Below are 121,896 nucleotides of genomic sequence, written 5' to 3'. Positions count from 1 at the left end.
ATGCAGATGGGCTGAAAAATTATAATCAAGGTTAAAATTGACAAACATTATTTGGGTAGCACCAAATCAAAGTAGTTAACAAATAAAAAAAATATAGGGTAATAATTTTCTGAAAATTCATTGCCATAGTACCTTAAGTAATATGAAAGTAGTGTATTTGTATGTGTGAGATCAAACCAGCTCCACTTTTTGTTTCTTTTTTTTTTCATAGAATATGTTAAGTGCTTAATGACTATTTAATTTTAATATCATACAGCTTCATAAATATATCTCTATATTAAAATTTAGCTATACACAGTATAAACTAACAGTTGAAAAACCAATCTGAACAGAATTCTTTCCCATCTCTGCTTGCTGTTGCAAATTCTAAGAAATTCCTAAAAAGAGAGAAATAACAATTCAAATATATGGTAATGCTCGTTAAAGTTGAAGCATATATACAAAAATATTATGATTTACATTTTCCTTAACAGATTTAGGATTCTGTTGGTCAAGCATGATAGCTAGGCTTGCACACTGCCTACTGATTTAGTGTTTAATTTTAATGAATTTTAAGTTTTTTAAATGTGATTACAATGTAAGTGACAAACTACAAATTGCTCAGAGATGAAATTTTGAATAGACGTGACTATTGATATAGATATCTGAGATGTGATAAAAGCATATATGACCAGAATAATTTAAAAATTGTTCTGCATACAAAAGATTGTACTCTTTTAACAAAACAGAAGTAATGCCATTTAAAAAAAAAGGGAAGTATCGCCATAAAAAAAACAAAAAAAAAAAAAAAAAAAAAACATTTTGCTTCCTTTTCCAAAATGGATTGAGCAAAATAATGAGGAGACTGGAAGAGATGCATTTTTCTGTAGCTCCCAAGCAGAGGATGTCCTCCCAGTTGCAGTAGCTTTGGTTTCTGTGGCTGATGGTACACACAAAATGTGCACTCATCTACTAATACCAGATCTGTGTTGATACAAGTAGATATTCCATGGGCAACATCAGTCAGTATGCATAGTGCCTGAATTCCTCCTGCAATGGTTTCCTTACAAACTTTATGCACTGCATCAGTTAAACCTGTGTGATCCCTGACAATGCACTGACTTTTCTCTAAGTGTTTCTGATTAGGGTGGAGGTATTACACGTTGCCTTAAAATATCTTATAGACCAGGCCTGGCCAACCCGCAGCCCGCCACATTATTTTTTGTGGCCCGATGGACGATTTTTATACTACTGACTACACCAGTGGGAAATCATTCACTAGCTGCACGAGGCACAATAAATAACAAGAAATATAATACTAGACCAGCTGTACTTCCCCGAATCCCCACCACTCATTCCCTTCTTTGAACCGGAAACTCTGCAGATGGAAGTAATTGATTTACAGTGCAACAATGAATTAAAACACATTCATGCCATGTGTTTCATAACACAAAAATTAACTTTTACAACACATTCATAACATCAAAAATTAACTTTTACAACACATATGTGACAGCAAAAAAGTATCTCAAATTAAGATTTTTTGCACAAAAATTGTGAGCACCTTCAGATTCACATAAATTTGTGAAACTTTTTTTTCAAAAATGAAATTTATTAAAAGTAAATCAAGCTTCAATAACAAATCAATTAAGATGTGCAACTACTAATATTAAAGTAGATTTTTAAAAAAAATTGAGTGATCACAAAGAAAAGCAAATATCTCATTGATGCAGATATAAAATAAAAATGAATGAATAAAATAAATTTTTATGGCATTTGATTTTTGAAAGGTGGTTTTATTTTATGTGTGGCCTGCAGAAAATTTGTAGGTCATCAAGGTGGCCGACAGAACGATTTGGGTTGGCTGGCCAGGCCTGTTATAGACTAATGAAGCTCATTTCCAAGTAATTGGTCATGAATACCCATAATTGTCATATGGGGAATATTTCTTACTGTTATATGTGAGCATTGCAAACTCCATTGATAATTACCAATAAAATTCCTCTCCAGTTCTTTTACATTAGTTTTTTTTTTTGTGAATTTCACAGCAAAACTTCATAACTGAAACTCTTTTTTGAGGAGGTACAAGCATATGAATTGTACTATTATGGACAAAAGTTATTATGCAGATGAATTTCTACCAAACTGCATGACCAGTAAAACAATTTCTTTGGGATAAATATGACAATAGCCACATCATTTCTTGCCATTTTACCAGTGATTTGGCTAGCATTGGTAAAATGACAGGAAATGATGTTTCAAGCTCTCTGAATCTTAATCCTTTTGAATTCAGGCTATGGGAGATAAAATCTGTCCTTATCTCAAGGACAGGGTTTATATCAAGGCAATATTTAGTCTTTGGCTGATCCTAACGAAAGCATCATAAAGCATGTTACCAGAATTACCCACAATATGCTTCTGGCAATAGTTGACCATACTGTACTGTACTGTACTGCACTGCACTTCCAGCATGTTTGCAATACAAATGGCTATTACATTGAGCAAATTAATCATCACAACCTATAGCTTCCTCAGTACTATATGCTGCAAATTGATCAAATTAATCATTGTGTAGCTGTATGTAGTGTCAAATGCACTTTGATGTTACTGAGTTTTTAATTTTAATATTTTCCTCCCATTCATTTCTGCATGATACCACAATCCTCCAGACACTATTCAAAATTTCACCTCTTGTTGATTCATAGTTTTGTAATAATGGTTTAAGTGACATACTTTTATTATAACTATCACATATACACCTGTTATCTATATAATTTGCACAAGTTATATAGAGTGCATAATTTATCATTGTAGTTGACATGAGAAAAGGTCATTCGGCCATAAAATAATATCTATTCTGAATCAGAGATTCCAGTGTGATTTAACAACTTGGTTATCCCAATATATCCTATAAAATAGTAATACATAGAAATACTTCATTCAACCATTAAATAGACTTCTACATAATTGAACCTGATTACTCCCAGTTTATTTTTTTGTATTTTCCCGTATATATTAAAAAAAGGCAGAAAGAGGTTATTTTCCTTAACGCAACGTTATGCTGAACAAATTTCATATCAGCACTTCTGAATGGGTTTCTGGCGCAGGTAATTAAGCAGCACTCTAAGAACTTGAATTCTGATTTATTATTATTATTTTTTTTGTTTACTTCAGAGAGCAGTTTTTAATTTATAAACAGTTTTAATTTTAATTATGGGAACAACTGAAAAATTTTAAAGAAATGATTCATTAAGAACTGATAGATATACACTATATTATCAAAAGTATTGGGAAACCAAGAAACATAAGTAACTAACAAACACAATAGGCTCACCTTTGGCTTCAATACAGAAAATAGCTTATGTGCCAAAATTTACACCGATTTTTAGCAAGTTTTATTGGAAACATTCTGGCATTTCCAAGTAAGAAATTTTTCATTGCAGTTTGTAAATGAAAAACTAGCAGAATGCTAAGCAATGGGAGAATCTGCTATGGTACTGTTCCATGTGCTTTCCAACTTTGAGGAAGAGGAATGACTAATCAAAAATTTTTAAAAATAAGATACTTAATTCCATGTTTGTTATACAATTTTAAATGGGGTAACTGAGTCCCAAAAGCAGAAAATCTTAACCCTATATCCTTACCACCAGATATGTTCAATACACAAACATTGTAATAATGTTGATGTTTTGGACCAATCTTTGGTTATCAGTTACCAAGATAAAATTTAGGAGGTGACTGGCCTCTCCCTAGTTTCCTCTACAGTAATGTCAACATTTTGGATTCAACTTTGAATATCCTTATCAAGACAAAATTTAGAAGGTTAAGGATAAACTTGAAAGAGACCAGTCACTTTAAGTTTTGTCTTGATGGATACTCAATGGATACCCAAAGTTGAATCCAAAACATTGACATTACTGCAATATTATTTAGAATACAGGGTGAGCATCCTTAATCCGAAACTTTTGGAGCATATCCTTATCAAGACAAAATTTCCTTATCCTTATCAAGACAAAATTTAGAAGGTTAAGGATAAACTTGAAAGAGACCAGTCACTTTAAGTTTTGTCTTGATGGATACTCAATGGATACCCAAAGTTGAATCCAAAACATTGACATTACTGCAATATTATTTAGAATACAGGGTGAGCATCCTTAATCCGAAACTTTTGGAGCACCGACATGACGCCACAAGTGGAATAAGCATTTTTTTAACGTAACACACAAATTGCAACTAACACGATTTGCACGGAGTAACAAGTTTATGAAGCTTAAAAAAAAAAAAAGGAATGAAGAGAAGATTCTGAAAATTTATTTGTTTTTTATACAATTGAAAATTTCAGTAAGGAGAAACACATTTCACCATAATAACGTAAAAACCACACAATTCCAGCTATTGGTATTTTTGCAAATGCAATAACATGGAGTTTACTACCCATTTATAATTACTTGCACTAATAAAAAAGCCCAATAAACCGGAAAGTGCAAATTGTTTTTATTGTTAGTGAACTCCAAAAATGTGTTTTAGAAAAATATCACAAAGGCATTCAAAATCGATTCTTATAATGGAATATATGATAACCATGAAAGTATAGTGCATTTTAATGAATTGGTAACTAATACAATTTACATTATAAAAACGAGAGTTTAGCAAAAATTTCAACTTCCGAGGTCGTGGAGAACATATTACCAAAAAAACAGTGTGTTATTGGGTTCACATTATGATATTTTCACGATACGATGGTGTCTCTGGAATGGATTAATATCATAAAGCAGGGTACACTATCATATAGTTACGAGCGTAGTTTGAAATGCGGTATTTATGAATGTTTAACATTCATTTTTTGCAATTAATGTTCATATTTTATTTTTTGTTGATACTTGTGAAAAAAAAAACAACAAAAAGACTCATAAACCCGAGAACTCAAAGCGAGAACTGTTTATATATGCAAATATTCCAAAATCTGAAAACCGAAACACTTCTGGCCCCAAGCATTTCGGATAAGGGATACTCAACCTGTACTAAATACTGAATGAATACTACAATAATGAATGTGCTTGGTGATAGAAAATCGGCTTAAGATTTTTTTTTACTTTTGGGACAATGAATCACTCAAAAAGCACAAATGTGAAGTCTAGTGTGTTTTACTTTAAAATTGAGTAATTCCATATAATGGCTTTCACACAGGAATGACTAAATTATGCACAACTAATTCTAGTTCTAACATAGTAGTTGGGGATGGCATTATGTGGTGATTCTCCATGAAATCTAGTTTTCTGTAATGACCACTCTTATACCAAGTGAATATTAAGAAAGTTTATTTAGCTAATATCTAAATATTAAGGTTACTGTTGCCAGAATGCATCTTTTTATTTTATTTCATTATTATTTCTTTCTGTCCTTAAAAACAGCCTATGTATGATCTGAGGATGGTTTCTGGCAAAGCTCCTGAAATGTTACCTTAAGGTATAAGTATTTAGCTGTTCTATGATATCCCAATACTTTTAATATGGTATATGCTCAATTATTAGCAGCTAAATAAACTATTTTAATATTCACCTGGTATAAGAGTGGTCATTATACAAAACTAGATTTAATTATAGTTCTATTTAGCAGGGAAATAAAGTATTTCACAGTAACTGTGATTCTGGTTAAGACAAAGCAAAAAATATACACAATTTTTTTTTTTTTTTTTTTTGGCATCACAATATAATCAAGTATTGTCTCTGTAGTGGGCTGCTGATTAATATATAAAATACCCACTACAGAGGCCAGAGGTGCGAACAATGCATACCCAGACTCTTTCGAAATCAGTATGGAAATTTTATTTGCTCTACAGAAACTATTTTAATTGCATCACCCATGGATTTGAGAATTTACCTAAGTTGAGACCTGAAAACTGTAAACTGTTACATTTAGTTTAATTGTTGAAGTATAAAGTTAAAGGGTGATACATAGGAGTGCACACATTGAAGTAAATATAGGTATGTATTTATCTCTCTGAAAGTAGTAGTGTAGTTAATAAATTTTGATTCTGTTGAAACAGAAAAATTTAAATTTAAATAACTTAAACTGTTACTATAATGTCATTTGAATTATAAATATGAAATTGTCAATAAACAACGAATTAAATGAAGAAGTAATTAAAACCATGATATTGATATTTAAAAAGACATTAATCATAACAGCAGCAGCTATGCCAAAGAAGAAAATGTTTCAAATATTGAGTATATGTACAATATTATTAATGATGGACTTAGATCAACATTTCTGAATGTCAAAACAATTCTGAAAATATTTCTCACAATGCCTGTGACAAACGCAAGTGAGGAATGGTCATTTTCTGTTCTCAAACGAGTAAAAAACTATTTGAGGAATAGTTTAATTCAAGATAGAACGAGCAATTTGTCATTAAATTTATTGAATCTGAACTAGTAAACAGCATTAATTATGATGATTTTTTTAACAGATATTTTTGCCAAGGAAAAAATATTTATATGCACATAAATTGTATGAATTCATAATTTAGCTATTGCATTGCTGTTTTATAATATACCTGCTATTATTTACTGCTAACAAACAAGATGTGTGTTTTTATAATATTTTTGTAACACAATTTTTGATATTAATATATGGCTCAACATCTGGCGAGTATGGGCTTGGCACACACAGGGTCCTGAGCTGGATACCACTATTCTTCTCTTTCTTGGTGATTCCTCTCTCTCTCTCTCTCTCTCTCTCTCTCTCAGGGTAACTTGGGAATTTTTTTTTTTGGCTGGTGCAGCATAAGCTTCAGGCTTCCTTGCACCATATAGCTAATAATAATAATAATAGTAATATGCAAGTTTTTTTTTTTTTTGACTGGTATCCTAAAAGGGGAGGGGGTCCTGCAAGAGCTTAGCACCTTGGGCCCCGAGAAGTGAAAGCATGGCTCTGGGGAAATAATTCACTAGTTGCACTAGGCACGATAAATATAATACTAGACCAGCTGTACTTCTCCGAATCCCCACCACTCCTTCCCTTTTTCAAACCATGTTGCGTCACGGAAACGCGAGAGAGAGAGAGAGAGAGAGAGAGAGAGAGAGAGAGAGAGAGAGAGAGAGAGAGAGAGAGAGAGAGAGAACTTGGTCTCGAACAGTATTTGTATCTTCTCATGCCAATTGAGTGACTTACTCAATAAGTGTAGACTGGACGTCTCGAAAGGAATAAAATTAACCTGTTGTTTAAAAAGTATTTCTAGAGGAAAACGTTTAAATAAGTAAGTAGTGTAGATGCACTTGTTGTCATTAAATTAGCATTAGCAGGGCACATGATGCAAGAAAGCAAGCTTATATAGCATCAGCCAAAAAAAAAAAAAAAAAAAAAAGACCCTTCTCATTTCACCCATCCACTCGCAACAAATGTTTGTCTAGTTCTGCCTTGAATCTGTTTAAGCTATCAACTTCTATAACAACAGATGGAAATTTGTTCCAGCAATCAACAACCTGCTAGCTAAAGGCCACATCTATCCTACAACTGTCTTTCCTCAATTTGAATTTATGCCATCTTAGTCGATTATTCTGAGCAAAAGAAAGAATCCCATCAGCATTGAGCACGCTCAAACCATTCAAGGCTTTATACACCTCAATCAGATCACCTTGCAGGTACCTAGTCTCCAGACACTGTAATTTGCAAAACTTAATCCTTTCTTCATAAGAGCAACCCTTTGTTCCATTCACTAATCTTGTTGCCCTTCTCTGTACTCGTTCCAACAGCTCTACATCCTTCTTAAAATGAGGCCTCCAGATCTGTATACAGTACTCAAGGTGTGGTCTGACCATTGCCTTATACGAGGGGATAATCACCTCCTTATCCCTGCTAGAAAAATTCCTGTATATCATTGACAAGACACCATGAGCTACTCTTGCAGACCGTCTGCACTTCTCAGAAAACTTCATATCTGCGTGCACAATTACCCCCCCCCCCAGTTCCTTCTCACTCCCTACCACTGTCAGTATAGCACCACACAGTTGATTGTTACTCTGGGGTTATTGCTTCCCATATGCAGTACTTTACATTTGTCAATATTAAACTTCAGTTGCCACCTCTCAGCCCATCTCCTCAACTTTTCTAGATCCTGTTGCAGTAGTTTACTGTCATTAGTGTCATTAACAACCCTGTCGACCTTTGTATCGTCTGAAAACTTGGATATTAGCCTGATATACCATCATCGATATCATTGATGAATACAGAAAACAACAATGGACCCAACACAAAACTGGGGGACTCCACTAGTAACATTAGTCCACGAAGGGCAGTGTCCATTGTTTACCACTCTATCTTCTCCCACTCAACCACATAGTATTTATTCGCGGAGTTAACAATTCTTTCCGAGCGACAGAAGAAATGCTAAACCTTTTAAGCTTGAAAAACACCACAAAAGGTGAAGATGTTTTCCAAGCCATAAAAAAGCGTTTATCCAACAATAGTTTGCATTTAGAGGTGCTTTTCAGATTAACAACAGATGAAGCACCAGCTATGATAGAGAAAAATAAAGGAGCTGTAATGTTGTTTATGAATGAGTTGAAGGCGAGAACCATTAAAACCAATGATGTATTATTTGTCATACACTGTTTGAGACATCAGCAAAATTTATGCGCTCATATGTTGTCTATGAACTATGTCACGGATGTGGTTATAAAAACAGTAAACTACATTCGATTGCATGCGCTTCAATGTCACCAGTTCAAGGACTTCCTGAACGAATTATGTTCTGAATATGGTGACATTGTATATTTTAGATGGCTGCGACTCATTTTATGCGACTCAGCCATCTTACATTTTCAATGGAAGATGGCTGAGTCGCATAAAATGTTTAAAATGATTTTTTGAGTTATGAGAACAAATCGAAATTTTTATGAATGAGGGAAAAGTACCAGTTTCTGAATTAAATGATAGAGTGGTTGTCGGACCTATATTTTTTGGTAAATACAACACTTATGTGACAGTGGAAAAATATCCCAAATTAAGATTTTTTGCACAGAAAATTGTGAGCGCCTTCGGATCCACATAAGTTTTTGAAACTTTCTTTTCAAAAATGAAATTTATTAAAAGTAAATCTTGAGCTTCAATAACAGATGAAAATTTGGAAAATCAATTGAAATGTGCAACTACCAATATTGAAGTAGATTTAAAAAAATTAAGTGATTGCAAAGAAAAGCAAATATCTCATTGACGTAGATATGTAATAAAAATGAATTTATTCGTTCATGCTGAAAAAAATTCTATCCCGTGAGCCTTGCACAATCTCTCCAGGGCCAAATTGACTGACAAGGCTCTCATTCTCATCATATACTCCCTCCTATCGTGTCTGGGCAGAATTGCAGACACTTTCAAATTTAATCCTAACTCATGACTTTTTCAGCATTGACCTGTACTTGTGTCATCAACTTTTGCCCCTGGCACACATACCCTGATCCTGTTCCACCTATCCTTTTTGCACAAAGTATTTTTTTTTGTAGTTTACTATCCTTTTTGCACAATATATTTCCCATCTCCCTGACAATAGAGTCACCAACAATAACTAGTTCCTGTGGGACTAGCAGATTCTGCTTTGGTGATTGCCGCTGTGTTGCCTGATGCCCAGGAGTGAGCTCTGGCATTGAGGTGGGCAGCTGAGAGCTTGATGGGCCCCTCATATTAATTTCTTCGAGGGAATTTACCCTACACCACAAACTCTCATAGTTGCCCATCAGAATGCTCAGTTGGCACCTAATTTCTTCACGGTCTCTGCACCTAGCACACACAAAGATATTCTCCTTGGCTGGATCATGTCCTGTTCTAGACAGGTCTGCAAACATTGCACACATTTTTTTAGACTGTGATGCATTGGAGAATCACCCCTTCAGTTCTCTCGTGAGCCACAGTACTACTGCTACTTTGTGCTTGTTGTTTTCCTGCTCTAGTCTGGGTCATGATTCAGTTTATGTATAATTTAATTAACAATGAAATTTAATAAGATTAATAAATTTTACTGATTAATTGATAATACTATACCAATCTAACAGATTTCTAATACAGTGCTACGTATTTCACTATTTAGTTTTACATTAAACCTGACGCTATGAAGTTCAGGATTTATGTTACGCTATTCCGTATCATTTCACAATGATGGAAAGTTACGAACAATAAGATTTATGGACACTAAGTATTAACTTTCAAAATTTCTATCTAAATTCAAATAAACAAAGGAGCTTGACTAGGACTATAAAGCTACTTATAGAAAATAATTTAGTATAACAATTAAGTTAATAAAAAGACTAAATATATATAAAAACTTAGCGTTCGCTGGAGCTGCAAAAACCTTGGCCAACACAGTAATAACTTAATCAAAATATAAACAATATCAAAGTTGCTTCTTGCATCCACTTGTTTTATAACTTCATCATAATAATTAGAGTAGTCAGGCAAGAATTTCCCTTCAGGAGCACATGCTGTGATCCATTAAGGATAGAATTCCTATTTAGATGGTCCTGTATTGTAGCCTTACTCAGAGACTCCATGATTTTGCTCACTGCTAAAGTCAAACTCAATATTATGTCCAACATGTCTTTCACATATCTTTTGTGGACTAGCGAGATTCTAGCACTTCTCCAGTCTGGGGGAATTGTCCCAAAGTCTGATGATGATTTTAGTGACATTCCCAAAGAAAATAGCTATTTACTAGTACCGAAGGATGTGTACTACCCTGTTATACTAAAAAAGTGAAGAATTCACTTTGTACAAGAATTGTGTGTACAAGAATTCACTTTGTACAAGAATTGTAGATGACATTTGTTACTTGTAAGAATGTTATGGATGCTACTGTGACTAGTTCTGCATTATTGGACAACACGTATACAGGTGGTTCTAACAGCTTCTTTATGGAGTTCTTTGGATTACAATTTAAACCTTCCATTACTAAATGGAAAAAATGCACTACTGCATTTTTTCCATTAGTAATATTTCTTGGTCTACAGCCATAAGGACAGTCATGGTTTCCAGTTCTTTGGATAATAGTCAACCTCATGATGTTATTTCCTAGGCTTGCACCATCACTATCATGATGGTGCAAGTCTAGGTGAAGCAAATTAAATCCCTCCTTCTATCTTGCAATACTGGTTAGATTTAGTATAAAATTCTGAATATTGATTCTTATTTATTTGTAAATTTTTTATGTATCAAAAGTACATTGTGACTCGGCTATTATCTTTTGACTTGTAAATACTAATGATGGTCATCACACAGGGATAAATTTTATTAACTGTTGTGTTCTTTTACACAAATTGAATGACTGCATTATTATAATTTTAATAAAATTATTTTATTGGTATTATTGCAATCATCTAAAATAATACTAGCTTCTGCAAGACAAGATACTAACCATTGCTGTTATTCATAAACATCTTCTCTATCTGCAACATACCGCACAATAGCTTTGGGAGTAAGAAGATTTTCTGCATGTGAATCTGGGATTTCAAACCCTGTATTAAAATGAAAGCAATTTTTCTCTTACTTTCTATAAGATTTCAAAGAACAATTAAGATTATAAAATTATATCAAAATGTTATGAGAAAATAGCTATTTTAAATTTGCACAATGTCGCAAAAATAGGAGTGCCACTGTTAACATACATTCTTATTACTGTAGAGCTGTAATAGATTTTACATACTTTTTTTAAAAATAAATATTTTAGCCCGAGATTTCAGTAATAAAATTAGATATAACTAACTACAGAAATTCTGTACAAACTACATGGTCCAATTTAACCAGAGGTAGACAAAGAGCTTTCCTATGATTAAGGAATGATATCAATTGGGTCACCTAACCAGTGGATGAAGTATGGTGCATAGCAATCTTGAATGGTGTGCAGAATTATGTATTGGAAGGTTCTGCAACCATTGGAAGACTGTGTTGAAGTCGGTACTGAGGAATCTGCTAGTAGGCTTGTAGACAGTGTAACAGAAATACTATGAGAATGGACAAAAACAGAAGAATGCCTACATTACAAATTGCATGCCCCAGGCTATAAGTTACCACAATTCTATGGATCACTAGAAATCTTAAGCCTCAGTCCATCAGATTTTTTCATATTTGCGTAGGTGTTTCCAATATACAGATTTGTCTGTTTCACTCATGGGAACAATGACTGTTAAGAGTAACAACAAATTTATAACTAAAATGACGTGGTTTAAAATTCTGATAGTGTTAACAAAAACAGTTGATAGTGTTAACTTTACCTTGAAAACTGAACATAACTGTTCATTCAATTTCTGTCATGAGAACTCTTAGGCCCTTTCTGTTACAGAAACCAACTTTCAGCCTTCAAGGCAAGGTATGGATTTAAGTCTATGTCAACCTAAATTACTAATATTTCTTTACTGAAAATAACTTCACAAAAAAAATGTGAATCCACAATTTATTTAAAAGTCAAGTCACCATGACAGAATGTTTAAAGACTCAACTGGTCTCTTATCAGATAATGGGTGACCTCTATTAGCAAATTTATGCTGAGTTAATAATGTCTTGAGTCTAAAGTCCACAGCCAAGCGGTTTATGGAAGAAAAACTTATAGTACTGTTTGGGAAACCAGCAGCATATCCCACATCAATGTGACTTCAACCCACTATCAAGAAAGGCAAGAAACCAGAATATTCAGCCCAGTCAGCTGCAGAGACTTTAGGCAAACTGAAGATGGAGTGCAGATCTTTCCCCAATTCTTCATGGAGAAGTTGCACGATGGTAGATAAGCATGCCAGAATGGAAGTGATTGCCTGATGGCTGCATGATACTGTCTATTGTGATGTTAAGATCTCTGAGTGGAAATCTTACTGTGATGGAATAACTTTTGGATGCAAATATGAAATAGGATGGAAGATTATTATTATTGTTGTTATTTGGTTTTGAGGAGCATTAGCAACTAAGGCCATATTGCTTCGGGGATATGCGGTGGTCATTCCCTGACCTTTCCGCATCCTCTGTATTTGGTGGTCACAGGTTCAAACCTCGGTCTAAACAAGAAGCGAGTGCTATGCACTGCCGCTCCTGCCCATCTGGCTACAGAGGCGCCATTATTATTATTAGCCATATGGTGCAAGGAAGCCTGAGGCTTATGCTGCACCATCCAAAAAAAAAAAAAAAAAAATTTTCCAATTACCCTGTGTGTGTGTGTGTGTGTGTGAGAGAGAGAGAGAGAGAGAGAGAGAGAGAGAGAGAGAGAGAGAGAGAGAGAGAGAGAGAGAGAGAGAGAGAGTAGAAAGGAATCACCAAAAAAGTGAAGAGTGATGATATCCAGCTCAGGACTCTGGGATCATGTCTGACAAATGTTAAGAGACTTCCCACTAATTATTAAAAATGATGTGCAGGTGTGGAAGAGGTCTGGCAGAGATTTTTGTTTAAAGTATACTGTAACAAGTGCGCCCATTAAAAACAACAAAGGCGGACAGGAGATGTTTGTATTGTTCCAAAAACAATGTGGATAGCTTGATGGTACACTTAGTCTAGCCACTGAAATGCACTCTTTCTAGCAAATGCAAATACCTGGGACCATAATCTAATTAAGATCAAACCAATAAAGTAAAGTAAATAAAATAATAATGTAAACAATAAAATAAACAATAAATAACACTAAAAAAATAAAGTCTGATGATTTGCAACCCAAATAATAGATGAAATAGCACAAAGGATATTGTCCAGACCTTTCATGAACTTTGTCCACATTTGATAGATATGCAGGCCAACTTTTTATCAAATACAAGCCCCAGGAATTTTGTATTGGGTACTACTGGAACATTATTGTGCCTAAACTTTAATTCTGTTTCAGGGTGCAGGTTATGCTTGTGATAAAAGTGTGCAAATGGTTTTCTGGAATGAGAAACCATTAGCTGCTGCCCAAGAATTGAGATGGTCAGTGGCTTGCTGAACTTTCTTTTTGATAACCCTCATGTTACATAACTGCAAAAATGTTGAAGATATCATCAGCATTTCTACATAGAGAGAAAAGCTATTTAGAGTTGGATAAAGTTGCTCCGTAATATACACTGATGAGCCAAAACAGCTTGTACCCGGCGAAGTATGGATGCTACAAGATTTCTAAATGTGTCTTGTGGTATCTGGTACCAACACGTAACCAGCAGATCCTTTAACTCCTGTAAGGTCCGTGGTTGAGATGTACAGACTGGAGTTGCTGTTCCAACAAACCATAGATGCTCGATAGGATTGATGTCTGCAGAATTTGGAGGCCAGGGTAATACCTGGAAGTCTTCCTCATGTTACGCAAACCTGTCTCGAACAATCTGGGTGGTGTGCATTATCCTGCGGAAAGATGGCACCACCAGAGGGGAAGATCATTGCCGTGAAAGGGTGTACCTGATCAGCAATGATGGTTAGGTAAGTGGTAGATATCAGAGTGCCCGGCATATGGATGACTGGACCCAGGGTATCCCAGCAGAACATTGACCAAAGCATAACACTGCTGCCACTGGCTTGTTTTCATCCCATGGTGCATCCAGGTGCCAATATTTGCCCAGGTAAACGACGAAACGTATCCGGCCATCCACATGGTGCAACAGGAACTGTGATTCATTGGACCAGATGAACCTGTTCACCAGCCACAGACCTTCTGGTCTGTCGCTGGTGAACAGTGGTTAGCATGGACACGCGGAGCGGCCTGCGGTTATGCAGCCCCATTTTCAGCAGAGTTCGATATACTGTGCGTTGTGACACATTACTCTCATCACCAGCATTCCAATTACCGGTGAGTTGCTCCACAGTCATCCTTCTGTTGCCATGTACCATCCAGGAGAGTCTTCGCTCACCTCGAGTATCGATGAGCCGTGGTCGTCCAACACCTCGCCAGCGATTCGTGGGTTTTCCCTCCTTGGACCACTTTCGGTAGGTACTAACCACGGCTGACCATGAGCATTCCACCAGACATGCTGGATATGCTCTGACCCAGTCGTCTGGCCATTACAATTTGGCCTTTGTCAAACTCGCTTAAGTCTGCTGCCTTTCCCATCTGAAGAACAAGAGTAACACTGATTAACGGAGCTCAGTATCAGGTGTTTTTTATACCATGTCCCGACCCGCGCACACACCGTAGCTCACCTGCAGTTGCTTCGATTTGCATAACGACTTGCTGGTCATAATGTTTTGGCTCATCAGTGTAATTATAACAAATTATAATTCAGATAACAAAAAGCAAGTGCAAGACTTAAAGCTGATCCTTGAAGAAAAGTTTTTAGTCTTGCACCTGTCTCATGGCAAAACGGCTGAGAGAGAGAGAGATGGAGGGAGTCCTGCAATGAACTGATCACACAAAGTTTTTATGATATCTGCAAGATGGTTATCTTGCATGACTGAGATTATATAGTTTTCCCAAGACAGATTATACAGTTAACCCCCGCACCCCCAAATTCAGCAACTGATTATCTGGCCCCACTCATTTTTTGGCTGTTTTCATAGGAAAATTGGCAAATATGGCACAGAACTCAAAAATTGGCAAATTCTGTTCTTGAACTGGTCATCCATACAAGCAGCACATTGAAGAAGCCAACTGTGCAGAATTCCTCAGAGCTATCATAGTTTTAATCACATTGTAAGTGGTGCCTCCGTAGCTAGGTGGGCAGGAGCAGCAGCACGTACACACGCTTCTTGATTAGACTGGGGTTTGAGCCCGTGACCACCAAATGCGGATGATGCGGAAAGGTCAAGGAACGAACATCGCATATCCCCGGAGCAATATGGCCTTAGTTGCTAATGCTCCTAAAAACCAAATAACAACAACAGCATTGTAACCACAGTGAAAAATTTGTCACAAGGTCATGGGACTGTTTATTATTATTATTATTATTATTATTATTATTATTATTATTAATAGCCATATGGTGCAAGGAAGCCCGAGGCTTATACTGCACCAGCAAAAATATTCCCGAGTTACCCTGAAAGAGAGAGAGAGAAGTAGAAAGGAATCACCAAGAAAGAGAAGAATGATGATATCCAGCTCAGGACCCTGGGTGTGCCAAGCCCATACTCACCAGGTGTGAGCCCCTGAGTTTATTGCTATTTGTGATCAAGACTAGTGACTCAGTGGCTAATCTTGTTCACAGCTTGTGACGGATACTCAATGTTTCTTAGTCTCAAAATTTGCAAACATTATAAACATTAGGCTCATTAAAAATCACTTTACATGATCTGGTTTAAGATTACTACAGTGCATCATGCTTAATTATGCAAATCAAGCTACCAGAGTACAATCACAACATTAAACAAATTCAAAAAAGTAACCTAATCTTCTTTTACAAATTCTCTTAAAAACAAAATGTACATATTTAAAGAAACCCAACCTTCTTTTAACAAACACAACTCAATACACACCATGTACAGTAGTGTATCCCTCCTGTTATGCCTAGACAGAAATGCAATAAAATAACAATTAAAAGCTAGAAAAGTTAAACAAATTTTCACGATATGCAACAGACATACTCCACTTCTGTTCCCTCTGTTTTTAATTGCAGAAAATATGTTTCCTTTTAACAACTGAATTCCCATTAAAAAGTTCTCATTTGAACTCAAATGCAGTTGACAAAGAAACTGATACTTGAGCAGCTACAACTACCAAGCTCCCCTTCCCATATATTTCTGAAACAATCAGTCAACAATTTGTCCATTAATACACAGGCTCTGAGCACAGGTTTTTAAGAACAAGTGGAGAAATGCTGTCAGGACCCAAAGATTTCTTGGTACCAAAACTGTTCAGAATTCTTTTAATGTCTGTATCAAAAAATGAAGTTACTGAATGGAATGCGTTTGGTATGGTACGAAGAGATTTACTAGGGTCATCGATTCAACGCTCGGTGAAAAAGATACTAATAGTCCACTTCATCTTTAAGAATAATAGAATAGAACCATGTCAGTATATAAACAAAGTGGAAGTACAAATGAACGGAAGTTGCAGCCAATAACTGTGCCATAAGACCAGAATAACTACTATAAGAACATGAAGCAAACTTCCTTTGCCTTTTCCATACTGACTTGGGATCTGTAGTTGGGATCTTATTTAATAAATAAGCTTATTAAATACTTATTAAAATTATTTACAACCATTGCAAACTTTACTGTAGGCAGTAAAGTTTGTAGCCATCTGGATACAAGCCAATTATAATATGCTCTCTTATCTTGAACATCCTTAGTTACACTTACTGGAAACTATGATTTAGATCAGTGGCCCCAACATTTTTGCCTATAGGCACATTTGAGAGTTTATGAGAGTGTGCTGTGGGCATCATGCAACTGGGTGGACACAAACCACTCAATTTGGGGCAAAAAAGTAGCATAATTAGCACAGAGAAGAACACACTAAGTATAATAAGTAAAAGTGAGAGATAAAACATTACAATATGATAGTACAGTCCACATTCTGCACAGTCACACTGTGTTCTTGCAAGCTTATTAGTGATGGCTGGTAAGCAGTATTCCCTTACTAGCTGCTTAGTGTATGATACGTCATACTAGCATTCCATCAGAAAATATCAGAGTTTGTTTACAAGCAGACATGGTGGGATCCCAGTATCAGGTGACATATACTACACAGCTAATGAGGAAATACTGCTTATCAATTGACACTAGTAAACTCTGAAATGCCTTAGCAGATGTGTAGTGTTGATATACCTTGTGAGTTTAAAATCTTATGTACATTCTCTACTCATATTATGGCCTTTATTAAAATAAATAAATTTTCTGTTTATACTCCGGCACGACAACCAAGTCAGTAGAGTTTACAATAAATCGTCAATACTAATATTTATCGTATTTAGTAGTCATGGGCTTGAACCCCGGTCCACTCAAGGAACGCTTGCTATGCACTCTCGCTCCTGACCACTGGGCTACGTCAGGCCTTCTTCATTATGAATTCTCATGGGCACCAAAAAAAGCTTTTGGCAGGCATTATGGTGCCCACAGACATTGTGTTGGGAACCACTGATTTAGATAAAAAAAATAGTTAAATGTGAGATACAGAAAAAAGGATTCCATCCCAACAAGAATAATTTCACTGCTATAATCTAAGCAAACATTAGGATCACATTTAAAACAGTAGTTCAACCAGGGAAAACAGAACTCAAGCAGATCATTTCATTTCACATTACTGTAATAATAGCACAAGGCTAATAAGAATGGCCACAGAGACTTTGATGAGGAGACCATCATGAATTTGTGATATGGGTACCTGGAGAACAACTACCAATCTGTATGCTCTGAAGGCCATTGGTAACAAAAGATTAAACACATTAGGCATGTGATTACAAATGTTTGGTATTGTAGTAGGTAAATAAATAAGTTGTGCAAGATAAACATTAAAAACAAAATCCTTAGCATCTCTATCAGCTGGGAATGCACAAGTAGAAGAAGCTAGCTAGAGTTATGAACATTAAATATCATCAATAAAAATTACTTCACTGTTAGGAGAGTTAGATTGGAAAAAAAAGTTTTAAAAAGAGAAAACCTATCATCTGAGTGATTTGTAGAGTTAGAAGAATGATAGAAGCAAAAAATAAATTCGAGAGAATGGGATAAAGAAGTTTCAAGCCAAAGGAGATCAAAAAGAGGATATCAGATTAAGAATTCCCTTATAATGAATATCAGACTGGATGTAAACGGCAGTATCATCTTAAAAGTAAAAGGAATCAGTGTGAATAATTAGGACAAATGAGTTGATTAGTAGTTGTTGTTGTTGTTGTGATGGGGGTTTAATGGTGCACGAGCTGCTGGGGCTATAGTGCGCCAGTTGATTAGTAGTAAATAAAACTGATAACAGATTCTGTCAAAAAAATTAAGTGGGTTTGGTAGATTGCAGATGAAAATGGACATATCACTGAGATTAGAAATGAGATTATACATATTTATGAAATGAATTAGATGTTTTCTGGAAGTTCATTTCCTTTAACAAGTAAGTTTGTTTCATTAGTTTGACCATTCATTCTCATAATGGATTTATGGAGATGAAGATGGGGGGGGGATGTCATTAAATTTTTAGATATGATGTATATACAGCTCCTTAACCTAATATGGCCTGGTAATGCCATCCCTCCATACACACCATTTAGACTTCTTTCAGTCCTAGCTAGAGTAGAGGCAGCAAAATTATACATTAGCTATTATTAATTAAACATTTGGATGCCTCCTAAATCTAGCAGCTGGCCTACAAAAATTGTTTTAAGTTGTACCTATGTTATTTTTTGGTTTTTAGGAGCATTAGCAACTAAGGCCATATTGTTCCGGGAATATGCGGTGGTCATTCCTGACCTTTCCGCACCCTCCGTATTTGGTGGTGACAGGCTCAAACCCCGGTGTAATTCAATTCGATCAATTCGGCCCTGGAAAGATTGTGCAAGGCTCAAGGGGTAAAATTTTTTTCAGCCTGGACTGTACTTGTTAACAGGAGAGATTGCTTCTACAGGGATGGGATACACTTAAATAGAAAGGGTGCAAGAATATTTGCTGATGCTATCGAGGCAGTGTTAGGTGGGTCGGAAAACTGCTAGCTTGGGGGGAGACAAAGACCAATAGATTGACAGTAGCCACTGGCAGAGGTGAAAGAGATTCTTGCACTGCTTCTATTAGAATGAGCAGAAGCCTGAAAAACAAGATGCATGGTATTTCAGAGACTGCTGGGAGCCATTGCGGTACAAGTAAACACATGGGTTGTGTTAGGGTAGCTAAGAATAGAAACAGGTGCAGGTATACTTGCGTGTACACCAATGCTAGGAGTTTAGTAAATAAATTTGATGAATTTGAGGTATTGCTCAAAACATCGAAGGCAGATATTGTTGGGATATCAGAGACGTGGTGTCACACAGATATAAGGGATGCGGAACTGCAATTTGGGGAGTACAACGTCTACAGAAAGGATAGACAGGATAGGAAGGGGGGAGGTGTTATGCTATTAGTTAAGAAACACATAAAAACCAAGGAAGTGAAGCCAGTCGACATCGCTGGACAGTGCAGTGTGGAGTCAGTTTGGTGTGACATAAACATTGGGAGATCAAAATTGAGAGTAGGAGTGTGCTATAGGCCTAATGACTCTGATGAGTATAATAAGGAACTGTACAGGGAAATAGAGTGGGCCAGTAAATCAGAGTGTCTTATAATGGGAGATTTTAATTTCCCAGATATTCACTAGAATTTGGGGGCTGGTTACTCACACACTAGCAGGGCTTTTGAGGATTTATTGGATGATTGTTTTCTACATCAGCATGTTCGGGAGGCAACTAGAGGGAGTAATACTCTTGATTTGATTATCAGCAGTGATTCTTCATGCATTAAGAATCTGCAGATAAATGAACCACTAGGTGGCAGTGATCACAGTGTGCTAAAGTGGGATTTACTCAAAGAGGTAACTACCATTAGGGGTAAAGGGAAGGGTTATTGCTTCCGTAAAGGCGACTACGATGGACTGAGACAGTATTTAAATTCTATACAGTGGGACCAACTGATGATGTTACCAACAGCAAATTCAAAATGGGAAGCATTCAAAGAACTTATCTTGGAAGCTACTAGGCTTTACATACCAATTAAGAAATATTGTTCAAGGTTTAGGCCAAAATGGATGTCAGATGAAGTAATGAGGCATATGGCAGAGAAGAAAAATGCATGGGATACTTACAAATTAACACATGACACAGAAGACTATGATAGATACAAGTTGATATGCAACCAAGTTACAAAGGAGGTTAGGCAGGCGAAGGCAGATTACGAGAAATCCTTGGCAAGGGATGCAAAGAAAAACAGCAAAGAGTTCTTTACTTATGTAAACTCTAGAAGGAAGGGGATGAATTAGATTGGTCCACTTGATATTGATGGGTCAACTGTTGATGATCCTGCTCAGGTAGCTAACAAACTAAATGAATATTTTGCATCGACATTCACACATGAGGAGTTATTCAGCGAGGGGAATGCCAGAGGTGTATTCAACTCTAGCAGTAAGCTACAGAATCTTGAAATAACTGGGAGTAAAGTGGAGGAGAAATTGTTGAAGATAAACACAAGAAAGGCACCCGGGGTGGATGGGATCTATCCAGTTATATTAAAGGAGGCAGCAAAGGAAGTAAGCAAACCCTTAGCCATAATTATGAGAGCTTCCTTGGACTAAGGGAAGGTACCCATAGACTGGAAATGTGCAAATGTGACCCCAATTCACAAAGGAGGATCAAAGGCTGACACAAGTAATTATAGACCTGTGAGCTTAACTTCTGTTCCAGGAAAATTAATGGAGGCACTGGTTAAAGAAGCACTGCAGGATCATTTAGACAAGACTTCAGTTATAGCTCAGACACAGCATGGTTTTGTTAAGGGGAAGTCTTGCCTGACCAACTTGATTGGATACTATGATGCAGTCACAAAAGAACTGGATGCAGGGAATAACTTTGATATTATATACTTGGATCTTAGAAAGGCTTTTGATACTGTTGCACATGGAAGACTGCTACACAAATTGGAGCAGTGTGACATTGGAGGCAAATTGCTGCTATGGATAAAGGGGTGGTTGAGGGGGAGAAGACAGAGAGTGGTAATCAATGGACACTGCTCATCGTGGACTGATGTTATTAGTGGAGTCCCTCAGGGCTCAGTGTTGGGTCCATTATTGTTTTCTGTATTTATAAATGATATTGATGATGGTATATCGGGCTTAATGTCCAAGTTTGCAGACGATACAAAGGTTGGCAGGGTTGTCAAGGACACTACTGACACTATGCTGCTGCAACAGGATCTGGAAAGGTTGAGCAGATGGGCTGAGAGGTGGCAAATGAAGTTTAACATTGACAAATGTAAAGTACTACACATGGGAAACAGCAACCCCAGAGCAACGTATCAACTCTGTGGTACTACACTGACAGTGGTAGAGAATGAAAGGGACTTGGGGGTGGTTGTGCAGGCAGATATGAAGTTCTCTGAGCAGTGCAGACTGGCTGCAAGAGTAGCTCATGGAGTATTGTCAATGATATACAGGAATTTTTCCAGCAGGGATAAGGAGGTGATTATTCCATTGTATAAGGCGATGGTCAGGCCACACCTAGAGTACTGTATACAGGTCTGGAGGCCTCATTTCAAGAAGGATGTAGAGCTGCTGGAACGAGTACAGAGAAGGGCAACAAGATTAGTGAATGGAACAAAGGGGTGCTCTTACGAAGAAAGGCTTAAGTTTTGCAAATTACAGTGTCTGGAGACTAGGCACCAGCGAGGTGATCTGATAGAGGTGTATAAAGCCTTGAATGGGTTGAGCATGCTCAATGCTGATGGGATTCTTCCTCTAGCTCAGAAAAATCACCTGAGAGGGCATAAATTCAAATTGAGGAAAGATAGATGTAGGATAGACGTGCGGAAATTTGCCTTTAGCCAGCGGGTGGTTGGTTGGTGGAACAGACTTCCATCCCTTGTCGTGGAGGTTGATAGCCTAAATAAGTTTAAGGCTCAGCTGGACAGGTATTTTGAACGAACAGAGGGGTGAAGTGGAAGTGGTTTTTTTTTTTTTTTTTTTGGCTGATGCTGCATAAGCTTGCTTTCTTGCATCAAATGCCTCTACTAATGCTAATGCTAATGCTAATGTAATCAAGAAGCGTGTGCTATGCACTGCTGCTCCTGCCTACGGAGGCGCCTTAAGTTGTACCCTTGAAATGTAAGGAACGTTGGATATTGCCAGGTCCACCACCATGTATGTGTCGGTGGGGGTGGGGGAGAGGGGATTGAGTTTGGTATGGTTGTTAAAAGATCATATGGAAGCTATTTGGCAACTGGCAGGGAGGTCAGAATTTACAGTTCTGTCTTTGCATGATGACTATCAAAACATGTCATACTGCATGACAGAAGAGATGGGGAGATGCTATGCTCTGAAGATAAAACATGGTTTGTGCCACTCCAAGCCTCTATTAAGCAAAGTGGTGTTGCTGCACTGGGTGATGAGTATTATCTGCTACCAAGTTTTTGCCTAATATAAAAGAGGGTTGGCTATTCCTCTGTGTGAGTGACACCGGAAACTCTTCTCAAATTGGTTCACACCTGGGTGGTTGCCCTCCAGTATAGTAGTTCCAGACCTTACACATGGGGGAGATATAGCCAAGGTTCTGTCAAGATAAGTTCACCAAAGTGATGAGTCAGTCTGCCTCTTATCAGTATACTTAATCAGTAATTCAGCCTTTGGAAAGCAAAGAAAAAAAAACTATTCCTTCCAGTGCAACTGTAGTTATGCTTAAGTTTTATAGAGCCAATTAAAATTAAAGTTCATCACTTTTGTTGCCTGCAAATGGCAAAGATGAATTTATCAGAAGAAATTTGGAATAGACAGTATTTTTAAAACATGAAAAAACAAAAAGGCAGGCATGTGAGTGCACTCTCACACACAAGTTCCAAGAAGGATGGATTACCAAGAAATACACCAGAGTGCAATTGTAGTATGCAAAGTAAATTTCATGACATGGCTAATTCTAAGATTTTTTTTACATAAAGACTAATTTTACATACATCTAAATGTATATAAAAATTAGTCATGTCATGAAATTTACTTAAAAAAAAAAAAAAAAAAAAAACCAGGATCACACTTTTAGACAAGTTTTTGTTAATATAATAATTTTGCCTATTTAAAGTTAAAAAAAAATCAATACTGAAGAATTCCAAGAATTTTCTTGAATGCCATTTGAGTTGTTGCATTTTATTAATTTTTTTTGTTGCAATTTTAATTAAGAGAATTATTTCTCATTGTTTTTAGTATAACTCAGTAGCAACCACCTAAAAAAAAGAAATTTCTGTGATGCTAAATGAAATAATTTTTTTTTGTTATATAAATTTCAATAGTTTATTTTTTTATACATACAAACTTACCAAATTCATCTTCCATAGCCATTATAACTTCTACATGATCCAAACTATCCAGACCCATATCTGATAAAAGATTAGATTCAACAGATAACTGAAATCAAAGAAGAAACCTGAATTATCCATAGTTCAAGTTTAGAATTAATCATAAATAAAATAGTTCATGGATGCACTATCCAAATGGCCACACTGGTTCAGATTTTTACTGATAGAATACTCATTAAAATTGTGTTACTTTGATATTTTATTATGTTACATTTTACTGTTAAATGATGTCAGATAACTCAGATGGAAAAGAAGATCTAAAAACCTATAGTTTGATTCTGCAACTTGCCATCAGAGATTTATAAATAATTATTTCTAAATATATTTGATTGGTGATTATATCTGGTGTTTGGTTCAAAGTGATCATAACAATTACAAAATAAAAATACAGTAAAATGTTTGTGTTTATTAAAGTGTCCCAGTTTATGTTTCTGGCAGGAATTGTATTCAAAGGAGTTGCAAAATTTCTTTGGTAAAAGGATGTGCTATCTTTCTGTAAGTAAGACAAACATGGATATAAACACGGAGACACTTGTATGCAAATTTGATATTTTTAATTTCTGGAAAAACTGGGAATGCAATGAAAAACCGAATATCACATGCATAACTAACAAAAAGAAAAATTAATAAATTAAGATAAACAGAAATTTAAATACTTGTATTGTTTAACAGACTAACCTTAATGCAGTCAACATTTCATATACTTTACAAAAATCACCTCATGTAAATGAAGTGTTGATTGTATTAAGGTTAGATTACTGTCTTTTACAAAACTTTTACAAAGCTTACATGCAAATTTAAAAAAAAAAAAAAAAAAAAAAGCTGAAAAAAAAATTATGAGTGGTCAAAACAGTACTGAGAATAGATTCTGCAAAGATTCTTTAATTCTTCAAAAAAAAAAAAAAAAAAACACTGGGCAACCAGGCTTTCACAGCTGCTTTTAGCTCAACAGCTTTAAAATGAGTTTCATTCCTCAAAGATGAGACAAGGTTTTTTCTGAACAAATAATAGTCCCTTGAAGCCAGACCTGGGCTGTATGGCAGAGCGGTTAATCATTCAGATCCATGAACAACCTGGGCTTTGTGCATGGGTGCAATTGTCATGAAGAAGCAAAACCAAATGAGTAGCTTTCCTCGTTTTCTCCCCAAATTGCAGCTTTTAATTTTCACATAAGGCTAGCATAGTATTTCCCTATTATTGTGGTTTTAGGTGCAAGGTAATCAATTAACAACAATTCGTGTCCCATAAAATTTAGGACAATACTTTAACCAGCTGATTGTTGGTTCGAAACTTTGAGTTGGAGATCCATTACCTTTCCAATGTATGCTTTCTAATTTGGATCCAAGACCATAAAAAAAAAAAAAAAATGCTCCAAATTTCATCATTAGTCACCAAATGAGATAAAAATCTATCTGTATTAGCAAGAATTAATTTTAAATTCCCTTTTGATGACCACACTGATTTTTGCCATGAATGGAGATGTCTCTGGGAATCCATCCTGCAACAAACTTTGGACATTCCCAAATGATCATATATTATTGTTAAAATGCTTCCATATTAAGTATTTTTTTAAGTTCAGAAGGCACTTTAGAAGTTTTTGATCACCCTCTTGTATTACACATTGTAATTTATCAGTCATTGGTTAGTGGTATCACTGATAATAAAATCTTCACATTATACACAACTAGGTATTGCACCTAACAATAAAGATTGAACAATTGTTAAAATGGCAGGAACAATGTGGAACAGTGGTGGCATCAATGCCATGCCCAGAACATGCCCCCCAAAAAAATCAGAAATGATTGTTTAAAACTCTATATTCCAAGACAACACAATTTAATACATGACACATGTTCTGCAATTTAACTTTTTATGCCTGTATTTATCAATGAGGAAAGTGATAATGACAGAGGTACAGCATGTGCAAAGTTAGGTTTACCCGATCCTCCCATAATTTGGTAAAGTTTTTTCTCAGATGAATGTCAATTTATCAAATTTTCCATAGCAGAAATGTTTATTTCTGGACTAAAAATTTTCTCACATTGTTATGAAGAGGGAACAAATTTCATGCCATGATCAGGCCCAATAGCATTAGCATTAGCAGAGGCATTTGATGCAAGAAAGCAAGCTTATGCAGCATCAGCCCAAAAAAAAAAAAAAAAAAAAAAAAAAAAAACCTACCCTACTTCCACTTCACCCCTCTGTTCGTTCAAAATACCTGTCCAGCTGAGCCTTAAACTTATTTAGGCTATCAACCTCCACCACAAGGGATGGAAGTCTGTTCCACCAACCAACCACCCGCACATCTATCCTACATCTGTCTTTCCTCAATTTGAATTTATGCCCTCTCAGGTGATTTTTCTGAGCTAGAGGAAGAATCCTACCAGCATTGAGCATGCTTAAACCATTCAAGGCTTTATACACCTCTATCAGATCACCTCGCTGGTGCCTAGTCTCCAGACACTGTAATTTGCAAAACTTAAGCCTTTCTTCGTAAGAGCACCCCTTTGTTCCATTCACTAATCTTGTTGCCCTTCTCTGTACTCGTTCCAGCAGCTCTACATCCTTCTTGAAATGAGGCCTCCAGACCTGTATACAGTACTCTAGGTGTGGCCTGACCATTGCCTTATACAAGGGAATAATCACCTCCTTATCCCTGCTGGAAAAATTCCTGTATATCACTGACAATACTCCATGAGCTACTCTTGCAGCCCATCTGCACTGCTCAGAGAACTTCATATCTGCCTGCACAACCACCCCCAAGTCCCTTTCATTCTCTACCACTGTCAGTGTAGTACCACAGAGTTGATACGTTGCTCTGGGGTTGCTGTTTCCCATGTGTAGTACTTTACATTTGTCAATGTTAAACTTCATTTGCCACCTCTCAGCCCATCTGCTCAACCTTTCCAGATCCTGTTGCAGCAGCATAGTGTCAGTAGTGTCCTTGACAACCCTGCCAACCTTTGTATCATCTGCAAACTTGGACATTAAGCTTGATATACCATCATCAATATCATTTATAAACACAGAAAACAATAATGGACCCAACACTGAGCCCTGAGGGACTCCACTAATAACATTAGTCCACGATGAGCAGTGTCCATTGATTACCACTCTGTCTTCTCCCCCTCAACCACCCCTTTATCCATAGCAGCAATTTGCCTCCAATGTCACACTGCTCCAATTTGTGTAGCAGTCTTCCATGTGCAACAGTATCAAAAGCCTTTCTAAGATCCAAGTATATAATATCAAAGTTATTCCCTGCATCCAGTTCTTTTGTGACTGCATCATAGTATCCAATCAAGTTGGTCAGGCAAGACTTCCCCTTAACAAAACCATGCTGTGTCTGAGCTTTAACTGAAGTCTTGTCTAAATGATCCTGCAGTGCTTCTTTAACCAGTGCCTCCATTAATTTTCCTGGAACAGAAGTTAAGCTCACAGGTCTATAATTACTTGTGTCAGCCTTTGATCCTCCTTTGTGAATTGGGGTCACATTTGCACATTTCCAGTCTATGGGTACCTCCCCTGAGTCCAAGGAAGCTCTCATAATTATGGCTAAGGGTTTGCTTACTTCCTTTGCTGCCTCCTTTAATATAACTGGATAGATCCCATCCACCCGGGTGCCTTTCTTGTGTTTATCTTCAACAGTTTCTCCTCCACTTTACTCCCAGTTATTTCAAGATTCTGTAGCTTACTGCTAGAGTTGAATACACCTCTGGCATTCCCCTCGCTGAATAACTCCTCATGTGTGAATGTCGATGCAAAATATTCATTTAGTTTGTTAGCTACCTGAGCAGGATCATCAACAGTTGACCCATCAATATCAAGTGGACCAATCTGATTCATCCCCTTCCTTCTAGAGTTTACATAAGTAAAGAACTCTTTGCTGTTTTTCTTTGCATCCTTTGCCAAGGATTTCTCGTAATCTGCCTTCGCCTGCCTAACCTCCTTTGTAACTTGGTTGCATATCAACTTGTATCTATCATAGGCTTCTGTGTCATGTGTTAATTTGTAAGTATCCCATGCATTTTTCTTCTCTGCCATATGCCTCATTACTTCATCTGACATCCATTTTGGCCTAAACCTTGAACAATATTTCTTAGTTGGTATGTAAAGCCTAGTAGCTTCCAAGATAAGTTCTTTGAATGCTTCCCATTTTGAATTTGCTGTTGGTAACATCATCAGTTGGTCCCACTGTATAGAATTTAAATACTGTCTCAGTCCATCGTAGTCGCCTTTACGGAAGCAATAACCCTTCCCTTTACCCCTAATGGTAGTTACCTCTTTGAGTAAATCCCACTTCAGCACACTGTGATCACTGCCACCTAGTGGTTCATTTATCTGCAGATTCTTAATGCATGAAGAATCACTGCTGATAATCAAATCAAGAGTATTCCTCCCTCTAGTTGCCTCCCGAACATGCTGATGTAGAAAACAATCATCCAATAAATCCACAAAAGCCTTGCTAGTGTGTGAGTGACCAGCCCACAAATTCCAGTCAATATCTGGGAAATTAAAATCTCCCATTATAAGACTCTCTGATTTACTGGCCCACTCTATTTCCCTGTACAGTTTCTTATTATACTCATCAGAGTCATTAGGCCTATAGCACACTCCTACTCTCAATTTTGATCTCCCAATGCTTATGTCACACCAAACTGACTCGACACTGCACTGTCCGGCGATGTCGACTGGCTTCACTTCCTTGGTTTTTATGTGTTTCTTAACTAATAGCATAACCCCTCCCCCCTTCCTATCCTGTCTATCCTTTCTGTAGACGTTGTACTCCCCAAATTGCAGTTCTGCATCCCTTATATCTGTGTGACACCACGTCTCTGATATCCCAACAATATCTGCCTTTGATGTTTTGAGCAATACCTCAAATTCATCAAATTTATTTACTAAACTCCTAGCATTGGTGTACACGCAAGTATACCTGCACCTGTTTCTATTCTTAGCTACCCTAACACAACCCATGTGTTTACTTGTACCGCAATGGCTCGCAGCAGGCTCTGAAATACCATGCATCTTGTTTTTCAGGCTTCTGCTCATTCTAATAGAAGCAGTGCAAGAATCTCTTTCACCTCTGCCAGTGGCTACTGTCAATCTATTGGTCTTTGTCTCCCCCCAAGCTAGCAGTTTTCCGACCCACCTAACACTGCCTCGATAGCATCAGCAAATATTCTTGCACCCTTTCTATTTAAGTGTATCCCATCCCTGTAGAAGCAATCTCTCCTGTTAACAAGTACAGTCCAGGCTGAAAAAAATTCTACCCCTTGAGCCTTGCACAATCTTTCCAGGGCCGAATTGATCGACAAGGCTCTCATCATATACTCCCTCCTATCGTGTCTGGGCAGAATTGCAGACACTTTCAAATTCAACCCTAATTCTCGGCTTTTGTTCAACAGTGACCTGTACTTGTTAAGTAATTCTGCCGGTCTCCTACTCTTAATATTATTAGTGCCAACGTGTCCAACTATATCACCTTTTGTGCCCTTAAAAGATGATATTCGCTCTACAACGTAATCAACCTTTGCCCCTGGCAGACATACCCTGTTCCTGTTCCACCTATCTTTTTTACAAAGCATGTTCCCCATTTCCCTGACAATAGAGTCACCAACAACTACTAGTTCCTTCGGGACCAGCGCATTCTGCCTTGGGGGTTGTCTCTGTGTCACGCGATGCCCAAGTGCAAGCTCTGGCGTTGATGTGGGCAGCTGAGAGCTTGATGGGTCCCTCAATTTAGTTTCTTCGAGGGCATCCACCCTGTCCTTCAAGCTCTCATATAGGCCCACAAGAACGCCGAGTTGTTGCCTGATATCGATACACTCCTTGCATCGCGCACACACAAAGACATCCCCCTTGGCAGTATCATGTCCCGTACCCGACTGCTCTGCAAACATCAAGCAAACAGTGCATTTTATAAGGCTGTGAGTCAGAGGACAACTGCCCCCCCTCAGTTCTGCTCTGAGCCACAGCACTTCCATTAGCTTGAGCCACAGCACTTCCATTAGCTTGAGCCTTTTGCTTTGCTGCTCTGGTCTGAGTCATGATTCTATTAATTAATTAATTAATTATAATTAATTATGTTATGTTATTAATTATGTTAAATATAATTAATTATATTACGTTTGTAATCTAAGTCGTTATATGTATTTATTTAAACGTACAATTTAACTGCTAACGAAGTTAAACTAACACTATCTAGTACGGTATATAACTATCGTATCACAAAGGCGGGAAAATTACGAACGGTAGCGGAGTTGAAACACGTGGAAACCTTTACCGATACTTTTATGCAATTACAAGGCCGAGTAAAGAATAAATACACCAAATTAATCAGAAAATCACAAAATAATGTTATACTACTAAATTTAAATCAAAAGTTTTAGAAAAACAATAATTTCAAATCAATAAATAAGAAAAATCCACTTAGCGGCTTTAAACACAACCGTCTCTAGTAGCCTCGTCAGCAGACCAATAGATAGATAGATCCACTTGATAGATCCAGTGCTTCTATTAGCCTTGTGATTAAAAATAGGACATAATATATAAAAATACAGTTAAACCTACCAAACAGTGGCATAGTTAAAATTTTTGGCAAAGGCCACCAAAGGTCTTTATTTTTATTAACATGAAGCACCAAAGCCTTACTTGTAAAAATATTTTATAATGTAGTTTAAGTAATACAGTATTCAACAAATCTAAACTACAAAAAATGTTTAAAAAAGTTGGTACATTAAAATAATTTAATAATCTATATATAATTAAATTAATTCAGAAATTTGTTTATTTAAAAACATCTTCCCTGCCTCTAAGTTTGCAAAATCCCAAATTATTTTTTTTGGATTCCTTTTGGCCACTTTTTTTTTGTGTTCAAAGTGTATACATTTAATAAGGCAAGATCGATCATTTAATCTGGTTTACCATTTTTTTTTTTTTTTTTTTTTTTTTTTAACCATAGAGAATTTCTTTTGGAATTTTTTTATTATTTTTAATTTACAAAAAGACATTTCACACCACTAGCCACCATTACTCACTAAATCAGAATGCTAGAACTGATTATGCAGAGTGGAGATCTCATCTTAGAGCCATAAAGTTTTTATTGTGCTTCAACCACATTGAAACATGTATTAGTAGGCAAAGTGACTGCATCTGCATTTTAAGCAAAAATCTCTTATGTTTTACTTAGATTTACTCTAAGTAGTCTGAACTACATTTTTAATGGTTTATTTTGTATGTTTTACAGATGAAATTTTACGAATTCATTATTTTTAATTAAAAATACTAATAAAAATACATAAAAACAGAAATACCGAAGGTTATGTCCTCCAGTCAAGCACAGATGGCCAGAAATTGATTTCTTATACATTGGACCCACTTAAAATTATCCTTTTTGACTCCCTCGGCAATTAGTTTTGGTAGATGTCCCTCTAGCATCCAGCAGTAGTCAGCCATCATATTGACGTCCTATCCCCTTTGATACCTTTTCCCCCCATTTCTTTTATATCCTGATGGAATCTTTTCCCCTTCTCTTCACTTAAACCATCTAAATTTTTTGGGAAGTAGTTGAAATGAGAGTGCAAGAAGTATACTTTTATCATATTGAAACCTAGTTTTCTGAACTTCTCCAGCATGTGACCCACAATTATCTCATAATATGGGTATGCATTTCTCAAAAAAATGCACAATACATTTTTGAAGTTAGTTCAAACATCTCTTTCAGTTTGGTTCATTGATTTTTCAAGTACTAAATCCAGCAGCAGTTTGCAGATTTGAAATCTAACAAAAATTCCTGCTTTGATTTTTTTCTGTATAAGCTATAGGTATTTGGTGCAAACATACTAGAAACAATTTCCTTCCTTTCTTCAGGGCTTGGAAACTCTGCAAATAAAGTTAGTTTCATTAAAACTAACTTTATATGCAGAGGAGGAGACCACAGTTTCCTTACTCAATGTTCACTTCTTGCTTAACTATCCCACTGCACAGAAAGAAAGGCATTTTTGTGTAACCAAGTTGTTGGCCAAGCAGCATACCAATAACTTTAAAATCTCCACACATTAGTCAACTACGATCTTTATACTGAATTTTTTCCAAAAGCAGCTTAATATTTTCATTATTTTCTTTTAAGTATGCTAAATGAGCAACCTGAACTGATACACACTAGTTTCCATTATGAAGGAATGTCACAGTCCTCTGAGGCTTCATTTCAGTGATAGTTAATAAAACTCTCCACTCTGGTTAGTAGAAAATTTTTTAAAAAAAGTTCATAAGTGCAGGAACTGTTGCATTATATCACTGATCCTTCTTCAAAAAAATGGGGAACCAATTTTTCTTTCACAATGTCTATACCATGAAAAGACTGTTCCTGGGGCCAGCAGATTCTTGGATTTCAGTCTTGACCCTAAAAGCTCTGCAGACCTTTTGGGTAGATTTAAATCTCTAACAAGATTGTAGAGTTCACTTTGCAGTCCAGAATTGTGAATTTCTCCATCACAACAGCTTATATCATCCTCTAAATCACAAATATCTCATTTGGAATGGCATGTGTTCAACAACCAGTGGAGTGATATCAGTAGTTCAGATCAATGGGATAACATGGACCCCGTGGTCCTGAAGAAATGTTATTGGATACACAATGCTTTGTTTATCCTTTGCATCATAAACTGCTATATTTATGGAACAAAGTAACAGTCATTAATATGATTCCAAGATTCCCTCCACACCATGGGAATGGCAAGTGGCATGGGTTTCTTTTCACCACATATCCACGCACGTATCTGCACCTTTATGGGAGTGGGGGGACTTTCATCTTAATTCCAAAATATGTGGCATGTACATTTTTCACAAATGATGTTATATCCTGCCTTTGTTTCACGACAACATAGTTGCCGCAAATGTAACAAAATATATTTGAATTATTTGCACAACCATGAGTTACCACTGTCAAAAGTCACAGAATAAGAAAATCACATTAGAAGTAGACACTAAAGTTACAAAGTAGTAAGAATAAGGCATATATATGGAATATGTATATAAGAAAACAATTATTACTATTTGTAAAAATGATGTACATGGTGGGGGGGGTCAAAACCAACAAATTTTTTATTTTTTTTTTTTGGCAGAATAAATATGACCATCTAAAGTCTGGAAAGTTTCAAGGGACAACCAGGATCAGATGCGAAGACTGCTAGATTTGAGAGACCTGGCCAAACTATGCAGCCAAACAAAGGTTAAAAAAAAACCTCATCCAATAGACTGGTAATTTATATGTTAAAGAAATATTTTATATTGCACTAATTAAGATCAAAATTAGAAACTTACAGCTGTTTTTAAACATACAGGAAATAAAGAAAAATTTAGGTTTGATTTGGTTTTACTGGCATAAAAGTGACTAAGGCTAGACAGTGTCAAGACCAGGAAAAATTAGATCAGAAGTACTAGAGAACTGTATTTCTTTGATAGTCCTGTGAATTATAACTATCACAATGTTGGGGGATTGGTATGTTTCAGAGCTCTAATTTTGTAGAAGACTGCTGATGGATAATGAGAAGATCAGCAGATTTGGAAGCACTTATACAAATGAAATTTATGTTGTGAAAAATATCTTACAGCAGCAAACAATTTTATGTAAAAAAAAAATAACGTATGTCATACTGATTTTCTGGAGCCTTGGATGGTAATGTATGCAAATCTGATGTGTAGTTTGAAAACAGTGCCTCCCATTTTTTCAAAGAACGCCCATTGATAGTTTCCTCAATCCTCCTATTTCTTCTATCATGGCACTTCTATCAGTTACTAACTGATAGAGGTGCCATCTTCTATCAGTAACTTGACTTCAAGACTTGGTTTTTTCAGTAAGGTATTATTTTAAAAAAATACATATATTTTAAAAACCTTTGGAAGCAGGTTTTTATGCATGTTAGAGCTTCACAAGGAATTATAGCAGCAGCTATAATTAATAACGGTAATAGTATTCAAAACTTTCAGATCACCTTGCACTTTTAAACACATTTTGTTTCCCCCCCTAACCCGAGTAAAGTAAAATTATATGAACGGAAATCCTTCACAACATCCACATTTATCTTTTTTAACAAAACAAATGATATGTTAAACAGCAAAGCATTCAAACAGTAATTTCTATCGACCCGTAACTTCACTGTTTTGTGAAGACTAGAAAAAAAAATTTTCATGATTGCATTTTATTTAAGTACTTTTAAGTTCAAAGGACTTATCGTTCTTTATATATCTTTTTTTTCACAAAAAGTTATATCTTGTACAGAGAGATTTATTTCAACTGCAATGAACTTTTACACTTGAAACCTAACATAACAAAAGAAATTTGATGGGATAAATTCTCAAAATGCTTTATATTAGAGAAGAGGTTCCAACCCTTTTTAAGCTTACATACCTGTGAATTGTAGCATAATATTATTGCATACCAGTGGGTGAACATTTATGAAATATATTATATAATCACACAAATTTACAAGTAACTTATTGTATTATGCTTTATTTAATAATAGAGTCTCATTATCAATATAAAAAAATCTGAGTTTTGCCTTCTGATTAACTAATGGTAGGACTAAACTGTCTACTTTTTACCAGAGCATTAGCATTAGCATTAGTAGAGGCATTTGATGCAAGAAAGCAAGCTTATGCAGCATCAGCCAAAAAAAAAAAAAAACCCACTTCCACTTCACCCCTCTGTTTGTTCAAAATACCTGTCCAGCTGAGCCTTAAACTTATTTAGGCTATCAACCTCCACTACAAGGGAGGGAAGTCTGTTCCACCAACCAACCACCCGCTGGCTAAAGGCAAATTTCCGCACGTCTATCCTACATCTGTCTTTCCTCAATTTGAATTTATGCCCTCTCAGGTGATTTTTCTGAGCTAGAGGAAGAATCCCATCAGCATTGAGCATGCTCAACCCATTCAAGGCTTTATACACCTCTATCAGATCACCTCGCTGGTGCCTAGTCCCCAGACACTGTAATTTGCAAAACTTAAGCCTTTCTTCGTAAGAGCACTCCTTTGTTCCATTCACTAATCTTGTTGCCCTTCTCTGTACTCGTTCCAGCAGCTCTACATCCTTCTTGAAATGAGGCCTCCAGACCTGTATACAGTACTCTAGGTGTGGCCTGACCATTGCCTTATACAAGGGAATAATCACTTCCTTATCCCTGCTGGAAAAATTCCTGTATATCATTGACAATACTCCATGAGCTACTCTTGCAGCCCATCTGCACTGCTCAGAGAACTTCATATCTGCCTGCACAACCACCCCCAAGTCCCTTTCATTCTCTACCACTGTCAGTGTAGTACCACAGAGTTGATACGTTGCTCTGGGGTTGCTGTTTCCCAGAGATATCCAGATCAATTTTGGTCAATTTAAGACAAAGATCAGACACTAATATTCAGTGAAGATCAGTATTTGTTTTTCATTGCTGTCATGGCAGAAAATCCAGCCTCACACAAGTGGTACTAAATGGTATTAAGAATCTGAGTACTCAGTCAGGTAGCTCTGGATATTCTGTACGGACAGAATGCCAAAACAAAAACAGGCTGTAGCTCTGAAACTTTAACTTCAACCCAACACCACTGACAAGGTCTACGAAGGTCTCCTTGGCAATTACATCATCAGAAAACTCCTGTATACATTTTAGGTGTTCCTGCATATTGTTAACCACATCTTTACTTATTGATAGATTGTCTTTAATGAAATTGTGGAGGGTAGAAAACATGCTGATATTACCTTTCTCTATGTGTAGTACAACACATTAATTGCAATTTTCTTTTAAATGCCAGTATTTTGTCGCTGAAGTTGAACAGAGAATTATGACTCCTTGTAAACCCAGATTTAATCGAGAAAAAATGTCTGACAGGTATGCTAGACTGAATAACTGCTCCTCACCAGTGAAATCATCTTTTTATGAGTCTCCTGAATCCATGAGAAAAATATATACCTTGGAATTCAATTTGAATAGTCAGCTGAGGACTTGACCTCGAGAGTGCCATTCTTACTTCAACGTGAAGCAGTGTTTTATGGGCACGCCTATCTCATTGCGAAGAATTAAAAACAAGTGGGAATTAAGAGCCTGAGATTTGATAAAATTCAGTTTTTACAGCCTCATTGAGAACTGTTTTTAGGTTGGCAGGCATATTTTTTGTGGCCAAAGTATCAACAATGAATTATGCAGTGCACAGATGCACACTCTGGAGAAGCTTCTTTAATTCTAGTGACTACATCAGATAACTTTCCAACTATGGCATGTGCCCCATCCATACATACTCCAACACATTTGACCCAAACTATTTATTTTGTTTATCTTTAAATAGTTAGTTATTTAAAATATTTTGTGTGATGTTTTTGCAGATAAAGATCTGCAGAGTAATATATCTTTTTGTACTTCATTTTCGTAATCAAATCGAACATACACTAGCAAATAGGCAGAATTGGAGATGCCACTGCTTTCATCTATTTGCAGAGAAAACTCTCTTCCTAAGTCTCTTAATTAAAATATCGGCTTGGGTAAAGAAAGCCTGCACGAGAACGACGACAAACGTCGGATAACTTACGCGGTAAATTAGTTTGCCGATACGGCACTCTAGCGCTGCTCACTCGGTAAACAGACGGTAGGTGTTATCGGACTGGAGCAAAGTCGAGAACGATATACTGATTGACAGGTAGGCGTGGCAAACAATGAAATGATTGGTGGTGGGCGCGACAGACGACAAGCTACTGTGTAGTCATTGGTTGGCATTATGATGTGTATTTACCAGTAAAGAACGGTGCATAATAGTTTTGTAATAAACGGTGAACAGGTAATAGTAGCGATGAATCTTTTAAAGATGGAAGAAATTTGTAAGGAAAATGAAACGTTGCTTGATTTTTTGATGAAAACTAAATTGATAAGACCGAAATTGTACTGTTTTAAGTGCAATGATTATTTTAAACTAATTGAATCACGAACAGAGTCATGTGGAAAGTTGTGGTTTTGCAAAAAATGTTCTTCACAAGTTTCTTTATTGAAACATAGTTTTATGGAAAATACAAAAGTTTCATTGAAAAAGATAATGTACATTATATACTTTTGGTCAACGTGCACGCCAGTAACTAAGACAGCATTCCATCTGGAAATTTCGAAAGTGACAGCAATTAAGTTTTATAAGAAACTAAGAGATATTTGCGGATTGCAGTTAAAAAAAAAACCCATTAAGTTGGGTGGATCGGGGAAAATTGTAGAAGCAGACGAAACTGTACTGGTAAAACCAAAACATCACAGAGGACGAAATTTAACTGCTAAGAAGAAATGGGTGTTTGGTGTGTTCGAAAGAGAATCTAAATTAGTCTTCATGAAATTGATAAAAAATCGGAAAGCAAAAACTCTTTTGCGCATTATTAGAAAAGTAGTGAAGAAAAATACTACCATCATAACAGATGAATGGCATGCATATAGCCGTATTACGGCCTTAGAAAAAAAGAAGTACAAACATTTAACGGTGAAACACAAGGAACATTTTGTAGATCCACATACAGGAGCACATACGAATAATATCGAAGCCCAGTGGAAGAAACTAAAAAGTGTAACTGTAACTAAAAGAGTAAATGGCAGCTGTAAACATATGTTGATGGGTCACATTAATGAATATATGTGGCGTCAAATTTATGGGAAAAATCATGAAGATACTTTTGACAATATTGTTACTCAAATTGCGAATAGCTATTCAGGTCCAACTGTATGATTTGTACTCATGAATTTTTTTTCTGAGAAAGTTTCGTTCCGTTCATTTTATGTTATTCATTGTGTTTTTTTTTTTTTTTTTTTCTCATATTAAAAGCAGATTTTTGGAGTTGATGAGTGCTTTTACTGTATTATTGATTTAGGTTTGGTTACGAAAAAAGGAAAAGGTTTCTTTGTTTTTCGTTGTATTTCATAACCTGAGCTTAAATGGTAGGTTAGGAAATAAAAGAGAAGGTTTCCTTGTATTTCGCGACCTAAACTTAAACGTTAGGTTGGGAAATAATAGAAAAAGAAAGAAAGATTCTTTATATATACAGTATACTGAATAGCTATTAAGGTGCTGATTGACGTTATGATACGTGTGTATCCGCATGAGTGTCTTTAAAAATAAAAGTACATTAATAAAAAAATTAATATTTTATTAATAAACAATTTATGTGCTAGTCCACTCATGATTCTAAAGAAAAAAGGTTAGGTTACCCCCTCCATTTCGTGAGAGGTTCAAGCTCCCATGGGATTCAAGTGGAGGTAACCTGACCTATTTTCACCATTAGGGCATATTATTGAACAAGAAAATAAAAATACGGTCATAAAAAAATTTATTTTTTTATGAATGTATTTCTAAATATGACTGATTCTAAAGAAAAAAGGTTAGGTTACCCCCTCCACTTCGGGAGGGGTTCAAGCTCCCATGGGATTCAAGTCGAGGTAACCTGATCTTTTTTCACCGTTACAGTAAATGTTAGGGCATGTACGATTAGGACAAGTTACCATTAGTGCTGCTACAGTGATACTAAACCGATGTTATCGTGTGTTGTGTTCGCGCACCAATCAGCACGTCGTTTGCCACGCCTACCTGTCAATCAGTATATCGTTCTCGACTTTGCTCCAGACCGTTAACACCTACCGTCTGTTTACCGAGTGAGCAGCGCTAGAGTGCCGTATCGGCAAACTAATTTTCCGCGTAAGTTATCCGACGTTTCTCGTCGTTCTCGTGCAGGCTTTCTTTACCTTCGCCAAAATATCTTCTATCTGCAATGCCATATCATCTATTTGGCATTTGACAGTATTATCTGATAGTGAAACTATCAATTTCTTTAGCTGCTTTTTCTCCCTAAACGGATTTTACAATATCCTTAGTTGCAGGTAGCAATAAAGTTTCTCCAATAGTAATGGTTTCGCACACTTGGCAATATACAAGCATGCTAAATAAGATGCCGTAACAATGTTGGTGTTCACATTAGTGAACACCAACATTGTTTTGAGCTTCACCAACAGTATTTTCATATAAAAATTCAAGAGGCTTGTCTTTTAAATTTGAATATTTTGTAAATAAATGCCATTAAGAAGAGATGGATTCAAACTTCCATTTGATGAACATTCATAATAAACAACATGGTGCAAAATCAGTTCAGCTTCTGTGTTCATAGAGAACCATACTTCATATAACCAGGATCATATTTTCTAATCGAAGTCGGTTTTCACCTTCAAATTCAGTTCATCATCTTGGCTGAGTTCCAGTGAGTACTCTTCATCATTTGATTTGGAATAACTGCACCCAGACTACTCTAAAAAAAAGCTCTTCATTTTATCAGGGCTACCATTATATTTTCCCTTGCTACATGAAAATTTTAAAAAATACATCTCAAACAAATAAGGAAAAAAAAGAGTTACAAATATTTTATTTCAAGGAAGTAAGTACAAAGAAAAGTAAACATATCTTATGTCAATTTTTTTTTAATGAATCAAACATTTAAAATTTTGCACTTAAAAGTGCATATTATATTTTTTGAAACTGATATAAGGAGATAAACTTACATCAAAATTATGTTCAGGAATTCAACTGCACTATACTTAGTAATTCTTCACTTATAATAAATTATTTCAACTATTTGCATGAATGGACACTTAGAAACTGCTAAAAACTTAAACTGAAATATTGTCTTGTTAAGGGCACTGTGGTTTACAACGATGGTCAATCAAATAAATTGCAACCAGATGTGTTTTACAAGTTTTTGGGAATTTTTATTACCCTTTTGTATAATTTGATGCCCATGGTAGGTTGCTCACTTGCCTGGCTCTCTTGCCAGTGACACAAGATGCTTTATAATTACACTGCAGAAAAATTTTCAACCACAACTTGCATACTGGTGTGATTTTAATTTATACGGTACATGAATGACTATGGCCACGATGCGCCAAGTCCAACACATACCAGAAACTCGCTATTCAAGTACCAGTACCAATACGTTCACCACAGGTTGGTGGTGCACATATCGATACCGATACTTGATACATAGATTCCCATAAACTGGGAATCTATGTATTAGAGCATTAAAAATTTAATATGAATACTAAATATCAGGACTCACATTATGGGATTTATTACAAAAATCAGAAGTCAACTTTCTCAATAATTAAACTGTGTGTAACTTATAATATCCAAATATTTAAAAGTTTACCTTATTTGGATCAATTTTGTCATAAAGTCTTAACACAAGAAGCACTCTTTCTTCAATGAATTTCAAGGTCATTGGTGACTTGCCACCATACATCCGTTTAGCCATCACTGTTGGAAATGGCTGTTCCTAAAATAGAAATGGGGTTCTATAATGGCATTTACAGATCAATTCTAGCAGGGAAAAATTTTAAAGTAAAACAAATAATAAGACATGAAGCTGATACGGCTCTTTATTTTCTATCATAACAAGAAGAAATGAGTCCATAATCTATAAAAGTGGATGAGGACATTTAAAGAGCTTTGATACAAATTAAAACTAATTCATTACAATTACTGTTAATAAAGTATTTTCCTTCCTTTGAAATGGTAGACAATCTTATAGTACTTCTGGTACTGTGTTCATTATAAAATTAAGTAAATGTAAATTTTAACGATCTATTTTTTTAAATAGAATTCAATTTTTTGATTTGATTCTATTTTAAGAGGTAATCTAAATACTCAAGTTTATTATTTTTGTGCTAGATGACAAAGTCTTGTTTACTTTTTTTTATGTGGCCCAGTGTCATAAAATGGCAATCAAGTCATTTTCTAAGATCTAACTTAAATTATGCCATTTTCAGCATTTCTGTTTGTTCTAAATTTAAGTAATACATTACCTACAATTTATTGCAGGGTACCACAAGAACAAACTCGGGAAGAGAGTTTAATCATGTAGTACCTTGGAATAAATTACAGGTAATTATTTAATTAAGCTTTTGAATATCAAAGCTCATGGATGATAACTGTTCTTTTAACTTCAGTTTGTTCTAAACATATAAAGAATTAGAAGCATAAATTTTAGTTAGGCAGTTCAGTGGTTAGCATACATGACCACAAGTATGGAGGTCATGTATTTGAGTCCTCATATAGCTACAAAAATCTGAGGGCCAGTCATGACGTGGCAGTGTTAGGCGGGTCGGAAAACTGCTAGATTGAGGGGATACAAGGACTAATAGATTAACAGTAGCCACTGGCAGAGGTGAAAGAGATTCTTGCACTGCTTCTATTGGAATGAGCCGCAGCCTGGAAAATAAGATGCAGGATATTTCAGAGACTGCTGGGAATCATTGGGGTACAAGTAAACACATGGGTTGTGTTAGGGTAGCTAAGAAAAAAACAGGTGCATGTATACTTGCGTGTACACCAATGCTAGGAGTTTAGTAAATAAATTTGATGAATTTGAGGTATTGCTCAAAACATCAAAGGCAGATATTGTGGGGATTTCAGAGACGTGGTGTCACACAGATATAAGGAATGCAGAACTGTAATTTGGGGAGTACAATGTCTACAGAAAGGATAGACAGGATAGGAAGGGAGGAGGGGTTATGCTATTAGTTAAAAAACACATAAAATCCAAGGAAGTGAAGCCAGTCAACATCGCTGGACAGTGCAGTGTCGAGTCAGTTTGGTGTGACATAAGCATTGGGAGATCAAAATTGAGAGTAGGAGTGTGCTATAGGCCTAATGACTCTGATGAGTATAATAAGAAACTGTTCGGAGAAATAGAGTGGGCCAGTAAATCAGAGAGTCTTATAATGTGAGATTTTAATTTCCCAGATATTGACTGGAATTTGGGGGCTGGTCACTCACACTAGCAGGGCTTTTGTGGATTTATTGGATGATTGTTTTCTACATCAGCATGTACGGGAGGCAACTAGAGGGAGTAATACTCTTGATTTGATTATCAGCAGTGATTCTTCATGCATTAAGAATCTGCAGATAAATGAACCACTAGGTGGCAGTGATCACAGTGTGCTGCAGTGGGATTTACTCAAAGAGGTAACTACCATTAGGGGTAAAGGGAAGGGGTATTGCTTTCGTAAAGGCGACTACAATGGACTGAGACAGTATTTAAATTCTATACAGTGGGATCAACTGATGATATTGCCAACAGCAAATTCAAAATGGGAAGCATTCAAAGAACTTATCTTGGAAGCTACTAGGCTTTACATACCAACTAAGAAATTTTGTTCAAGGTTTAGGCCTAAATGGATGTCAGATGAACTAATGAGGCATATGGCAGAGAAGACAAATGCATGGGATACATACAAATTAACACGTGACACAGACGCCTATGATAGATACAAGTTGATCTGTAACCAAGTTACAAAGGAGGTTAGGCAGGCGAAGGCAGATTACGAGAGATCCTTGGCAAGGGATGCGAAGAAAAACAGCAAAGAGTTCTTTACTTATGTAAACTCTAGAAGGAAGGGGATGAATCAGATTGGTCCACTTGAGATCGATGGGTCAACTGTTGATGACCCTGCTCAGGTAGCTAACAAACTAAATGAATATTTTGCATCGACATTCACACATGAGGAGTTATTCAGCGAGGGGAATGCCAGAGGTGTATTCAACTCTAGCAGTAAGCTACAGAATCTTGTAATAACTGAGAGCAAAGTGGAGGAGAAATTGTTGAAGATAAACACAAGAAAGGCACCTGGGGTGGATGGGATCTATCCAGTTATATTAAAGGAGGCAGCAAAGGAAGTAAGCAAACCCTTAGCCATAATTATGAGAGCTTCCTTGGACTCAGGGGAGGTACCCACGGACTGGAGATGTGCAAATGTGACCCCAATTCACAAAGGAGGATCAAAGGCTGACACAAGTAATTATAGACCTGTGAGTTTAACTTCTCTTCCCGGAAAATTAATGGAGGCACTGGTTAAAGAAGCACTGCAGGATCATCTAGACAAGACTTCAGTTATAGCTAGGACACAGCATGGTTTTGTTAAGGGTAAGTCTTGCCTGACCAATTTGATTGGATACTATGATGCAGTCACAAAAGAACTGGATGCAGGGAATAACTTTGATATTATATACTTGGATCTTAGAAAGGCTTTTGATACTGTTGCACATGGAAGACTGCTGCACAAATTGGAGCAGTGTGGCATTGGAGGCAAATTGCTGCTATGGATAAAGGGGTGGTTGAGGGGGAGAAGACAGAGAGTGGTAATCAATGGACACTGCTCATCGTGGACTAATGTTATTAGTGGAGTCCCTCAGGGTTCAGTATTGGGTCCTTTATTGTTTTCTGTATTTATAAATGATATTGATGATGGTATATCAGGCTTAATGTCCAAGTTTGCAGACGATACGAAGGTTGGCAGGGTTGTCAAGGACACTACTGACACTATGCTACTGCAACAGGATTTGGAAAGGTTGAGCAGATGGGCTTCGAGGTGGCAAACGAAGTTTAACATTGACAAATGTAAAGTACTACATATGGGAAACAGCAACCCCAGAGCAACGTATCAACTCTATGGTACAACACTGACAGTGGTAGAGAATGAAAGGGACTTGGGGGTGGTTGTGCAGGCAGATATGAAGTTCTCTGACAGTGCAGACGGGCTGCAAGAGTAGCTCATGGTGTATTGTCAATGATATATAGGAATTTTTCTAGCAGGGATAAGGAGGTGATTATTCCTTTGTATAAAGCAATGGTCAGGCCACACCTAGAGTACTGTATACAGGCCTGGAGGCCTCATTTCAAGAAGGATGTAGAGCTGCTGGAACGAGTACAGAGAAGGGCAACTAGATTGGTGAATGGGACAAAGGGGTGCTCTTACGAAGAAAGGCTTAAGTTTTGCGAATTACAGTGTCTGGAAACTAGGCACCAGCGAGGTGATCTGATAGAGGTGTACAAAGCCTTGAATGGTTTGAGCATGCTCAATGCTGATGGGATTCTTCCTCTTGCTCAGAATAATCACCTGAGAGGGCATAAATTCAAATTGAGGAAAGACAGATGTAGGATATATGTGCGGAAATTTGCCTTTAGCCAGCGGGTGGTTGGTAGGTGGAACAGACTTTCATCCCTTGTCGTGGAAGTTGATAGCCTAAATAAGTTTAAGGCTCAGCTGGACAGGTATTTCGAACGAACAGAGGGGTGAAGTGGAAGTGGTTATTTTTATTTATGTTACTTTCTTTTTTTTTTTTTTTGGCTGATGCTGCATAAGCTTGCTTTCTTGCATCAAATGCCTCTACTAATGCTAATGCTAATGACTATGGTGCTAAAAATCTGGCTGTCCTTAATAATTTGATATGTATGCAGTCTCAATGAATTTGTAAATTCTTTCTGGCCTCAGTCAACTAGAGAATAAATGGGAATTTATTCATTTTCAAACACTTTGCCCTTAATCTTGAATTGAATATTCTTTTAGCAGCATGGTGCACAGGTATATCAAGAACTATAAATTGGTGAAATAACGAGCACTTAAACCTGCATGAAATGTAATCTGCCTTTAATTTCTTAAAGAATTAACAACTATTCTCAGGGGTATGTGAGGTTTATGGCATCGTAAGGACAGCATTACAGAAGTTCACTGTGGTACAAGAAGTACCACAAAATATCTGATAATTCTTTAAGAAATTAAAGACAGATTACACTCCATGCAGGTTTAAGTGCTCATTATTTCCCCAATTTCCAATCTTGCCCTTTATAGTTGGCAGGCCATGGTACACTGGTTAATGTGCATGACCACAAGTAAGATGCAGGTTTGAACCCACGCGTCGGCACAAAAACTGAGACTATGGTGTTGAAAATCTGGGCTGTTAATAATTCGATATGTATGCAGCCATGATGAATCTGTAAACTCTTCTGGTCTCAACCATATAGAGAATAAACAAAAATTAAGTTATTTTTGAAAGACTTAACCCTTAATCTTGCATGCAAAGTATGCCATATATGTATGTATGTATGTATATATATATATATATATATATATATCTTTGTAGTGAGTATCACTTGAAACAAACATGATGGCCCAGCCAGGTAATGCTCTCCACACGAATATGCAACTACATTAAATAGTTATATCCATAGAAGTAATATGGAAAAACTGTATTCCAAATTTCCAAAGGCATTATTCATCTATTCGACATATAGAGGAAGGATCAAAAAAAGTTCCAGGATACAATGTGTCGAAAATAATTTATCAAATAAGCAAAACATTATTTTATTTTGTAACCTACAATGACTAGGACTTTTATTTACAGTGGATGCATTTCAGCTGTACTTCCCAAGTTCTTAAAAGAAGATCAGATTGAAATAAGAGTTGAGCTTTCAATAGAACTGGTTGAAATTTGTGAACGTGATCTAGGATTTTTTAAAACCAATGGTGACAAGATTAAATGTGGTGTTATAGACAAAATGTTAATCCACCATTGGTTTCTGGTGAAGCCCAAGTTATTGTAAATAACAAACTTCTTAAAATTTTACTTCAAAGCAGCCTTTTGCAATTATATAACTAATGAGAAAAATATGTAGTTAAGGTCATTATTTAAAAAAATTCAATGTCTGTAAATATTAGATTTGTTTAAATAAAATTTCAGTCTTTGAACTTTTTGATTCAAATTCTTCCTTGCTTATTCATTCAGCACAGGTGAAGGCTTGGAAGAAGTTATAATTTTTTTTGGAATGGTTGGTAGACAACTTATTGCCAGTGCAATTCACTGATTTCCTTAATGTAGGCAGGAACTGGTGAAAACCATGTTTGGTCTTTAGAGAAATGCCCTGGTATCTTATTTCTTCTATCATATAGTATGATGGTTGTCATTTCAAGTTATGATGGGCATCATGGCAGAACTCAAATATTCCTTTCATTCAAGGACAGAGCTGTAAAACATTTTCACAGGCCAGCCTTGAGATAGACCACTGGATGGACCAAATCTATTGGAAATGATTTAGGAGGCATCCAAGTCAAGTTAGTTTATAATCTCGTCTCTACTCAGACGAGACCGAGTAGTGTGCATGTGGGGTGCGATACCAGGCAGTGCCCAAGATACATTATGTCTGGGAGATGAAGAAACTAATAACAGAACTTAAGTGAAAAAAAGATTTAACCCTCCCCAAAACTAATTCATTTCACAAATATGTGGTTTCAATTCTTATCCCAGTGATGTCCATCTACAAACTGGCAAGCCCCACTCAATTTGAGTTGTATTTATTATTCACTCTATGAGTCCCTTGACTTTAAAAGGTGGTAATTGTGCATGCCTACCCTGATATTCCTTTTCAGATATTTCCTAATCTGGTCTGGTCTTTTTGATTTCCTCTGGATTAGAATATCTTTACCTCATTCCACTAATTTACTTGCTGCCTTATCATTCTACAAACCTAACAAATCACCCAGAACTTGGACTTTTTTGAAACTCCAACTTTCTCCAATTTAACTTTCCTAAGGTGAAGTAATTTTCCTTGGTGATTTTAATATTCACAATTATAGCTGGTTTAATTTTCTAGTTGCACAGACCCAAAGTTTTTGAAAGTTTCTTTTTCTATTACTTAGCTTATTGATTTACATACTATGATACCAGACAATCATATACACACAACTAAAACTGGATTATTTCCTTATCAACAACCCTTCTAAATATATAGTTAATACTAGTTGTCTATTAAGTACCTCAGATCACTGTGGAGCCACCCATATTATTTAGCATTACAAGGGTAATGCTAAATGGGATGATCTAATTGATTTCTGTTCCTCTCTTCCTTAGTTGGACTACCATTTTAAATATTCTAATCCCACTATTTTCTCAGACTGTGTCAGAGACTAAAGACATATTTATATATTAACAGTGCTGGCCCCTGGTAACCTGCATATCGGCATGCATATAAGTACAGTGAAACCTTCCTTAATGTGTGTATGGTATGGTTGTTTATTGGCACATTAGCTGCTATGGCTATAGTGCGCCTTCTTCCTTAATGGGCACCTCTCTAAAAGGGACACTGCTTGTTGTGGATACTCAGTCTTGTGTCCTGGCCAGAAGTATTAGAAGTTACATATTAAACGACTTCTGCAAAACAGATACTTTAATAGGCATTCTTTTGGCATTTTCAACCTCCATAGATGATGTAGAGTTGCTAGAACAAGTACAAAGAAGGGCAACAAGATTGGTGAGGGGAACAAAGGGGTGTTCTTACCAAGAAAGGCTTAAGTTCTGCAAATTGCAGCACCTGGAGACCAGGCACCTGCAAGGTGATCTGATTGAGGTGTATAAGGCCTTGAATGGATTGAGTAAGCTCAATACTGATGGGATTCTTTAGCCAGCAGGTAGTTGACTGCTGGAACAGACTTTCATCTCTTGTTCTTGTTGTGGAAGTTGACAGCTTAAATAAATTTAAGGCTGAGATAGACAGGCATTTGGAGTCAATGGATGGGTGAAATGGGAGGTGTTTTTATTTTGGCTGATGCGGCATAAGCTTGCTTTCTTACATCATATGCCTCTGGTAATGAGAAATTTTTGAGGGTAATTGCCACACATGCTTTTTTCATTGGTCGCTGGACATTTGCAAATGAATCATTACAGTAATACTAGTTAGACTTGTAATGGTCATGGATTACTCATGGAGCTGATGTCACAATATGTCATTAATAAGTTCACTTCTCCTGTGGGTAGTTTGTACATCTGTATGAGTTTAAGATGCCTTGCTAAGTGGTCTGCAACAGTGGAACTGTATCAGACCACTTAGCAAGGCAATAAAAATTGCCAAACAGAGAGATGCTGTTTCCAGAATTAAAAAAATAATAATAATAAAATAACGTAGCAAGTCTGAATACAGGATTCAGTCTGTGGTATGTACGTAAACAAAAAAAAAAAAAAAAAAAAAATTCAACCAGAAAAGTGCTGTCTGCAGTAGATGGCAGTATAAATACAAAACTCTAATCATGGCAGAATTCAGCAACCCCGAGAAGGCTCAGTTCATACTCTGATTAAATGAGCTGTGGTCTTTCACTACAGCAGGTGTAAATTTCGAATATGTTTTTAAAAGAAGCTACTGAATAGATCTGCAATTCTGCAGTGATACTGAAACTTCATAAAGGATGCCTGTTTGTGCAATCATCATGGCAGACATGGTGGCCAAACAAAAGTTAGTGAAGACACGGTGGAGCTAGTTTGAGGAAGTTTTTCTTTGCAAAGCCCAGGGAAATTCATATGATGTGCCACCTGTCAAGAGTGTAACATGTTATGTCATTGTCTGAGGAAGAAACCAGACAAGTTACTGCTTGTACAGCAGCCACTGACTAACAATAAAACCAAGAGAATGGAATTTTGTCGGTAAATTTCTCCATTATTACAGTTTTGCAATTTTTTTCTCAAAAATTTTGCAAAATTGCGAGCAATCAACCACTCGCTGGCTAAAGGTAAATTTCTGCACATTTATTCTGCAACTGTTCTTCCTCAATATGAATTTATTCTCCCTCAAGTGCATAATCTGAGCAAGAGAAAGAATTTCATCCAATACTCTGAATGTAGTACCACATAGTTGGTATGTTACTCTGGAATTACTGCTACCCATACACAGTACTTTGCATTTGTGAATGTTAAATTAAACTTTAGTTGCTACTTTTCAGCCTATCTGCCTAATTCTTTTAAATCCTGTTGCAGAAGTATACTGTCATTAATAACCCTGTCAACTTTTGTATCATCTGCAAACTTGGATATTAAGCCTGACATACTTTCATCAATATCATTAATAAATATGGAAAACAACAATGGGCTCAAACACCAAACCCTGCGGGTCTCCACTAATGACACTAGCCCAAGAAGAGCAGCGTCCATTGATTACCACTCCCTGTCTTCTCCCACTTAAGTGAAGACAGGCTACTAGGATAGTTCAGGGGACTTTGTCAATGATATATAGGAATTTTGCCAGAAGGGATAAGGAGGTGATTGTTCTGTTAAGACAATGGTTAGGCCACATCTTTTATTGAATACAGGTCTGGTGGCCTTATTTTAGGAAGGGTGTGGCTCTATTGGAACAGCTGGAGAGAAAGAGATCAGCAAGGAGGACAAAAGGGTATTCTTACAGGAAAGGCTTCAGTTCTGAAAACTGCAGCATCTAGAGGCTAGGTACTTGCGAGAAGATCTGACTGAGGTGTTTAAAGCACTGAATGCATTAAGTATTCTCAATTCTGATAGCTTCCTTCACCTTCCTCAGACCACACACGTGAGGCATAAATTTGAATCGAGGAAGGATGGTTGCAGAATAGATGTGCGGAAATTTGCCTTCAGTCAGCAGGTAGTTGATTGTTGGAACAAACTTCCACGTGGTGTGAAAGTGGGTGGTTTAATAAACTCAAGAAAGAAACTAGGCAAGCTATTACAGGTGGATGGACAGTGATCGGGAAGTTTCAGATTCCCCCCCCCCCCTTGGCTGATGCTATATAAGCCTGCTTGCTTTCTTGCATTATGTCATTATTAGTACTAATTACCAAGTGTCTGCTCTTTGAAATATTTAGGTGTTATAAAAAAACCAAACCTTACCTTCCCAGAACCATTTTAAGCATGCAAGTTAAAAATTTTAATAGTGTTTTAGAATTCCAAACTTCATGTGGCTAAAATTTTGAATCCTTCTTCTTCTTCTTCTTCTTGGTCCTTAGCTGGCAGCTGGGGGAGGCGGTTGGCCACGCAACCAGTATGCTGCTGTAGGTGCCGCAGGGTTTCGGACTTGCTCTGTGAATTTTGAATCCTATTGTTATTAAGAAATATTTCTTCCTATATGTTTGCCTTCTCTTTCTTTTCAGGGCTACGATTTAGTCTTATTCTTTTACAATCAACCTTAAAACCATTTTAAGCTCAGAATACTAACTTGTTCATTGACTGGCTGGTAAATCTGTCGAGCCATGATGATGAAGAGGTTGAAGAATATGTACACTGAAATTGAAAGACTTCTACATGAACAGAAAACACACTATACCGTTATTATGGGAGACTTCAATGCTAAGGTTGGAAAGAGACAAAACAGTGCACAAAAGGAAACTATAGGAAATTATGGAACTGGTGAAAGAAATGAGAGACAAAACCACGAAGACTTTTAGAATTTACAGAATGTCGAGGAATGAACACTTTTTTTCAAGAAAAGGGTGCACAGAAAGTGGACATGGAAGAGCTAAAATGGATTAACAATTAATGAAATCAACTTCATCCTCACTAACAGAAGATATATTATGAACGATGAGTTCAACAAGGTAAATGTTGGAAGTGATCACAGAATTGCAAGATGTACACTTGATATAGATGTAAGAATAGAAAGGAAAAACTGACTTGAGTAAATAATACGAAGGTCTTTGAGATAACAGAGGAGGAGGAGGAGAAAATGCAGTATGTACTGGAACTTAAGAACAAGTTTGAGCTTCAGCAGACCTTTCAGGGCCAAGATATCAACGAGGAATACAACTTTCTGAAAGTGATAAAGCCTGAGAAACCTATAAGTAAAAAGAAATCTAAAGAAGAAAAGATTAGTGGCTTTAGGACAGGATTCTCAACTGTGGATCACCTTCATGTAATATCACAACTAATGGAGAAAGCAAACGAACATAAAACACCATTATGCTTGGCATTTGCAGATTATGAAAAGGCATTTGACTCCATACAGCATAAGGCAATGTTTCGGGCACTGGAAAGAGAAGGCACAGACACCCATACATTATGATTGAAGAAAATATATGTGAATGCTACCTCCTTTATTAGATTAAACAAAGACAGTAGCAAATTTAAAATTGAGAATGTAGTTCGACAAGGAGACACAATATCCCCAAAGTTGTTTACTGCTGCCCTTGAAGAAGCTTTCAGAAGATTGGACTGGTCGCAGAAAGGAGCAGTCAATGTGAATGGAGAGTACCTAAACCATTTACAATTTGCAGATGACAATGTGATCATAACCCACAATTCCAAAGAATTAGAGGAAAATCTTAATCAGTTATGCAGCAGAGTTAGTAAGGATTTCGGACTAAAGATAAATATGGCTAAAACAAAAGTAACGATAAACAAGTATGACACAGGAAGGGATATAATCACTGAAGGAGCAGTAATTGAAAAGGTGGATTCGTATACTTATCTGGGACAAGTCATTAGCTATAATAATGACAAGTGGCTGGAAGTCAAGAGAAGAGTGGATGTCGAATGGACAATATTCAAGAAATATAGTCACATACTGAGGAGCAATATCCCAATTGGTCTGAAACTTAAAGTAATGAACCAATGTATACTCCCCACCATGACTTATGAAAGTGAAACTTTGGCATTCACCAAAAGAATGGAACAAATTATATTAGGAATTGGACTGTTAGATAAGAAGAGAAACACATGGATTAGGAGAAACACAAATAAAGGGCATTCTTATCAAAACTAAAGAACTGAAATGGACTTGGGCAGGCCACATAGCTTGAAGACACAATGGCAGATGGACTAAGAAAATAACAGAATGGTACCCAAGAGGAGCTTAAAGAAAACCTGGAAGACAACAGAGATGGACAGATGAATTTCACGAGTTCATGGGTAGTAAATGGATGGCCATTGCACAAAACAGAAGGAAATGGAAAGTTGCTGGAGAGGCCTTCATCCTGCAGTGGATATTAAGGCAGCCTACACTGCCCTCTAGATCCATTCTATTTCAAAGTCATCAGGTTCCTTTTATTTAAGCTCTCCAGAGCTTCATGGCAGTTAAAACATTAATTCAGTCACTCACTGGTAACTGAATTAATGCTTTAACTAGTGGTCAGGATGATCTACGACCTGCTGGGATGACCTTTTTTGGAGAAAACTCCAGTTGTGCTCTGAGAACAAAACTCTTGTTGTGTTCTGGTTTTAAAATAAATAAAAAGTGTCTTTTTTAACTGTGAAATAAGTGATTTAGTCCCGAGCTTTAAAGACAGGAACAGAAAAACTGTATCACAATATATCCTTTATAATCCCAATTTTTGAGCCTTTTATCTATGGAGCCCCTTTAGGCTTTTCTTCAGTTGATCCTGCCTGCTTCTTTTTTAAACTATTGATGTACCTGGAAGAGAAGAACATCACTTCATCTAGACCTTCACAGTATCATACAAATGTGCCAGAAGGAATTCTACTTCCATGCCCATGTGTAATAGGCACAATGAATGTATTCAGCACTTCCGTTTATATGATTGATCTTCATAATCCGTCTTAGCTCTTAATCACCACTTCCTGATTCCTGGATAGTACCCCAATTGGTGACTCCTTATCGTACTGATCCTTTTACAGCAGGCCTGGCCAATTCAAATCGTTCTGTGGGCCACCTTGATGAACTACAAATTTTCTGCAGGCCACTTTGACAAACTACAAATTTTCTGCAAGCCACATATAAAATGAAACAATCTTTTAAAAATAAAAAATCAAATGACATAAAAATTTATTTTATTCATTCATTATTATTTTATATCTACATCAATGAGATATTTGCTTTTCTTTGCAATCACTCATTTTTTTTAAAAATCTACTTCAATATTGGTAGTTGATTTCAATAACTTCAATAACAAATCAATCTTAATTGATTTGTTATTGAAGCTCGAGATTTACTTTTAATAAATTTCATTTTTGAAAAGAAAGTTTCACAAACATATGTGGATTCGAAGGTGCTTGCACTTTTTTGTGCAAAAAATATTAATTTGGGATACTTTTCTGCTGTCACATACATGTAAAAGTTGATTTTTGATGTTGTGGAGTGAATGTGTTTTAATTCATTGTTGCACTGTAAATCAATTACTTCCATCTGCAGAGTTTCCGGTCTGAAGAAGGGAATGAGTGGTGGGGATTCGGTGAAGTACAGCTGGTCTAGTATTATATTTCTCATTATTTATTGTGCTTAGTACAGTTAGTGCATGATTTCCCACTGATGTTGTCAGGAGTATAAAAATCATCTGTCGAGCTGCAAAAAAGATAATGTGGCGGGCCACATGCGGCCCGCGGGCTGACCAGGCCTGTTTTACAGCATCAAACTGGCTTTAAATTTGCTTGGGCTTTATGCAGATAGAACATTCTAAAAGAAGATCATTATTGATCTCTTTTTAGAATATTCCATTCTGAGCTTTATTACCTATTTAATGTACTTTATAATTATAGTTACCCCTTCTAATTTATTTGCACTAAGGTGACTCTTCCTCTCTTTTATTTTAATGAGGCAGTAAATTAAATTTATATTTATAACTATATTTGTAGTTATAAATATAAATTTAGAACAAACATTTTCTTGAATTTTTTTTGTCTAATATAAAAGGAAGGAAAACAGTTTATTTTATTTTTAAAACTGAAAATTAGTGTAGACATTATTAAAAATACAAACAATTCTTACTGTTTTTATTCAAAACAACAGGGAAAGTACTAAGTTCTTCCCTCTGAACATTTGAACTACCATGGGATACTTCAGATCAGACGTTCCTTCTTAAAATGTACTAAATATACACAGGCTAGGGACAGAAGGATGAATATAAAGTAGTGCAGTAAAAAGAATTGGAAAACAGAATCTTTACTTTCCTTCAGAACTAGGTCAGATTGGGCATCATTTTTATTTGTCCAAGAGGTTCATATAAGGCCAACCACTCTTCAATAAGTTTGGGCACATTTTCAGTGAGAGAAATATTCATGATCAGATGGGTGTTTTTCTCTGCTGTGTTATTCAGTAGATGTTCTTCAAATAAGCAACAACAACGGAGCCATGGAATATTTTGATAGTATTGAGAATTTTGCCATTTTTCCCTAGCATTTTTTTTTTTTTTTTTTTTTTGTAGTTGTTGGCGCATCGGTTTCTGTGGCCATAATGCACCTCCCAAGGTTTTGCAGTACTTTGATCCAAGCCCGAGGCGGGATTCGATCCCGCGAATCCCATGGGATCGAATTCCCCAGCAGTCGGCTTCCCCAGCATGAGGGGAAAATAAAAACAGTTGGCAGAGCATTTCCAATGGTGTTCATGATAGCATAAATTGTAATCAACTGATCTCTTTCTGTCTCTCTCTCTCTCTCTCTCTCTCTCTACAGAGATCAAGTATCACACTTACTTGATTCCTGCCACAATGTGTGGTGTCTGAACAGTAGTCGTTACACCCATTCATTGAGGTTATAAATGCACTCATCAGTGAAACTGAATTTAAGAATTTGTATGTATGTAGAGTAATTCTATACCATTCTTATTGCTGAAACTGTGGCTCTCGGCAGGCTAGTGTGTTCAGACTTTAGCATTAGTAGTGGCAAATGATGCAAGAAAGGAAGCAAAAAAACATTTATGCCTCCTCATGTGCATAGTCTGAGCAAGGGGAAGAATCCCATCAGCATTGAGCTTGCTCAATCCATTCAAAGCTTTAAACACCTGAAGTCAGGTGTACCTTGTAGATCACCTTGTAGGTACCTAGTCTCAGATGCTGAAATTTGCAGAACTGAAGCCTTTCTTGGCAAGAGCATCCCTTTGTTCCCCCACCAATATCATTGCCCTCCTCTGTACTTGTTCTAGCAGCTTTACAGCCTTTCTAAAATGAGGCTCCAGATCTGTTTGTTTAATGGTTTTATTGTGCATCATTTGTGGCTATAATGCAGTACTCAAGATGTGGCTTGACCATTTTTCTTATACAATGGGATAATCACCTCCTTATCACTGCCAGCAAAATTCCTGTACATCATTGACAAAACTTGCAGATGCTATAAGCTTGCTTTCTTGCATCATATGCTTCTACTAATGCTAAAACCCCATGAGCTGTAATGGTAGCCTGCTAACCTACACTGCTCAGAGAACTTATATCTAACTGCACAATGATCTCCAGGTCTTTTTCATTTTCCACTACTCAGATGCCTTGAGTGTAGTACAACACAGTTGGTCTGTTACTCTGGTTACTGCTACCCATATGCAGTACTTTGAATCTGTCAATGTTAAACTTCAATTGCCATTTCTGAGCCCATCTGTCTAACTTTTCTAGATAGTGTTACAGTAGCATACAGTCATTAATCACACTGCCAACCTTTGTATCATTTGCAGACTTAGACATTAAGCTGATATACCTTCATCAATATTATTGATAAATATAGAAACCAACAATGGGTCCAATACAACCCTGGGGGATTACACTAATAACATTAGTCCATGAAGAGCAGTGTCCACTGATTACCACTCTGTTTCTCCCACTCAACCATCCCTTTATCCATAGCATCTTTTAATGCCACATTGCTCCAATTTGTACAGCAGTCTCTTATGTGCAACAGTATCAAAAGCTTCACAGAGAAAGGTTGAGGTAATATCTCATGAATTATTTTATCCAGTTCAAGCCTGCCATTCCTGCTTCTACGACTTTTTGTGGATGGTAAACAATTATCTTTGCATATTCAAAAACTAAATGGTAGATGGCAGACAGTTCAGGCTTTAGCTCATCTACATTTGAAAATGTATTTTCTATCATATATTCTTTCTGTATAGTGATCAACTATATGTTTTGATGAATATACATTTTTCTCTCCTTTTTTTTGAAGCAAAAGACCAATGCATTGAAAATAACTCAATAAGTCTGCTGCTTTTCTTAGTTTCATTTCTTCTGGACAAGTATAAACATTTCATTTCCTCTATAATCTTTCCACATTTTCTTTGTGAATATGCTTTTTTTTTTCTGTAAGTTTTCACCATATTAATTCTATAAATAAATAGAAACTGTGGCATTAGGAAATCTGCTCTAAAAAAATATTTTCCTAAGCAAAATAAGACAATTTGACATTTTTAACTTAGCCCATTACTGGATTTATATAATATTTAAAAATGGTATGTATATAAATATTGGATATTAACACCTTATTCAGAAAGTTATTTTGAATATGTTCAATGCTGACCCAATATAGCACCATCTGACAAAGAGAGCTAAGGAGTTCGGGTTAATAAGTCAGCTATTTTTCTGAAATTATTGTAATAAGTAATAATGAAATTTTTTCATATTGCTTATTACAAGAAAAACCATTATTTGTTGAGAAATAGAATGTTCGATACTGTCCCCAGTTCAAATCTTTCTCTCTTACATAATATATATAAATACAAATTTTTCACCCCTGCATGAATGAATTGAAACAAGATTAGCAATCTATTAAATCTGATCCAAGATGAGGAAGATACCAATGCCAAAACAATTGCTGCTGCAGAAAATTAATCACAGATGCTGATATATAAAGGCTTAAAAAATTGCTAGGTTCAAGATCCATTAGTAGCATTAGAAAAATTATTCAATGAGCATCTATGTCTAACAAAGGTGGCTGTAACATGGATACATGTCTAACAAAGGTGGCTGTAACATGGATCCCACAAAATTTAAATATACAAGACTGTCAACACTGTTGAGTCACCACTCAGCTGTTTGCTCTTTTTGGTGCTATCCCAGAATATTTATAGGATTGTAGCTGCTGATGAAATAAAAGTTCTTCAATGAGACCCTGAGACAAAATCCAATGAAAAGAATGGAAGTACATGGTGTCACTTGCCACAAAAAATTCTACACAACAACAGGCAAGATTAAGGGATAAATCATTTGGGATTATGGGGAAATATTAATTGTCAGTTTTACTGGATTTTGCAGCAGTATTTACCAAAAGATACCATAATGGATGGTGATCATGTGCAAATAATAATTCTATCAAATCTAAATTGATAGAATTCTATCTACATGGTGATGATAGTTGAAAAAAGGTATTTCGATTCTTCGTAGCAATGCACCTATTCAACAGATTGAGTAGAAGTGTTCAGCATGCCACTAAAGAATGTTATTATGGGAAGCTAAATTACTCAACCTTTAACATAGGCTTAGTACATGAGCAAGCCACTCAGAACTTTTATATCTAACACTTTTATGGGAAGAGAATTTTAGATGATGTGAAGGCAGCTATTTATGGTCTCTTATGCTTGAAAGTGGCTTACTGTTTTGTTATCTCAATACTGTGCAAGTACTGGGATATTTAGTGTAGGGTATTTTCTCAGATAATATAATGGATACAGGTATACCCATTACAAAATTGAGCCCAAAAGCTGCTGCCGTTCGTATATTGTACAGTCCATTCTGTGCGAAAATGATTTCCAAAGTACATGTTTACGCCTTACGTGGCAGTTTTCAGGAATGCATTAATCGCATGACTTGGTGTGTGTGTTATGGGGGTTTAATGGCGCATAAGCTGCTGTGGCTATAATGCGCCTTGCATGACTTGGGGATTCCGAGACAGTTCCATTTACACTGTTTGTATATGTAGGAATTTTTTTGTGAAAAATTTTTAATTAATGTGAATCTGTAGTCATATACCAACTAAAAGGGGCTATAGTCCTACCCCTCATGATCAAAATAATGTGGCTTTTTTATTTTTTTATTTCTCCATGTTGATTCCCAGAACACTGCACAGTTCCCCCCTTCACACCCTTAACTGTTTTAGCCCTTTCTGTTAAAAAAAATCCTGGGACTGGCCCTGCAAGGAATATCTGCATTTCAATTATTCAATGGAAATTATGGTCTTGGAAGGTTGTACATGGCGCAGTGCGCCCAACTAGCACGCTACAACAAAAACCACAAGGTCCGCCGAACAACTTTTATTGCTTCAGCGCTCGCTTCACCCTCCACTTCTCAACAAATGAGATACTCATGCTCCGATATGTTGTTTTTAGCACAGTAAGTTCTGGTGGAAATAAATTCATGATATAAATCTCATTGCATAAGGTCCCATGAAAATGCAAGCTGTAACTGCACACGAACATAGTCAAAGCCCTAAAACGGGCTACGACTATGTTCACTTAGAAAAACATTAAAACCTTGGGGTGCTCTTGAGAATATCCAAAGATCACAAAAGCTCAAATCAAAACTCTCACCTGAGCCGAAAAGCGAACTGTGCATGTGAAACTGTCCTTTTGTACAAGCGCACACACGTTGCATTTTGGAATTAACACAGAACATGCTTTCGGCATTCTCAATAGCGTAGTACCACTCGAAACAGTAGAACGAAATAATCTTAAAATATTTGCCATCTTTTACAGAGGACCTCAATTCATGCAATCAAGAATACAGCCATGGGAAGCCGTTTTGTATTCTAGAGGGCGCCTTTACAAAGAAAATTGATTTACAAAATTGATCCATGGATCAACTTCGTAAATTTTTTAAACTGAAAGCTGAAACTTGCTCTCAAATACATTTTATAAACGAGTGGACAAAAATTCAAATTATTATATTAGGGCCACCCGTAATTTCTTACATCTACCCATATATTCATTTGTCTGTAAATTGCGTGTGTTCTCTGGTCGATTTTACTGTTTGCTGGACTAAACAACCACAATTTCTGGGGGGGGGGTGGAGAACCTCGCTATCTACGCCTGAGACCGACTAACTCAGCCACGGAGTGAAAAAAGCCCATCAAAGTTCCTCGTGTCATCGACGGGATTCGAACCCGTGCCTTTTCCACCCGGTGTGGGGAGGACGGTGACGCTACCACTGTGCTACACACGCAGTGCAGGTACACCAGGTTCCTAAACCCATGGAACCCAAAAAGAAAAGAGATTTTGTGGCCCAATAAACCAACATTACACGATGTTCAAACTAGTCACGGAACGCCACTAGAGGAGGAACTCCTGTCATCTACACGATGAACTACAACTTCTAAATTTTCCTGCGAATATATGTATTTTCATTATTTATTTCCTGTGAATATTCCTATGATCTATAACTTCTAAAATTAAAACAATCAGTTTTTCTGTAACCAAGGTCGTCTGTTGGTCAGCTTATAGGGGCTCACATCTGGTGAGTATGGACTTGGCACACCCAGGTCCCTGAGCTGGATATGTCATCATTCTTCTCTTTCTTGATGATTTCCTTATACTTATCTCTCTCTCTCTCTCTCTCTCTCTCTCTCTCTCTCTCTCTCTCTCTCTCTCTCAGGGTAACTCGGAAATTTTTTTTTTGCTAGTGCAGCATATGGCCTTGCACCATATGGCTAATAATGATTATAATAATAAAAATAATTGGGGTGCGATGGCCCAGTGGTTACGACACTGGACTGTTAGCCTGGTCGACCCGGGTTCGAGCACGGCCTTGGCGGAAGCGAATGCGGCTCCATCACGTTGGAAGACCTTGTATAATAATAGTAATAAATTAGAATAATAATAATAATAAATAAAATTAATAGTAATCAAAAAATTAATAGAAAAAGGAACATCGTGAAATTTGTTCCTAGGAGCTTACCTATCCCTAGGTTGGAGTGGCGGCTAAGGCAGATTGGTGCGCCATCTGGTGCACCAATCTGCCTTAGCCGCCACATAGCGGACCAGAGAAGGACTATCGTCACGAAGAACCTGATAGCTCCTGCAATCTTGGAAAAAATCAAGCAGGACGTGAGCAATCAGCTACAAAGGATAAAGAATACGGAACCAGAGGAAGAAGAACATGCCACCACCGAACCAGAGGAGGAGGAAGAGCAAAAAGAAATACAACCCACAGCTGTATGCAGCTGAAGTGGAAAGAGATGAGGTCATGATATCCAGAATAGAGGACGAGTGGAAGAACGCCCTAACAGAATTCGAAGGAATGGACCCCACAAAGACTTGTAAAGATTCGGAGGCGCCTAGGTGGTCTGTGAAAAGCCAGGTGGGCAGGAGCAGCAGCAGTGGGTAGCACACGCTTCTTGATTAGACCGGGGTTCGAGCCCGTGACCACCAAATACGGAGGATGCGGAAAGTTCGGGGAATGACCACCGCATATCCCTGGAGCAATATGGCCTTAGTTGCTAATGCTCCTAAAAACCAAATAACAAATAAATAACTAACAGACCACCTCCATCGGCAAATAATACCGCATTACCTCGACAACAATGGTGCAACACTGGAGGCCATTCACACAGCCGTGTATTGTGCTGCAGTAGCAGCCACTAGGATTAATGGAAGAGAAACGCGAGACTAGCAGCAGAAGAACCGAAAACAGAGGGAACTGCCAGCTTGGGAAGGGATATTTCAGCACAAGATAGAAGAATTAAGAGTCAAGATAGACCATAGGAGTAGGAAATTAATTGGAAAAGTGAAGAGCATCCTCAAGAGAGACAGCGTCCACAGTAAACATGAGACAAAAAAATCAGAGAATAGGAGAGTACTTGGACATATTGAAGCAGAACCTCCTTGCACTCAGCAAGAGACTATGCCGATACAAAGAGAGCTCCCAGAGGAAAATAAACAACCGAATTTTCGATGAGGACCAAAGAGGCTTCTACAGGAGTCTCGGAGAAGACGGGAAAGAAGGGAACGGACAACCCGAGCAGAAGACGATTGAGAAGTTCTGGGGAAACATATGGAGCAGGGAAGTGAGACATAACAGCCAGCCCCCTGCATAGAACTAGAACGGAAGAAAACCAAGGAAACATATGGAGCAGGGAAGTAAGACATAGAACTAGAACGCAAGAAAACCAAGTATATACAAGAAATGAGAGAGTGGGAGATTCAGGAAGAAGAAGTAAAACAGACCATCAAGAACTCTCACAACTGGAGAACTCCAGGAAAAGATAACGTAACGAGAGCTCACTTGCACACACAAGCACCTGAAAGAGCAGTTCGCCCGAATGATAAGGCACCTAGAGACAATCCCGAAGTTTCTCACTCAAGGAATCACTTATCTGAAGCCTGAAGACGAAGATACAAGAAACCCAGCTAAATATAGGCCAATCACCTGCCTTCCAACAATGTACAAGATCATGACCAGATGCATAACCAGGAAGATATCAGACCACTTGGAGAGCCAGAATATAATGGCCGAACAGCAGAAAGGCCGAGCAAAGGATGCAAGGAGCAATTAACCATAGATGCCGCGATTATGGAGTCTATAAGAAGCGCTGCAACATGTACAGAGCCTACATCGATTATCGCAAGGTCTTCGACTCCGTGCCTCATAGCTGGCTAATAGAGGCGCTGTACATCTACAAAGTCAATCCGATAGTGACAAACTTCCTAGGAGAAACGATGGCGAAATGGAGTACCACCATTAAGGTCGAAAACATCACAACCAGGCCAATCCCCATCGGAGAAGAATCTTTCAGGGAGGTGCCCTGAGCCCATTGTGGTTCTGTTTAGCACTTAAAGCACAAAACGTCACTACAACTCTGGATATCACCAACTTTCATGTAATTCGGCCAGTTGACAGGGCATCATTGTTATTGGGAGGATCATTCCTTGACTCTCTTAGAACTGTGCCTTGGAACCTATTTTCTAGCAGACGTCCTTCTGAGTGGGATATTATGTCAGCAAGCCCTGGTCTTCTGCTGGACTGTATGTAGTGCATGTTGTGTACTCTTTATTCATGAAGAGAAAAGCTGTTGCTGACCCAGAGTTAGTTCTGGGTGGGTTGGTCGGTTGTGGACTTGACTCCCCAGACTACAGACAGTAACAGTGTTGTTTCGTCCACTCCATATGCTAACGGAATATTCCTTCCGTGGGATTCTCCGCTCTTCTTGTAGTTCCTTGGTAATTCTGGAGTCCTTCCAGCATGGGATTTTCAATGATCACTCTCTGACCACTATGGTTTCTCTGTATAACTTTCTTTTACTTTCCTTGGAACCCTATTCCGTCCTTCTTCAGGGTCCACCTATTTGAGGTCCAAACTTAGCATTCGCCAGGGCTTTCTCTGTCACCACCTGCTACCTTATCTCTTCTTCTCTATCCTATATATTTTCTGAGTTAGAAGATTTTTTCTTGAGGTAATTTTTTTTTTTTTTTATGAAAACCCCAAACACGAAAGGTATCAAAACCTATAGTACTTAGTACCGTGCATGGGTTGGTTGAAGGAGAAGTATGGGGGGGGGGGGATGCCGGAAACTTTGCTCTAGAGACTAAACATGGGTTTCACCACTTCAAGCCTCCAATAAGCAAAGTGGTGGTCAGGTGCGATATCATTCCAAAATGAAAATTTTGATTAAGTAATTTTATTACTATTTTTGAAAAAAATCAATGTTCACCTTAAATACTTACATAAAACTTTCACCTTAAGTAATGTGTTAATTATAACTTAATATGTCATTTGTCACTAGAAAATTCGCATGTAATTTTCCTGTTCTATTAGAAAATGTGATTGATAAGTTAAGTGTATGATTGGTTATCATACCTACTTCTGTAGATCTCAGTAGTTAAATAGAAGTATCATGTTTAGTTAATTTGTGTTTAATGTCTTCTTGAAAAAGTATTTTAAATGCTCAAAGAAAATAAAACATTATCGAGAACAAGAATCTAACAAAGCTAAAACGGAAACACATTCACCTAATATGGTACGAGAAGAGTAAGAAATAACTCTACGCACACTGTTTAATGAAGGTCTTTGTATGTATCTAATATTTGCATTATATCTGTTCTGCTGATAAACATTCTCTGCAGATGGTAATGCCAATCTCTTTGGGTATATTAATTCAGGAGATTGCATATGGGTTTTTTAAAAGGTTTAATTTTTCCACAGAGAAAAAATGAATGTTTTATTTTTTTTGTAGGAGAATTTGCGCGACAGTGGAATCTTTTATGGCTCTTCTGTTCAATTGAATGTTTACTGTGATGTATCATAAATGTTCTCAAGCAAACTAAGGTTATTTTTTGGTCTTTTTTTTTTTTTTAGATATATCTTTTGGAAAATTCTGCTTTCAATACTTAGTTTTCTTCTCAAATTTATTAATATAAGTAAAGTTTTAAAGTATCAAATTCTTCATCTTTAAAAAAAGAATTACTTTTGCTATTAGCATTTCATGTGGCTCCTATGAAAACCCCAAACACGAAAGGTATCAAAACCTATAGTACTTAGTACCGTGCATGGGTTGGTTGAAGGAGAAGTATGGGGGGGATGCCGGAAACTTTGCTCTAGAGACTAATGTTTTATCAATGTTTTCCATAATTTCAGCTGACCTTAATGCTTGTTCAATATGCCTAATGTTATTGTTAAAAATGGCTTTTCTCATCTCTCCACTAATGCCCTTACAAAATGATGAAAAATAACTAATAAATAGTTCTTCACGTTCGTCTAACTCAGACGTACGAGAGAGAATATGCAGTTGTATCCTTCACGTTTGTTAAGGGATCAAAGTAACACTGAACGTTCTCATCGGTTTTTTTGTATACAAAAAAAGTTTTCGTTAAAACATATTTTTAGTCCAGATGGCTATAATAGATGCATAAGGCGGTGCAGCCATCGAAAAACATATTTTCATAATTAGATCCGCGTACTGCGTGACAACTAACTCCTGTCGTATGGCCCACATTTCGAAAAAGATTTTTTGTTTTGCTATTGATCTGACGTTATAGAACCATATTGGTATCAGGAGTACTGCATCCAGCGTGTATCCGTTCCTCAATGTCTTGCAACGGAAGACAAATGCTTCGTTGGTGTAGCAAATACCATGAATTTCATGTAACCTTAAAGAAAAAATATCAGAGATGCCAATTCCCGAATTTCAGATGACCTTGGTACCCATCACAACCCTCTTGAATTTCGGTTCGGTCATGTCATGAACCACCCCATTGAGGGGAAAGGCTGAAGCTGTTTTGATATTGCCCGTTTGTAAAGGATGTTCAATGAATTTTCAGCTTGTTTAGTGGGATGAAAAATCTGGCATTTCAGTAGGAAAAGGAACCATGCTGTCCTTACTATTGCAAACGAAACGATTACAGCTTCTAAGAAACCCTTGATTTTTATTTATTCTTGATAAGATCTGTAGCATAGAATTGCCTGCAAAGGGCTTTTACAAGCAATAGCAGTTACAAAAAGTATTTTTAAGTTTCAGTTAGTCAATCGATATAAGATTATGTACTAGTGATGATGTATTTTAATGTGTCGATAATAATGCCCTCCATATTGTGCCAACAGGTTGGCACAATATGGTGCTCACTACTGAATTGGATCACTTTAGATTACTGCTAACTCAAGCAATCCGGCTCCTGAGTTACCTGGGCAGAGTGTTTCGTGAAATACCAATTTGTTCTTATAAAATAGAATCGAAGAAAGGAGTAGATACCTGCTGTTTGCGAGTGGTACTATTATTTGCTGTTCTGTTATTTATTTTTTTCCAACTACGAAATGGAAGTTAGATGAAGGTGTCCTTGTGTGTCACGTAATAGCGTGAAACAGCCATTACATTATTTTAAGAATCAATATCTCCTAGCAACTTACAAATGAAATCATGGTAATGGCATATTTAAAGAATTTCATTCTTCTCTTACAACGATTACGGTGAATCACAGCAAAGAAGAACAAGGAATGGAACGTTCCAATGTAACGTATTTTATCTTTATGTGTGCACAATGGTGTATCTTGGGAAGTTCTGGGGAACCAGGATATAATGGTAAAGTATCATTTTATGCAATTAGAAACACAATGGAACCATAAAATTCATTTCAATTTACAAATGAAAATTTATCCGCTATTTTAATGGACTTTCCTCCCATGTTAATATCAGATGGGAAAAAAAGTTCATGCGTGTGTTGTTATTTTGTCAGGATTCATATTTTGACAAAAATTGTGTGGACGTCATTATTAGCATTAGCATTAGCATTAGCATTAGCAGAGGCATATGATGCAAGAAAGCAAGCTTATTCAGCATCAGCCAAAAAAAAAAAAAAAAAAAACCCACTCCCATTTCACCCCTCCGTTCGTTCGAAATACCTGTCCAGTTGAGCTTTAAATTTGTTTAGGCTATCAACTTCAACAACAAGTGATGGAAGTCGGTTCCACCAACCAACCACCCGCTGGCCAAAGGCAAATTTCCGCACATCTATCCGACATCCGTCCTTCCTCAATTTGAATTTATGCCCTCTGAGGTGATTATTCTGAGAAAGATGAAGAATCCCATTGGCATTGAGCATGCTCAAACCATTCAAAGCCTTATACACCTCTATCAGATCACCTCGCCGGTGCCTAGTCTCCAAACTCTGTAATTTGCAAAACTTAAGCCTTTCTTCGTAAGAGCAACCCTTTGTTCCATTTACTAATCTTGTTGCCCTTCTCTGTACCCGTTCCAGCAGCTCTACATCCTTCTTGAAATGAGGCCTCCAGACCTGTATACAGTACTCAAGATGTGGCCTAACCATTGCCTTATACAAGGGAATAATCACCTCCTTATCCCTGCTAGAAAAATTCCTGTATATCATTGACAAGACACCATGAGCTACTCTTGCAGCTCGTCTGCACTGCTCAGAGAACTTCATATCTGCCTGCACAATTACCCCCAGGTCCTTTTCATTCTCCACCACTGTCAGTGTAGTACCGCAGAGTTGATACGTTGCTCTGGGGTTACTGTTTCCCATATGCAGCACTTTACATTTGTCGATGTTAAACCTCATTTGCCACCTCTCAGCCCATCTGTTCAACCTTTCCAGATCCTGTTGCAGCAGCATAGCGTCAGTATTGTTCTTAACGACCCTGTCAACCTTTGTATCATCTGCAAACTTGGACATTAAACTTGATATCCCATCATCAATATCATTCATAAACACCGAAAACAACAACGGACCCAACACTGAACCTTGAGGAACTCCACTAATAACATTAGTCCACGTTGAGCAGTGTCCATTGATTACCACTCTCTGTCTTCTGCCACTCAACCATCCCCTTATCCATAGCAGCAATTTGCCTCCAATGCCACACTGCTCCAATTTGTGCAGCAGTCTTCCATGTGCAACAGTATCAAAAGCCTTTCTAAGATCCAAATATATAATATCAAAGTTATTCCCTGCATCCAGTTCTTTTGTGACTACATCATAGTATCCAATCAAATTGGTCAGGCAAGACCTGCCCTTAACAAAACCATGCTGCGTCTGAGCTATAACTGAATTCTTGTCTAGATGATCCTGCAGTGCTTCTTTAACCAGTGCCTCCATTAATTTACCTGGAACAGAAGTTAAACTAACAGGTCTATAATTACTTGTGTCAGCCTTTGATCCTCCTTTGTGAATTGGGGTTACATTTGCACATCTCCAGTCTATGGGTACCTCCCCTGAGTCCAAAGAAGCTCTCATAATTATGGCTAGGGGTTTGCATACTTCCTTTGCTGCCTCCTTTAATATAACTGGATAGATCCCATCCACCCCAGGTGCCTTTTTTATGTTTATCCTCAACAATCCCTCCTCCACTTTCCTCTCAGTTATTACAAAATCATCCAGCTCACTGCCAATGTTTACTTTACCTACATCATTCTCCTTCCTGAATAACTCCTCATGCGTGAATGTAGATGCAAAATACTCGTTTAGATTGTTAGCCACCTGAGCAGGATCCTCAACTGTTGAACCATCAATATCCAGTGGACCAATCTGATTCATCCCTTTCCTTTTCGAGTTCAAGTATGTAAAGAACTCTTTTCTGTTTTTCTTTGCATCATTTGCCAAGGATTTTTCATAGTCTGCCTTTGCCTGCCTAATCTCCTTTGTGACTTGGTTACAGACCAACTTATATCTATCATAGGCTTCCATGTCACCCATTAATTTGTATGTATCCCATGCATTTTTCTTCTCTGCCACATGTCTCATTAGTTCATCTGACAACCATTTAGGCCTAAACCTTGAACAATATTTCTTAGTTGGTATGTAAAGCCTGGTAGCCTCCAAGATTAGTTCCTTGAATGCTTCCCATTTTGAGTTTGCCCTTGGTAACATCATCAGTTGGTCCCACTGTATAGAATTTAAATACTGTCTCAGACCATCATAGTCGCCTTTACGAAAACAAAAACCCTTCCCTTTACCTCTGATGGTAGTTACCTCCTTGAGTAAATCCCACTTCAACACACTGTGATCACTGCCACCTAGTGGTTCATTTATCTGCAGGTTCTTAATGCATGAAGAATCCCTACTGATAATCAAATCAAGAGTATTGCTCCCTCTTGTTGCCTCACGAACATGCTGATGTAGAAAACAATCATCTAATAAATCCACAAAAGCCTTGCTAGTGTGCGAGTGACCAACCCACAAATTCCAGTCAATATCTGGGAAATTAAAGTCCCCCATTATAAGACTCTCTGATTTACTGGCCCACTCTATTTCCCTGTACAATATCTTATTATACTCTTCAGAGTCATTAGGCCTACAGCACACTCCTACTCTCAATTTTGATTTCCCTATGCTTATGTCACACCAAACTGACTCGACACTGCCCTGTCCATCGATGTTGACTGGCTTCACTTCCTTGGACTTTATGTGTTTCTTACTTAATAGCATAACCCCTCCTTCCCTCCTGTCCTGTCTATCCTTTCTATACACATTGTATTCCCCAAATTCCAGTTCTGCATTACTTATATCTGTGTGACACCACGTCTCTGATATCCCAACAATATCTGCCTTTGATGTTTTGAGCAATACCTCAAATTCATCAAATTTATTTACCAAACTCCTAGCATTGGTGTACACGCAGGTATACATGCACCTGTTTCTATTCTCAGCTACCCTAACACAACCCATGTGTTTACTTGTACCGCAATGACTACCAGCAGTCTCTGAAATATCCTGCATCTTGTTTTTCAGACTTCTGCTCATTTCAATAGAAGCAGTGCAAGAATCACTTCCACCTCTGCCACTGGCTACTGTTAATCTATTAGTCCTTGTATCCATTAGTCCTTATTGGCAATTATTCACTTGAATTAGTCGATGCCCTTGCAAGCGTGAAATATTGTTAGTAAATAAGTGAAAAGTGAAGAAAAGATGACTGCTTCAATTACAGTTATTATTCAAGCATGTTTATTTTATGAGTATAAACTGGCCCGGAAGATAATCACAACATTTGGAAAAGATATGAGTCGCCGAAAATGGTTCAAAAAATTTAATCACTTGATCACGCCTCCAGTGAGGAGCGATCGACCGTCTTTGATTTGACGAACTGAAGGCCATCATTGAGACGGATTGAAGCCGCATATGACAGATTCTTGCAGAAAGATTCAATGCGAGTCATGAAACCATTCGATCGCAATTGTATCCATTAGTAAAGGTGCAAAGACTAAGCGAATGGTTTCCACATAAACTCACAGCAGACAAAAATTTCAGATGCTATAAATTTATTTGCATACTCTTTCGCACCACAATAATGAGCCATTTTTTGGACCAATATCAACGACGTGCGATAAGAACGGCGTATGTCTGCAATACCAAATGATCATTGGTAATCATCCTTGGATAGACAACTTATGTGATCGAGACCGGCTAATATTAGCAGGTCTCGATCACATAAGTTGTCTGTCCAACATGTCTAGTAAAGTTTCGAGACAACAGGATTTCATAATGCTTTTATATAATGTCAATGTCTCTAAAGTAATCATCCTGTGAACCTGTGTCGCACCAGTCGAAGTCCCCAAGTCGCTAACAGAAGATTTTGTTACATATCCGCTGGAATACAGCTGATGAGATTTCACATTATGAGATTCTACCCGCTGGTCAAACGCTCACAGGATTTATAAAATGTTTTTTGTTCATATTTTGGGTGTTTCAGTTTTATCCTAAAAATCAACACGAACTTTTGGATCACCTGATATTTCTATAAACGCAATAAGCAGTTCTCAAGGAATTGTTATAAATTGTTCAGAAAATTTCTAGACTCTTAATACAATTATTATTTGTTTTTTTTAACAGTTTTTCTTTAAAATTTATTTATAATAGTTTTTTAACATTTAGTTATAACAGTTATTTGTTGTATTTTATAATTTTTTTCACTGAATTTTATTAAAAACTTAATTAATGTAATTCGGTTGCAAAACGTTTTACTTACCGAAAAGCGTATTTCTAGAACATAACAAGTAAAATAAACTGAACAGTTTAAGGTGGAAGTAATTACACATTTATGAATTTTGAAGCATTTAACCATACACAGCTCTGGGAGTTCTCATAGCTGTAAAATTATGTAAAAATTATTAATGTAGTTCATTTTGATTAATATAGTTTTATTATTTCTTAGATTGGAAATGTTCTACGCTGGTGAGCATCGCTGAGCAAATTCACAGAAAGGTTGATTCATTTCCACCTGCCATGGTATATTTGTATTCCAAAAACTCAGGTACAGTTCTATTGCTATTCACGCAGTACCAGGAAATCAGAAAATATGAGGCTAATATTGAGGCTATTTTGAGGCATGAAACCGTCAACATGCAAAATAACAACACCAGAACATACGCTCAAAGTCAGAAAAATGTATCTATTCTAAAAGAGTTAATCTAATTATCTAAATATTTGCAAGTCAGTACATTGATATTATATGCTAATTGAACAAGATGTGAGTTGTAAGTGAAAATATTTAAGATTGGAGTAGTCGATAGCATACGTACTAATATTAGTTTAACGTGTATCCGGTTCGGATGAATAAAGAAAAGCTTTTAAGATGTTAAAATCGAGAATATGCAGCGTATATTTGATCGAATAGGTTTAACCAAGACAGCAGAGTCTGGCTTTCTAAAGTTGAATAGTTCGCCAGGAGTTGTTTCATGTTGGATGAAAAACTAGATCATTTGGTACATGTTGGGACAGTGGAACACAGGCACAGCACACGTCCTCCAGGTTCTGGAGTACTCAGGCAAATATAAGAACATGAAGACCGGATAATATGCTGGTAGTTTCAACATTGGTGGACGCTAATTGAAACTACACTTAGACCTGTCGTTTTGCCATTTCTTCAACTGTTACACAACCCTTTATTTCAACAGGACTATGTTCGGCATTCTACTGCTAATGTTGTCACGCATTTTGTGCGCATTATCTATATGCTTCCCTGCACTGCTAGTTTCTCTGATTTATTGTATTGAGTATATCTGACATAAGATAGGAAAGCAACTTAGGGCTATGGCTCAAATAGACCAGAATATAGCGGTTTGAAGGACACAGTTAACTGAGGTATGGATCTAAGTTATGATGTCCCTATTCCTCAAGCCATACTTCGTACCAATACTTCGGGGGTCATACTTCGTACCAATGTATATAATTTTCCGAATTAAAATTATTTTGTTCTGATCTTTTGAGTTCTTTCCATTTATCCTCACTCACCTATATGCCAAAGCTCAGATAAATTAATTTACAACTTTCGGGCGGAAACTTTTCTGACATGGAATGTATTTATAAAAAAAAAACCAAAAAAAAAAACCCCAAACAAATTAAGACATTATCATTGTTTAAACAATCGAGAAATTATGTTTACACTTCTGAATGTAGGTCTACTGGATATATATATATATATATATATATATATATATATATATATATATATATATATATATATATATATATATATATATATATATATACAGGGTGTTTCAGTTAAACGTTTCAGAACTTCTAAGTGGGGTAGGGTACATCCTGACAACTCGAAATCATATAGCAATGTGGGGTCGGAAATGCTTTCCTGAAGCGGTGTTGTACACAGAAGCACCATAAAGAAAAGAGACCGTAAGTGAGAAATCGTTTTAATAATACATGAAAAGAAGCAAAAGGTACATGGATTAAAGTAAGTGTTCGAAGTTTCTTCCACGGGCTACAATGCATGCCTCACATCTCCGACGCATGGACATCCGAACATTCTGGAATACTCCAGGCGAATTTCGAATTTCTTCGGCAGCTACTGCGATTCTTGCAACCAGCTCCTCAGCATTGTCAACAGGGGTGTCATAAACTAGCGATTTCATATGACCCCAGAAATAAAAATCAAGACATGATAGGTCGGGTGACCGGGCAGGCCAACGCACGGGACCACCACGTCCGATCCACTGTTGACCAAATGTGACATCCAGGTAGTTACGAACATCTCCGCTATAATGGGCAGGGGCTCCATCGTGTTGGAACCACATTGTCTGTTGCGTCGATGCAGAAATCTGTTCATCTCTCAAAAGTTGTGGCAATACTTGCTGCAGAAAGATCAAGTAGATAGGTCCGGTTAGACGACACGGTAACAGGTAAGGTCCGATGAGGTGATCTCCCATAATACCGGCCCATACATTGACCGAAAATCGAATCTGTGCTGCACGACGTCGTATTGCATGCGGGTTCTCGACCGCCCAGATATGGTCGTTATGCGTGTTGAAAATTCCTTCCCTTGTGAAGGATGCCTCATCGGAAAACAACACTTCAGCAGGAAAAAGGGGATTTGTAGCACATTTTCCAAGGTACCACTGTGCGAAAGCAATACGAGGTGCATAATCCTCCGGTTGCTGTGTCTGGACACGCTGCACGTGAAACGGATGCATGTCTTGTTCTCGGAGAATCCTCCAGACGCTGCAATGGGAAACCCCGACTGCGTTTGCTAGACTTCGTGTACTCGTTCTTGGATTCCCCTGTACATGCTGCAGCACATTCTGTTCGACGGCTGGAGTCCGTGCTGTTCTTACCCTGTCCCTGTCAGCTCTTTCAAATGAACCTCTCTCAGCTAACCTCTGGTGCAGTCTTGCAAAGAAATTATGACTGGGAATACGCCTCGTCGGATATCGTTCCGCGTACAAACGCTGTGCGGCTGGCCCACTACAATTTGCAGCCCCGTACGCCAAATGCATATCGGCTAACTCTGCGTTCGTGTAATCATCCATCCTACTAACTTGGCGTTCTTGTTCAAGAAATTCGAAATTTGCCTGGAGTATTCCAGAATGTTCGGATGTCCATGCGTCGGAGATGTGAGGCGTGCATTGTAGCCCGTGGAAGAAACTTCGAACACTTACTTTAATCCATGTACCTTTTGCTTCTTTTCATGTATTATTAAAACGATTTCTCACTTACGGTCTCTTTTCTTTATGGTGCTTCTGTGTACAACACCGCTTCAGGAAAGCATTTCCGACCCCACATTGCTATATGATTTCGAGTTGTCAGGATGTACCCTACCCCTCTTAGAAGTTCTGAAACGTTTAACTGAAACACCCTGTATATACAATGCGCTGCCACTTTATTAGGTACACCTACCTAGTAGCGTGTTGAGCCTCCTTTAGCCTTCAAAACATCCTAAATTCGTCTAGGCATGGATTGAAAAAGATGCTGAAAATGTTGTGCAGGAATGGAGTACCATGAGTATGTCACATAGTTCCTTGAGATTCGACGGAGGTGTAAGCCTGCAGCGAACAGCCCTTTCCAGCTCATCTCAAAGATGTTCAATAGGATTGAGATCTGTGGACTGAGCGGGCCACTGCAGCAAAGAAAAGTCAATGTCATGTTCCTGGAACCATTCCATAGTGATTCGGGCTTTCTGCACTGGCGCATTATCCTGCTGGAAGTAACCATCTGACTGAGGATAAACTGTCAACATGAACGGATGCACTTGGTCAGCAACGACGTTTAGGTACGATGTGGCATTCAAATGTGAACCTATGGGTTTCAATGGACCCAACGTGTGCCGAGAAAACATTCCCCACACCATAACACTGCCCCACCACCTTGCACAGTAGTCATCAGACATGACGGGTCCATGGATTCATGTTGTTTTCGCCAAATTCTGAGCCTTCCATCAACGTGATACACCAGGAACGTCGACTCGTCAGGCAAAGTAACTGTTTTCCAAAGCTCGATTTTCCAGTGCTGGTGTTGCTGTGCCTACAGGAGGCGTGCTCTCATGTTCTTCATTGATAACAAAGGTACGCGATGTGGCCGTCGGCTGTTGTAGCCCATTCGCGACAAAATGCGACTAGTGGTCCGTTGCGATATTTTGTTCTGCGCACGAAGGTTGTATTCTGACGTGATGTGCGATATTGTGGCCCGTCTGTTTGCTTGCACAATTCTAGCCATCCCCTCCTCTGACCTCTCTCTCTCTCATCAACAAGCGATTTTCTTCCACAGGAGTGCCGTTGAGAGGGTGTTTCTGTTCGTTGCACCATTCTCGATACACCCTTGAAACTGTGGTTCGTGAAAAGTTCAGGAGAACTGCCGTTTCTGAGATGCTTTGTCCAGCACGTCTTGCACCTACTACCATGCCACATTTGAAGTCTGTTAGATCACTCCCTTTCTCCATTCTTGCTACGGTTTGTACGCTTAACTGATACTAGAAAGGTTGTTCTACTGCATTTATATCCACAACTGTGGTCATGTGACTTGCAACGTTGTGGGGCAAACCGTTTGTGTACACAGCAGGGGCGTACTTAATAAAGTTGATTTGATTTTGATTTTTTTGTGGCGCAAAAACAGCAAGGTTATAGTGCGCCAAGGACCTCCAATAAAGTGGCAACACAGTGTATATATATATATATATATATATATATATATATATATATATATAAGCAGCGCAATATTCTATAAATAAAATTTGCTACTCGCAGATACTGCCCAAATATTCAATACAAATCATATACAAGAATTAGTGTTATAAAAATCTTTATTGACATGTTCTTTTTATTTAAAAATTTCATGATTCCAGATACTGTGACGGTCCAGTGCATTATTCAAGGGCTTCATGAAACTGGAATTTCCCTCTACATTTTGGATGACCGCGAACAGGTTGAATATATATTTCATTCAGATGATCCGTATAACGAAAAGAATTTGGATGGAAGAACCCAAGACTTTGTAATACTTTACGATGCAGACGAAGTAGAAAAAGCCTTAAACAGACTTCGTCAGATGGTAGGAAACTTGAACATGATCTGTTTATGTCTGTCTTTTGTAATGCGTGAAACCTTATCCTATATCATATCACTAAGAGCATTAGTGTAGCCCAGAAATTTTATACTTTATATTAACTGCTGGTCTATTTTTCTTATTTTGGATTACTTCAAAAAGTTTATACACAATTATAAAGAATTTTTCAGAATTTTGGCTCTCGTGAGTAACATAAGTGTTCTGCCGTCCTACCCCCACTGGGTGGGAAGAGCTGAGTTCGAATCCTGTCAATGTCGCGAGAAATTTTTATGGGTCTTTTCACAAGGTGACTGAGTTAGTCTGCCTCAGGCGAGGATAGTATGGTTTTTTCTTCAGGAAACTTGGGTTTTCCGTCCAGCAAACAGCAAATCGACCACAGAACACACGCAATTTACAGACATTATATATATATATATATATATATATACAGCCCTCCCGGGCATTATATGTATGCTGCCCTCCCGCTGCTGACCATTCGGCTACGGAGGCCCCAATGATAATTCTGGGCAACTTCCATATTATTATTATGAAGAAGTCATAAAGCATCGAAATTCTCAAAGCAATTTCAGTATTATACATATATATATAATACTGATTTGCCCTCAGTACAGCAGCTGTCCAACGTAGCATTGATTCAACAAGATGTCGGAAGCTTTCGGGAGGTAGGGCCAACCAAGCTGTGGGTAATGCGGTCAGCAATGCAGGTATGGAGGTGATTGGTGTATCCAGACGCTTCATATGCCTTTCCATAGTGTCCTGTAATGCTCTATGGGATTGATATCGGTGGAGTTCGGAGGCCAATCGATATGCTGGAAGTCAGAACTGTGTTCTTCAAACCATCCCTGCACAAGTGCCCGATGGCTCGGTACATTGTCATCTGGGAAGACACCACCGCTTTTCGGGGAAAAAGTGTAACATAGCGGAGTGTACACAGTCATTTGACGATAGCGGAGACCACTGACACGTTGTTCCACATGCACCAGGAGTCTAAGTTTCTGCCCCACACCATACAACCGCCTCCAGCGGCCTGCACTTTTGATACCATGCATAATGGATCAAGAGCCTCATATTGTAGACGCTAAATCCATACACGACCATCCACGGTGTGGAGTAAATAACGTGACTCATCCAACTAGCACTCCTTCCAGTCTTGTGTGCTCTTTGCACCAGGCGAGTCTTTTACGCCAATGAACCTTGGTTAGGAGAGGATGCCATAGGGGTCGTCTGCTGATATAGCACATACATGCGACGCATGGTCATGCCAGATATTGTTCCGGGTTGACCCATGTTGTATTCGGTAGTCAACTCTTCAACAGTGCTGCGCCTGTTCGCCTGTACAAGTCGTCGGACCCGGTGCTCACCTATAACATCAACTTTTCGCTGATCTTTGCAATTTTGCCGTCGCATCGTTGTTTGACCATTTAGACGCCAGTTCTGGTACACTTTAACTACGGCGGCTCTCGAACACCCCACCAGTTCAGCTGTTTTGGAAATCGAGGCACCTGCTCGTCGAACACCCACAATCTGTCCTTTATCAAAGTACGGTAAATCCTTCCTTTTACCCATCACGCTCGGAATTTTACTACCCACTGAACCACGTAGGTCGACTGACTGCGCACTCTCGTACCTCACATGGTCAACAAGTCGCATTCAGTTTTCATACGGGTGGTCATAATTCAATGATCACTCAGTGTATATACATGTATATATAGGGTGGCCACTGAAAGACTGAAGGGTTTGAAAAAAGTCATAACTTGTTCATTTTTAATCTTTTTTATTTTATTTTTTTTACAGGTTATAGAGCATCCCTTGAAGATTAAAATGTGGCCACTGAAAGACTGACCACCCTTTCAGAATCTTCTGAAGTGATGTTCTGGCGATGCCTAGTTGAGCAAAGCAACGATGGGTAGAGGCATAGTGGCATAGTGGCATAGTGTTTTGTGGAAGGCGCCACCGGTGGTTTCCCACATCTGCGCCATGGTACTTTGAGAATTTACAGAATATCTGTAAAAGCCAGAAAAAGTGTGGTGTCTGGTTTGTCACAGAGTTGTGCTGTGTTCTGTTGTTCTGTCTCTGGCTGCTTAGAAGGCCCCTAAGGGAACCCCACGTTGCCCGCCACCACCACTGGGAGGTGAGCCAGGCTGCCCATTATACTCTGGCTGGCCTCCGCCAGGGTTGCCTGAGCTTCCTGACGGAGCCAAAAAATAAAAAATAAAAAAAATAAAACTAAAAAAAAAAATAAAATAAAATAAATAAATAAATAAAATAAAAATAAAATAAAATAAATAAAAATAAAAAGTAATATAAATAAATAAATAAATAAATAAAAAGAAATAAAAAATAAAAATAATAATAAAATAAAAAAATTAAATAAAAAAATTAAATAAAAAAAATAAATAAAAAATAAATTAATTAAAAAATTAAATAAAATAAAGTAACAGATTAAAAAAAAAAACAAAAAACAAAGAAGGGAAGAGAGAGAGAGGAGCATAGAAAAAGAGAAGATTTGAGGGAGAATGAATTTGGGTGGGTTGACAAGGGAGAATAAATCCACCCTAATTTAGGCAAAGTATAGGAAAGAGTGTGGGTTTAAAAGTCACAGGGGACAGGTGCCCCTGTGTAATTGTCAATGGCATAGTGCCTGTAGATCCCGCACTGAGGTCAGTGCCAGCAATCCCGCACCTAGATCTGCCAGCAGTATATCCTACCCATTTCGGGTTTGCGATGACTTTTAAATCCCGCACTCCGAGGAGTGCCAGCATCCCGCACCTTGGATGGTGCCTGCAGTGGATCCTACCCTATTAGGGTTTGCATAATTATGTCTGCGTTTTCCGGGGGAATGGAGAGTTATCCCACGCCGGTCCGGTTTAGTTGTTGGGCTCTGAGTTCTGCAATCTTAGCTCGCCTAAGTGCAAATGTTTCTTGTGCGTAGGTGGTTAATGCCTTATAGGTATCTTCCTCGAGTAGCAGAGTGAATTCTTGATTGCGAGGGTTTCTCTGTATCGTGGTGAGGAATTTAAGCCTAATGTTGTCGTAGCTGGGGCACTCATACATGAGGTGCCCCCAGGACTCCTCTTCGCCGCAGTGGCAACGTGGGTCATTCTCGATTCCCATGGCGGTCAGTTTTTGTTGGAAGGATCCATGGCCGGTGATGATAAAGGTCACATGGAGGCCAGGCGAAAACCAGGGTGGAGGTTCTGGGTGGGTTGAACTTATGGATGGAAGGAATCGTTTTGTGATGGCCCCTTTTGTTGTAGTGTCCCAGTCATGTTGCCATATCTCTTGTAGATGTTTGGTTATCCGTTGTCTTTCCTGCCTGGTGCCGTTTGTGGTGTCAAGTTGAAAATTTAGCAGTTGGGTTGGAACTCCCTTCCTTAAGTGATAAAAAAGCCCTCTTTTAACCACTTCTAAGTATAGTGGCTGACATCCAGTTAATACCTGCAGAGCAGGGGTGCTGACGGTGCGGCATGCCCTGCAAATTGAAAGGAGCATGAACCTCTGGATTGAATCCAGCTTACGTTTATTTCTTGCTAGGATGGCTTTTCGGTACCAGATGGAGGCACCATAACACACAATTGGCACGTATGCCGCTTGGTATATCAGAGTAAGAGCTTTGTGCTTCAGCCCCCAGTCTGCCCTGCTGACCCGCCTTATCATAGCACTGTACCTTTGAATTTTGTTGGCTAGATACTTTAGGTGGTGGTGGAAGGTAAGCCCCGAGTCTAAGAAGATACCTAGGAGCTTGACTTCAGCGTGCAGCCGTATGGGCATAAAGTTTAATTTTATTGTAGGTGGTCTTGTGATTTGTAGTCTGCCTTTAAGGAGTATGGACTTTGTTTTCTCTCCTGAAATGGTAAGGTTGTGCAGGGCTGCCCAGTTCTGAAGTTTTACCAGTGCTCCATTTGCCATTTTCTCTAAGTTCGTCCTGGTGTTAGCACATACCAAAAGGACAAGATCATCCGCGAAGGCCAAGGGCTCAACACCTCCCAGGTCCATGCCCAGGAACTCATCCAGGACAATAGACCAGAGGAAAGGGCCAAGCACAGAGTCCTGCGGACAGCCTCGATCGATGTACCTAGTCACTGTCTGGAATCTGTTGGTAACTTGGACTTTTCTACCAGTTAAATATGACCTTAAACTGTTGTATAGGTTGTTGGAAACATTTGATTGCCGAAGCCTCCGAAGAACACTGGGCCACCATAGTCGATCAAAGGCCCCAGCGAAGTCTACCATGATTGCAAGGGAGTACTTAAAGGCTGTGTGAGTTGCTTGAGTGATTAAACTGTTAATGGCATCTTCTGTGCTGCTACCTGCTTTGAATCCAAATTGCTTGTCACTTGGAAGTTTTTGTTCTTCATATCTGGCGGTTAAGCGAAATAGGAGCAGGCGTTCTTGTAGCTTGGCCATTACAGAGAGCAAGGCAATCGGGCGGTAGGAGGTTGGAATTTGTGGTGGCTTGTCGGGATTTTTCAATATAAATTTCAAGGTTGCCGTTTTCCAGGATGTTGGAAATGTGCCTTCTGTCAGGCACCTATTTAGAAGGCTTAGGAGAGTAACAGGATAGCATTCTGCAAATTTTTTAACCACATCCACTTCCAGCAGATCAGCACCAGATGGGTAGAGGCAGATGGATCCTCAAGAACACTCTGCCGTACAGCTTCCACCGCTGCGTCAGTGCGCACAGTGCGCTTAGGACCTCTTCCCGGAAGATCGCCGACTGATACAGTTCTTTCAAACCGGGCGGTTAGGTTCCGAATCATGTTATCGCTAGGAGGACTTTAAAATTTTGCCGGTATTTTCTCTGAGTTTCAATAATTGATCTTTCACTGGAATAGAAAAACCTAACAGTTTCAAACCCTTCAGTCTTTCAGTGGCCACCCTGTATTTCAGTAAATATTTTCATTTAGTTTTCTATGAGAAGCTATTGTGTTAACTGGAGCGTGGGAAGATTCTCAAGTGGGTCATAGTGAAAGGAGACAGAGAATAATCGTTCAGAGTAATCAATACTCTTCGTAGTGGACTAAAGATGCTATCGGGTTCCCTGAAGTGTAGTTTTGGGAAACCCTCTTGTTTGTGATTTTCCTGCACGATATTTATGAGGCTAGAGAGCAAAAACGGTGAAAGTTTGCTAATGATTGAAAGGGAGGTAGGATGGTTAACAATGGAGATAAGGCTATGTGGTTTCAGAATGATTTCGATTGGTTATACCGTTATACACATAGTTTGAACGATGAAGGGCTGAACAGTGCACATAAGCATCTTCCTCTACACCTGATGGAAACGGCCTGAGTTCGAATTAAGTAAGTGAACTGAGGTACTTTTGAGCTTTATATGACAGCATGATTGAGTTAGACGGTTTTGCGCGAGGGTTGCATTGTTTTCCCTCACGAAATTTGGATTTTTTGACCAGCAAACAAATCAACCACAGAATATATGCGATTTACAGAACGGCGCAATACGTTCTAAGTCGCTGATACACCTAAAAATCCTGCAATAACAACAAACTGAAGGATTAAAGTTTAACCTTAGGAAATATAAGGTTTTGCCTTTGGGTGAAAACAAATCTGTAAAAATATCTAAAGCTAAAGGATTAGGGAACTTTTTTTTTATTTATTGGTGTATATGCGGCCCCAACCAAACTATGGCAACTCCGCGTTTATTATATGTCGATACCGTACAGATAAAAGCCAATCAGCATAGTGGTGTATGTGTGTATCCTAGTGCGGTGTTGAATTATGTTATTCATGTCGTATGACTGCCCACTTCGCCTAGTCCGATCCAGCAAGCTGGTGCAGACTAGTTACCATCCCTGACACGGGAGCCGGACCAGTGATCTACTATCCAGCAAAGATAAGCACGTGCCCATCTACTCAGCATACAGATCTGGAAACTCTATAGAAGTGTGTGCATGACGATTAAGGAAGAAGACAGAAGTAGAAAGTAGAAAATAACTAGCTTAAATGCAAAATAGGAAAGAGAACAGAGAAGAAAGAGAAGAAAAAGAAGAAAAAACAGAAACGGTAAAGATAAGATTCCCATCCAAATCGTCCATACTGAGCTGAATTCATTTTCAGGAAAGCATAACACAATCTGTCTTGCCCATAACAAACTACAGAGCTTTCTGAAATGATTGATAGAAGATATTTTGTACGGAATGTATCTCTCAATGGTTTGCAGCTAAACAATTCGAAAAAAGTTGGTTGTGTTTTTCTATACAGTGGACGTAAGAATATCCACCTTTTGCACATTGCGAACAAATTTGATACTCGGAGTAACAACATACAGCTATATGTCCGTACCGTAGACAACGATAGCACATCGTGGTAAGATCATATCTTCTAAACCTATATGCATAATAGCTGAGATAAATTTGATCAAAACATTCTAGCATTTCCCACTCCCTGTGACTAGCAGCTATTACCCAGTTCCGGTTCTCACCCGACATTTGGATCCTTGAAAAGGAGTCGTACACTCATTGAGAAAATCATCCTTCCGAATCCCAAACTCAGATAAATTCCTCTCATACAACTTACTGAACAGTTCTTGCTCCTGGATTCCCATTTCAACATTAAATGCAATAATTCTTGAAATAGCCCTTGTAGCTCTAATAACAAAGATTCCCATGTCCTTCAATTGTACATTGGTTTCAATCTGTTTAACATCCTTACTTGTTGCTAGTTCCATAATCACTTGTCCTCCCTGGCAATCTTTAACCCTTCAACGAGTTGAAAGTCGATCTGCAATCCTCAGGATTTTTTAATCTTCTCACTCCTGATAGCCCGCGCCTTTCTGCCCAGTTTCACAACATTATCAACAGTTCTTATGCAATTGTCATCTTCACCAGAAGATCTATCCAAGTCCTTTTGCTTTCCGTCTCAGTAGCCTGTCACAATTCGACTCTTGCAGCTGTATTGGTCTAACAGTTGGACACCTCCCTTCGTACTATCATATCATACGTTCCGAGATATTAAATCAAAATCATTCAGGTTGCCTTTCTTCATTGAAAACTGAATACGATTAGTGGACATGTGCATAGTGTGCATGGTATTAGGGTCAGGCGCCACCTGTGGTTTTCCACATCTGTGCCATATGTACTCTGTGAAGAAATACAGAACATGTAAATGCCAGAAAAGTGTTGTGTGTTGAAGACGTCGTATTATGTTGGGTTCTGTTGGAGGTAGCCAGGAGGTAACTAGGCTGCTGCCCATTATTCCCTGGCTTGACTCTGCCAGGGTCGTCAGAGCTTCTTGGACGGAGACAAAAAAACAGGTAGTGTCGGGGAAGTATAACCCCAAGGGCTCACATCTGGTGAGTATGGGCTTAGCATACCCAGGGTCCTGAGCTGGATATCATCATTCTTCTCTTTCTTGGTGACTCCCTTCTACTTCTGACACTCTCTCTCTCTCTCTCTCTCAGGGTAATTCAGAAAAATTTTTTTGGCTGGTGCAGCCTCAGGCTTCCTTGCACCATATGGCTAATAATAATAATAATAATAATAATAATAATAATAATAATAGAGTGAACTCAAGAAAGAGGGTATAGCTAGGAAGGTGGTGGATGTAGGCGAAGGCATCCTCCAGGTAATCGGAGCAATAAGCGTCATCAGGTGAAAGGGGAACCTGGGGAGAACAATAAACAAGACACAGCAAGAAAGCTGCGTGTAGGTCGCCACTGGCGAATCAGATGGACCGAGGGCCTGTTAATCCGATCCAGGTTAAGATCGGTTGGCCAGTTAGGTTAGGATCAGATGTTTGGAGTGTTCCTATTCTGCGTTGGCAACGATTAGGGGACACAGAATTAAAGGTGGTTCAGGACGAAAAAGATTTAGGAGTTATGACACAAATGATATGAAATTTTCCTTCAGTGTAAGCAGGTAGCTAACAAGAATCAGGTGTAATCTCAGTGATCAGTTGGATCTCTACCAGCAGCCAAAAGGATGTTATCATTCCTCTTCATCAAACTATGGAGAGACCACAATTAGGATATTGTTCAGGTCTGGAGGCCTCGTTCAAAAAAAGGACATAACACTTCTAGAAAGGGTCCAAAGAAGGACAACTAAATTTGCTAATAGTGCTAAGACGTTTTTCTCACGAAGAACAGCTTAGAAGTTGTGGATTGCAGAGCCTAGAAACCAGACATCTTAGGGGCAACTTTGGTCGAAGTGATCAAGACCCCTTAAAGGTACAAGTACAATGAAGAAAATACTATGTCATACACGTTTTATATTATAATATCAAATGTATGTATCTGAGTAATAATACAGTTAACACGTTTTATGTAAAGCAAACATGAACAAGGCATAGCAACTACATGGGCTGTATTTCAACAGCCTCTACACAAGTTTGTCCACGGGTAAATTTCATTGTTGTGTCGACTAACAAACTCGAAAATTTTGGGGTGAACCTTATTCCCTCATTCTGAGATCAGCTAAACTACAATACCCAATTGAGCAGGCTTTTAAAAATTTCCTGGTCTCCGAATGGATTTGAACCAAAACGTATTCAGTGATGTGATCAGCATTCAAAACATCACTGTCATGAGGATCATGTGTGTCTTTTCAGAATTAGATGCTATTAGCTCGATGGAATGATTTTTCTCTATTGGTAACAACAAACACTACATAACGGTCTTTTCAAGTAGTGGCCGAGTTAGTCGGTCTTGGTATAAATTTATTTTTTTCGGAAACTTGGGTTTTTTCTCTAAAGTGCGTACAAGCAATTTACACGATATACGAACGCCTCATGGTTTTCATTGTTAATTACTTTTTATTAGATGTTCATAATAGATAAACTCAAATAATGTTTACATGGTTACCTGTTTTGCCTGTTTGGAAGAACTTTCACGCAAAATTTTTAATTCCATTTATTCTGCACATTTTTTTTTTTTTTTTTTTTAAATATGTATCATGGCTAATAGCTTCGCCGTTCATCACTCTTTTGGAATGGTGTGAAAATTGAACCCACACCATTCCAAACAACGATTGGATAAATTCCTTAAAGACATTTTCATTCAGGATTGTTGTTAAGCTGAGCCCAGATGATATTTTGGATTTTTATCTCACAAAGCATACACATAAAGCGGAACACATGCTTGTAGAGGTGAACATTGCATACTGGCCTTCATCGGAACTTTTATAGCTCTGTTGGCAAGTAAAATGAATAACATATATACCTATTTTCTCACATTTATTCATATGGAGCTATTTGATAACTTTTGGACATTAATATACACATTTCATTATGTAATTATACATACTACTTGATTATCAACGTGGTGTCCTTATAACCTATTTGCGTGCATTCTAGGCGGACGCCAGGTACAAGTTCCAGATTAAATGGTTCGTGTTTTCACATCGGCCAGCCGATCACGCATACGTAATGGAGATATTTTCTTCCAACCTGTCTGCCATTTACGACCTGACAATAATTCATCCTTCAAATGATGATGTTTCTAAACCATATATGGTAAGTTATTTGAATCGATTTTTGCTCCAGCATAATATTCGTGATATATTTTAGAGGTATTTCGGTGAAAAGTCAGACGACCGTTTGTCGTCTGGCTTCTTTGCGTTAACATTTGCTTAAGTATAATCGTCTTAATAGCCTTCTATATTAGTGAAGCGTTACTTATTCAAGTAGTGCAGCACATGGTAACTTGTGAAGGAGGAGCACAATATGAGATACAGTTGAAATGATACCTTTTACGATATTATCGTAGTTTTTCTTTTAAGAGTTGTCTATGGTGTTTTTACACCGATATTATATACTGTAGTTAAATTTTTCGGACAACCGTCAGGGGACGCTGTGTTCTCCTCAGTGATGGTGACATTACTTCGGCCCTTATGCTATTTTAGAAACTACCACAGATGCCCACGTAGGCAGCCTAAAGTTACTAATATCGTGTTTAATCGAACATCATCCATTACATGAATCAGTTATTAATTATACTATAGCATTGGCTTCATGCAGCTTTTTTTTTATTATTTTTTTTTATAGAGCTTAAGTCACGTTTCCAATCGGAACTTTATTTCCGATCTATCGCTTGTTTAGACTCTCTGTATCGGTTCACCGCTGACATAAGGTTGCTGTCTGATGGTGGCACCAATTTACTTCCAAAACTGATCACAGTACTGCCTAGAGCTTTTAATGGATTATGGATTCTCTTAATGTGTGATGCGATCCAATTAAAAGGGAGAATGCCTATTCTAGGTCGACTACGTGAACATTTGCAGTCGTTTCTAGAGCATTAAGTTAGAGCACTGTCACTGTCACTGTCACTGGAGAGACTACAGCGGCCCCTGACGGTTGATTGCACAAGTTAACGCAGAGATCCAGTATATATAAGCTGTTTTGAATTTTCAATAAGATTATAAGGAGGAGGAAATTATAATTTCTATACTGAGTTAATGGAAGCCAGAAGGTACGGTAAAAAATTTGTCGTCACTGCACTGTAGTTGATTCAACTCTAATATCCTTGCCCATAATTTTCGCCACATTTTATTTTTTCAATAATAGAAAATTTATTGATACTAGTCCGCTCTGTACTTTTTATCGATTTGATTACCACATACCTTTCAAGAGCTTGAATAATTAAAATCACGAATCGGCTTGGACTTTTTTGGATTTACATTAGGGGGTTTGCTTCTACATTCTATGCAGCTATTCAGTAATCGTGCCAGTTTCTGAGTCTCTGTAATGCCACATGTCGCCATGTTTATTGGATATACAATTGCTAACAGATCAGGAAAATTACAGTGAAATGATATGAACAAAAATGATATTAATTAAGGACAGAATGTAGACAATCTGGGTACTGATTGTCTACATTATCTATTATAATGTAGACAATTATAATTGTCTACATTATAATCACTGTGTTTACTTTAATCTCACATATTCATCTCATACCATGGTTCATTGCATTGCTGAGTTAATTGTGCCTCACAATCAGGCGTACAAAATCTAAACTTCTAGATCGTCAGTTGTTATAACAGACGCAGAAATATTCCTCTATTTTTCCAGCGGATTATTTTTTAATTATGTCTGGTCTTGTCCTTGGAAAATTTTGGGGCATCGATCAGTTAAGCCAGAGGTTCCCAAACTGGGGATTCGTAGACCAGTTCCAGGGGGTCCGCGAAACGACCTTCTTGAACTGGTCAAATTATTCGTTCTGTGTATAGCAAATTGATGATAAATAAAGTTATTATTGTATATTTATATAAATAATGTTATTATTATATATTATCTATGTAAAAATAAGAATAAATTTCAGTTGTTTTAAACATAAAACTTTGAATTTTCTTTTCAAAAAACCAAGTGTTTATACTTTTTTTCATTGTTGAAGGGGTTCCTTAGATCTCAGCAGTTTGGGAACCGCTGAGTTAGGCAATAGCGAAGCATCTTAGATATTCATTGAGTGGCATGGTGCGTAGGTAAACTGTGTTATTTGAAGATAATAAAGCACTCAAACCTACGTTGGTTTTATTTTGTTTACTTCCGATTTCGAAATACACTCTCCTGCCATTAATATTCGGACACCTGCCTTTACACTAAAAAAGAGCTTTTATTGTGTCATTTAATATTTTGTGCTGAAGCTTTTTGCTTTTATGACGGCCTTCAATCTTCGCGGCATACTCTCAACCAGCTTTTTATAAATGTCAGGTGACATGTTCTTCCACTCGGCCTTTAACGCAGCTACCAGTTCGGCCTTGTTCTTTGAGCGATCTGGACTTGCACGTACCCGACGATCCAATACATCCCAAAGATGCTGGATAGGATTCAGATCAGGACTCTGGACTGGCCAATCCAATTTTTCCACACCCATATCCTCAAACTACTCTCTTACGACCCAGGCAGTATGGCATGGCGCGTTGTCTTGCTGATACACGTATGGGCCTTCCCCGAAGTATTGCCAAAATGTTGGAAGTGCATAATTGTCCAGGTTCTCTTGGTATTGCACAGCATTCATGGTTTTGTAGATAACGATTAATGGGCCCAAGCCAAACCATGAAAGGTACCCCATACCATGACACTCCCTCCACCTAACTTCATTGTTAGGAGGATACAATCAGGAACTGTTCTCTTGGCATTTTCCACGCCCAGGAACGGCCATCAGACTAGTTGAGAGCGAACCTCGACTCGTCTGCCCATAGGAATGTTTTCCACTGCTCTACAGTCCAGGATTCGCGTTAATCGGTGTCTAGCATTTGTTGAGGTGATCAATTCTGTTGAACTGTTCAGGTAATTCTGTTGAACGTGTCATATTGCATACCCACTTTTGCAATTGTCTGTTCGAAGCCCGAGTGCATATTTATAGCAGATTCTGTGACGTGTTGCATGCATAGGACCTGATTCCCCTTCCATGGAGGGGTGTCCAGATATTAATGGTAGCGCAATGCATGTACATAATGGAATCAAACGTTTCGCGGTATTTTATAATAAAAAACAAATAAAAAAAAAACAACAAAAACAACAGACTATAATATTGAGGCCACCCGAATAATTAAATTCATCTGCCGTGCTTTGTCTTATGTCTGTTAATTGCGTGTGTTCTATGGTCGATTTGTCTGTTTTGCTGGACGAAAAACCCCAGTTTCTGGGGAAAAACCCTTGCTATCTACGCCAGAGACCGACTAACTCAGCCACGGAGTGAAAAAAGCCCATTAAAGTTCCTCTCGTCATCGACGGGATTCGAACCCGGGCCTTTTCCACCCGGTGTGGGGAGGACGGTGACTATACCACTGTGCTACTCGCGCAGGGTGTTTTCTTACCACGTCTTCAGCGACAACTGTCTTTGCAATATCACCGTCATAAAAGATCACTTAGGTTGTAACGGTGATGTTGCATAGATAGGTGCGCTGAGGAAGTGGTAAGAAAATACCACGAAACATTTGACTCCATTATGTATATATTTCCAAATCGGAAATAAACATAAAACCAACGTATATTTGAGTGCTTTATTATCTTCAAATAAATAATGAAACAGTTGTACGATTACTCAGTTCACTTTTTTTCCTGAAAGTAATGTATTTGTAAAATAACAATGTATTGTGTTTAAAATGTATAATATTAGGAAATTGCAATATTGAGTTTTACGATTTAAAACTAAATAACATTTAGTTTTAAATTGTAAAACTCAGAAAATGTTTTTCAGTTTGATTAGTGTTGGTTATAGTTATGCATAATCAGTATTGGTTATGCTTATATCAATGTTTAATCATATGTTTTCTGAAATTGGTGAAATACTGTAGGTGTGGTTCTCTACTCATGTTGTGGAGATCGTGTTTAAAAATTGGAATATTTCTGATTTGTTTGAATGATTAGAAAAATAACGAATTAACTTCACTTTGTGTTAAAGTAAAATATCTACTCATTACTGTTTTCTTGCTTTCAGAACTCAACATATGAAATAAGGATTTATCGAAGACAAATTTTTCCCACTTCAACTTCAGCCACAACTGAGTTCTTTTATAGAAGAAACTTCAGCACCTCACTGATTGCTAAACCTCAGTGTCGAAACCTAGAAGGTTTAATTGTGAATTTAGCAGCATTTCCCGTAAGCGATGCAGTTTTGTGTTGATTATTTATGCATTAATATATAAAATGAAATAAATTTATTTACTTTATTTTAACTCTCTGTCCAATATTGCCTGGAGTATAAAAACTTACAAACCGTCAAAATAAAATTTTGATTGTGAAGTTGCCTTGATGGGTGTCTTTTCTTCCAATGAGGTGCCAAAAGGCATTGAAACAGCCACCCGGGTGGTGGCATTAGATTACCAATAAGTAACAACATACTTCTCTTAGGAGAAGCTCTACTTGGAGATGCATTGTGATTTCGGTAACATCAGTGCTACACGAAAAAAACAAGCAGGAAAGGAAGGAATATGATCAAATCGTTGTTGAAGAATTATATTTTACAGTAAATTAAAATTAATTTTTTCGTATTTCAAAACCTTAATGAGCCAAAATCCGTTGAGTAATTTGTTTTTTCTGTGCGTTGAGGAGAAGGTTTTCAATGAAACTTAATTTTGATGAAATTATACCAGAAAGTGAATCACGCAAGCTGTTATAAATAAATGAAAAAAAAAATCTTAAAAATGCGCATTGTTATGTTGTAGTAGAGTTTTAGGAGCATCAGCGACTAAGGGCATATTGCTCCATGAATATTTTGTAAATTGATTGTGTTCTTTGGTCGACTTTCTGTTTGCTGGACTAAAAATCCGAGTTTCAGGGAGAAAAAACCATGTTACCGACTAACTCAGCCAAGTTGTGAAAAGGCCCATAAAATTTCCTCACGTCATCGGTGGGATTTGAACCCAGGTCTGTTCCACCCGGTGTGGGAAGGATGGCGATTCTACCAACTGTGCTACCCACGAGGGCCAATGTCACTGAACAGTGGCATCAGGGCCAATGTCATTCAGTGTCGCTAAGGCTAAAGGGGATCGATGGGGTAATGTTGACAGAAGCATAAATATATATAAATATCTAATGAAATGTAAGAAACAAGAAAGAGCAAGACTTAATACAGTATTTTTATTTTATTTTTTTTATTAATTAGTTGCAAGTGGTCAAAAATAAAACTCTGCCTCCAGCATACAAAATAACAGAGCTTACCTATACTACTCTGGCTGATAAAATGAAGTTCAAGTAAGTATTTTTTTTTAAATCAAAGAATATATTTTATTGCCGAAATGAGTTGCATGTTTACTACAACCACAAATTTTATCCACAACTTTGCTGACAATTATGAATATACATTAAAAAAAGATCATTTATGTACGTTGGAAAATTGAAAAATAATATCCCATTGTGGCCGTTCTATTGTTTTATTTAAAATTTTCTCATGGTTTGATTCCAATTTTAATTACAATATTTATTAGGATAGATAAACAAACTGACAACCAAAGATTTCTGCAACCCATGGCACACTGTTGATCACCAATAAAATAGCCAATGAAAACATTTCGCTGGGATGTTCGTTACCTCTTTTAACTGAAACCGGTTTCAGTTCTGCTACTATTGTGGAACTTCTATACAGGGTGTTTCAGTTAAACGTTTCAGAACTTCTAAGAGGGGTAGGGTACATCCTGACAACTCGAAATCATATAGCAATGTGGGGTCGGAAATGCTTTCCTGAAGCGGTGTTGTACACAGAAGCACCATAAAAAGAAAAGAGACCGTAAGTGAGAAATCGTTTTAATAATACATGAAAAGAAGCAAAAGGTACATGGATTAAAGTAAGTGTTCGAAGTTTCTTCAACCTCGTATTGCTTTCGCACAGTGGTACCTTGGAAAATGTGCTACAAATCCCCTTTTTCCTGCTGAAGTGTTGTTTTCCGATGAGGCATCCTTCACAAGGGAAGGAATTTTCAACACGCATAACGACCATATCTGGGCGGTCGAGAACCCGCATGCAATACGACGTCGTGCAGCACAGATTCGATTTTCGGTCAATGTATGGGCCGGTATTATGGGAGATCACCTCATCGGACCTTACCTGTTACCGTGTCGTCTAACCGGACCTATCTACTTGATCTTTCTGCAGCAAGTATTGCCACAACTTTTGAGAGATGAACAGATTTCTGCATCGACGCAACAGACAATGTGGTTCCAACACGATGGAGCCCCTGCCCATTATAGCGGAGATGTTCGTAACTACCTGGATGTCACATTTGGTCAACAGTGGATCGGACGTGGTGGTCCCGTGCGTTGGCCTGCTCGGTCACCCGACCTATCATGTCTTGATTTTTATTTCTGGGGTCATATGAAATCGCTAGTTTATGACACCCCTGTTGACAATGCTGAGGAGCTGGTTGCAAGAATCGCAGTAGCTGCCGAAGAAATTCGAAATTCGCCTGGAGTATTCCAGAATGTTCGGATGTCCATGCGTCGGAGATGTGAGGCGTGCATTGTAGCCCGTGGAAGAAACTTCGAACACTTACTTTAATCCATGTACCTTTTGCTTCTTTTCATGTATTATTAAAACGATTTCTCACTTACGGTCTCTTTTCTTTTTATGGTGCTTCTGTGTACAACACCGCTTCAGGAAAGCATTTCCGACCCCACATTGCTATATGATTTCGAGTTGTCAGGATGTACCCTACCCCTCTTAGAAGTTCTGAAACGTTTAACTGAAACACCCTGTATAAACTTTGGAATTTAGGTGTCTCTATAGGGAAAAATCCGCTGATGGAAAATCCCACGAATGTGGAGGCTATGGTGCAAGCAGAATACGGGAACATATGGAGTCTTTTAAGAAGAGACTCCTGCAGCCTCCTCTAGCCTGTAGGCTATTTCGGGGGAGGGGGAAATCTCTTTAATGAGAGGGTACTAAAAGTTTTTCATTTATTATTCATTCGCTCGCTGAACAGAAGCGAATATTTTGAAGGACAGGCGAACTCTTAAATTAGGATCGTTTATTTTTGTTATATATTGCAAGAATAAATGTTTGTTATTTATATTTGACTATTAATTTGTGCTTAATAAGTAAATGTGTTTTAAACATTTTGTAGATACGAGCTTAAGCCAATTAAAAGACCGAATCCAGGAAGACTCTTAGAAAAAGTGAAGAATCAGGTGATAAATATATGTGTATAATATTATTAATAATGCTTAAAAATAGCCCGATTTATACATGGAAGTTTTCCTAAAATTTAACCTCTTCATGTATGTTTGAAAACATTTTTATTGAATTTTAAGATTGTATCTTTATTATTATTAATATATGTATTCTCTTTTTTCTCCCTATGGATTTCTTTCATTCCAGTGACGGGTACTGGCAGTCGTTGTATTTGGCGATTGTTATGTCCGTCTATTATTATTGAGTGATGAACTCTCGGATTGTCCTACAGGTCTTTAGGATCGTGGCTTTCTGGAGTTTCTTGTAGGTGTTCTCTGGGAGGCTTATTGCTGCGAGGTTCTTATGGAGGCGCTTTGGCTCCATACCGGTAGTTGACGGGTTGATCGGGATGTTTGTTACTTGTTCCATATGCCATATCTCTTTGACTTCCTGTCTATGGCGTGTATGTACTTTCTGATCTTTTCCTCGTAGGTTTTCTGGAGGTTGCTGATGTTGGTCACCCCTGTGTTGTTGCTAGTCTTTTTCTTCTTGTTACTGTGGGCTATATCCGGTCTGTTGTGCGAGATCATGTTATCTGGTCTTATGGCGCAGTCTCAGTACAACTTGTGTGTAGGGATCTGAAGTACGGCCCGAGGTACGTATTTGTAATGCAGTATACTTTATTTGATCAACTGGTATTTCTTCGGTAGCTTCTGATATGCTATTCTGAAGAACTCGTAATTGTTTACGAGTGTACTGCGTGGGGGTGATCACCCTGCATCCTGAGATAATGTTCTGGATTGTTTCTGGGACCAGGTGGCATGGTCAGCATGTGTTATCTGTCCCCTAGGGTTCTTGGAGAATTCCTCGGTTTCAGGGAATGGCATCTTGCTGATGAACTATGTTGAAAGCATGTTGAAAGCCATCTCATCCATTTAGGCTTAATGGAGTTTATTGTTAGGTTCATCCGCACATCCTTCTGTTTTTGTTTCTTCTTCTTCTGTCTGTGTGAGTGGGATCTCCTTAAGATTCAATGTTGTGTGCCGTTTGTCAATCTTCCTTATGGCCTGGTAGACTGGTGCCGTGTTTTTTCTGGAAGTAATCCTTTATATTCTCAATCGCTTTATTCTTTATTCTGTTGTTCAATGAGGTCTGTCAAACCCCCATCCACTTTCTTTCCTGGCTATAGTCAGTCTCTTGGAGGTCATCTTCGGATGGTGTTGGCAGCTGTTGGTTATCATTGTCCCAGTCTGTGTTAGTCCATTATATAATCCCGAAGGAGTATAACGGCACTTGGGCTGTGTAGGTGTTTATACCCATTGACTGTGTTTAGCTTTGCTTTTAGCAGACTTCTGAATCGCTGATGTTATTTTTCGTCTTCTATTTTTAATATCGCATCCTCATCTGTTCCCACTTCGACTGTTGCAGATTGTACTTCTTTTAGCTCTTCCTTCTTTAGTTCTGGTTCCATGTTTTCCATATTATTTGTTCTTTTTTTGTAGTTGGACACTCGCATCCTCCTTGATGATTTTTTTGAAGGTTACAGGAACTGTCGGGTTCTTTGAGAATGGTCCTCTCTGGTCGCCTATTTGTTATTTTGTGATCCTAACTGTGTGTGGGTGATCCGAATTGTCGGGAAACGTTCCGACCATTTGTTGTGTAGTTTTTTCTGTATATTGTCATATCGGTCTCCATCTTGGTTACTTCGCAGTGTTCGCATGATGAACGTATTCATTTCGATGCTCCACTTCATGAGTGGCCGTTTCTTCCAAATTTGGGTGGTCAGTAGTGCAGTTGAGCGCGAAGCACTTCTAATTGGTTGGGTTGGATGGTTTTGACCTATACTTGTAGCTGCACGGGAGATAGTGCCACTTGCTTCAATGTTTTTCCCGGGGCTGTTGCTGACTTTCCGAACTGATCCCCCTGCATGAGGCCAGAATGCGAGTTGTTGTTGTTGTTGTAGTAGGGTTTTAGAAGCATCAATCCAGTGGCGGAGTTAGTTATTTGAAGTGACACCAGATGACGCCACTTCCAACCTCAGCAATCACTTCAACCATAGAGCAGTAGATCCGATGATGTGCCTTTCACGATTCTGCTTCTCGCCGGAGGTGCTGGTACCAAGTGCATGGGGTGGTTGGTTGTGTCCGGTTATTATTATCATTATTACTATTGGTCGAGGAACTCTTACTATCCTACAGATTTCAGGATCACGGCTTTTTGGAGTTCCATGTAAGTCTCTGGGAGGCCTATTGCTGCTAGTTCCTTATGGAGGCTCTTTGGTACCATGCTGATGGTTGAGATGGTGATCGGGATGATCATTACTTGTTTCATATGCCACATTTTTTTTACATACATTTATTATTATTATTTTTTTAATATTATTTATTAATTTAATAAATTCAAAAATAAATTAATTAATAAATTAATGAATTAATAAATAATTTATTATTATTATTTTTTATTGCACACAATTTTTATATATTCCAGGATGCAGACATGACAGCACTGGTCTTAGCTATCAACGCTGATGGAGCCAAACGTGCAGATCCTTTGCATCCCATCTCTGTTGGAAAATATATATTTGTAACAAGAGTTCCCTCGGAAGAATTAAACCCTGCAGTATTTTTGTTTCCGTTTACAACAGAGGTGTGTAGTTTTGTTTTGTTTATCGTTCAGTTAAATTTTTTAAAAAATAGCGTCTTATATTATTATTTGTATTCATGGAATTGGTGAATGGTTGTTAACGATCAGAAATCAAGCTGCGATGCTTGAATAAATGGTTTCATCGGTTTCAAATTTTAAAGCGAAAATAAAGATTTTGGCTATGCATTGAAAGCCATTTTATCCATTAGTTTTGATGGAATTCATTGTAATGCCCTTCATGGAGTGCCTTCATAATCGCCCATCTTTCTCTCTTTGTTTCTTCTGTCATCATCGCCCATCTTTTTATAACCACAGTGCTACCCATGCAGACTAAAACGATGGGGATATGTATACACGTATACTTCCCAAGGTAGCCAAGGCGGAGAGTTTAGCAAAGTTTAAGTAGGAATTCGGTGTGGTTACTTTTTTGGAGAAGTTTTTTTTTTTTTTTTTAGCTGACGTTGGATATGCTGGCTTTCTCGCATTATTTGACTATTCTAATATTAATACTGTTCAAGTAAGTACAATATATGTGGAGACCTAAGAAGTCGTTATATCAAAAATATTTTTAACTTGAATTAAATTTAATAAATTTTTATTATTTAAAAAGCATCAACAAACCTACTGAAGTAATCATGTTATGTGCTCTCTACTAGTACTGCTAAAGTAAGTTTGTGTATACTGTATCTTCAAAAATTTTAGATGTGGCTCTCTGTTGCTGTATCAACCATCCTAGTAACGGGATGCATGTATATCACTTATCTGGGATCATCGTGGATTCATCACGGAAGGAAGTTTGGCTGGTCGCTAATTGTTTGTCTAGTGGTTAGAAGCGTGCTCTCTCAAGGTAGGAGAAATAAAACTCTATTTTGAAAAGTTATTCCTCTTCAAAAATTATTCCATTACAAAATAACAACTGTTGATATACACTAGGGTGCAAAACTTAAGGACCAACACAATTTCTAAAGGTTACAACTACAAAATCTTTACTTAAGGTACTCTTTACTAATGAGAGTAGATTCAGCCTCAGCAGTGATTCTGAACGTCAGCTAATCTGGCGAGAGGTTGGCACACGGTATCACCCCACAAACATCACTGAAAGGGATCAATATGGCGGTCGAGGAGTTCTCGTCTGGGAAGGCCTTATCTTGGATGGACGTACACAACTCCAGATACTGGAAGGCGGTACTGTAACCAGCTCACGCTACTGTACTGAGGTAATCCTTCCCCATGTGCGTCTGTTCCGAGGTGCCATTGGCCTCGAGTTCGTGTTTATGGATGATAACGCCACACCCCATCGCACTGCAGCTGTTGATATGCTTTTGGAAAGTGAGGACACTGCTCGTATGGATTGGCCTGCCCGTTTCGGCCGATCTAAATCCCATCGAACACATATGGGGACGGCTCTGGGGAGACGCCTAGCGGCACGTCCACACCCACCAGAAAATGTTCACCAGCTGAAGATGGCGCTGACAGAGGAATGGACGATGTTACCACAAGAACTTATCAACAACATTGTTCTAAGTATCTCCTACTGACGACCACCTCTTCCCTTTGTTCCATCTTTGGCAGTGATGCATCTGTATCATGGTAGCCAGTGCTATGTTGCCATTTTTGAATAAAATCCCTCTGTACCGTTTTGTTTCCGTTGTTGTGTCGGTGTTGTTTCCTTCATCATTTCTGTACCTCACGAGGTTCCTTTGGTATGCTTTTCCCATATCCAAGCCACTCCTATGAGAAGCTATAGGTGAAAATTTGACTGGTCCTTAAATTTTGCACACCAGTGTATATTTTTCTCAGTGTATAGCAAAATAATAACGTAAACTTTATTACTGCATCATACGAGTAATTTCTGATGAAATAGGATAACTATGATTTATTATAGATTTTTCGCCGAGGTAACTAAGGCCATGAGGCAGAGGAGTATTGTCTGTAAACGAATTTTATTTTGTGATTTATTTTCTGTTTTTCTGGATGAAAAGCTTGACATCAGAACACTGCATTGGTCAGCACAGAGTACTAACTATAAATTATTGAACACCTTGGCAGAATTAGGTCAAGATGCCTTTCTTCGTCTGTGGAGCCTATGCATGCTCTAACTGAGGAGTTCAGAGCAAAATACTACAACTTCCCACCAGAAATTAGTAGAATTTCTTGTCGGTTTTTTTACATTCACAAATGTGAAAGAATACGAATCCCTCAATCACATTCAATTCATTTCTCTTTATAAATGTAATCCATTTTAAGTATATTAGAATGTCCAAATATCTCAGTATTACGTAAAATTTGGTTATGAATGCCCTGCCATTAAAGTAGCATTAAATGTTTCTTTGTTATTTAATGCTTGAATGATCTGTGATTGCTTTCAGTTTATAAGACTGAAGATAGTTATTTTGATTTCAGGGGTAGATTCAAAATTTCTGCAATACCCTTCCTTCCGAATGTTTTATGGCGTCTGGAGAATTTCTGTGATGGTGATTGTGGCGGCCTACTCAACCACTCTGCTCTCATTTCTGACGGTAATCGAAAAAGAGAAACACATTGACACTATCTCGCAGTTAATCAACGCATTGGCATTGAACAAAATAAAATGTGGAGTTACAGTTGGTTCACAAATAACTAATATGCTTAAGGTAACGTCATCCAGTTGAATTTCTCTTTATTCATTGGTTAAGGTGAAGTAGTGATAAATATGACTCAAATACTTTCAATTTGCAGGTTCTTTGAAATATCTGTATTATTTAATGAAATCAAATATGGCCACAAAGAACAAATACTCATAATTATGAACATTTTGAGAATAAAGTGAAATTTATTTATCTATCGAAACAATCATCAGCCCTAGAAGGGCTGTTCTTGAGGGATTCTAGGTCCTTGCACAATATATTTTTATACACTCAAATTAGCTTTGCATTAGTTACACCTCCTAATACTTTGTGGTGGCCACCTTTTGCCTGTGCACGCCTTGGCATCGACTCCATAAAGTGTTGCATGCTGTTTTGTGTTAGTGCTGCCCGTGCATTGAACATTGTGTCCAGTAATGCCCGTGCATTGAACATTGTGTCCAGTAATGCCCGCACATTGTCAGGTGGATTGTCCCAGTAGGTCCCAAACATGCTTAATTGGGTTGAGATCAAGTAAGTAAGCGGTCATGGGAGGATAGAGAATTTACTGTCATGTTCCTGCAAACAGTTAGCAACCAGCCGGGACTTGTTTGGTTAGCGCATGGTACATGTAGATATTTGTCTTGCCATTCTTACCTTGTTCTTGTTGGTTAGCTATGACGCTATGCTGCGTCGCTGCTGCGTTACTAGGCAAGACACACGACGCGATTCTGTCCCACATGTGACTTTGGCTGGTTGTTCGACCACTGTTGAGCCAGTCACGTGTTACGACAGAACTGGAACACTTAACCATGTTGGCTGTTTTCGAGGTACTGGCACCTGCACAGTGGTGAATTCAGGGTAGGGGAACCGGGTCACGTGTCCCCCCTGTCGTTTTTCGGAAAATATACACCAATCGTTTAAATTCCCTTTAACTACAAAAAGGTTTTTTTTTTTTCATTGTTAACATAGGATTTTATCTAGTTTTGCATTGTGGCTCAACTATTTTCAGCTGACTACGGTTGACAACATTAGCATCAACACTGATGCTAATGTGATCGCCGTTCTAGTGCACAAAATGGTGCTCCCCCCTGTCACAAATGGTGCCCCTTCTGTCATTTTTTTATGGATCCGCCACTGCACCTGCACGTCTTGTCTTCACAGTCGCATCAAGTTCAAAGTTGAAAGAAACACGCTGACCCATTCTTGGTCACAGACACTCAAAAACTGATCGCCTCTTGTGTGAACTACAGTCTTATATTAGCCATTCTCCACTTTGAGCCTACCCCAGCGTTACAGACGAGTCCATTCCTACACAACAGGGGAGGGGTTTCTAATGCGGAGCAAACTCAGTGTATAGATATATATAAACTCAGTAGATAGAGCTATCTGAAATTGTAATTGCTTTAGGATATATTCTCTTTCTACTTGAAGATACTTGTCCCATTAAGGTAGGAGTGTTCGATCCCTGCTGCCTACAGTTATTTGCAGCGGTTGCATAGTTTGTGAACGTCGACCTTGGTCACTTTGAAAACTAAAAGATATGGATTCACGTCTTTGAAATGATAGAATGTGGAATAAACGGAGCTTTGATCTGGAAACTAAACACGGGCTTCGCTAAACATGGATTCAAGCGCTTCCATTAAGCAAAGTTATGGTATTGTACCAGATAATCAAAGACTTTCACCATTTAATAAAAATTTTTTGCTCCAGAGAGTTGGTTATCCCTCTGAGTGGTGCGGATCCCATACTTGCCCTTTGCTTGCATTGGTTCACTCCTGGATGGGCACCGCCAGCATATAGGCATTTAAACTTTGCATGGGGGAACTTATCCAGGTTACTAACGGCTCCACAGCATGAGGATGCAAACAGAGGATTTGGTTGTCGGCAAAGTCCTGTTCGGTTTTTGGCAAAGTTCTGTCTCAGAAAGACAGAACTGTGCCCCCCCAATGGAAACCCAGGTTTCCATGGGGGGACCTTGCTATCCTCACCTGAGATCGATAAACTCAGCCACGGAGTGAAAAAAAGCCCATGAAAGTTCCTTTTGTCATTCGGATGGAAAAGACCGGGATTCGAACCAGATTTTTTACAACCAAATCATGTACCGAATTATCCTGGTATCTCCCATTCAACAATTATCTGTTAGTAGAAAGAAAATAACTGCTATTATGTTTACTTTAACTCAGAAGGCAACCAAATATAGCCGATCGGGCTAGCCGAGTGGGTAAAGTACCTGCCCGGCAACCCAAAGGTCGCGGGTTCGATTCTCGCCTCGGGCTTGGATCAAAGTACTGCAAAAACCTTGGGAGGTGCAATATGGCCACAGAAGCCGATGCGCCAACAACTACCAAATCAAAAAAAAAAAAAAAAACAAATAAAAGATAAGGTATTAAAACTTGAAATGAAACGAAACAGAAACATTTTTAAAAAATTATAAAAACTGAATTGCATATAACATAAATCTCATCATGGAAAAAATCGTTATGAGATACTAATTGAAAATATATACGTTTTCCATTCACTGCTTTCTTTTCTTCTGATTCGGTAGTAGTATTTTTTCAATTAATTATGCTTCCATAATCTGTTAATTTTTAATTCTGATTATCAGTATAGTGTGCAGCAGTGCTCAAAAATTTATTAAATATATATTTTAACTTTTCAGAATTCTTCAGGCGAGCACAAAGTCATTGCGAATTATTTGGAGAGATCTGATTCACCAAGGGTAAATGGCCTAGAAGAAGGGATGCAGAAAGCACTTCGGGAAAACTTTGCTATGATTCATGTCGACCAGCTAATTGCACTGTCAGCGATGCGCCTTGGCAAAGAAAAGTTTCTTTTAAGCAAGGATTACTTCTTCACCTTTCCCGCAGGTTTTTATCTTCATCATGCTCATCCGTGTAAAGAAGATTTCAGCACAATGTAAGTTTTTCAGAAGAGCAATATCAGAATAAGGAAGATATTAAAATAAGAGAAGCTGTTTGGCCTCTCACGGGTGGGCAGGTAGGTATTCAAAGGTATAAAAGCTGACTGTTATATCTTTGGGTGCATACCTGTTTGTGTATCTGCTCTTATACCTTCGATTATATACTTATACCTTTGGTTACCTATTTTGTATAAGACCTTAGATATCATGCTAAAAATATAAGAATCCAACATTATTATTACATGACCTATTTTAATATTCCTGTTTTCTTTTCCATCACACATACAGGATCATGAAAATCGTTGAAGCTGGTCTGTATTTTAAATGGTGGGATGAAGAGAACTTTAAGGAAGAATGGAAAGCAAAAATGAAATTTCCATTTCTTATGGAGGACAAGGTCCTTAGAGTTAAACATCTTAAAGTTTGTTTTATTGTGTTGTTATCAGGATATGTGTTGTCTGCCCTGTGCTTATTTATGGAAATGTTAAAAAATTCCGTGGACAATAAGAGGACCATCAAACGAGAATATTAACATTTTAAGTATCATTCTCCAGTTCACTTGAATCATTTCGCATTTGAAATGTGGTTAAAAAGCTGTATGAAACAAGGAAATTCCCCAGGAAAAGAATATTTCATGTATACGCGAATGTGTTAAACATATTTTACGAAAACTAATAAAGAAGTTTTGAAAATTGTTGTTTATTACTTACACATGGGACAGTCATAAATATCAGTAAAATAAAATAAAAAAATGAAAACATCTTTTGTTATGGTCTCGTGTACTTCTATTATGTTTTCTTAGATTTGTGTAGTACTTTTTTGTTTCTTTGTAAAAACTCTCATATTTGGTTTACCAAAGAAGAACCTAGAGGATCCACCTATGTGTGTTACTCAATAAATCGTATGTGTTTTCTGGTCGGTTTAGCCTCTAGCCGACTAAAATTATCTCAGAGATCAATGAACGTGGTTTATATGGAAGGAACCATAATTTTTAAGCTTATTAGCACCTATATGTACGACGTAGCACCTAGGATGGTGCTACGTCGTACATTGCCAATAATGTCATACAGCTCCTATGAGGAACCTTCACTGAAGATTGAAATATCAACAGCACAGTATTTTCCGCATTCCTGGCATGCAAGATAGCTCGACTTAACTCCAGCAAACTTTGTTGAGGGTATCTGAAACGCCATATAAAGACATCCCTTCAACTCTTTTCAGATATGGGAGTGTGGACAGAACAATACCTCGTCTTGAATGTTTATTACAAAATAATGCTATGCTAAAAACCATAATATGCACTTCGCTTAAGACCACACTATATGGGACTCAGCCACGTTGTGAAAAAGGCCGATAAAATTCCTCACGCAGCCTCACGTCATAGACTGGATTCAAATTGAAGCCTTTTCCACCAGGTGTGGTGTGGACGATTGTCCTAACTGCGCTCCCTTGAGGACATTCTGTAAGTAAATAAAAAAATTCTGGTCTTAGCACTGTTGGTATAAACGTTGGCTGCGTTAGTTGGTCTTAGACGAGGGTGCATGGTTTTTTCTGCTGGAAATTCGGGTTTTTTGTTCAGCAAACAGCAGATCGATCACAGAACAAACACAGTTTACAGACATATTATACATGGCACAATATGGCCTAAGTTGCTGATGCGCCTAAAATCCTACTACAACAGAAAATACCGCGAGTTTTTGTGTGGCATACTGTGATGTGAACGGATCATTTTCATCATTGTGGAGGAGATGAACACGTTCAGATTATCTGAGTAGGATAAAGGTTGACTGTGTGAGGAAAGGAAAGGGTCAAGGGCTCCAATAAATAGAGTAGCTGAGTGGACTACAATTTCTGTGACGCCCATATTCCGGACTTACTCGATGACTCTGTCTTGAATAGATGTGTTGTGGGACTGTTATGTCATTCATTTATCTTTTAGTGAGGAGTTTGCAAGAACGGCAAGAATTTTTCCGGTGTGTAGAAGTGCTTCTCCAAACGGGGAATTGTAGTAGGAATGGCATCGCGATTTATCAAATAAGAAAACTATGTCTAGTTAATGTTTTTTATTCAGGGTTGCTTGGATACCATCTAGAATTTATAGATTTGTATTATCAAGTGCAAGTCGCGGACTGAAGTTCTGATCGTTTAAATGAATAGTGATCACCTTTTTTAAGTTCTCGAGGAGTCCACATCATGCTGAGATTGGCCTAAAATCTTTTCAAGACTTCGGGTAAGTTTTTTATTTTATATTTTGTATTGGTTTGGTGAAGTACAGTTTTCAAATGGAAAGACGGGTACGTACCATTGAAATGATTTTTATGTATGAAATGCGGTAGGTTGATTGTATATAAGCTACACGTCTATAGCATAAACATCTAAATTCCAATTGGGACAAACTACATTTATTAGGCAGATTATTTATAGTCTCTCCTAAAGGGGGGAGAGGGGGTTCTCTGCTCCTGTAAACATCTCAGCAGGTTGAGAGTGTGACTCTCCTGTATGACTTCTCTGAAAGCATTGCTTGCTCATAAATAAAGGATCTATGTCAGCTGGGACAATTCATTTAGGTTGAGTTGGACTCCTTTACCTTTGATTAGCTTTCTGAATGAGTGTATGATGGACCTATCGACTGATTTTGTAGAGCCTGCTCTTTGTTTTTTATATTTTTTGCTGCGATATCTTCAGCCTTGCATTTCTTTCTTTTTTTTTTGTGTTATCATAGCTGCCAGTTAGTATCAAGGGACAGCGTTGGGATCTGCGTATGATTTCTTTTTATTCTGTACATTGGTCATTTCTACATCTGTAGCAAGATTTTTGCATAAGTCAGGACTTGTACCTAGAAGAAGCGACCACTGGTAAGCTGCCTGCAACTGGCGCCCTAAGCGAACCATGTAATAAGTGCGGTGCAGTGAGCAACTGCCTAGTTAGCCTATATCGATGAACCGTCTCTGCTTTTTCTGCTATGATAACATTCAAGTGTCAAATTCAGTACAATTGAAAGGCCAAAGGTCTCGAATGGTTATCGACTAAATAAGAGTGTTTGCAAATGAAAATCATTGTGATATTCTCTGTTTACAGGAGCCATACATTTTGTTACACGATCAGTGCTACAGACTGGTTAGTTATCCTGTTACCGCAAGGTTGGTGTATACAACTAAGATAAGACCAAGGGTAGCGATGGTTGTTTTTAATAGAAGTTTAAATGTAACAGTAGTTTCAATTTTATGCAATCAAGACATTGTATGTGTTTATGTTGCAATACCCCAAATATCTTTTTATTTATTGTCATTATATTGCTCAAAATGTTCAACAGACAATATTGAACATTTTATTTTGTGTTTTATCCATAAATAAAAAGCTTGAACAAGATGTTTTCCATACAGTTATTGAAGCTAATACTGAAACTAATAACTGGGATACTGTTCAGATGGTTATTGATAAGCTTTTTCCAGACAATAATGTAAATGAGGACACTAGTGATCAAAGACTAATAAGGGAAGATAACCGAATTTATTTCAATGAGGAGGATGTCACCCTCTTTAAGGTGCATGAATTAATTAAGGTGAGTAATCAGGTTAACACAGATAAAACTACGGGAATTGATTTGATCGAAAATAATGTTATTAGCATTAGCATTAGCATTAGTAGAGGCATTTAATGCAAGAAAGCAAGCTTATGCAGCATCAGCCAAAAAAAAAAAAAAAAACCGCTTCCCTTCACCCCTCTGTTCGTTCGAAATACCTGTCCAGCTGAGCCTTAAACTTATTTAGGCTATCAACCTCCACGACAAGGGATGGAAGTCTGTTCCACCAACCAACCACCCGCTGGCTAAAGGCAAATTTCCGCACGTCTATCCTACATCTGTCTTTCCTCGATTTCAATTTATGCCCTCTCAGGTGATTATTCTGAGCGAGAGGAAGAATCCCATCAGCATTGAGCATGCTCAAACCATTCAATGCTTTATACACCTCTATCAGATCACCTCGCTGGTGCCTAGTCTCCAGACACTGTAATTTGCAAAACTTAAGCCTTTCTTCGTAAGAGCACCCCTTTGTTCCATTCACTAATCTTGTTGCCCTTCTCTGTACTCGTTCCAGCAGCTCTACATCCTTCTTGAAATGAGGCCTCCAGACCTGTATACAGTACTCTAGGTGTGGCCTGACCATTGGCTTATACAAGGGAATAATCACCTCCTTATCCCTGCTAGAAAAATTCCTATATATCATTGACAATACACCATGAGCTACTCTTGCAGCCCGCCTGCACTGCTCAGAGAACTTCATATCTGACTGCACAATTACTCCCAGGTCTTTTTCATTTTCTACCACCTTAAGTGTAGTACCACAACAGTTGATACGTTGCTCTGGGGTTGCTGTTTCCCATGTGTTTTTCAATGTTAAACTTCATTTGCTACCTCTCAGCCATCTGCTCAACCTTTCCAGATCCTGTTGCAGCAGCATAGTGTCAGTAGTGTCCTTGACAACCCTGCCTCCCTTTGTATCGTCTGCAAACTTCGACATTAAGCTTGATATACCCTCATCAATATCATTTATGAATACAGAAAACAATAATGGACCCAACACTGAGCCCTGAGGGACTCCACTAATAACATTAGTCCATGATGAGCAGTGTCCATTAATTACCACTCTCTGTCTTCTCCCCCTCAGCCACCCCTTTATCCATAGCATCAATTTGCCTCCAATGCCACACTGCTCCAATTTGTGCAGCAGTCTTCCATGTGCAACAGTATCAAAAGCCTTTCTAAGATCCAAGTATATAATATCAAAGCTATTCGCTGCATGCAGTTCCTTTGTGACTGCATCATAGTATCCAATCAAATTGGTCAGGCATGACTTCCCTTAACAAAACCATGCTGTGTCCGAGCTATAGCTGAAGTCTTGTCTAAATGATCCTGCAGTGCTTCTTTAACCAGTGCCTCCATTAATTTTCCTGGAACAGAAGTTAAACTCACAGGTCTATAATTACTTGTGTCAGCCTTTGATCCTCCTTTGCGAATTGGGGTGACATTTGCACATCTCCAGTCTGTGGGTACCTCCCCTGAGTCCAAGGAAGCTCTCATAATTATGGCTAACGGTTTGCTTACTTCCTTTGCTGCTTCCTTTAATATTACTGGATAGATCCCATCCACCCCGGGTGCCTTTCTTGTGTTTATCTTCAACAATTTCTCCTCCACTTTACTCTCAGTTATTACAAGATTCTCTAGCTTACTGCTAGATTTGAATACACCTCTGGCTTTCCCCTCGCTAAATAACTCCTCATGTGTGAATGTCGATGCAAAACCTCCTGCCTAACCTCCTTTGTAACTTGGTTACAGATCAACTTGTATCTATCATAGGCTTCTGTGTCATGTGTTAATTTGTATGTATGCATTAGTAGGGCATATGATATAAGTTATCTTAAAGTTATTGGACTTAAATCCAAATGTAATGGTAAACATGTATAATAAATGCGTGTTGGAAGGCACCTTCCCGCCAATCTGGAAGTGTGCTCTTCTGAAGTTATTACGAAAACCAGGAAAGGAATTAAAAAGTCCCCGAAGTTTTAGACCAATTTCATTATTATCAAACTTATGAAAATTTTTTGAAAGGCTAATTCTTTTACGTTTAAATGGTTTGATGGTAGAAAAGCAATTTGAAATGACGTTTCAGTACGGATTCAGGAAGACTAAGTCCACTGAGGTTGCCATAAATGACTTACTAGGATATGTTAACAATTAAGATAGTAAATATGTGGTAGCTTCGTTCGTAGATATTATTATTATTATTAGCTATATCGTGCAAGGAAGCCTGAGGCTTATGCTGCACCAGCTAAATTTCTGAATTACCCTGAGAGAGAGAGAGAGAGAGAGAGAGAGAGAGAGAGAGAGAGAGAGAGAGAGAGAGAGAGAGAGAGAAAGAGAGATGAATCCAGATCAGGATATACTCTGTAAATCTGATTAGTCTTTGTTGATGTGAGATGAGTACGTTCTGAACAGGGATAAATTGTCAAATAACAGTAAATGTTCCCAATAGGGAAAAATTATTAAAATTATCTATTTTAACAATCTGTGCAATTTTAACAACCTATTTATTGGCAGATCCAATGTAAGCAACGCGTTGTTGCATACATTGGATCAATGAAGCTTACTATTGAGTTGGGTTACTTTAGATTACTGCCAACTGAGGATATATGGTGTTACTATGGCAGTCATTTTAAAATGAGAATGGAAATCGAAAATTTTAGGTGCCCTCGTTCAGGAAAGTAAATTGGAAATGAGTAGATGTCTGCTTTATGTCAGTACCAATATTTGCTGTTCTCTGAAATTTTTTTTTTGCAACTACAGAATGATAGTGAGATGAAGGTCTCTTAAAACACTTGTTGCGTGTCATATTAGTGATGAAATGTTTTCAGTGAAGCAGCCATTCCATTATTTTATGATATGTTTATCATGTAAGAGCCAATATCTCCTAGCAACATATAAATCAATCAGTGGAGGGCACATATACCTCTTCTCTTGCAATGATTATAGTGAATCGCAGCGAAGAAGATTAAGGAATGAAAAGTTACAATGTCAAATACATTTTCTTCATATGTGCAGTATGGTGTATCAGAACGGGTTTCGGAGAACCAGAATATACAGGTAAAGTTTCAGTTTGTGCAATGTGGAACAGAATCCTCGAATTCATTTGAATTTAAAAATGAAAATTCATCCGTAATTTTAATGGACTTTCCTGTAATGTACATGTCAGGTGGCCAAAAAGTTCCTTTGTTTCTTTTTTTTATCAAGGTTAATATTTTGACAAAAATCATGCGGAAACCACTGTAGACCATTATCAGTCAATGCACTCCGAAAATACAATGACAATGATGTTTCCCAGCACGCATCAACTGCAACTCGTGAAATAGCGAAAAGTGAAGAAAATATGGCTGCTCCAAATACAGTTATTCGATCATGTTTATTTTATTAGTAAACTGGCTACAGAAGCTACACAAGCAGTCCATAAGGCAAGTACGACATTGGTTCAAAAATGCCCAAAAATGGTTTAAAGAATATAATCCGGTGATAGGTTACTTGATGACGCATCCCGTAAGGGATAACCGACCATGATGACGACGAACTGAAGATCGCCATTTACTCGGATTCAACCATACATTCCAGGACCTTGCAGAACGATTCAGTGTAATTGGCAAAACCATTCGTTTGCAGTTGCATCTACTGGGAAAGGTGTGTAAACTGAACAAATGGGTTCCACATAAGCTCACAGTGGCCAACAACCTCTGGAGACTATCAGTTTGTTTGTCGCTGATTTTGCGTCCCAATAGTTAGCCTTTAAACCGGTTGTTTGACGTGATAAAAAATGGCTCATGCAATAACACCAAACAATTGCATCATTTGTGATCATCTTGTGAACTTGTGCCTCGCTAATCGAAGCCTCCACTTCACCAACAGAAGATATATTTCTGGTGGAATATAGCTGGTGTCGTCCATTACGTACTTCTACCCTCTGCCAAATGATCACAGCGACATAAAGTGCCTTTGTTCGTTATTTTATGGCTGTTTTAATTTTATCCTAAAAATGTACACGAACTTTTTGGTCACCTGATTTTTCTAAAAGCGATATAAGCAGTTATCAAGAAATAATAACATTTTCAGGCGCTCTTAATAACAGTTATTTGTTATTTTGTGGTATTTAATTTCACTGAATTTTATTAAATATTTAATTAATACAATTTGGATACAGAACGTCTTATCTATCGAAACGGTTTTTTGTTTTCCAGTAGACGAAATTTTTCTGGAACACAACAAGTAAATTAACCAGTTCTAAGAGGAGGCAATTATATATTAAACATTTTTGAACATTAAAGCTACAAGCATTTTTAGGAATTAACATATCTGTAGCATAATGCATAAATTACTTCTGTAATTCATTTTTTTTCAACATACTTTACTTTTTCTTAGGTTGGAAATGTTCTGCTCTGGTGAGCATAGCTGAACAAATTTATAGAAAGGATTATTCATTTCCGTCTGCCATGGTGTATCTGTATTCCAAAAGCTCAGGTACAATTCTATTTATATTTATGCAGTAACGAGAAATCCGAGAATATAACAGTAATATTACACACTGTCGACATGCAAAGTTAAAACGAAATTTCTGAAATTTTGCATATTAATACATCGCGTTATTATATGCAAGGATTCAAGTTTCATGATAATGTTAGTTTCTAAAGAAGGAGATCGAATATTGTCGTAAAGACTCTTTAAGTCGTCCAAGACGCAGCGTGTACTTAATTGAACGGATCTGAACCCGGTCGTAGCTTCAGTTCTCTAAGGTTGATGGTCTCCTGCCAGTTGTTGTTCATGTTGGATGAGAACCTAATTACATTAATTGTTGGCATCAGTGGATAGCAGATCACACACATACACATTTTTTTTCCAGGTTCAGGAGCATCCCTAAAAATAATCACCAGATCGACATTACGTGGAAACTGTACTTAGATCTGTACCGTTGCCATTTCTCCACCAGATAAATAACACTTTTCAACAAGCCAATGCTCGACCTCATAAGGCTAATGTTTTCAGTAATTAAAACTGCTGTGGGCTGTTTGAGACGTAGCTCTAAGTTGCCTTTCTACCATGCCAAACATGTTCAACAGGAGATAAATCAGGGGACTTAGGGGGCAGGAAAGTATGTATTAAGGAATAGGGACATCTCATCTTAGATGTCCCTATTCTTCGGGCGCCTGTTTGGTTTTATCCATAGAAACATACTATCTTGCATCGTTGCCGGATGAGGGAAGGGGTCACGCTTTGTATTGATGTATACTGATTTTCTGAATAAAATAAAATTCTTTATATAACTAAAATTGCATACCAAAGTTCAGATAAATCAGTCTACTTGTAGGGCGGATTACAATGTATATTTACACGAAAAAAAAAAAAAAAATTAAGTTCTTATCATTGTTTATAATAAACAAATCGAGAAATTATATTTGCAATTTTGAAAATATTTTTTACCGTATACATGTATTCGAAAAAATACAAGCAGTGCTCTATTTCGCAAATAAAATTCGTTAACCGTTGATACTGTATTAAGGTTCATCTTTAGGCTCATTAGTAATCTTAAGGTACTGTGTAATAACGATGGGTGAAGTGGAAATTATACTTAGTCAAACATGAGAAATGTTCCACTTTTTCTTTATTTTTCTGAAAAATTGTATTCTTTCAGATACGCTAATGGTCCATTGTGCTATTCAAAAGCTTCATGAAGCTGGGATTTCCCTCTACATTCTGGATGATTGCGAAAGGACAGAATATATATTTCATTTAGAAGATCCCTACAACGAAAAAAATCTGGATGGAAGAACTCACAACTTTGCAGTATTTTATGATGCAGATGGAGTAGAAAAAGCCTTAAACAGACTTCATCAGATGGTAGGGAAGTTGAATATAACTAAATGACATATTTATAATGCTTGAAACTCAAAATTTTTAAATGATAATCTAAGCAAGTGATATTTTTAAACTCAGTTTATCATTTTGAATAACACTAAGGCACTGCGCTAATCAGAATAGGTTTTTTATTGAATAAAGATTTCACATAAATTTTAATTATAATCTTAATGTAATCATTATATGGTTGAATCATGTGGTAACATGTTTCAAACATAAGACAACTACACCGCTTTAAAACGAACAGGAGCCTACATCTCAAGAGAACACTCCAGGAGACGATTGGTTGACTGTTGTTGGGTTTTAAGAGCATCGGCGACTAAGGCCATGTTTCTCTGTGTATATTGTTTGTAAATTGCGTGTGTTCTGTGGTCGATTTTCTGTTTTGCTGGAAGAAAAACCCGAGTTTCCTGGACTAAAAACCATGCTATCCTCGCCTCAGATCCTCTTGAGAACACAGTCTCAAGAAGGTGTCATATAACATCACCTTTGAACCAGGTTGTGGACGATACCTTTATGATTTACCCTCAAAAAGATGACCTCAAGACTTTTAAAAATATTTCAACACAAAAGGACAACCAGTGGTGGATTTAGACATAAGCAAAATAATCCATGGCTTGGAGCATTGACGTTTCATTTTATTAGGATAAAAATCTATAACTATATAGATGTTTTGCAAAAGCAAAAAAAGCCTCACTACGTCTAAATCTGACCTTGAGTTCAATGTATTAAATTTACATTAAAAACAGAACAGAGCAAAAGTACCTCTTAGACGTAAAAAAAGAGAAATAGAGAACACAACATCGCTGTGGTGATGGTGTACAGAAACCCAATGGTTGCTCGAAAACTGATAAATGTCAATTGTAATCATTCCATAGCAATAAAAACAAACATTATTAAATCCATTAAGACCCAAAGGGAGTTGAGGAAATGTAGCTCCCAACTATTGAATAAAGAAATGAAGATCACTAAATAACTGCTACAAACAATAGTTATCCAAAACATTTTGCAAACAACATTTACAAAACAACAGTTATTCAAACAAAAACAAAAAAACCCTTGTAAACAAAAAAAAATCCGTATCGCCTAGTCGATGTGGACCTTAGGACACAGAATTTGAGGTGGTTCAGAAAAAGAAAGATTAGAATGAGAGGAACAAGAATGATCAATGGAGTCTTTGCCAACAGGAAGAAGGATGCCATTATTTTACTTTATAAAACTGGCACATTATGGCCGAGGTTGCCAATGCGCCATAAAACGTCAAATAATCATCACAATCATCGCTGCTGTATGAAACAGTAGTTAGACGCCATTGGAAATATATTCAGTTCTGGAGGCCTCACCTAAAAGAACACATAGAAAGGATCCATAGAAAGGAGACTAGATTGGCTGCGAGTGATAACGATTGTCCCTCTGAGGAACATCTTAGAAAATGTGGAATGCGCATCCTGTAGATTAGACATCTTAGTGGGTAAGATGGACCTTAAAGGAACAAGTAGAATAAATGTGGAGGTATTTTCATTGTGGCAAACTAGAACAAGGGGACACAACCGATCACTGGAATATGCAGCTACCGAAGATAGTCGAGGCAGAGAGTCTGAAGGCAGAAATTTATTATTATTTTTAAGAAATGGGCAAATTATGACTGGCTATTAATGGCTTTTTTGGCAGATGTGAGGAATAAGTTCGCTTCACTGCGTAATTTATCCTAATAAACAATGATATTAATACTAAATAAATCGGTCAACTACTGAATACCGGGCACTTAGGATGAAGGTTCCGTAGTCACGAATGGTCGTTAGTGTAGTATTTCAAATAGAGAGCTTTATGGTAACTGAAAAAAAGTTTCTAGTACTCCGGCTAGGCCTAAAACTGGGGAACTAACGAAAACGTTGTCTATTTGAGTCTTTCCAGTTGTTGTGAATGACAAGGGTGGGAGAAGCGACTTGAAGTTCTTCCTGGAGAAGCGACTTGAAGTTCTTCCTGGAGAAGCGACTGGCAGGTGAGGGCCGTGCAAAACTCCACGCAGGCGCCACCCCACCACCGTCGCCTCAACACTGGCTCTCTGAGTACCTCCTTGCTGGGACAACTTCAGCTTTGAAAACTGCTAAAAAATACTTCTCTTCGCAAAATTTATAAATGAGCTTTATAGAATTATTAACTAACTATTTATCAACCTTTTTTGTCACCAAAAGGAGAGTTATGTGTAAAAAGAAGCGCGCTATCGAAATGCAATAAAAAATTGTTTTTTTAATTTTAAAACAAAAAGTAAATGATAGATTTACTCACCAACTATTACACTGGTAATAGTTGGTGAGTCTGAAATGCTCTCATGGATCTAAAAATTGGAGAGTCTTTTGTAAGTTAATTCGATGTCGTAATTGAGATTTCGAAGATCTGGGTCTTGGAGATTGCTTTAGGATGGATAATTGTACTGCCGTACTTAGCAGCAATAAAGAAGTTCATTATTATTATAAAATTTGATCAAAGTAACATTCAGTTCAGTACTGTATTAATGTAATTTCTTATGGTGAGATTTGGCGAATAAAGGAAGCTGTAGTTAAAACTGAAATAAATAATATATTTATTTTAATAAGAAACCCGGAATAACTTTTGGCAGAAACACTATTCCCTCCGCGCCTGAGATCACCTAACTACAGTCCTGATTGAAGAGGCTTTTAAGAGTTCTTATAGTCTCAGACAAAATTCAAACCAAGACCTTTTCAAATGAGAGACCAGTTTTGAAATCACTGCAGTGTCAGAAAGACCATATCTGAATTCGATTTCACAGCTCAGTGAAATGATTTTTTTCGCCGGTAATAACGAGAAACATGCACTACTGGCTTTATAAGCAATGGCCGAGTTAGTTGGTCTTGGTCATATATGAATTTTTTTTCGGAAACTTGGAATTTTCTTGTCAAGTATATGCAAGTACTTTACAGAAATACATAGTTGTTTTTTTCATACATAACCCTTGATAAACTTTGTTTTATTCATTAATTTTTGGAACTCAGTATATACATTTGATTTCATCATTGCACATATTACTTGAATGATTATCATTATGGTATTATTACTATAAAGTGTTTTGCGTGCATTTCAGGGGCATATCAGGTCCAAGTTCCAGATTAGCTGGTTCGTATTTTCAAATTGGCCAGCTGAACACGCATACATAATGCATAAATTCTCTTCCACCCTGTTTGCCATTGACGACCTGACAATAATCCATCCTTCGAGAGATGCTATTTTTAAACCACATACGGTAAGTCATCTGAATTGATTTTTGTTCATAATTAAGTGTAGCATTCGTGCCATTACAGAATTTTATGTTTATGAAGTGCTATGCATCATTAACGTCTAATAGTGCTCCCGTTTAAAATGCTTTCTCGATTTTTTGTTTTTTTTTACCTAAGGATCGGATGTCCGTTATAATTTCAGCCCATTTCGTGCTTGTATTGCTAAGTTCCCCACATTAAATTGTGCAAAATCTAAACATTTCAGAACAACCTTTATTATATAGTGATACTGCATCAGTACCGTTGTAATTTTCCAAACACAGGGTAAGATCGAATTAAAAACCAGTTCTGCCTTACCCTGTCTTTGGAAAATTTTGGCACATCAAGTTTTGCATTTTAAACTCTTTAAAAAACTTTAAACATTGTGTAATACTTATTTGTCTTTCTAGTTTTTAGGCTTAAACCATGTCGGCAATTCTGATCTCTAGATAATTCTCCAGTTGGGCAGAGATAACTGAGTTGATTTCAATCCTTCTAAAACTCAGGCTTGTCTTATATCTCGCACAAAGGCTCCTATCTTTGGTGACACTCCGATTTCTAGGCAAGATGATATATCTCTTTTGGGGATTTCCCTGACTTCTAATCTCTCTTGGCACAAGCACATTACAAATATTGCTTCCTCTGCATCTAAAAAACTTGGCTTTCTCTTTTTCTCACAACGTTACTTTTCTTCCAAACAGCTGTTCACCCTGTACAAATCTCAAATCCGCCCTATCATGGAATATCGTTCCCACATCTGGGACGTTGCCCCTCCAAACCTCTCTCAGGCTTCTAGATTCCATTCAAAAGAGGACAGTCAGCTTAATTAATGACTCATCTCTTACAGAATCTCCCCACTCTCAGTCTCATAGACGTTCTGTTTCTGCTGCATGAATTGGCTTCTATAATTCCCGCTCTCTCTTCCAAACCAGTCCGAACCCGTGCCGCCGCAACCAGTCAACATCCTTTTACTGTCCAACTTCAAATTCACAGAACCAACTTTTTTTCTTCCTCATTTATTCATTCAACTTCTGTTTTTTGGACCTATTAACGAAAAATCGAAAGAAATCGTTGGCTTGGGCTAAGCTCCAACATTGGACAATTGAAGAGTGGAAAAACATACTGTGGGTGAATGAACGTACTTCCTTCAACGTATTTCCTGAAAATTACAGAAGTTCAAGTCTAACAATCTAGAAGCTCAAGTTTAATGTCAACAAATATCTTCTCAATCTTCAACCCATGCACGGTATTAAGTATATAGGTTCTAATGCTTCTCGTGTTTGGGGTTTTCATAAAAAAACCATTTTGACAATGTCCGTAGGAAATTTTTACTCTAACTGCCACCTTTGAAATAACTTTAAGCTGTTATGTAAATTTATAGTGGTTTTTGTGTTTAAAAATTCGAATAAGTAATTAAAATTGAAACATAAATGAATTAATATTACTTTTGTTTATTTTAAATGTAGAAATACCTGCTGATGACAGTTTTCTTTGTTTTCAGAATTCAACATATGAAATAAGAAATTATCAACGACGAATTTTTTCCACTTCATCGGCATCCACAACTGAGCTCTTCTACAGAACAAATTTCAGCACATCACTGCTTGCTAAACCAAATTGTCGAAATTTGCGAGGTTTAACAATGAATCTTTCAGTCTATCCTGTAAATAACGTTTTGTTTTACTTTCTGTAAAAAACAAATAACTTATTTTCTATGTACGTATTTCGACATGTTCTTTGTTGTTTTGATAAGTTAATAGGTAATAGATAGTGAAAACTAATATCCCATTCCAGAAGTTAGAAGGGAGGGTTGTTTTAGCCTTTAAATTTAACGGAGGTAAAATATTCTTCTTCTCTAACATCTGGAATAGGATATACACTCCCTCCTAAAAAAGTTTGGAATTACGTTACATTTTTCTTAATTTTCAAAGTTGTTTTTGTTAAAATAGGACCAACTTGTTTACCACTTTTTTTAAAATATTTTCTAATATGCATAAAAATCAAAACATTTTACAATAATATTTAAGAAATTCCTAGAATATTCAGCATGTTCGAGGAAGGTGTAAAACTCTCCTGATTGTGGTAAAACACTCCTGAATGTGGTAGAACATTGTAGAAGGATCCTGAATGTGTTAGAACATTGTAGATGATTCTAGAATGTTATAGGAAATTGTAGATGATTCCAGAGTGCTTTGCATTAATATAAATTGAGGAGTAAGAGCTGCAACTTATAAAATTGAACACCCGTCATTCAGAAAGTGGTTGGTGTAAGTTTTGTCTGTTTCGCTATAACCATGGCAAAAAAAAATAAGCAATCGGCGACTGACTGCAGCTGAAATTCGAGCTGAGTTCAATAAGAACGGAGAAACTCCTGTATCTACATCCACTGTAAAACTTAAAATGATGGGGCTTGGGTTAAGCGCCATCAACATTGGACAATCGAAGAGTGGAAAAACTTACTGTGGACGGATGAATCTAAATTTTAATTTTTTTGGATTCAAGCGTGAAGATCGTGTGAGACGATCAACTGAAGGAAAAATGGTGCCACGTTTTTCAGTGCCTATAGTTAAGCACGGTGGTAGTTCCATCACTATCCTGGGTTGCTTCTGTTTTTGGGGAGTGGGTTTTAAGAAAAGGTGGCTATAAAAACCATTTGATTTTTCCGACCATTTAAATGTGAAGTACAATAATACCGAACAACAAATTTTAAGTTTTTGATTTTCATTGATTTCATCTTTGATTTTGATGAGCTAAATTCAGATTAGAAGTCAGATATTACATTGCATTCACAGATTTATAAAGAAAAAAAAAGTTACGCCTTTTGGAATTTTTAATGACGGTTTATTAAGTATTTCAATAAATGGCGTGAAAAAATAGTAATTGTTTTGTTTGCTGTTTTTTTTTTTTTTTTTTGTAATAATCAGGAATACCATTCCAGCATACTAAACTTCCACCTTCCTTGATAATGTTTCTTCATGATAACAATATCTTGATCGTAGTAACATGTATATAACTTATTAGCTGGGGATAGCAGGATCAGAAGAGGACATTGGGGGTCTCGAAATAGTCAACGTTTGTTATGCTGTTGGAAAGATGTTCGTGGACCAGTATGATTGCTGTGCGAGCTGAAGAAACCACCACAGAAAAACTGTACTCCTTTTGCATTAGATCAGCTAAGTAGAGCCTCGATTGAAGAAGACTTCAGAAATTTCTCCACTCGTCGACAAGAATTGAATCCAGTCCCCTCCAAACGAGTAGCAGATGGCTATTAATCCATGTAATGCCTTCAGCCATAGAGAAATTAATTGTTGGAACAAACTTCCATCTGGTGTTTTGGAAGCGGGTAACTTAAATACATTTAAAGAAGGATTAGATAATTTATTAAGGAAGAACATTAAGGAAGAATGAGACAAATTATTAGAGGGGGATGAACAGATAATAGAGTACTTTTTTCTTTTGGCTGTTGCTGTATAGGCAACATTCCATTATTTTCCCCTTCTAATATTAACACTAATCCGAATATTAATTATAATTCTGGTGCTAATCCTAACATTAATCCTAATCCTAATCCCCAATCATAATATTAATCCTATCTAAAATAAAATAAAACTCTGTTTTATTTTATTTTATTTTTTGATTATATAGTTCCAGGTGGTCAAAAATAAATCTCAATCTGCAGCATTCAGAATAATGGAGCTTATCTATACTACTCTGGCTGACAAAATGAAGTTTAAGTGAGTATTTTTTTTAATCTAAGGAAGGTGTTTTTTGTTGCCAAAATGAGTTGCATGTTTAATAACTTTGTTGCCAATTAATGAGCGTTCATTAAAAAAGGAGAGCATTTATCTAAGTCGCAAAACTTAAATATAATGTTCTGTGGGGGGTGGAATATGAGAAATGATATATATATTTTATATATTTTTATTTATTTTAATTTTTTTTTATTGTTCCTTTATAATGTTTATCCGATACCTTAGTTTAATTTCCCCACTTACACATCTGACTTTACTTTACAGGAGAATTCCAAATTCAAGGGAACTTCTCAATTATTTATAACTCCCTTCGGACAGGCTGAGTGTTCAAGAATGACAAACAACACACACATTAATATATAACATAACATTTTATTTACACTTATATACACAATATAAAAATTAACAACTCTCAAGCACATATTATTATTACTCAAATTTGCCTATGTATTATCAGTTATATATGGCAATTAAATACATTGGTTTTACACTAGAAAGGTTATTTCTTTATACACAACAAACTTAATATCTTTACAAAAACTGCTATAGCTTCTTCTTCACACATGAACAATAATTACTTAAGAGGATTAGGTACACCCTTTCTCCTATTTAAATCAAATCCTTACCTTATAAATTGATTTAGGAATTTCATTCTTAACTTCCGTTTTAACTAGTGCCCCATCTTGTCTTGGGGAATATAATTTCACAACTTTCTCTAATCAAGACAGATAGTACATTTGACATCAATTTCTAGACTAATGCTGGTCCCAAGGGTTAGCTACATTCATAAGGCTATTTCTTTCTCTGTATTTCTCTACCCTTCCCTTCCAAAATGTATCATACCTATATGTTAAACAATAACTAATAACAAATATCAAATTTCTCTCCTTTGCCTTTCTACATATGTCTAATTATACATTAATCAAAACCCAAAACCATCATCTGACTTATCTCTATATTTATGTATATATTTATATCTTTGTATAGCCTTCCCTTAACATCTTTCTAAACATTATACTAATCTGATATTAGAGTTCCAACAGTCCTTTATTTATGAGGGAGAATACTATATATATCTAGTCACTTACTTAATTTTACGAATCGGATTTCTCCGTTTTGGGGCCTTCAGCTCCTTGTCTGGGAATGGCATCATCGTTTACCAACTGCATTCATCTCAGAACTTCAAGTTTCTCCATGGGCTGCAGTCTACGTCTGGACAGGGCATCATTGTGTCTTTTAGGAAATTTATGGGCTCGTCTTCGATACTGCTACTTAATCTTCGGTTCAGCTATTCTGGCGGACTAGGAATTACAACTTTATCTTCTCAGCTCACTTATCTGCGCCTTGCCTTTATCACTGCCTTCAGATGGTCGACTAGGGTTATTTCTCTCCGTACGCAACACTTATTTGCATGTTGGCCACTTTCACTACCTTCCGATTACGGACTAGGCTTATTTTCTCCTTACCAAGGCTCCTACTTTCAGCTTCACAAGGCTGCTTCTTTCGGTTTACCAAGGTTCCTCCTTTCACTTATATGTACATGGCCACTTTCACTGCCTTCCGATGACGGACTAGGTTTATTTTCTCCTTACCAAGGCTCCTACTTTCAGCTTCACAAGGCTGCTTCTTTCGGTTTACCAAGGTTCCTCCTTTCACTTATTTGCACTCTGGCCACTTTCACTTCCTTCCGATGACGGACTAGGCTATTTCTCTCTACTATATTTCTTCCATGACCAACTACTCGACTGTTCTCTTTTATTATGAAACTCCACTGACTTTTCTTAACTTACTGACTGCACTTAACTTATCTAACCCTTCACTACTCCATCTTACCTTGTCAGATCTTTCCTAACTGGCTGACAGGACAGGACAGGACAGGACTTATCTAACCCCACACAACTTATTACTCAATTTTCCCACTAACACTGTCAAAAAACTCACGTCTGTCTTTCCTAACTCATCTCCACAAACCGCCAACAAAAGCCCAACTCTGTGTTCTTTTTAACCCATTTTCACAAAACACTAACAAAAACTCAACTCAGTAACTTTTAACTCATTGTTTCCCTAACACCGTCAAAAGCTCAACTGTGTCACTTTCCTAACTCATCTTCACAAAAAAAACACCAACGAAATCTCAACTGTGTGTCTTGTCTCTCCCCATTCACTCACTTTTGTCATCTCAATTCCGTACCGCCTCCTTATGTCGGGCCTGCCTTTTTTCTCAGATTTTACCCAATCTTCTCATTTTGTCAAACTTTCATCATTTCCTATTCGTCCTTTAAAATTTCTCAAGCTGTATCTTCAGAGCTCATTTTAATAAATTTCCAAATTTTCCCCAGGCAATCCGCTGCTTTGAAGTACGCCGTCACCTTCGCCACCCCTCGTTAAACGTAGCAGATTTATTTTACATGCTCTAACGACCTTGCCATCGCCGACAGTCAGACGCAAATGTGATTGCTAGCCGGAGTAATTTGACCCGTATTTACTACCTGGCCGATATTTTAGGTGTCACCGGACAAAGGGATGTCCGACAATGTTCAGTCTACAGCCCTATGTTCTTCAGAGCCATAGTATTCGCACCTGCTCGCCAGCAGTTGCTGTCACCATTCCCGTTGTTATTGTTTGTTCTATGCCACGGTGGGAACTGAAATGTATCCCTAATTGCTAATAGCTTACCGCTCCCTTCTCTAATTCAACCTTGTCTAATTTATAATTCCTTGTGAGTGGCCTAGAATGATATTTATGACTGAAAATGTTTACTGTCCTATTTTGCTATTTCCTAAGCTTTATTTTAAACAAATCTCACTCATTTCTAAAATATTAACATGTAAGATTTTTCATCTTACAGTTCCATGGGCTTTACCAATACAAAGTTTACAACATTCCTTCCATATGACTACCACTATCTTCTACCACATAGACTGCATACGATTGACCACTGATGAAACAGCACATAAAAGCAGTTATTTTGGGGTGTTGCCATTTTAACAGTCTGGTTTCAATTCTACTAATTGAAAACATTCAATCACATTAACAAAAATCTGTGGTTGGTTGAATGTTCTCTCGTGAGAATGTTGAATGTTCTTTTATGAGAATGTTGTGGTTGAATGTTCTCTTGTGAGAATGTTGTTGTTGAATGTTCTCTTGTGAGAACATCAACCACAGATTATCGTTGAATGTTCTCTTGTGAGAACATTCAACCACACACTGTTGCATTGACTATGGTTAATTGTGAGGATATTGTCTAGTTTTTTCATCAGAAGTACCCGATTGATTTTGAATCGATCGTGTACAAATGGGATAAACGCTGTGGGTAAACTCATATACGAGGGGGGTATGAAAAGTTGGATATTGTGTTTCTGATATATATTTTTTTTTTTCTACCAAAATTTGCCGCCTGAAACCTTGATACATTCCTATTATTCAGTGCGCTTTATAGTCTGGAAAATACGGTACTTACATTCCATACTTCGCAGAAATAAATACGTACATGTTATTTCTATATGATTATTAAGTTTTTTCTGAACATTTAGAACCTTTGAGCGTTTTACCAATCTAAAAGGTATGGTATTAATACATGGAGCTTTAATTATCTTATAGATACAGACTGAAATCAGTTATACCACCAATTCCAAAAAGAGTCTTAGAAACAGTGAAGAATCAGGTAGGAATCAGGCTGAATATTAATAAATGAAATGCTATGTGTATAATATTGAGAATATTAACGATGCTTAAAAGAATCCTATTTTTACAAAATCCCACGATATTTTTTAAAATTTATATAATCCTTTTATTCTATTTTAATATTGTATTATGATTTTCTTTTTTCTCCTTATGGCTTTTTTCCATCCCTAGACGGGTAATGGTACCAAGCATGGAGTAGTTGTTATTTTCGACTATTATTATTGGTTGAGGAACTCTATGACTATCTTACAAGTGTTCGGGATAGCTTACTGCGGTTCCTTGTAGATGTTCACTTGGAGGCCCATTGCTGTTAGGTACTCACATGGGTTCATTCGTACCATGCCAGCGGTTGAGACATCTCTCAGACTTCCGAAGATTTGTGCATGCTTCCTGATCTTTTCCTCGTAGGCTTTTTGGAGGTTGTCAATTACCGAAAAGACATCTACCTAACCACTTATCGATTAGGCAGGTCGTCTTTTTGTCATTGAGGGTTATCTCCAGTCTTTTTGAGGGATCAACTTGTTCGTTGCCGACCGGGCTAACCGGGTAGATAAAGTGCCTGCCTGGCAACCCAAAGGTCACGGGTTCGATTCCCGCCTCGGGCTGGATATTACGATGGTGCCGAACCAACCGGTTGGTTGGATATCCCGGCCACGATACACGAAGGAAGCAAGAAAAAACTGGTTCCTTCGTGTATTGATCACATCATACGAAATAAATAAATAAATAAACTTGTTCGTTCTTATGGCATGATCCCGGTACAGCTTGTGAGTCGAGGTCTCTATTACTGCCCGAGGTTCGTACTTGTAATACAGTAGATTGTCTTTGATCAACTGAATTTCTTTGCTATATTCTGTTGTATTATTCTGGAAACATGGTCGTGCTAAACAACCCTGCATCCCACGGTGATGTACTGGATTGTTTCTGGGCCAGGTGGCATCGTCGACATGTGTCATCTGTTACTCCGGGTCTTAGCGACGTATTTCCTGGTGTTGATTACTTGGTCTTGGATGGCGAGTATGAATCCTTCGGTCTCGGGAAAGGGCCTTCCGTTCGCGAGCCATGCGCTGGAAGCCATCTTATCTAGATAGTCTTGATGGAGGTCATTGTAGTGAAGGCAATCCATTGCCTGCCATGGAGCGCATTCTTTGCCTGTCTTTTTTCTTCGTTTCTTCTGAATGGGTGGATGGGTGTGCTTGTTAAGGTTGTTCTTGTTGTAGAAGGATTGTAGAAGCATCGGCGACTAAGGACATATTGCTCCGTATATACTGTCGTCAATTGCGTGTATTCTGTGGTCGAATTTCAGTTTATTAGAGGAAAAACCACAGTTTCAGTAAGAAAAACTATGATACCCTCGTGTGAGACTGACTAACTCAACTGCGTTGTGAGAACGGCCCATAAAAATTTCTTGCTTCATTGACGGGATTCGAAATCGGGTCTTTTCCACCATCGGTGTGGGGAGGACGGCGATTCTATCAACTGTGCTACACACGAGGAGGTTTTCTGGCATCCTCGACATGCGTTCTCTGTCAGTCCAGGATCTTTGGCGATGTATTTCCTGTAGTTGTATAATAATATAATATAATATAATATAATATAATATAATAATAAAATAGTTATTATTATTATTCAGTTGTTTTCTTCTTCTTTTTTGTCTGTTTTAGGAAGCAGACATGACAGCAGTGATCTTAAGTAGCAATGCCGATGGAGCCACATATGCAGATCCATTGTACCCTTTAAGTATTGGGAAATATATATTTGTAATAAGAGTTCCCGGTGAAGAATTGAATCCTGCTGTGTTTTTGTTTCCATTTTCAGTGGAGGTGTGTAGTTAATTTGGCTTATCTCTGAGTTAAAATTTAAAAAAATTCATTTTATGGAATTTTTTTTATAATAAGGAATGTGGAACTGAGGACTTTTAAGTTTTATACACAATGGCCGAAGATAATAGAGTCAGTTACTTGTCTGAGGTTTTTGGCATAAATCTGTACCAGCATTTATAGTTGATAACACAGATTGGTTGGACAGTAGTAGTAATAGTAGTATGTGAGTTAAGCGCCAAAGAAACTAGGCTATGAGGCGGCAATACGTCGTGTCTGTAAATTGCGTGTATTCTGTGGTCTATTTGCTTGTTTGCTTGTTGGACAATGATTTTATCCAAAGTGCTATCTGCTAGGGTAAAATTGGTTGGGAGTGTGGAACAAAGCGAAAGAAGGCACACTATCTTGCAATTAAATTTGAAGATCATTCCGAAGAGTTCTGAGTGTCGTATGGCAGCTGGCACATTGAGAATCCAAAGCCGTTTGGTGATCAGTGAGGAAATTTCTAAAAAGGCGAGTTGACAATGCAATTCGACAGATAGGCAAAAAAGATGCTGTTGTATAAACTGGAGCAATTCTTTGGCCACTCTGATACTTATATAAAACCTTTCTAGTAAATATAGCATATGGTTGGAGACCTAACAAGTTGTAACATCAACAATATTTTTAACTTTAATTAATTTTAATCTTTTTGAATATTTTTAAAAGCATCAACAAACCTAATGAAGTAATCATGTTAGATACTACTGCCAAAGTAAGTTTATGCATATTTTGAAATTTTTAGATGTGGCTGTCTGTTGCTATATCAACCGTTGTTGTAACAGGATGCATGTATATTATTTATCTGGGGTCATCGAGACTTCATCGTGGAAGGAAGTTTGGTTGGTCACTGATTGTAAGTCTAGTGTTTAGAAGTTTGCTCTCTCAAGGTAAGAGGAATAATATGTTTTGAATTATGTGATATTTAAATTTTTTAAAAAAATGTATAGCAAAATCATACCTTAAATTATATTAGTTTATACACTGGTGTGCAAAATTTAAGGACCAGTCAGGTTTTCACCTGTAGTTTCTCATAGGAGTGGCCTGGATATGGGGAAAGCATACCAAAGGAACATTGTGAGATGTTCCTTTGGTATGCTTTCAAGATGGAACAAAGGGAAGAGGTGGTCCTCAGTAGGAGATGTGGCCACACCGCCGATGCAGGCTTTACACCGCCTGTCCATACTTAGAACGATGTTGTTGATAAGTTCTTGCGGTAACATCGTCCATTCCTTTGTCAGCGCCAGCTTCAGCTGGCGAACATTTTCTGGTGGGTGTGGATGTGCCACTAGACGTCTCCCCAGAGCGTCTCATATGTGTTCGATGGGATTTATTGATCGAAACGGGCAGGCCAATCCATACGAACAATGTCCTCACTTTCCAAAAGCATATCAACAGCTGCAGTTTGATGGGGTGTGGCGTTATCTTCCATAAACATGAACTCGGGGCCAATGGCACCTCGGAACAGATGCACATGGGGAAGGATTACCTCAGTACAGTAGCGTGCACCGGTTACAGTACCGCCTTCCAGTATCTGGAGTTGTGTATGTCCATCCAAGATAACGCCTCCCCAGACGAGAACACCTCGACCGCCATAAGTCGAAGCGGTCGAGGTGTTCTCTTTCAGTGATGTTTCAGTGGGGTGATACCGTGTGCTAACCTCTCGCCAGATTAGCTGACGTCCAGA

The 121,896-nt window shown here is 37.7% G+C and overlaps 1 protein-coding gene across 2 annotated transcripts; it reads right to left on the bottom strand.

Annotated features, from left to right (window-relative positions):
- Positions 1-217: 217 nt before the first annotated feature.
- Positions 218-57,962, bottom strand: LOC150084131 (acyl carrier protein, mitochondrial-like). 2 transcript variants are annotated; one of them, XM_090375904.1, is made up of 5 exons: positions 57,761-57,962; positions 40,112-40,237; positions 23,866-23,953; positions 11,381-11,480; positions 218-377 (listed from the first exon to the last, which is right to left on the bottom strand). In XM_090375904.1, exons 1-4 carry the CDS (start codon positions 57,914-57,916, stop codon positions 11,389-11,391), a joined length of 462 nt encoding a protein of 153 aa, XP_090232030.1. In that variant the 5' UTR covers positions 57,917-57,962; the 3' UTR covers positions 218-377; positions 11,381-11,388. The 2 variants fall into 2 exon arrangements, with proteins under 2 accessions (XP_090232030.1, XP_090232031.1); XM_090375905.1 differs by lacking the exon at positions 218-377 and adding an exon at positions 3,459-3,515.
- Positions 57,963-121,896: the final 63,934 nt, after the last annotated feature.

Source organism: Mastigoproctus giganteus, chromosome 6, assembly GCF_048544385.1.
Source record: "Mastigoproctus giganteus isolate SK-2022 chromosome 6, ASM4854438v1, whole genome shotgun sequence".
Lineage (NCBI taxonomy): Eukaryota > Metazoa > Arthropoda > Arachnida > Uropygi > Thelyphonidae > Mastigoproctus > Mastigoproctus giganteus.
The sequence above is the reverse complement of the archived record's forward strand: the minus strand, read 5'-3'. Positions and strand labels throughout refer to the sequence as shown.

Coding starts and splice junctions, on each gene's coding strand:
- LOC150084131 (XM_090375904.1), bottom strand. CDS start 57,916: ATGGCAAATATTTTAAGATTATTTCGTTCTACTGTTTCGAGTGGTACT. Junction 23,954..40,111: donor ACAAAATTGATCCAAATAAG/GTAAACTTTTAA, acceptor CTTTGATTTCAG/TTATCTGTTGAATCTAATCT. Junction 11,481..23,865: donor GGCTATGGAAGATGAATTTG/GTAAGTTTGTAT, acceptor ATTTTAATACAG/GGTTTGAAATCCCAGATTCA.